The sequence below is a fragment of the Rhinolophus sinicus genome, linkage group LG07 (genome assembly GCF_036562045.2).
Source record: "Rhinolophus sinicus isolate RSC01 linkage group LG07, ASM3656204v1, whole genome shotgun sequence".
In the NCBI taxonomy this organism is placed as follows: domain Eukaryota; kingdom Metazoa; phylum Chordata; class Mammalia; order Chiroptera; family Rhinolophidae; genus Rhinolophus; species Rhinolophus sinicus.
In genome coordinates, this window is record NC_133757.1 from 101107159 (window position 1) to 101251337 (window position 144179).

The 144179-nt window shown below is 37.2% G+C and overlaps 2 protein-coding genes across 6 annotated transcripts; one reads left to right on the forward strand and one right to left on the reverse strand.

The window, feature by feature from the left end:
* Positions 1–3996: 3996 nt before the first annotated feature.
* TMEM144 (transmembrane protein 144) lies at positions 3997–78151 on the reverse strand. 2 transcript variants are annotated; one of them, XM_074338392.1, is made up of 16 exons: positions 78017–78151; positions 58731–58824; positions 56174–58302; positions 45647–45818; positions 43452–43574; positions 41307–41406; positions 39636–39716; positions 35399–35480; positions 32883–32959; positions 30276–30394; positions 27723–27842; positions 26541–26638; positions 22656–22709; positions 16631–16836; positions 9673–9747; positions 3997–4258 (listed from the first exon to the last, which is right to left on the reverse strand). In XM_074338392.1, the coding sequence occupies exons 4-14, from the start codon at positions 45753–45755 to the stop codon at positions 16753–16755; spliced, it is 1047 nt and encodes a 348-aa protein (XP_074194493.1). In that variant the 5' UTR covers positions 45756–45818; positions 56174–58302; positions 58731–58824; positions 78017–78151; the 3' UTR covers positions 3997–4258; positions 9673–9747; positions 16631–16752. The 2 variants fall into 2 exon arrangements, with proteins under 2 accessions (XP_074194493.1, XP_074194494.1); XM_074338393.1 differs by lacking the exons at positions 3997–4258; positions 9673–9747 and adding exons at positions 26325–26417; positions 34250–34342 and having other exon boundaries at positions 16760–16836.
* On the forward strand, positions 76062–119637 carry GASK1B (golgi associated kinase 1B). 4 transcript variants are annotated; one of them, XM_019733238.2, is made up of 6 exons: positions 76062–76315; positions 76620–76776; positions 77454–78594; positions 93798–94012; positions 113950–114176; positions 117025–119637. In XM_019733238.2, exons 3-6 carry the CDS (start codon positions 77688–77690, stop codon positions 117230–117232), a joined length of 1557 nt encoding a protein of 518 aa, XP_019588797.2. In that variant the 5' UTR covers positions 76062–76315; positions 76620–76776; positions 77454–77687; the 3' UTR covers positions 117233–119637. The 4 variants fall into 4 exon arrangements, with proteins under 4 accessions (XP_019588797.2, XP_019588799.2, XP_019588800.2 ...); XM_019733240.2 differs by having other exon boundaries at positions 77458–78594; XM_019733241.2 differs by lacking the exon at positions 76620–76776.
* The last annotated feature ends 24542 nt before the right edge of the window (positions 119638–144179 follow it).

Consider the following 144179-nt stretch of genomic DNA (forward strand, 5'->3'; position numbering starts at 1 on the left):
TACTTGTGTGCAGTGCTAAATCTCTTCTTCAGTGCTTCATCTATCACTATAACTAATATAAATTTCAATAAACTTAGACTAAACCATGTTTTAAAGATATTTCGGCAGACTTCAGTGTGAAAAATTTCATAGCTGTGAATTCCAGGGCAAATATGAAAGGTTCCATGTGTAGAGGAGGAAAACCTTTCCTTTACTCTCCTAGGTTTGATAGCTGGGCCTATCAAATAAACTAACACAAGGCAGATTAACAGGAGAAAAGGTATATAGATTTGTGAATGTTTGGTAATATGTGCGTGGAGCATCACAGGAAAACGAAAGTGAATATCCAAAAAACAGTGAGATCTGGGAGCTTGCATACTATCTCAATAAGGGAAGGAAAAGGGCGCGCTAAGATGCTAGGGGGAGGCTGAATGCTTTTGAGGCAAGATGAGTGGGTCTTTAGAAGAAATCATGGCAGGTAGAATAGTTTGGAGAAAGTGTGTCCGAGTATGGTGACTTCCAGTCTCTCCTGTGATGAGTCAGTCTTCCCTGGTTGATGAAACTCCTGGGAATATATTTATGACAATTGAGGTCCCTTTCTGTCTTTAAGCAGATAAGGGAAATTCAGAGAAATCCTCTCCCTGCATTGGCTGTTTTTTAAGTGCCTTCATATACAAATAATCAATATGCCAAAGTGGCATATTTTGGGATGGCAAGTCCTGAAATCCTTGAATACACATGAAAAATAATCTACCAATAATGATGTGTTTGACTGGAAGGACTTAGATAATAGTATAGTCCAATTTCCTCACATTAGGGATTTGCAGATGCAGTGGAGATGGAGCTGTATTAAATAACTTATCAACTCTTAATTTCTTTCAATGAAGTGTAAAAGTAACCCCAAATTCAGAATCAAGATAAGACTTTATCTCCTCTGAAGCTGGTTGGTTTCCTGTGTAACATTTCATCTCCCAGTTGCACCTTTTTCTTCTCTTCCGTTGTTCTTTTCTGTTCGCTTCTCTTCTAATTAATTTCAGTGACATTCTTAGTAATTTTGCTTGCCAATAATTTTAGTCTTTTTCTGTGTTTTGGAATCATTTGCTATTGTTTTCTTAATTTTACTTCAATATTTTAAACATCTTGGAACCTAGGAATAATTGTGGAGGATGAAAACTAGTTAAAGCCTTGCTTTCTTGTTTTCTTGATTGATTGCAATTGAAGTAATTTATAGGTTAATTTTAAAAATTAAATTAGAGTAACTTCAGTTCTATAAATAAAAGTTCTGAAGACACTATAACCACCTTAAAAAACAAACAAACAAACAAAAAACCGGAACTGCTGCCCAACACAAAATTCTGGTATGAATTACTTTTTTGAAAATTTGAATGAAATCAAAATAAATCACATACCCTTCGTTCTTTCAAATGACTGTTGTTATCTCAATAACTTAGAACATGAAAAAAATCAAAATCTATGGAGATAAAACAATTGATGAAAATGTTTAAAAGGGAAAATATAGCAATTGTACATACTGTTATTGATAAAACATTTAAAGGTATCAAGTTATTACTGAAGCAATACAAAGGATTTTTAATAAATTCGGTCTTCAAATAATGAAAAGGAATAATACATATGGTTCTAATAGCCAGAATTTCAGCAAGATTTTAAAGGATAATTTTGATGGCATTAAAGTTTAAAATGCAGACTTTCTTTCAGCCTTATTCCTTCCCCTAAATATTCCCTTCTGTGTGTCTCTAGTTTCTAGCCAGAGGACAACTGCTTATCTTCAGACTTCATCCCAGCTTCCACCTCATTGTTGTGAATTATAATGAAGCACATCTCATTATCTATAATGTATTCCATTTCCTGGAAGTGCTCCCACACTGTATATTGATAGCTCCATTGTCCTAAATGTTGACATACAAGCTTGCTTTTTTGTTCAAATTACTGAGAATAAAATTTTAAACAATATAAGACTTCTTCCCACATAACAGTCTTTCCTAACATTTTGCAAACATTAGAAACACTTCTGTGAACAGTTTAGTATTTATCATCAGTGCTGTTTTTGCAGGAACTAAATTGCTTGGAATGGTTATAATCATATAAAGTTCAATGGAAATAATCTTTTATATCACAATAAAAGACAATCATTTTGCTGAAGTGAGCACTACATGTTGTTGTTGTAATGAGTTATAGATTGGTAGGCCATATCTACAGAGAAATAGAAGTATAGGAAAATATCATACAGAAACTAATGGGGAAAATAGATTCTCCAATGTCTAATTCACCTAATTAAAGCAATATTCGTTCTTTCAGACTGATGCAATGCTCTGCATTAGGATTCAACAACTAGTGGGTCTGAAAACCAGGAGAAAGGTGCTTCTCTGTCATTAACTGCCAGGACTCAGGGAGAAACAGGAAAGAAAGATAACATGTAAGGCTATAATCATGAAGAGTATGTGCTGGAGGTAAGAAAAAAACAATATAAAACCTAGAGGAGTTGGTTAGAATATTACTGAATTTGCCTAAGGGGCTACAGAGTGGCACAAATGGCATTGATTTCTTATCTTCAGATTAATTTGCACTTTTCTAACTTGCAAAGATTAATGTATTATCCTTTTTCCCTGAAAATAAGACCTAGCTGAACACTCAGCTCTAATGAGTCTTTTGGAGCAAAAATTAATATAAGACCCAGTATTATATTATATTATACCCGGTCTTATAGTAAAATAAGACCGAGTCTTATATTAATTTTTGCTCCAAATGACGCATTAGAGCTGATTGTCTGGCTAGGTCTTATTTTCAGGGAAACATGGTAGATTGGTGCAAAAGTAATTGCAGTTTTTGCAATTGTTTTTAAACGTTTAAATTACAATTACTTTTGCACCAACCTAATATTTCCCTATATGTCTGATAGTGTTAGAGAGTATTTTTGCCATAGGTAAAAATACAGATGCATAAAAATGAAACATTTTTCAAAAATCAACAAACGTTTATTAAATATCTATTATATTTTGGTGTCATCTTTGCACATATCTAATCTGTACTGTGAGGTAAATATAAGATTGTTGGAAATATTGAAAGATTACTGGAAGAGCAATTAATTCCCTCTGTAGTGCCTGGGGAAGAGTTTTCTTCAGAATAAGTATTTCTATTTGAAATTGTCCTTGAGGACTGAATTCAATTATGATACATAGAATGGGCGCTCCAGGCCAAAGAAGCATCGATAGGAATAGTCTATTCCTGTTGAAATATCGTTTTTCTTTTCCTGTCATGTACTTTAAACCAAAGGTTCCAAATTCAAATGCCTACAGAATCTGCAAGGTAACATAATCAGAGACATGTATGCAAATAATTTTAAAATTTAATTTTACTTTGGGAGAAAAACCATTATATCCCTACCATAAATAAATAAGCATTATCATCTGTTATAAACAGAAAGTAACAATAAAATGAAACATAACAAAAACAAAAACAATTTAAGTAAGTTTTACATTTAAATAAAACAATATATATAAGTAACGCTAAGTCTAATCAATTTATAAAATGAACACTGGAGTAACAATGGATTTATTTAAACTCTCACTAATAAAGGAATATTCAGCTTAATGTTTCTTAATGTCAGAGGAAAATTAGACTCAACTCAATTAGACAATTCCAGGTTTTAAAAATATTAACTAGCACAGAGAAGCCAGGCTTACATTAAAAACAAATTGAAATTCTTCGATGACTTTTATTCAACAATTTTTTTGTTTCAAGAATCTTGCTGAAATGTGGCCCATTATGTAATGTTCTGTCTAAAAGTATCAATTTATTTGGTAATATCTTGAAAACGATGGAAAAGATTTTTACCTTTCTATTCCTTGTTGCCTTCTAACTAAGGAAAACATTTATAAAGGTCTTTTATTATCTTTTTAATGTTTCTTGAGACTATTCAAAACATTCAGGCAGTTCCTTAAAGTTATTCATGACCAGGTCATTTAAAATACTGAAAGAACCCAGCACAACATCATCAGGAAATGTGTCCATAGTTCCTATTTTATTGCTATCACATTCACTTTGTACTTCTCATAGGAAATTTTGGTTGGTCAACAGTGAAAAAAATAAGTCTCCATATTGTGCTGCTATTCCAAGTAAGTCACAATCAAGCTTATGATCTCTTAAATTGAGTGTTCTATCCAGAAAATATTGTCTGTTTTGATCTTTAGCAGAGCAGTAAGGACTTTCTGTGCAAAAGGCCAGGATGGAACAATAACTGTTTGTAGACACTGCCCCATACCTATAAAAAGAGGAGGAAAAAGAATTCAGTGACCTATGCCTACACATGATTGGCAATTTTAATGACACCATGAATAAACTAAATATATATATTTTTAATGTCATGGCTACCTTGGGTGGTGATGGCTTTCCTTTATAGACTCGACTAAGTAGCCTTTGTTTCAAGTGCAAAAGCTTGTATATGTCAATCAAGCCCCATTTTTAGACACATTGTGGGTTTTGTACTATTTTCTATGTAATATTCTACTTTCAAAAAGTCGTGATGGAAAGTTCAATTACTGAAAATTGCACATGTTCATGTGGCGTGAATATATAACCACAATATGTATTATAATTTTACATATCTACCCATATCTATATTAGCTATGTTTTTCTACATATCAAGGATATGTATGATAAGTTTTTAATATGTATATTTGTTCATATTATGCATTTCTCGATCAAGGCAGATTATTATGACTTGGAGCAAGAACTCCATCAGATCCCTTTGCACCAATTCTTTCCGTTTCTATGGCAATGTGATCAGAGCCAAATGGGCAGAGCTGCATGTGCAAAAAAAAGGGTGTTTTTTCCTACAGAAAGGCAACAGTAAAATTAGGAACCTGAGAGCTTATGTAGGAGCAGGACATCTGCCCTGCTCTAGAGAAACAAAGAGAAACCTATCTCCTTAGTGTAAACAAATTCCATTGGGAAGAAAAGGGAAAGGTCTGTAGCTTCTTACCCATTGGAATCTAAATGCCTTCAGAGGGGAGATAAGATACGCATTTCAGAGTTTATACTCCAGGTGTGTGTGTGTGTGTGTGTGTGTGTGTGTGTGTGTGTGTATGTATTTGGCTTTTTTTTTTTTTTCCAGAAGATCATGGAATACTAAGCCTCTATAGGTCTTTAGAAATTACCTTTGCTTACCAATAGGCTCAAGAGTTGTCCAAGTAGAGAGAACAAAGTCTCATCATGCCTTCTAATGACTATTTGCCAATGACCCTGCTGATGAAAGACTTCATACTTCTGTAGGAGTGAGTGGTTTTTATCTCTGCTGATTCCCATTTGCTTGGTTCCACTAAGGTCATCTGTTTACCACCCATCACTACTGTGGTTGATTCAAACTGCAGATTTGGTCATACTTAGTCTGTCCTCTGAAACTCATCTTAGTGTATTCAGTCCCCTGCCCAAGTAAGGCATTCTCACCTTAAATATGTCCAGTGGGAGGCTGAAGTCTACTCAATTGAGAGTTCTCCCACCCACTTTCAAAGACATCGCTTCTTTTTCAAGGCTTATTTCTCTGTTAGGTCAGGTGTCTTCTGTTCATTGAGTTTTTTCTCTCTATACCAGCTATTGAGTTTCTTATTAATTAATCCATACATCCAAAGCTAAGAGAATAAAATGTTCTCACTTAGAAGACAAAAAATGTCAAAAGGCATGGTTTGTGTGTAGGAACAGATGGCAGTGGTGGTAAAGCAGATGCAGAAGTGGGTGGAAATAATAACAGAGACCATTATCAGTTACAGTTTGGGAGGACGTTTCCAGTAGAAATAAGTGTTTTTCACCAGTGACTTTGAAATGTTTAAAACGCTCTTTGTGCCTCAATCTTCCCTAGTCCACTCTTCTTTTTTAAATATAAGTAGTGAAGGAGAAGAAACAAGCTATTAAATGAATATTTTGAATAGAGCTGCTCCTGACTTGTTCTCCTGCTGCTCCTTCAAAACAAAACCACTTTGAAAATACTCTCCTTCACATTCCTAATCCTATAATCAGTGGAAATACATCGATATGTTCTCCACATTGAGGAGGCTTGTCTGATAGGCTGACTGAGGAGCAGCAGCTGCAAGGCAGTTAGGTAGGCTGAGCGGTCCTTACCATCAGTCAAGAGAATATAATGAGATCGCAGACAAATGAGATTGTAGACAAAATTTGACTTTCATTTCTTTGACACAGAGTAGGACTACAGGGAAAGATAAACTCATGGTGAGGGAAAAATCAATAAACTAACATTTATCAAATACCTATTAAATGCCAAGGTATAACGAGGTAGGTACTCTCGTTAATGCCTGACCATGACACTGAGGAATATACCAAAAACTACAAAAGCAGAGAAATAAGAGAGCTAACCGACAGACTTGGAAAAATTATCCTAAGTAGAACAAAGGGCCTCTAGGCCTGTCAGACTTGATTATAAAACAATTGAAAGTTAATATGCCTTTCCTCATGTCAATCAAAAGGGAAGCTAATTAGTAATGGTGGCTTAGAGACAGGCAGAAAGTGGAGGCAAATATTGAGAAGACCCATCTAAGTATGAATCAGGAGTCCTCCAGACTGGCTGACATGTATGCCAACATGACACACAGAGCTCTAGGGGAGGAAAGACTTTTCCTAGACCCTTTGGTTCTGTGTCTGAACCTGAGAATTAAACTGACAAAAGAGATTAACAGGAGAAAAAGGTACAAATTTTATTTGATGTTATTAATAATTTTTACATGTACACAGAGGCTACGTATGTAGGAAATGAAGACCCTAAGAAGGGAATTGGTCTGTGAGCTTATGTAGCATAATAGCTCATGGAGCTGTGATGAGACAAAGGAAAAGGGGTGGTGCATGTGGGAAAGTGACTAGGAAATTTATGGGGAAACTAATGGAGGATAAGGGATATTTTGGTAGGTTTGTTTGTATGGGTTCATCTGGGTATCAACTCCCTGTCTCCAGTGATAAGAATGTTCTCTTTCTGATACAGGGAGGGTAACTTTCTCACAGGAAACTTATGCCCACTTTTAGGTAGAAAGGCGCAGGTTAGAGAGCCATGCTACATCTGCTTTTTCTCAACGGCCTTAGGCTCAAAATAATATGCCAAAGTGGTATATTTTGGGGTGGTGTGTTCTGACAGCTACCTGGTGGAGAAAAGTATGCACATATACAGTTATGTTATATACCCAAATCAAATAACCATCTTTCCTTGTTCTGATTCCTCACTCAGGGAGAAGCTTTCTGTTCAATTGGCTTTCCATGTAGCTCATCTCTAGGGAAAGGATGCAGTAGAGAGATTCACTTGGCAGAGAACTCTCATTAAAAATAATGTACAACAATTTATATGTGTCTCTTCTGTGTTTTGATAGCTCGATTCAGAATTGCTGAGGCCAGTCTATTCAGGGGTCCCTATGAATTTTAGTTTCTGAGCTTTCAGGATTGAAATCCAGAACCACCTGTGGAAAAATCATTCAGATCAATGCCACCTGTGTTCACATTTTGTGGCATTTAGTAAGAATTAACCTGGTAACACTTTTTTTTTTTAAATTTCATTCATTCTTTGAACTTCTGTAGGTATAATTTTCTCCATTTACAAATGAAGAAACGGAAGCTTTGAAGGTGTAGTGTGCTAAAGGTTACCCAGATATCAAGCGGAAGAGAGAGGGTTTAACCCAGGTCTATCAAATGCTACAACCTATTCTTACCAGTGACTATATTGTACACTCTTTCGTAAGTGATACTGAGGTATCTAGAAGCAGTAAAGCAGCCTAAATTCATTACAGATTATTATTCCATGCGGCCGACTTTGTCATACATGATTGTTGACCCTTGATCTAGTATAAGAAAGCTCAGTTGCTATATACTATAAAACAAAGATAAATACCCATCAGAACAAACATAACATATACAGATCCTAAACAATATAAACACAAGTGCTATGATTTCATGTCTTAATCCTGTTTATTCAGTAAAGATCTACACATAGAATAACTATTAATTTGATTACTACTTACATATATATTTTCTAGGATAATGAGGTAAGTCAAGCCTTTCTCCTAGGTATACTTAATTCGAGCAACAACAATTTAACGATGAGCACTTAATATTATAGCATAATAGTTAATGTAATAATGCTTTCATTTGCATTATGTCCTTTGTTCCTCCAAATAACTGTGTGCTAAGCAGGGATGGTGTTTTTAATTTTCATTTTACATTGTAAAAACAGAGTTTTACGTTGTCAAAAATGGCTCTAAGATGGTTGAAAAAAATACCAAATATGGAATCTGGCACAAGGCAATATTTTGTGTTCTGACAGGTGCACTATCTTTCTTCTATTGTGACTTGGACATGTATCTGATACAGCTTCTATTATCCCAGTTATTGTTGCTGCTTGCTTTGTCCCTACCACCCTGTTAACCCAGAGTCTTTTCTTGAGACTCTTCAGTGTCTAGCCAATGTGGAAGGTGCTTTTCTTAAGGGATGTTGGGGCTAGAATGATAGGTAGCTAGAGCTGTCTGTGAAATTTTAATACCATGGAGATAGCCTATACGTGGGTAGAGAGAGTAAACCAAACAAAGACAAGTAGAGCTGAAAAAGAAAATAGAAAATTTGGGGGAACCAAGGTGAAAATAAGATGACAGAGAGACAGAGAGACAGAGCACCCACCAACTCTACACTGAGTCATGCTTGGGTTCCACTCCACTTACTCTCTCCTTTTATGTCTCATGGCTTTGCATAGTAGAAGGACAGTGTTCATAGGGGCCATGAATGTAACAATCAACCATAGGTATTAATTTATGTAATAATTTAAAATCAATGTTAACATTTTTGGATGTTAATATTGTGGTAATGAAGGACAACATTCTAGCCTTAAGCAATAAAGGCTCAAGTAGTTAAAAGTGATGTGACATGATTTTCATCATGATTGGTGGAATTCCCTTTCAGATACTTTACTTTAGGGAGAGAATGAAGGAAGAAGGGGAGTGAGAAGGAGGGAGAAGGAGGGGGGGAGGGGAGAGAGAGAGAGAGAGACAGAGAGAGAGAGAGAGAGAGAGAGAGAGAGAGAGAGAGAGAAGGGATGCAAAGGAAGCAAAATGTTAATCATTACAGTTAGGTGAGGGGTATACAGGTATTTTTATTGCTATTCTTTCAAATTTTGAAACCAGGGTTTGTTGCACACATTTTCAATAGGTTTGAAACTCTACAAGATAAAACTTGGTGGAATTCTCCTGATTAGCTTGTGTAGAGCAAGCCCACACATTTTCCACCTTTGAGATCCTGGATTTAGTAGGTCTGGGATGTGCTGGTATAACAAGTACTAAGTCGATTCTATTAGTCCATGGTCCACAGTTATAGAAACACTACACTACACTAGAAAAACTAAAAGAGGCCGATATACTTTCTGAATTGCAAGAGGACAGAGGGTCAGAAAATACAAATTATATTTAAGAAGATGGAAAAAAGTTATTAAACATGAAAAGATACCATAAAATAAGATGGAAGAATTGGGACCAAATATAGTGATTATAAAGATAACTATAAATTTGTTAAATAATAAGACTCATACTGGATCAAAAAGCAAAACTTAACTATGTGCTGCTTACAAGCAACTCATCTAAGTAATGTGAAAAAAATACATTCAAAAGTCAAAGAGTGGAACTTTGTAAAGATAAACTTTACCTTCTGTAATGAAGATCTAACTGGAATAAATCTTTCTGAATTAAGTAATGTAACATCACAACTCAAGAAGCAAACCTACAGGAAATACAAAAGGAAATTAATAGAAAAACAATACTTTCAGGAAACATTAGCTGACAGATTAAATTTAAAAAATAAACATTTGGCTTAAAGTATGCAAAAAAAGACAATAAATAAGATCGATTTAATGAGTACATGCTAAATTTAATAACGTGAGAATAGTTATGACTTCTTATATTTAAACTTCCATTAAACACTTCTAGAAATTAATCCTATTTTAGTTCACAAAAACTGCTTCAATAAATTTTAATAAATAGAAAGAATATCGATTACATTAATTATATGAAAAATTGAAATCATTAAAATAAAAGTTTAAAACTTTAACCCCTCAGAATTTTTAAATGCTGTCTTAAATTATTTTTGTGTAAAACAAGATACTGAAAAAAAAAAACAACACAAAAAAATGATAGGGCCAAATATCTAGAAAATGAAAATAACAACTCTGGGTATCAAAACTTATGTGACTGATCTAAAACTATATTCATAGAAAAATTAATAGACCTAATGACTTATTACTAGACTAGAAGAGATAAAATATTGAATTAAGCATTTAAATCAGATTAAAAATAAAGAGAATAAAATGATTAAAACAAACATAAAAGTAAGCTGAATCACAGAATTGATAACTAGAACCAGGAACTATTACTTTAAAACAACGATAATAAAATAGAAAACCACACAGTAGCACAACGAAAATATTTTTTAAACAGTGCAAAGATATTGAGCACTCTTGAATAGGAAGACTCAATATTTGAAAGGTGTTGATTGTCCCTGAATTAAATTTACAAATTCAGATGCTGTCCAATCAAAATACTAACAGATGTGTTGTGGCTGTTGTGTTTGTTTATTTGCTTGATAGACTTATTCTAAATTCATTTTGAAAAGAAAAATATATAAAAAATAGCATGGAATAACCTGAAAGGGAAGAGTAAGAAATAGTGGACAAGATAAACAATTTTAAGATATATTAAGACATAGTAATTACTCTTTGGTCCTAGCATAAAAAATGATTACATGATTCAGATATTTGAAAAATAATGTAGGTAAGTCTTTATCCCTTACTCTAAAATTAACTACATATGGACTAAAATTTTAAATATAAAACATAAAAACAGAAGTGTTAGAAAAAAATCATAATGATTAAAAAATAATTATCTTGAGAATGTGACGAAAATCTGTCTGTTAAAAGGGAAAATTTAATAAATTTTACCATACAATAATTAAATGGATGGCAACTATCAACAAAATAAAAATAAAATATAAACAGGGAAAATATTTACCAAAAATGACCACAGGCAAAGAGGTTAATTCCTTTAATATACAAAGGAATCCTACAAATTATCATTTTCCTGGAAAACTTGTAAAGAGATATGAACAAGAAGAAAGGTCACAGAAAGGCAATGCAAGGAGCTGATATACATAGAAATATTTAACAAATTCTGCTCACAAATTAATATACACTTAGATGCACTTAGCTGTTTACATGCTATTTTAATCACATCACATTGAGAAATATTTAAGAAACTGATAAAAATCATTTTGGCAACTGTATGGAGAATCTGTTAGCAGAGTTAAAATTTAGTTACAACTTTTTGCAGAGCATTATGGCAGTATCTTTCGAATTTTAATGTGTATCTTGTGATACAATAATTCTACTAGGAATATGCCTTGAAAACATATACACAAAAGTGCATATTAATGGCGGCATTTAATGAATTTATTTTTTCAGTAAATTCAGGAAATAATCTCTAAGACTGTGTGTGTGTGTGTGTGTGTGTGTGTGTGTGTGTGTGTAAGCAAGATAGAAATTGAGAGTTTCAGAGAGAATGTACATGAGTGAACCAAGGTGCTATTTAATTTTCAGTTCTATCCTTTGTTTTTCCCTTTTTTAAAACAATGAACTTGTTTTATTGATAAACAAACAAATCTTAAAATCTATGTTCATTCCAGAGAGAATTTAAATGGGCATCATAAGTTACATTTTTAAAAAAAGAACCAGAATTTTGTTCCATAAAGATATTTCTTTTAATGTAATTTTAAACTCCAACCAATATGAATAGCAATTTATGTTGATGTGCTTTCTCTCTTGCACAAGTAAACTGCATGAGAATAGACTATTTTGGCCCTGCTGGATTTCTCAGAGAATTTTCTGATAAATTTACTTGAGTGAATAGTAAATCAAACAGTTGGGGCTGCAGAACCATAAAATCACACAAAAGGTGAGGAAAATTACATTTTCTTCCTTTGATTTATGATCTTAAAACATCTTTTCAGGAGGAGAAATCCATCCCACAAAGCATAAAAATTAAGCAATGATTAGGCATTTAGAATTTTTCCAACAGTCATAGAAAAGACAGACACATTTCCATAAAATGGTGCAGAATATAGAAAGCCTGATTTCTACAGAAAACCCCTTTTACATTTGAAAGTGTCCAATTCCAAGTTGCCTTCAATCCCCCCCATAATAAAATGCACAAATATCTATTGGGATATTTTGTGAGATTTAATTTTATATATATTTTCTTAACAGAAAATACATATTTAAGAAATATGTCACATTCCCATATTAAAGTTGATTGTCTTATTACCAAGACAACACATACATGTGTTTTTGAATTTCAGACCTGAGATCTTCAACAGGAACCATAACAATTAAGATGATGAGGGAAGAAACAGAATTCCAAAGGACTTTCATTGTGTAAATAAAGAGAAAAGAAGAAGATTCTGGAAAATATCTCAGCTTACAATTTGAGAATTTTAGACATGTCCAACTTTCTATGCTCCATGCAATTGGTTTCTTGGTAATTTTCCACTAGGCATTTCAGAGCTCATTTGAAACAAACATCAGGCTTATTTGCTATCCCACTTTACATCAAACGTTTGCCTTAGCAAACTACCATTCTGTACCCAGGAAATAGGGACGGAGTACACACCTTCCTCCAGCCAGTCTACCAGTGATGGTAAAACCCATAAGAATCCATATTCAGAATCCATCCAAGTACTGCAGATGATTACTTAATAGCCTGTTGGGAAACATTTTAGCCTGTTGGTTGCAAAAAGGTCTTCGAAAGTAACAGGGCAAATAGTTCTAGGTCTCTGTGACCTAAAATGTCTAATGAAGCTGAAGAATTATTAGAGTATCTTAGAGAAACCCGAGGCCATTCAGCCTAATGATTTAGTAATGATGTTTCTGCCATTGGGTTAGAGAAACATGTGGCTTCTAGCTTAGTATTCATGCAGTAATGTTCACTGGTGTTGGTAGCGCTGACTGTGAGAATTCTTCCAAGTCCTGGATATTGTAAGGCAACACACTCTTCTGCTTAAAGAACTCCAAAAATGGATACATTTTGTGATGTGTTCAACTTTTAGAAAATTAAATGATAAACTCCAAATAATAAAGTCAAAAAGTAATGAAAACCCAATAACGAAAAAGCAGACATAACACAGAATTCGATTGATACACACGAGATATAATTTTCCTAGTTCAGATTTTAAAAATCCATAAATAGCAAAGTCTAGTCATTTCAGAGAGAAATGCAAAGGAGGAAAACAAAAAAGAGCGAGAAGAAGCCTAAACTTTAAAAAAAATTACATTTTTTTTAAAACATAAAAATTATCACAATTAAACCTTTACTGACCTCTGGTGGTTGAAAATGTATTTAGCCAGAAGAATTAAATGATTGATTAACATACGTTAATAACTAAAGATAAGCAACCAGATGCCTCACTTTGTGTGAATATTAATGAGTAGCGTTCCATTGCATTTTATGACTATACCACAATTTGTTTATCCGTTCTCCTGTTCATGGACATGGGATTATTTCCAGTTTTCAGCTGCTATGGACATGCTTGTACAAGACTCTATGGATATATACATTCATTCCTCTTAGGTATATACTGCGGAGTTGTTATAAAATGATCCAGGGGTGGGATTAAGTGGGGAGGCCTTTTAATGAACGAAGTTAGAAAACTTCTCAAGAATTCCACAGTCCTTTGTGTATTTATAGTCAGTATGTTTTCACTACAGCCTCAGACATGCGATAAAATAATCTCCACAGAATAGTACAGGTGACCCTTGAACAACATAGGTCCACGTATATACAGATTTTTTTTCAAAAAAATACCTGTACTGGTTTTGATACGCGGTTGGGAGTCCATGGCTTGGGAAGGTTGACTGTTTGCATCGATCTGCACCATTTTATATAGGGTACTTGAGCATCTGCAGGTTTTGGTACCTGCACATACCAAAGGACAACTGTGTAGTTAAGTTTTGGGGGAGTTCAAAATTCTATGCAGATTTTCAACTGTGTATATCCCCTAATCCCTGCGTTTTTTAAGGGTCAGCTTTATTAACAAACAGTGTATTCAAGTGTTTAAACTCAAATTCTTTTTATGGTTGAATAGCTAAATATCATAAAATGGCTTACCATATGTGGGATGGTTAATTTTATGTGTCAACTTGCCTGGGCCACAGGGTGCCCGTATATTTGGTTAAACATTATTCTGGGTGTGTCTTTGAGGGTGTATCTGGATGAGATTAACATTTGAATAGACAGACCGAGTAAATCAGATGTGGCCCTCCCCAGTGTGAGAAGGCCACATCCAATCCACTGAAGGCTTAAAAAGAACAAAAAGGCTGAATAAGAGAAAATTTACTCTTTCTCTCTGCCTGACTTTGAGCTGGGACATGGGGCTTTTCCTGCCTTTGGGGGACATGGACTCAGACTAAAACTTAGAGCATTGGCTCTCGCCGTTCTCAGGCCTTCAAACTCAGACTGGAGTTTACACCATCAATCCTTCTGCTTCTCAGATTCGGACCATGAAGGTACCATCGAGCTCTCCCGCGCCTCCAGCTTGTCAACTGCAGATCTTGGGACTTCTCAGCTTCAACAATCACGTGAGTCAAGTATTTATAATTTCTCTCTCTCTCTCTCTCTCTCTCTATATATATATATATATATATACACCATGTTTCCCCAAAAATAAGACCTACAATCAGCTCTAATGCATCTTTTGAAACAAAAATTAATATAAGACCCGGTATTACATTGTATATTATATTATATTATATTACATTACATTACATTATATTATATTATACCGGGTCTTATAGTAAAACAAGACTGGGTCTTATATTAATTTTTGCCCCAAAAATCTCATTGGAGCTGATTGTCCGGCTAGGTCTTATTTTCGGGGAAACACAGTGTATATACACATATATATTCAATATATATATATATATTCACACACATATGTATGTATATGTGTATATATATATATATGCATATATGCATATATATATATGTAAATGTATGTATATATATATTTCTCACAATTAAGTTCACGAACTTGCCACTGTATACTTACACTGGCACCACTGTACCAGTGTAACAGTGTAATACAGCTCGCTAAAGTTTTATAACCTTGGTATATCAGTGTCTAACAGCTGTGTTTCTGTTGACGTGTGGAGGTGTCTTGCTGAGTGGTGTTCATTATTGTTGTTGCATATTTTTGTGTGCTGTCCTGAGAATGTCTGAGCTTGGATTAGAGCAATGAACAATCATTCATTAAATTTCTTGTTTCTTGGCAAGAGTGAAAGTGAAATCAGGGACATATTAGTCCAAATTTATGGGGATAATGCCATGAAGAAAATGGCAGTATACAAATGGATTAAATATTTTTCCGAGGGGAGAGAACGCATCACTGATGAAGAGAGGTCAGGGTGGCCAGTAATGAGCAGAACTGATGAAACCATTGCAAAAATGAATCAAATTGTGCGTCAAAATCATTGGCTGACTGTGAGAAGCATAGCAGACCAAGTAAACATTGATAGAGAAACAGGAAAATCTTAACTGAAAATCTTGGCATGAGAAAGGTGTGTGCAGAACTGGTCCTGAAGGAGCTCTTGCATCATGTCAAGGCTCACATGGCACTGTCTGTGAGGGAATTTTTAGCCAGTAAACAAATAACTGTAGTGGAACACCCTCCTTATTCACCTGATCTGGCCCCCAATGACTTCTTTCTTCACCTGAAGAGAAAGGAAATATTGAAAGGAAGACATTTTGATGACATTCAGAACAGCAAGGGTAATATGACTACAGCTCTGATGGCCATTCCAGAAAAAGAGTTCCAAAATTGCATTGAAAGGTGGACTAGGTGCTGGCGTCGGTGTATAGCTTCCCAAGGGGAGTACTTCGAAGGTGACCATAATGATATTCAGCAATGAGGTATGTAGCACTCTTTCTAGGATGTGTTCGTGAACTTAATTTTGAGACCTTTGTACATAGTATACATGTGTGTGTGTTTATATGTACTTTTATATGTACATAGGTGTATTATGTACACATATTCTCAATGGTGGAAAATTTTGTTCTCTGAAGATGGATTTTTATCTTGAGAAAATCAAATGTATTTTGAGCTAAGTAAGACGGATGGGTGATGTAAAGTTGGGCAATATTCCTTTGAAATAAAGAAAAGTTTGGGCTAAAAATAATGAGATGGTCTTTTTAGCATTCAGTTACCAAATCTGACATTTACTTTTATTAGCAAAGGATCCAGATATATTTGGAATCTAATTCCATTATAAGTTACCTCTCTCCCCTACCACCACCTCTAGCCTTTGCTCTGCCTCTCTTCATTGAGTATAATATGTTGGAAATTTGACATACACAAAATTCTGTGTATATGAACTGCACACTGTTTCCTAGATTGTGCAACATTAAGTACATACGCGTACGGTGGTAAAAGGAGCACTCTCAGATGTAATGCAATAGGAATGTACCTTCATTAAGTAGTTCATTAGAAGAATTTTTCATTTTTAAACTAGACTGAAACTCAGTTTTCCTTCAGTCTCACATTTGTGGAAAAAGAAATCATTTACCCGCTGCAAGATGAGTTGAGATGCATTTGCTGTATGAAAATGACTGTTCTCAGCATCATCTGTCTAGTGTCCGGTAGAAGCATTCTCTTAACCACTGCTGCCATCTGCTGGTCATTTGATTATTAGATTTTAGAAAAAGCAGTGCATAATGCTCCAGTCACGATGATGCAAAATGCAAGTGTCATTAATAGGTAGTTTTGTAGACCCTAAATAATAATAAAAAAGAATAACTGAAATTAAGAAAACATGAATCAAATATGCAAAAGGCACAGACTCTAAAAATTACTAGGTACCTCACTAACCATCTATTTTAACCACCTACATGCTGTTTTGCTATCCCTCGAAGTAATCATTCAGAGTCCCTTGAAACCCACAAGATCCTCACTAACTCACCCATTCAGTAAATTCATGCGGGTTCCCACCATGTGTCAATATGTGATTGGGTTAAAATGGTGAACAAAATGTGCAATGTGGCCTTATTCAGCTAATTGCATAATATGGGAGAAAGGAAATAACGTAATCCCAGAAAAGAATGTTACAAAGTGAGATGGGTGCTAATAAGCAAGCAACCACGGTTGTTCCTTGGTGTGTTACAAACGAATCTTAACAAGGTGGTTGGACCATGGGGAGTTGAGCTCCTATCTAGAAGTATCAATGAATTGGGCAGGGAAAGAGGGCGGCAGGTAGAAATTCCAGGTAGAAGGAATTTTATGTGCAAAGCTCTGTGGTAAAAGAAAGCATGATACTTGCCAGGGCCAATGTGAAAGAAGGTCAGTGGGACTAGAGCAATGAGAGTGAAGTGAAGTAAGATGAGGTGAAAAAGCTATGGGCCTGAGCATACAGGGATCTAATAAGCTATGCATACTTTGGGGTTTTATTTTGGCAAGCCATGGGGAGACATTAAAGGAATAGGCAGCGGGATGTGGTGAAAAGATGGGACTTGCATTGTGTAAGCCCACACTTTTGGCAGATGGTGAACAGACTGGACGGGGCCAGAATGGATGCAAGGAGACCGATGAGGAGGCACTTACAGTCCTCCTGGGGAGAGGTGATGAAGTGCATATAAAGAGACATCAGTCTAAGGGGCAAGGAAGAAATAGAGAAACTAAGTTTGGCCTGTTCAGCTGTGTATGCATGCGCTGGTCACAAAGATGGAAAAGGCTGACAACTACTTTCCAAGGTAGCCAGTCCATCTTTAGATTAACAAAGAAATGTCTGCCTGTGTTAAGTAGAAATATTTTATTTCCTGCGAGTTCTATCTCTAGGGGTACAGATGGATTGATTCTAATCTCTCTCACAAGATAAACCCTCAAACATTGACAAATAACTGTCTTATAACCTGAAGCATCGTTTTTTCCTGATCAGTATTTTAGCTACTTTGACTGTTTTTCATATGGAATGGTTTCAGGCTCCCTTCCTGTCTTGGCTGTTTCCCTTTGAATGATTTCTGGAATGTCTGCATCCCTCTTTAAATATGACCCCAATACTCTAAGGGAAGGTTGTAACATCACAAATTAAAACTGGATTAGCACGTCTCTAATTTTAGATATAATGTCTAAAATTACATAGGGATCTCCTGACAGTCAAATCATATAATGCTATTATTAGCTCATATTAAGATTAACACTAATTAATACATAGCCAAAACACAATAAAATGCACATTCCCTTGTTTCAACTTAATAGAGAACTGGGTTAGAGTGGATCAATTTGCCTGTTTGATGACCAGACTGAGGTCTTTCTGAGTTGGGTTGGGGCCAGTTGTATTGTCTGATTCACCGTGAGCATCAATATTATCAGAAGTCACTCTAATACCAGTTGTACAAGTGAAAAGCAGCACCACCAAGCCTTGTCTAGTACAGAGCAACACACACACACATGCATACACACGCACACACACCTTGACTCTTGCATTAAGGTTTTAAAGTTCCCTGACACCTTTTTCTTAGTTTTAAAGACAGTAACTTTTTTCTTAGATACCAGTACTAGTGCAGAATTGCCACACAATAAATATTTATTCAAAGAATGAATACACTCATGATTTCTAAATGTACTTCAAATTAGACAATTGATGTGATGGCTTAAGATAAAACAATATATGGTCCTCAGTTGTCGGCATTTTACAACCTAATTATGTGACTCCTTGGTAAGGTCTCTATTTTGTTGTTTATGTAGACAAGAGAATAATGTTTTCAGGGAGTAAAATATTTTTCCCCTTTACAGTTAAGAATCTGCCTAAACTGCCTAGTCTCTTAGAAAAAAGATTGATTATATTTGGACAATAGAAATAGTTTTCCTTTGTTAATGCTAACATTCTCCCCAAAGCAAAAAAAAAAAAAAAAAAAAAAAATTCTCCTGGATTTTTGAAACAGTTGATGAGATAAAAGTCATGTCATTCTTTATCTAGGAGTAGTTACTGACCTATAAATTGTTGTGGCAATAATTCCCTGCACTGGGATTAATGTAGACATATTGACAAAAGTGTGTTGCGAAAAATATAGTGGATATCCAGCTTCAAATAGCTAAATATAAAATTATAAAACAAACTTCCCAAAGAGAAACAGATATCAGATATAAAAGAACATCAGAAGTACAAAGCATCAGCCAACTGGAGCACTGATAGCATTAAAACTAAATAAAATCATTAAATTCTTTCACGCAAAAAGTGCTGAGATCTCAGCTTAAGTCCTTATTACACTAGGGTGTAGGTTTTTAAATACAGAGGGTGCCAAAAAAATGCATACACATTTTAAGAAAGGAGAACTGTATTAAAATTGTAATACTCAATATATACCCATAACAAAAGATGAATACAAGTCACGTTTGACTTCTACAATCACAAGAGGTGCTCAAAGTGGATACCATCAGTGTCCAGACACTTCTGATTATGGCGAACTACTGCTTGAGCAACGTTGACCAAAGTGTCCACTTGCATACAGTTTTTGGCACCCCTGGTATGTGTCTTCAAGGATTGCTTCAAGACATAACTGATAGGGCCTAAAAGTCATACAGGTAAATGATTTGCTTCTTTTTGCTAGGATTTTTTGTTGTTTCTAAGAAAAATAATTTTTAAAAATGCTGATAGGATTTTTGGGTCAGTGTTTAGTTGACAATTCTTTCTTAAACTAGCTGGCATGTAAAGTATTTAAAACTTTCCTTGAGACTCAGGTTTCAAGAGGCAATTAGGCATCTGTACTGAACGATAAATATCACTGGATACCCACTAAGTTTTGATTGTATATAGATTTGTAAGGTTTTGTTTTTTTTTAACTCTAGAAAGGTCAACAAAACTCACTCTACTATTAGATGGGCCCTCCCTCTCTTTATTTTTTACATACATACTTGGCCAAACTTTAGCACTCACTCTCAAAATTCCAGATACCTAGAATTCCGTTGGGATTTTATAGGACTCATACTGAATGTCATTGAAGAGAACTGCCTAACAATAATGAGTTATTTCCATCAGGAATATAATGAGTCTCTCCATTTGTTCAGATTTTCATTTATGTCCTTCTGTAAACTTTGCAGTAAGTAAAAGATTTTATAAATGTAGCATAATTCTTTTTTTTTATTTTAATTGGGGAATATTGGGGAATAGCGCGTTTTTCCAGGGCCCACCAGTTCCTTGTTGTTGTGCCCCCCAACCACCTCATGCAGGAACGGGCAATCTTGTTATTAACAGCTCGTGCTCCAACTGAGCCATCTGGCCGCCGCTTGGGAAGCTCGGCGGCAGCTCGTTGTATTCAATCTAGTTGTGGAGGGTGCAGCTCGCTGGCCCAGGTGGGACAACCCTGTTGTTCAGCGCTCCTGCTCGAACCAACTGAGCCATCTGGCTGCCCCAATTATTTTCTTATATTTTATAAACTTTGTAGGCATTAATAGCATTTATTTTCCTATTTTTAATTGGTAATTGGTGGCTTATTGGAAAGCTGTTGATTTTATATTTTATCCTATATTTTTCAGCACCTTACTGGATTTTAAGATTATATTTCAGATCATGGATCTCAAGATGTTCAAGCTTATTCTCTTAAATTTTTAGAGAAGACAACATTATATTTAAATGACGATTTTCTCATTTCCTCTTCCTATAGCTATTCCTCTTGTTTCTTAATTCTATCTTACCACACAGTCTAGGAGCTCTAGAAAACACTGAATAATGGCAGTGATGGAGAAATCTTTGCCTTTCAACTTATAGAGAACTTTTTTTTATCAGTTTTATTGAGGCATAATTGATAGAGAACTCCTATGTTTCCCACTAGTTATATATTTGCTATTGTTTTATGATAGACATCTTGTATCATGTGAAGCTTCCTGCTATTTGCAGCTTTACTGAGAGGTTGTTTTCTTAATTAAAAACTCATTTTTAATTTTGGCAAATGCCTTTTGAATATATATCATCATATAGCTTTTCTCTGTTTATCTAATGTTATAATAAACTACATTAATTAATTTGCACGTTATGAACTATCCTTGCATTCCTGAACTAAATGCTACTTAGTCATGGCTTATCGTTCTTGAAAGTTCCTCTTCTGGTCTGCGCCATCTTTTTAAAGGTGTCTTTACAAATTTTTCTTTGTCTTTTAGTATCTTTTTAAGAGGACTCTGAAGAATTAACACTAGGTTCAATGGTTAGAGAGTCTCTCAAGGGAGTTCTTGTATCTAAGAAAGAGAATTCTTAATTCCGTGTTATCATGACCATAGTAGTGAACAAAATAATTTTCAAATGCTTTATAATAAATCTATTCTTAGTTTGTGTTTCTTTATATCAGTAAGTGTAAATGAGCTCTGATCACTTGTAATTTTCTAAGGTTTCAGCGTGATGTACTGAATAATACTCAATTTTTAAGTAGAAATCATTGTCCTTTGTGAGGCAGATGATATATCTGCAAAGAGATTTACAATGTGTTATGGACAGAGAATTATTTTTTTGTGGAAAGCAACCCTAACTAAAATAAATAGGAAACGTGTGGATGAAAGTAATTTATGGGTCTATAAATGTTTTATGTTGTCTTGTGTATTTAAAAAAAAATTAAGATCATGGTCCAAATATCTTCTAAAAAAAACGTATTTCACCTGAGAACCTTACTCACGTTATCAAATTATGGTTTTCTAAATCAAAACATTTCATTTAGAATGAATGAAATAAATGATTTTTTAAAATCTAAAATTGAATAATCACTTAAAGGAATAGCCCAGGATACAGTTCACTTTATGGTTCCTGGAAATTAGCAACATCAGATCTTAGGACCAAGAATTATTTGCTATTACAACTGCATATCAAGACAGAAAATATTACATTGATGATGCCTTAAGATAGTGTCTCTAGATTTGTATTATTTTTAGTAAAAACTATTACAAAATACTATTCACATATATATTCTTTAATTGAAGACTTTTTACACAAATAAAGGTAAATGGAAAAAATTCTAAAGCAATTTTTAATGAAAACTCTCTCTCTCTCTCTCTCTCTCTCTCTCTCTCTCTATTTGATTAATACAATTTGAAATCACCATCAATTACACATGAAAGGGAAGAAGCAGTAGTCACCAGTTACTGTACTGTTTTCCTATAAAGTTGCTGGTTTGATGTGGAGGCCTGTGAGAGGCAGGAGAACCAACAAAAATATTGATTTCCAAATTCCATTTGCCTCAGGGATATTTTAATCTTTGGGATAAAAAAATATTTTATTTTGTTAATCTACCATATTTTACAGGAAATAAAATTTCCCTCTATCATATTGTATTAGATTGTGTAACTAAATCTTTTAAGGAAAGACAAAGTCAACAAAAGCATTTTTTTCATTGGGAGTTGGGGTGAGGAGAAACATGTTTCATAATAATTATATCTTTAATGTTTTCTTTCCTAGTTAGGGATAATAACATTTTGAACATCTTGTCAATTCTATTCGTATGTTTTCTTCTCCGGGCTTCGGAGTCACATGCCCTTTGCAGAAAATAACACAGTATTAAATACCTTTCTTACATGATATACACCTATTTTCTAACTCTGCCCTTTCTCGTACATACCTGTATTTCTTTAAACATGAAGATACCCCACATCGCAGCTACAAATCCTGGACCCTTAAAAAAAATAAGAACTTTAATTAAATTGATTATTTTTCTGTGGCTGTACTGTATGTAAATATAGTCAATTGGAGAGCTGACCTACATTTTAATCCAATAATTTCATACTGGAAAAGCAATATAACAATATTGTCCAGGGGAACTATTCGTAATCTCAACCCTAACTCAATATTAAGTTAAACTAAGTAGCATTAGGCAAAAAGTGTAGACTTTTTTTCATTTTTTTCTTTATAGTTCTTTTATTACTATTTGGATGATGCTAGAATATTTTGTGCCATAGAATGCTTATCTTTAATGTGATCTATTTGTAATAAAATATTTTAATAAGCAAATAATTTATTTTGTTCTAGTGAACTAGTTCCTTATGGTAATACTAGAAATAGGATTAATAGGAAAAATTATGTAAGAACAAATTTATTGCTTTCTCTGGCATGAGACAATCTCAAAACTGAAGAAATTTTAGTATTTTTTTTAGACCTGACAAATAATATGCATACGGAAGCAGCATGTACTTTAAATTTCTTTTAAAGACTGCTATTACTACACAGTAATCAATTATGTCAAACATTAAACTTTAATTAATATGAAAGGCAGTATTGTGAGGAGAGAGAAAAACCATGTAAGGAAAAATAAACAGTGGGTTCGTGAGCAGGAGAGAAAGAGGAATGAAATAAAACAGGATCAAAGGAAACGAGAAAAAAGGAACTGAGGGAAAAAGGATGATTCTGCAATTTGAAAACTTTAAGCTATTAAAGTTTATTAATTTTTTTAGCTGAGAGAGGAAAAAAATGGGAATTTGGATTAATCGTGGTTTTTGTGGAGAAGGTGCATTGTGTCAGCATTTGTATGATTCCTTTTCAAGCTCTGCACAAACTCTGAAAGAGTTTAAAATAGACAATTCCAACACGTGTTTCCCCCTTCACTGCTCTATCTGTCTACATGACTGGGTCAACAAAGTTTGACTCCACTCCTGACATATGAGAAAAACAATAAAAATACTTTCTGTTTATCAGCATCTGAAAAGTCCACATCAAAAGAGTCAGAGATATAGGTCAAAAGAACTGTTATTTATCAATGACATCAGGTCCTAAGCCTCAAAATCCAAACCAAACAAGAAACTTCTGGGTCCTTTAGGCAAATCCATACCGACTTTGGACAGGATTGGTGAAAACAATAGAACAGGAGATATAATATTAATGTTGGCATGCTTGAGCCATCTTGAGAAGCTGAACCTTCTGGATAAGGTGATTCAGCTTTTAGACTTACAGGGAATACTTGGAGCAGCGCTAACAAGCCCTTTCTCATGTTACGTGGGTTTTATTTTTCTTTTCTCTTTGCTTTTTAGTTGAACATTATTTGCCAATGAACAATATAGATGCTGCCTTCAAGTAACTCATAGTTTAGTCACCAATGGATATGTAACAATTGGAAATATATCTACCTGGGAAAAACAGAGCTGCTGAGACTCAAAAAATGTACTTTTTTTGATAATCTAAGATTGGCCATATTTATAATTGTGGAAGCTGGGTGATGGGTTTGTTTGAAATTTTCCATTAGAAAAAGTTAAAAAAATTCTAGTGCTACCAAAGATAAAATAAAAAGAAATTTATTCTTTTTTAAGATCTTTGAGGGTAGGGGCTGAATTTTTTTCTGCATGTGGATAAAGTTGTCTTGAATAGAGTAACAAAGCAAAACCAAGCAAGAACCTAGTGGCTATAAGGACCTCTTCCCCCATCTCCCAGAGCTATCTGCCCTTTCCAGGTAGCAATCCCCAAGCACTAGAGGAAGCTATAACTCATGGGGATGGGGTGGGAGGGGGGAGACTTTGCTTATATCGTAGTGGTTCAAGAATATCCTTTTGACAGGCAAATCTCAAAAGCCACAGTGATCATTCCCACTAACCCTCTGTCCATACCCCAACTACCTCAGCAATTTATTTCCACTGATTTAGGCTTTAATGTTTTGCCCTAAGTCTTCACCATAACTTAATACAAGAAACAGTGGTTGGAAAACCATCTTGCTATCTACTATACATTTTTTGTAAATAATGTTATTTATTGTTCAGTGTCTCTTGTAAAAGGCCCATATGATAAATTCTGTTAAGAATTTAAATGCTAGGAAATATGTGGTCTTTCCTGAGAAAATAGTATGTTATTAGTTAAAATAAATTAGTTACCCCAATTGTATTACCCCCTTTTCCAAGTGCAAAGCAAAACTTAATGTTTAATCACGTAACTATTTACCCTTTGGGCTATTTGCTTCCTTTCTCATTTTTATAATAGTTTTGATTTTCTATTTCTATTTGTCTTGTATGACTCAATTGTGTCTGTGTATTTTATATAAAATTTCTTCAAACTCTTTTTAAAGAACCCACATTTCTTCAAGAATATAACATTTGTATCCCTAGTTGAGGAATATATCATACTGTACACTTTTGTCTGTAAATTTACTTTCAAGCATTTAACTGGTGAGCTTTATACCCATTTCCCACTATATTTTTCTGTGTTGTATGGTCACTTCTAGCATTAAATATCCCTGAAATGATGAGAAACAAACATTTTTGTGGAAAGGAATTTGGGTCCTTTGCCATTCCAATGATGAAGACTTAAACCTAAAAAAACATTCCTTATAATTTGTTTGATTTTAATACCATTTTCCCTCAGCAGAGATTAAGAATGTCAAAATGTGAGTTCTTTAAATAAAAAAACTTTATTATTTGAATTCAGTTGTCATTTAAAACCAACAATTTTATGAACACAGTAGAACTGTCAAAAATATACTTTTTGAAACCCAACATTTACTTGTATACTAAAATTTAAGGATGGCTGAAACTTTTTTGTGTTTTAGCCTAAAAAATCTGTTTTTTAAATATCAGTTTTGTATGTTTGAACAGGTGTGCTGCCCAAAATATTTCCGGCAAATTTTGTTTACGATAGTGATTTAAGAAGCAAGGGACACAGGTTAATAACTGGTCAGCAATCTAACATCTCTGGAGTAGACATAAGAGTCCATTAACACAGTTAATTCCTGTGTGTACATCAGTCCTAGTACCATAATGAAATGGAAACAAACTCTAAATTGGATTCAATACGGATGGCAAAAAGTAGCACTGCACACTGTACTTAGAAGCCGTGAGACTCCCACTGGCTTTTTCACTTTAGACAGTGCTCTCAGCAAGTACACCAATTTTCTCATCATCAAAGTAGGGATATCCTACCAATACTTGTTCTGCCTACGTCTAAAGAAATGTTTTTGTTTTTCTGTTATCAAACTATGTGCTACATAATTGGCACTTAAAAAAGTCAGATGAATCAAATTGTATTGTCATGCCACAATAAATGGCGTTCTCCAGAGACAATACTTTGCTTTAGTACTTTCTGAAAGTCTTCCTTTAAAATACTGAAGTCATATATGAAGAGCAGGATGAAGTACTCTGTGTCTTACAAGGTTGTCATGAGATTCAATTGTGATAATAGATACAAAAGCACTTTCATATGTCTAAACTGGTATCTAGAGATGGGTGTTGTTATAAATAGCAAATTATGATGTATCCAAAATAACATTAGGTAAAATGACCAACCAAAAACTGCGAGATATCAAAGATGAACAAACCTGCTAAAATGAAGCTAGCAATGTTCCCTTAGCGATCAAGGGCATTTGAGGCTCTCAATTTATCTGCAAGAATCTATTACACTACTTGTCCTCCTTGAAAAAAAAAAAAAAAAAATCAAACTCCATAAAAGCCTCCAGTGATTCACTAAGAATGCTTCAGAAAAATTAGATTTCATTTTAAAAACACAAATTTAGAAAAACAATTCAGCTACTCACAGAGGTGATTATTGGAAAACTGACGACAGCGCTGAGAGTGTAATTAGCTATGAACCAACAACAGGTAGCTATTGCCCAGAGTCCTCCTGACAGGAATCCTGAAACACACACAAACATCACACATTTACATTCCTCTCCTGAAAAATTCACCTCTAGCTCTAGCAGGAATGCTCAAGTACACATAGCAACGCATTCCTGTCCAACGTTGTTGTCTGACATGGATTTTGGAGTTATGTTTTATGATCATTTTGGAAATCAAATGATTTCTCTGCCCTTGACTACTGTGGTCTAATTATTAATAATTTTTCACTTTGTTGACATTAAATAAAGTACCCAATGTAGTAATTGAGGTAACGAGTAGTGAAGAGAGGCATAGGGAGAATATTGGATCTGAACATGCTGTGCAAGCACCATTTACTCTATCTAAACCATGAACCTAAAAATAGGCGAAATTCAGAAGGATGCCTATAGCTAAGGAAAAAACAAAACAAAACAAACAAACAAAAAACTCCTAGAATTTGAAAGAAAATACCAGCTGAAAATTACAGAAGAGTTTAGCTAAGCCTTCAATAAATATTCTGCCATTTTCTCTAATGGTACAGTGGTATAGCAGCACACTTGGGCTTAAATGAATCAGGCATCAAAATGAATCTCTGACATATGCTTTATTTTGTTCTACAAAAAGTTTTACTGTGGACCTGTATTCCAAATTGAATTATAGCAAACTCCGAAATAAGTGAGAAATTATATAATTTTTACTTTTTTTTAAGAGTCAGATTACTCTGACTTTTATTTATTTTTCTTTTTTTCTTTTTTCTTTTTTTAATCTCCTCTTTTTTTTTTTTCTCTGACTTTTAATATGAATCCTTAGACAGTGAAGAAGAAATAATGAAGTCTGATGCTCAATACACAAGATGTTTTGGCATAGGAAATGATCTCAGATTCATTGTTCAAGTTTTAGGTTCTATAATAATGGCTGGAACTTCATATCCAGTTTCATAGTTTTTAAATCCTTCAAATTTGGTGAACTGGGCCAATGCAATTAAGGGAATAAATATACCCCCCCCCACACACACACAGAGTATGGCTTGGTTTACAGAAGACTATTAGGTTATTCAAGTTAAGTGAGGAGAGAATTTACATTTACAGAGTAAGAAGATTTTATGTAGTAAATGTTCTTACCTGGCAAGACTGCTTCAGGATATAGTTTAGGATTATTTCTCATGGATACACAGTAGGCCAGAAAGTAGACCGTACTTGTAAGAAAGATGCCGCTGGAGTGTGCAAAAACATAGTCTAAATCTGAAAATACAGATTATAAAACTCTAAGTGTATAATTTTAGTCATTTCAAATGTATTTAGAGTTCTAAAATAAAACAAACAGATCAAAGTTAACCTTAAAAGTAAAGAAGCTATATCACCCTTGTTTTGTACATACTGTTTATTGTATAGAATTTTAATTAACATTTTTAAAACCTGAAAATATTAAGTAGTAAATTAGTTACTATAATATAATCAATCTAAACGGCTGGCTTTTATGATTATCTTGGAAAGCTAAATAAGAAACAAGAAACATGATGTGAATATAATGTTAATATCTCCCTTGTAAGAATAGGTATTCAGACCTAATTTCATTAAGGACTACAGCAATTATAGCAAATCTCCATGCAGGCTGTAGTGAGAGGGGGGTGTGAAAAATTTGGGGGGCTGCTAATTTTATGTATTTTATTGATCAATCTGGACACCAGTATCTCTGTTGCAGATGACTGCTGTACAGAAGGATATTTAGGAAGTTTCCCCAATGAGGGTTTTATTCAGTTTATTACTATAAACCTAATTACACAAGGGAGTTAACACATTATGGTGGGCCAATGTCTGAGAAACCCCAGTGCCACTGACTGTTTAAGCAGGTGGCACTTTGACCACACGGATGGGTGTACTAGAGGTACTGGCTGGGGAGACCACATTGGACTCAGTGTTTCTCTGAACTAAATTTTGGACAGAAGAATGGCCATATTTAAGGAGGAAAGCTTGAAGGCCAAAGAGTTTATCTAATCTTCTGAAATACTAAGTCCTACTTCTGGATCAGATAAGAACAGCATATCCACTTACGGACCACCACAAAAGGCAGCATAAGATAGTGACTTCAAGCCCAGATCACCTGGTGGGATCCTCAGTCCACTACCTGCTAACTGTGACACGTGGGCCAATGACCTAATCTCTCTCTGTCTTAATTTTTTTCAGTTTTAAACCAATAATAATGACATTCAACCAGTACCATTGCCATGAGGATCAACTGAGGTATTATCTACTGAGCTCAAGTACAGTACCTATCATAGAACACGTACTATTTATGTGTCTGTTACGTGAATGAAATAAAAAATTATGCCCTTGTAGAATTATTTTTGAATAAATTGGAATGAAGTGTGTTCCTATTAGACTACATGTGAGTTATCATAAGAAAGATCCCTGAGAACTGACTGTACTATTTATACAAAGAGATTGTTGAGGACATTGTTACGTTCCAGTACCAAGAATAACTGTAGTGCTGATCAATTAGTTGTTTTTAATTTTGCATTTCTAAATTGTGGGACTAGTGTGATTTCCCTTGTGGCTATACGAAATCTTAGAATCAAATTTGTGGCTCATTTCTAGCAAGTGTACAAGTGTAGTACAGTTTTTAGACTCACTACTGGTTTTGTTTTATTTTTTTCACCCTTGTTTGTCTTTCTCTTTTAATTTATCCTATGTTATTCAATTTTATTAGTTTTTATCCTTTAAACATGAAAAGAATAAAACTACAAAAAGTATTTCTATAAAATCTTAATAAAAAGAGAGAGAAGATAATCAAAGGTTTGAGTACTATTTGTGGAGCTGAATATAGAAAGGAAGAAAGAAACTATGGCAACTACTCAGAGTCTATCCACTCATTTAAAGCTGAGTTAAAAACCCAGAATTTTCATCAATCTTTCTCTCATGATTGTTGCCCTCCAAACTTCTCCCTTATCTGAACATACATCACATTAATTTTCTGTAATATTCAATTTAGAACTTTATTAACCACGATCTCTTTTTTTTTTTATCATTGGGTGTAAAACATATTTCAGCATAATTATAGGACCTCTGGAGTGGACCCTTTTCCATCTCATTTTGAGCCTACATAAAGCTATTGCACATAGTGTTGAGTTTAGGCCTGAGAGATTAATTTTATCACTAGAAACTGAGATAATTAGGAAGCATTATGTTGGGCCTTTCAGTGCATCACCCTGTGCTTGAAAAATAATATCCTCTGACTAACTAGGATATACTTTGACCTTTAGGAAGTCTATACTTTGATCTTTACTTGATTTTAAAGTACTGTGTACTGCACTTTAGCTTTTTTTTTTTTTAAGAGAAGAATACATATTTTCCTAGAGATCATCTAACGGGAAAATAATCTCCAAATCTTAAACTTACACTTCCCAGTGTAAAGCTGGAAACCATGTGTTAAGATCCAAGTGGCTGAAATGAATCCTGACTAATCTTGAATATATTTGTATGTTAAAGAGCACATGAATATACTCAAACAGTCCTTTGTTACTTTTAGTCTTCTGTGCCTTTCTAATTCACCACTGACAATGAAAAAGTGAAATCAAATCGATGTACTATTTACGGTGGTCACGTTCTTTTTATATTCTTAAGCAGAAAAACAGGTATTGAGTTTATTTGTACAGTAAAATAACTTTTTACTCTCACCATACTGGCTTGCCCCTGCATATATACTATCATTTGTTTTGCTGTGGTCCTTTATATAAATGATTGGCACAAATGTGGATCCATAGAGTATTCCAGATATCACCGCAAGACTGCAGCCCCTTAAAAAAAACAACACACACACACAAATAAATCACTACTAATCTTGGCCCTAAGCAATATTTCTGACACACAAATGGAATCATAACTTAAAGCATGCTTCAAAATGTAATTCACAAACAATTATGCAGAAACCGACCATCTATCTGAAGCTCTGTGACTGGCAGAGGTCAAGGAAATGCCCTGCAGTGTCAAAGTAGCATCAGGACACGGAGTCCAGCTTAGGTCCCCTTGTTTGGAGCTAACATGATTTATAGAAGTTATAACAGAGTGTCATTATAAATTGTCATTACGTAGATGGGAATATTGCTATCATATTATACAATCTCCTTAAATAAACTTGGCTCCTTAATGAAATTATGAAGTATTTGTGGACTGACTGCGCCCTATGCTTCTTTTTAAAAACACTCTATTCTAGCACAGGGCTCGGACAGGCTTTAGCTGTCCTACTAAACACAAGTTTGTTCAAAACAACTATTGAGATCTATTGACTTGCCTATGTCTTCATTGACTTTGAAGAGGAGTGTTGATTTAATAAAATAACCTGGATATTTAAGGTAAAACATTACTTTTTGTAAGAGGGAAATGCTTCATTTTAAGTACTGGGTTCACGTTGACTCTTCAGGCTTGGGCTATACCTGCATGAAACCAGCGACTCCTATGATTTTGGGGTGGTGGTGATTAATACCAAAGGTGACCAAAAAAAAGTACACATTTTAAGAGATGTTATCTATGTATTATTTTTCTTTTTTCCTTTTTTTGATTAAAGTTTATTGGGGTGACAATTGTTACATAGATTTCAGGTGTAGAATTCTGTAATACATCATCTATAAATCACATTGTGTGTTCACCACTCAGAGTCAGTTCTCTTTCTATCACCATATATTTACTCTCCTCTACCACCGCCCTCACCCCCTACCCTCTGGTAACCACTACACGATTGTCGGTGTCTATGAGTTTTTGTTTTGTCGTTTGTTTGTCTTGTTCTTTTGTTGTTTTCAGTTTTATATACCACATATAAGTGAAATCATATGCTTCTTGATTTTTTCTGTCTGACTTATTTCACTCAGCATGATAATCTCAAGAATTGAATTGCGGTAGCAATGTACATAGTATGACATTCACTCAAAAGATAGTTAATCAAATGAATGCTAGTATCATTCATTATATTACAATTTTAATACAGTTTTTTCCTTTCTTAAAATGTGTATACATTTTTTTGGCACCCTTTATATTTTGGAACAGTCCCTTTACGTTCTTAATACAAAAGGATGATGGCATGAAACAGAGAAGAGTTTTAGGAGAAAAGCATTTCTTTCCAAAGTGAAAAACCAATTCTTAAAGTCTATTTTAGTAGTGCTTTCAGGAATATAAAACTGTAGGAACTTACAGGGCCAACTCAGCAATGGGTTCTATTCACAGAGGACACCCCATGTTCTCTGGGACCTCACAGTCCCAGAGAAGTGTCCTAAACACAGACCAGGCAAATACAGTTAAGTCTGGCTAATCATGAGGTGACTAAAAATGTTACTAACAAATACTCCCTTAACAAAGGAGATGCTTTGTGAAAAAATGTTTTGTTTGAGAGATCTGTTTTATTCTGAAACAAAAACTTAGTAACATATTTACTTCTTCCAAAGCTTCTTTGTTTGTGAGTTCATTCTTTCATCCATCCATTCATTCATTCATTCATTCATTCAATTTATTCAAATATTTATTGGGTATTTTTTATGTACCAGACACCACCCCTTTTCCACTGTGAAGACACTGTGTATACCCACAGAGGAAATGCTTTATATTCTTGAGGCAAAAAATGATGTCATCACATAAAGTCCAAAACAGCTATTAATTGTAAAATGGAAGCCACATACTATTCCATATTTTCATATTTCTTTGCCATCTCCCCAAACTCTTGAATGTAGGAGCCAGTGTTGAGCCTAAATATCCTAGTCTTTAGGTAGGTGTGTGTGTGTGTGTGTGTGTGTGTGTGTGTGTGTGTGTGTAGGTTAGAACCTACATGGAAACAAAATATTCTATATTTGAAAATGAATATCTTGGGATTATAAAATTACCTAACACACAAGTGGAAAGATTTCCAGTGGAAGGTGGGCATCCCAGGCAGAGTAGTACTAGAGAAGCATGTTGCCTCATTTGATTGTGATTTCTGAGAGCATTCTGGTCATTATATTCTGTGGCCTATATTATAGTCCTCTTTACTTTAGGTACAAAAGTCCTGCCAAATAAGATTTGTAGCTTCTGTCAGCTACTTACTGGCTAGAAATACTGCAGTGGCTTAGGACTTTTTTGAAGCACTGCGTCAAAGGACCTCTGTACCTAAAAAGTCAACAGGGGACAAGAAAATCTCCACCATGGAGCTAAGAAAGTCAAAGCTTGTGTTAGCATTTTCTTCTTGAACTCATAGGAGTACAGCTTCACTCTGGTAACACCTGCTTTAACCAAATATGAAATAATAACAGAACCTCTTCTTACACGATGCGGGATTGCACTGTAGAAAGGTTATCCATCCAGGAATCAACAGAACAGGGCTCTTGAGTTTTGTTGAACACCTATTGAAAACGTTGGCACAAACCAAAACAAAAACAGCATTCAATTGATAATCACACTGGTGACAAAAAGATTTTTCAGTGTTTTTCTCTACTCTTTCAAATACACTTTAAAATATAAACATGTTACACTATGTATTCTGATTATGTGGATCTCTCTAGACTCAAATGTTTCTGATTCTATTCCTCTTTAATTCAGAACAGTCTGGCAGTGGGTAAGTTCTCCATGTAAATTTTTTACAGTTTTAACATACAGCTATTTTGATACACCTGTCAAAATTAACAGAAGTTGTTAATGCTTGTGTTTCATTTGCATATTTTAATAATCTGGAAAGAAATTAGAACCAAGGAAAATTCAAACTATTCTACTGTGGACCACCTTAGATCAATAAGCATATTTTTATTCAGAAGTCTTTTTAATTGAATTAGTTAATAAAATATTTCCAGCCCAAGATCAGGCACATATTCTAAGCAGGTAAAGGATGAGCAAATTCATAATATTTCTACTATTGTATGTAATCATCTTTCCCTCTTAGCTGAAGTTTCTTGATGTTATAATCCTACTGTTTCTGTAAGAGATAAGAAACTGGATTTGAATTCTTTGTCATGTGCTAAGTCAAGTTTTCCTTTGGCGATAACTGAGGAACTCGTGATACAGATGGTTGCATACTAACCAATCATGCTATTTATCCATCTTTAAACTTGGTTTACTTGTATCCTTCCATCTTGCCTAGAAAAAAATCTTGCCTACTACTGTATTTCCCCGAAAATAAGACCTAGCTGGACAATCAGTTCTAATGCATCTTTTGGAGCAAACATTAGTATAAGACCTGATATTATATTATATTATACCCAGTCTTATAGTAAAATAAGACCAGGTCTTATATTAATGTTTGCTCCAAAAGATGCATTAGAACTGATTGTCCAGCTAGGTCTTATTTTCGGGGAAACACGGTATGTATCTTTACCAAGTTGCATTTAAGTTATTGTATTCTTATTTTTTTGTTTCATTGTTTGAAGGATGGTTGGTTAGGAAAACTCCTGGATCCCTAAAGTAGGAAGGCACATCAGATACCATCTCTCAACGCCAACTCCTCCATTCTCCCTGAAACATTTCCATGATTAGAGATGCCTGTGAAATTATAAGTCTCTTTTCTCTTACACTTAAGCTAATTAATATTTAACTTTAGTGTCAGTTTCACTGAGGTTTCAGTCACCTTAGCTGATAGGAGTTTTGATAGGAGTAGAAGGAAGGGAGAAGATTAATTTTGAAGTAAAGAGTAGAGGCAGCACCTTCCAGGGAGGCAGTACTTCAGCGGGGGTGTGGGTCGCCGGATTCAGAGGGCAGCTGGATAGCCCTGGGCCCACGGCAGGGAGAAGACATACCTGTAGGAAGGACTAGAGTCTGGGCTCACGACAGTGGGGATTTGCCCTGTAATCACTTTTGTATATGTAGCCTCTGCATTTGTGCTGTGTCACATCTTTTAAATGTTGTCCCTGTTTTATCTAGATTTGCTATTCCAGACTAATTTAGGTTCATCAAAGTCAAAACAGTCACTCCTTATATATTTCCTGTCTTTACCTTTGAGTGGAACAGGATAAAGCCGCAAAGAGAAATAGGAAGAAGGTCAAGTCCAATTCCTACTTTCAGATGACTTGGTTTACCCTTTCTTTGGCTTTCTCTGATCTATTTCCCCCCCGTCCTTCTTAGGTCTACTTGAGAACCTCCTTTCTCCTCCTTTCTAAAGTAACCTTCATATTCCTCTATAATATTCAGGGTTCTTCTATTGTGGAAATCCTTCAATCCTTCCAAAATATGGGCTTGAATCTACAACTCTGAGTAGGGATCTACTGTCAATGAAAATAGACCTCTGTGTTAATTGAGAAACTTTCCTGTGGAAATACTGATAGATTATCACACAGACCTGTTAGTAGGACAAGGATCTCAAGGTGTGGACCCCTCTTACTGAATACTGGTCCTGCTACATGTGAAAATGTAGCACAGTATTTTGCAGATGCAGCTGCAAACAGGATGAGCTCGACAGGAACTCAACCTGATTAAGTGTAGCCGACTGCAAAGAAGACATTAATGTGTAATTAGCCAAATAGTGTATATAAGCAATGGCTAAGCCTCTCTTCTGGGAGCCAGAGCTGTCGATGTAAATCTTGTCTCCTTTACTTGCTGCAAGTAGAAAACTACCTCACGGCAAAGAGGTTGCATTCTTGAATAGAACACCCCAAGCAGTGAACCCCTTGAGCTCGGTAACAGACCTCGCCATAACAATCATGCTAAGACATTTGAGATAACCCTGACTAGAAATACATACATATACACATGCACCCACATACACCCCACCTTCTCATCTGTGTTTGAAATCGATGCATTTTCCTTTTATCTTAATTTTATATTTCAAATCAAGTTGCCTCTCATATTATACTCACATGCTCTGTCATTTGTGGTGTGGTGTCCACAGAGCATGTGCTTCTTGGTATTTCACTTTTGATGAACAAAAATATGAAAGCACTGTAAAGAAAATAAATGTTAGTTATATTTACCATAACCCTGGTTCATATCAAGTTGCCTGAATGTTAAGAAAAAACAGCTTAAATCAAATCCTACTGATATGATGATTACTTTAAAACTGCCTTTTCATTGGTCCTGCCATTTCTACATGACAGACACTTTCTTTGATATCTCCCATTGGCCTTAATTGCAGCAGGTTAGAAGCTAAACTCATTAGCTTCCCCCCGCCTCCCCAATCAGATTTCTACCGATTTTCTCATTTTAGTCAATGGCTCCATCTTTTTATTCCTGCTTAACCCTGGAATCACAAGGTAAAAGAACACAAATAAAAAACACTTTGAAACACTACTTCTCACCTATCAGATTGAAAACTCCCAAAAGTTTAACAGCATCCTCCGTTGGAGAACTCAAGGAGACAGGTGAGTGCAGAATTGTGCATACCCCATGAAGGAGACTCTACGACCATCTTCCAAAGCCACAGGTGTGTCCACTCCTGACCTTACCAATCCGTTCCAGGTACACCCACACTCAGGTGCAGTGACCTTCATGGTCACACAGTGGAATGCTATGCAGCTATAAGAAAGGAGTGAGGATGCCCTCTATGCTGTGATATGGGAATATCTCCAGAGTATATTTTAAGAGATAAAAACACATTCATAAGCCTAATGACTTTCCCCCTTTAACATCTCTCTCATAATGCACTGTCTATTCACGTCCAGTATTTTTGTAACAAATGCCTCACTCTTGACTATTGAACCATGCAAATATGTTAAAAATGTGTTACAATAGTAAATTAACTTAAGAAAACGAACAAGTTTGATATACTTTTGACATTCTTTTTTGAATGCATTTGCATGGTTCAAAAGTTACAATGATATAATAAGTTTTCAAAGTATATACGAGCCTGAAATAGTGTAAGGTGGCTAAGTGTGGAATGTGGCATATGATATGCTATCTTTCAAATAAAAATGAAGTATTTCCTAGTTCAGTCTCTTACTTGCTGAACGGTGCCAGGAAGAAGGGTTGAACCTGTCACTGTGGAGGACATGCCAGGTGAAGGAGACAAATTTATTCTGAATCGAATGGGGAGCCTTCGAAAGTTCATAAGTAGAGGGATGGCCTGATTTGATAGCAGATACAAGCAAGTCATACTGGCAAAAGGAAAGACTGGAACTAGGGAAATTAGATGGGAGATTTTTATAATTGTGTTCAGGTAGGTAAGGTAGTCACGGACTAAGGAACAGGAGAAGAAGTTGTGATATATTCAGAAAGGATTTTACAGGATTAGATAAGATGGTGTACAAAAGGGAAAAAAATCAAGATGACTTAGGTTCTGAATTTGAATAACTGACTAATACCTCTGTGGAGAGAGGGAATGCAGGAAGAGGAATTGGTTTGAAGGGAAGGGTAAAATCAGAAGAGTAGTTTGTTTGGGAAACATGCAAGGCAAAGAGAAAGGAACTAGTGCTTACAGAGTGCTGACCTGTGTCTGTCCCACCAGGGTCCCCATCACATGTGACTTCATCTCAGACAGACTGGGGGATGCCTGGGGGCCTCTATGCAGAGATGTCTAGCCTGGACTGTAGTTAGATGCAAGGACCATGGCTCGGAAGAAAAGTAATGGCTAGAAAGAAAGATTTGGGTTTCTTCACAATACAACTCTCCAGAGAAAGCAAGTTAAGTGAGAAGACAAAAGAATGGAGAACAGACTCAAGGAAAATCCAGAGCCTTTTTATGCACTCCGACTCCTGGATCTCCATGAAAGCATGTTTAGGAGAGTGTCCTGGACAGTGTTTCTTGGTGGCAGCTCAACTTCCTGAACCATGGGACTTAGAAGACTGAAAACTACATTTCTCTCTAACTGTATTGGCAGCTAAGTTTTGCCAATGGGAGGCATATGCACGACATTAAAAGGTGGGAGATACCATTTTGTTTTGGTGATTTTTCTACCATGTTTCCCCGAAAATAAGACCGGGTCTTATATTAATTTTTGCTCCAAACAATGCATTAGGGTGTACTTTGAGGGGATGTCTTATTTTTTTATGTACAACAATCTACATTTATTCAAACACAGTCATGTCATGTTCTTCTGGAACATCATCAAAATGTACTAAATGCATCCGTCTAGCTGACTATCTTCACTGGGGTTTGTTTTCGGGTAGGTCTTATTTTTGGGGAAACATGGTAGTAATTTCAGCAGGAGTGGTCACTCGGTCACTCGATCACGGACAGAAGCAATTGTTCCAGCAGTGCCAAAGTGTGGGCTCCAGGGTGTAGGGCGGTGCCCCTTTCCTCGTTTTGCTCCTCTGGGCCTTTGACACTTTTGTGAACAATTCCTTGTGTTAAATCCTCTGCTGTTTAAAATACCTGGATGGTTTTGGGTGTAGAGACTAACTGATACTTACCTTACATATCATATAGAGATGATCTACCCCGTCCTTTAAAAATTGGATTGTACATAGGATACGAGCAATGATTTCAATTTTAAAAAGAAGAGGAACTTCGTAAACCAATGTAACTGTATTCCACGTTTCCTTATGCTGACCATAAATAAAACTCCAGGCTTAGTCAATGAATGCCCTTCAGAACAAACTGATTTAACTGAGTTAAAATAATGAAAGGTTCCAGAAATTCTTCTCAGTAAAGAATCATAAAAGGGAGTTGGGGTGCACTCCAGGAAGAGATCATTGCATTTCCCTGCCACAAACCAAGCTCCAAACCAAACTGCGTGATTCCCCAGGTGCACTGACTAGTTTATCCTGGAGTTTGACAACACATACCCAAAGGGGATACAATAATTGAACATGAAATAATTATTAATAAAAACGAATAGTATAATGAAAATTATCTGACATATAGAACATTAGCCATGCGCCTAGCACTATTACAAAGCACTTAAAATATTTTATTTGATTTAATCCTCAAGATATCTTACGAGGCTGGTACAGTTATTATCTCCAAATGAACAAATCAAGCTTGGAGAATGAAGTGATTTGCCCAAGGTAGAAGTGGTAGAAGGTGAATAATTTGTAATTTTAGAGAATGTACACTCTCTAAGAAGAAATAGGGAAAAAAAACAATGGCTGATGGACTTGGTAAATTGGCCTTAAATTACGATTAAATCAAAACTAAGGCGTGCTACATTACAATTTTTGGGTGTAAAGAAATTGTTTTTCAGAGAGCTGTTTAAAACTAGAATGCTCTGTGAATTGTACAAAATACATAAAATTGCCTCTGACCAAAAATGTCAGGAATCTGCTATTTTAGAATAATCTATGTTATTTGTTCTCCAATTGGCCTGGAACCACTCTCTAAGGCAACATTTCAATGACAAAGAGATTGTTCCTGAATGTGGTTAGGGAAAAGCTATCATTGCAGGAGGAAGAGAAATACCGTATTTTTTTCCCTGAAGAATAAAAAAGTACTAAAATCTTTCCAGGCAGTGCTATTCATTTTGTGAAACACGGACAGGGAATATAAATGGAGTCTAGAGAGGAAAGGGGACTGAATTTAAGGTGACCTAATTTCTGTTACATTTATATTGACTGAACACTGACATACAGAGATTCAAAGTCATTTTCATCCTCATTTATATAGTGCACACAACTAGACACAGACATCCACAAATAGATATATATGAGTGTGTGTTTTCATAGGTGAGAGAGTAGTTATCTAACTGGGTTAAGAAGAGTTGAATGAGGTGACAGAAAAGTGGAAACTGGGTGGCAAAGAGTGAATAATAAGAACAGAGAATCAACGGTTATTCCAGGGGCGTCAGGAAGCAAGCACATTGACTTACATGACATTTTTCAGTTTGCAAAATACTGTAACGTGCTGTGTAATTCTAATGTATGAGCCTTGTATTATGATTTTCTAAATATTACAGATCATGAAATGAGCTTCACAGGAGCTAAACTGATTTTCCCAGGGTCTCAGAGGTTTGGAGAGCTGCAGCGTGGACTCCTCACCCTGGAGCTGGCACTTTTTGTCCTCTAAAGCCAGGTCTGCCAATGTAAATGAAGAAGACTCTGAGGCAAAATCAGGACAGTTTTATGAAATGTGGGGTGTTTTTTAAAAATGTAAACACATCAGGATCTTTAAAAAGCATTCAAAATGTTAAGAAGAAGAGCTGAAATATTAGAAATGGCTACCTACCTCACTACTGAGAGCCCAGCTCCAAAGTAATTTAGCAGCGGTTTTGATACTTCTTCAGCATCCATTCCAAACCAGCCAAACCTGGAAGCGGACAAAGTCACGTCAAGTTGATACTGTTGAAAATGTGCTCATCAGGTGTTTGAGGGCACCAATTCAGGGTCAGATTCCTGGTTCCAGTCCTAGGTCCCTCACTTACTGAGACTTGGAGAAGTTAACTATTGTCACTGTGCCTCAATTTCCCACGTTTAAAATGGGGATAATTAAATGTACCTTATAGGTTTCTTACGAAAATTAAAAGAGTTAGCATATATAAAATTACTTGTGAGTGTCCCTTTCTTACTAAGACTATGGAAGAAGGAAGAAAAAATAGGTCAGGTGCCGAACTGAATGCTACTTAGTTAGTTGCAATTTTATATACTATTTGAAATAGACTTTTAAGTAAGTGCTTAAAGACCTCTGGTCTTTAGCATCACCTTAAATTCCTTTTATTTTCATGCCTTGACATTGTAGTGATCATTCCGGACAATCACTGTGAACCATCCAGGGGCAAGAGAAAAGGAGGCAAGAGGAAAAAGCAAAAGAAAAATAGCACATGTAGAAAAGCAGGGCGGGGAATGGGGAAATGACCAGAAAGAATGTATTGGAGGTTAGCTGGTTTTACTATGATTGAGGTTGTTGGAGTGCTTTAAATGGGAAGAGGAGCCCCAAAAGTAAGGTAAGTGGAATCTCCTCCCTTTCATTCATTTTCCCAGACTCCACTTGAATATGACTCTGCTGATCAAGGGCAGTGCAGTGCAATAGAACGTCTGTGCTGACGGGGCCGTTCCACAGCCGCCCGTGCAATAGGGTAGCCTGTGGCCAGATGTGGCTACTGAGTACTTGCAACGTGGCTAGGACACGTGGGGCACCGAGTGTTTAATTTTAATTAGTTTAAATGTAAATGCAAATGTCCATAGGTGGCTTGTGGTGATTCTACTGGACAGCCCAGCTCCAGAGCTGAGATTGGCAACTCTTCCTTAAAGGGGCAGGGAGTAAATATTTCAGGCTGTGTGGGTCTCTGGCAACTAACTACTCAACTCTGTCACTGTAGTGTAAAAGCAGCCATAGACAATACTTAAATGGATGGGTTTGGTTGTGTTCCAGTAAGACTTTATATACAAAAGTGGCTGAGAGTCAGGGCCCTGGTTTGTGTCCCTGACCCAGACTCTAGAGGGAAGACTACGCTGTGCTTTGGAGCTAGAAGATCAGGGCTTGAATCCTGGCTTAGTAGCTCTGTGGCCTTCAGCAAGGTGCTCAAGCTTTTGTGTATCAGTTCTCTTAGCTGAGCGTGCGTACCTTACATGTTTGTGAAAAGGAGATGAGAATGATGCGTGTAACACATGTCACACAATCAAATGGGAAGATAAACATCAGTTCCCTTTTTCTATCCCTACTCTGGATCCCTAGAGATAATTCTTTCCTGTATCGTGATCAAATCTAGATCACTTGTTTAGAACTTACGGTAAATAATGATTAAAGGTAACATATTTCATGTGTATGTCTTGCCAGCTGTACTCTCTGAGAGTATAAGAACCATATGTTAGTCCTCTCAGGTTGCCCAGTCCCTAGCACTTGCCTTACAGCGAGTATGAGCACAGAGAATCGTAGTGGAAACAGTTTGCTTTGTATTACCTTGAGCTTGCCCAGCCAGTTAAGGCATTAAAGGATCCCCAGATTAAGAGTCCAAGGCCTAAACCAATGGTTTTGATAATTGGGACAACAGCAATATTCCCTGTGGACGTAACATAACAGAAGAAAGGTATTATTTCCAACACAGAAAATACATGATAAATTGAATGAATTTTTATTTAAACTTCAACTGAAGTTTATGGGATTTGGGCCAATTTAGTAAAGCACAAGGCCTCATTTTTAAAATAACCACATTTTTGGGGGACATTAAACTCATGGTTATGATTGCTCGAAGAACTAGGCTTAGTGCAAAATCCTACAAAAAAAAAAAAAAAAAAAAGTTGAGTTCCCTGCCTAACTGAACCAGTGTTCTTCATCCTAACGTAGGCCTCCGATCTCTGACTTCTGCAGTGGCCATCAATAAAATCGGTAGTGACCATCCCCTTAGACTTGAGCCAGGGCCAACCACAGGTAGATAGATGTCTTTGGCCCATTATGACCCCAGACTTTGACTCACTGACTTCTGTTCTGGATTCCTGCATTCACTGCTTTGTGCTCTTGAGGGTGACTCAGGGCCCAAACTATGATCGCTTTATACATAGTTCTTAGCCCCTCAGCACTCTGGCCTCAGTCCAGCAATCTCCACTTGAAAGCTTTCCTCTCCTGGCTTCTGAGATGCTCTCATTTCCTGATTCCCTCCTGTTCCTCTTTTCAGCAATTTCTATGGCTGTTCTTTCTCATCATACCATCCAGATTTAGGTGCCCACTAAACATTTTCCCTAGAACACATTCCTCCTGTTGGTATATTCTTTTTTTGTTCTTTGACTAATTTCATGATTTCAACTATCAGCTAGAGACACATGCTCCCAGCGATACAGGTCTAGCCTGCACCTTCTCCACAGTTGGAGTGCTGTGTTTCAAGTTGCCGATAAGAGATCTCCAACTCCAACAAAGATGAGAGATCTCCAATAAGAGATCTCCAACAAAGATGACCCCCAATGTAGAAGCATCAGGAACTTCCAACAGAGAAGGTCCCAAGCTGAACCCTGAACTCATCATTTTTCTTTTCAGACATGTTCTTTTCCCCATTTTCCTCATACGTGACAATAATACCACCACCTTGCTAATCACCTATGATAAAACCCCTATTTCATCACTGACTCCTCCCTTTTCTCTACTCCCAGATCCAATCAGTTACTTGGGTCTATAGGAACCACATCTGCAGCCTATCTCAAATTAGACCCTTCCTCCACTGACCCCCAGTGGAACCTGCTGGGTCAATATAAATACTACGGGTGGTTATCAAGATCAGCAGGAATGGATGCTCTCTCTGTTCCCCTAGCCCAATCAGATAAACATAATCACAGTAAGGTATAAGTGAGGTATTATAATTTAAATTCTAGTGGAAATTTAGACCTTAACTCTTTTGTCCTCCAACTCATGAACTGCACTAAATCATTTATTCTGCAGATATTCAAATTAAGTGGGTACCCAATACATTTTCAACATTTTAAAATTTATTTGCTTTTAATCAAATTGCCTCTAAAGATCCTGGATACCTGGACTTCTCTTTGATAAAGAAAAGAAAGCTGTCCTGAGGTGTACTATATTAAGACCAGGAAAACATCTGTGATTGGCCAAGCTAAGGCATAAATTCTAGTTATATAATTTCAGGTATTGGTAAGGCAACCAGGAGAAGATTTTTGTTTGCTTTTGTTTGTCTGCCCGTGCTTTTGAAATGATAATGTATCTGTGCTCACTTTTAAAGAAAAAGCCTAAAAATGATATTAGTAGAGACTACTATTTAATAAATATTTTCTGATAAACATGCTAGAGAAAGGCCAGAGCACTTAAACTTATATATGAGTTATGCTTGAATAGAGAGCCGTTAAAACATTTTTTGCTATAATTTTCTGTCAAGTAGTAAAAAAAAAAAAAAATCATTAAGAGGGAAGAGTCAGGAAATGCACCAAAAATATTTATGGAACATCTCAATGAAAGAAACTAAATTGTCAACGTCTAACATCTATGACTAAGGATTATTCAGAATTACTATTTGTACTATTTCCTTCTATTATGAACCAGGGTTATTTGGTCATAGTATAAGTCAATTAAAGTATTAAATGATAATAGTATATCATACATTACCTGTTGCCCAAATGCAGCCCCCAACCATTGCAAAAGGCCAAAACTTAGGGCAACGTAGTATCAGATTGGCCACCAAGGCAACCAACCATATGGCAGCACACAGTACCCACTGGAGAAACATTCCTGGTAATGAAAGAAATTGGTGTCAGTGGTTCAAACTGATTTGAGTAAATTAATACTTTTAGGAACGTCAATGAGACATTATAGGAATGGCCACAATTTATTGGATGCCTATATGCCAGGCACTTTGCACATTTAATCTAAGTCTTATAATTACTGTCTGTCATAATTAACCTGAGTTCAAACATCGAGGAAATGAATCTGAGATGAAGCAACTTGCCCAATCAGCTACCAGTTTGTAGAACTGCAATTTAAATGCAGGCTGTTTGATTTTAAAATTTGCTATACATAGTGCATTCCTGCTTAATATTTTTTCCCACCTATAAGACAAACCAAATATTTAGTATTGGCAAGACTAAATCTCTATATTTTTATTCAGATGCCATACCTAGTTCTGTCTCTCACCAAAAACATGGCATTAAGAACTTCAGAAAAGCACAACAACAGTGATCGAAAGCTTTAGGGATCATTTATGCCACTTTCAGGATAAATATAAAGTCATTTATGGTCACATGAGACCTCATACAATTAGAGCTGAATGTCTGACGAGGCAGACATTTCCAACATGAGAATTAGCCTTCTAAGTGAGGGCCACTCTCCTTTCTATGTTCTGGGTTGCCATTTGCCAGTTATCTGATGATCACATGGTGATGTGAGGTATATCTGTACGCGTGTACCAGCTAGGGTTTAGGGATCAAAAGGATAAGGAAAAAGTCAACATTGGAAGAAATCCTAAGGCAGGTACAACTCAGCGTAGCACTTCTGACTCTAACTTTGGAAGATTTCTGCCTATTTCTGTGGAGGAGAGGGAAAAAATGGCTATTAACCTCTAAAACAAAAAGTAGGATCATAAAGATGAAAGGGAATAAGTTCTTTTCACAAGTTCTTCATTTTATAAATGAGAAACTGAGAATAAAAGAGCTGATGAAATTTGCCCAGAATTGCACAGTTGTGAAACACCTAAAAGCCAGGTCTTCTACCCTTTAGTTTTTAGGATTTTTGGTTCTTCTTTTAGTAGTTTCCATTCCTGTCGTAACTGCAAAGGAAAAGAAAGACTCTGGAGATAAAAGATTTGTAATTCTATTGTCTAAGTTGTATTAAGACATAGAAATTGGGGAGATAACACAACTGTTCCCCTACAGATGTTCACCATCACATCTCCAATTCCTTCTCCTGGCTTTAATATAAAAGGCAGGCAGATAAAAGCAACTGTTGCTTCTTCCCTAAAATTCACATTAGAGCCTGTGACATTATGTTCCTAAAAATCACTGCATTATGCAAAATCATGCAATAAAAATGTTTCATAGAGCTTATGGGGAAAATGTGGTTAGGGCACGGCACAAAAATTCTTCAGCAGTGTATTAGGAAAAAAAAAGATAGGAACCAAATAAAATTGTACAGTTTTATATTGGTTAAATGGTTAAGAAATCCACAAATGCTACAGTAGACGTGGCACTTTAACTGGAAGAAGACCTGAAGTTTGCTTACGGAAGCAGGCATCGGAAGTGTTTCAGGTTGTGAGTTGTTGTGAAGTTGGTTGATGAGAGTTCTAAAACCAGATAAGGATGACTGTGGTGCTGAGGGAGCTGGTGGATATTTGAGGGGTATGTGTGAACACATGTTGTGTGTTACTATGCATCTTTGCCCATCTGGGGGCAGTTGTCTGTGTTCACTTAGTGTTTCGTCAGAGTCAAAACTGCCCATAAGCAAACACAAAATTTGTGTTGTGCTCAAATTGTTCTCTATTATATCAATTGCGTTGGAAATTTGTGTTTGCGAAACAAGTGTTATTAGTATGGACTAACTTCCTTCTTTTGTGAACATAACAGATATGACTGAAAAGCTTGCCTAACGCTATCCATCTTAGCTTCACCATGAAACACAATCTTGAGGTCATCCTATACTGACGAACTCTCAGATAAACTGGCATGGGTGTTATCAAATGATTTATTTTAAGCTCTATTCATTTGGTTCAACAAAATTTACTTTTGTAGCCATCATTTTTAAAAGACCCCAAAAAGAGAACTTCATATTTAAAAATGATTTAAGGTTAACAATGCAGGAAACATAATTACCATCACCAGTTTCGTATTTTTTAAGTGGTACATAGTTTGAACCAAACAAAAGGATGGCTACAGAAGAGGAGATGAAACCAGTGGTTAGGTCTGTTTCATTGCTGCTCATGGTTCCAGTGCCGCCTGAGAGCGAGCTGCTTCACATTAGACTTGAGGTACTTTTCAAGAGCTTCTGAAATAAAAGAAATAAAAATGAAACAATGAAGACATTATGAATCTGTGAACAAATTGTGATTAATACATGATACTTATTGAGTTTTTCAAAAGCCTGCTAAGCTTCCTTCTTCCAGATAAAGTGTTAGGGCATTATGAAATTAGATATTATATACACACTCCCATGTTCATTCATTCATTGATTTTCATTTTCATTTTTTTTTATCATAGAACCCCTTTTTGATCTCTAACCTATGATTGAAAAAAAAAAAAATGTCTTCAGAGCTTGAAAGCCTAACTTCATCCAAGATCTAGATACAGTTTTTATGATATTATAAAAAAATTCTCCCATGTAGGTCGATGGGTATAATGAAAAGATTTGTGGACCAGGACTCTGTTTGCCTCAATTGGTTTATGTGACAATCAAATGAGGGAGCATTTGCGAAGACTTTCAGACTATCAGTGCCTTATAAGCAAAAGCATTCGTTGTATTTCCAGCCTGAGCTGCACACATTAGGTTGAATTGCTGCTACATCTCAGGATCCCCTCGAGGTGAACGCACTTTTCTTCATCAGTAGTTCCCCCCACAGTATATATTAGTTTAAGTAGTTCATAAAACCCTATATGTTTATGACTTTCAAAAAAACTGAACAGATAGAAGAATCTCCTAAATCTCTTCAAGATTTCGATTCTTGAGGAATCTCTTCAGGCATCTCCTAGAGGCCAGGTTCAGCAGTGGTGTGTTGCACAGTTCTGTCAGCCAGCCAGCACAACAACATGAGGCAGCTACTGAGCTACCTATGCAATCTGGTGGCCACTAGCCACATATGGATCACTAGATTTTCATTTAAATTTGCTAAAATTAAATAAAAGAAAAAATAATTCAGTTCTTCTGCCACATTAACCACATTTCAAGTGCTCCGTAGCCACATATAGCCAGTAGCTAACACACTGGACAGGGTAGATATGGAACATTTCCATCATTGCAGGACATTCTATTGGACAGCATTGCTAAGCTCATTAAAAAGTTTTGGTTCCCTTATAAAACCATAAATACTCAAGAACCAGACATTTTTTATAAGATAACATTTGGAAAATGCTACTGAACACAAGTCATCTTTTCCGTGGTATAAACTACTTGAGAAAAAAATAACTCAAAAGACTCATTTTACCACAAGAGGCAACCAGAGTCTTCCCACAACACCATCTTGAATTCATATTTTGCATATTGACCTTTTGGTTCACTTCACCATGTAAGGCCTCTGAAATGCACCTGAGGATAACCCAGTCTTTTCTTTCCTCCAAATTTAATGTTATAATGATAACTTCTTGTGGATACTTATTGAGTATACATCTGAAATCACCTTTCCTTGTTATTTTACAGATAAACATTTACTTAAAAGGTGTTCCATTTTTCCATGTATTTTCCCCATTCCTTTTGCATTACTGAGAATATTAAATAAACAACTACCTACAATATATGTTCTTTGGCATTATTATGGATAATTTAGGTGAAAATAAGAATAACTTCAAAATGGCTGGATCAATTTTAGTAAGAAAAATATCTATTTAAAATTGTGTGTGCTTTCTTAAGAAACAGAACAACAACCAAAGCACTGCTGGTAAGACAGCATCCTTCATGGGGGATGGAGTGTAGAAAGAGACACTGAGTCATGTTTAAACACTGGCATAGTAACATTATTACAATAAAATAATAATAGTTTTACTGTTAGGTGACAAGCAAATTTTAGCCTTGCAATGGCTTACATGAGCTGTATTGCTCAGGTCAATCATGGAGGTGGATTGTTGCAATGGCTTACATGAGCTGTCTTGCTCAAGGGTCAAGCATGGAGGTGGATTGTTGCTAACGTAACACAGTTGCAATAGGTCACAGGATTAGGAGGTGCCTGGGAAGGATATCATGGGACTAAAAAGAGATACAATTGGGTGCTAGCTGAGAAACCAATTTCCCCCCCAATTTAATTAAAACAAGCAAAGCGAAGAAACAAAAATTTTTATAAGCACATTGATAAGAGAATGCATAACCTTCAAAAGTGGCAAATTATTTTAGTGAAAAGATGGCTCTCTTAAAGGTTATTGGCAGCCCTAAACCTCCCAGATTTCAGCCCATTGAAAGAATAATTTGAAGTGCTAATCAGAGTGCAAGAACTGCATTTGGACAGCTGAATGAACATTAATTAGTGTTACTTCACTTAAAGTTATTTCCTGCAATACTTATGCAAATAAATGAAGTTTATTGCATACAGCTCTGGCACATTTCAGAAAGCATGTGATGTTACTTTAGTGTGGATGGGCAATCTTTACCATCTTCAAGGAAGAGGCTACCTCTTTCTAAATCAACTAAATTTTTGTAGAAAAGAAAAGCAATATCACGTTAGCACATTATTCTCATTTCGTCTGAGCACAAATCTGTTAACAAATTACTGTTTCAAACTACTTTTACGTAAACTTTAAATTAATATACTTTAAAGTCGTTTTTTAATGTTTACTTTTAACTGTCCACTGATATTTTATTAAACTATTTATTAATTTTTGTTCTAGTGCTTGTTTCATGTATTAGTAAATACTTTCCCTCTAAATTTCTCCTAGCAATTTAAACTCCTATGCAGTCCTTTCTGTTGGTATTTGCTTTTTTCTAATCAATACTGCTCGTTCCACTTGAAATAAGATTTCACTTTTAACTTCATGTTAATTTCCTCAAATCTGGCAAGCTCTGCCAGTGTCTTGGTTAAAATTAGCAGTGCTTGAACGTACTTATTCTGAGCCTTAATTTTTCTTTTTAATCATGAGCACGTTTTGAAAAACCGTGAGCAAAGCTACTTGGGTGTCCTCTGATTGCTGTACTCACTGCGCTCCGGGCTGGCGGCTGAAACTCTCACCTGCTCAGCACCGGTGTGATCCGCCTACACAGCGCTGCGGGTGCTGAGCTTACTCTGGTCTTACTCCTTCCACTACCAGGCGCTTCGCCAGCCTTTACTTTCTGCCGGAACAATTACCTGTGCCATGTGAGAACATATGTTCTAGGCTTCTCAAACTTGATTGCACATTACAATCACCGGGGGAGGTTTTCCATTTTGTTTTCTAAATACTGATACCTGGACCCCACACTAGACCAATTGAAATAGAATCTCTTAAATGTATGGCTCAAGATCGTTTAGTTGTAAAACCTCCTCTAGGTGACTCTAATGTGAAGCCAGTCTTGAGAATCACATTCCAAATCATTAGTTGTCAAATCATATTGATATAATTATATTGATAATAAGAATTACCTGGAGGAAAGGGTTAAAATGTCATTTGCTGACCTCTTGACTTAAATTTTGAGAAGCATAGCTCTCGTTCCTCACTATCTGATACGTAGCATACGGCTATTTAAATTTATATTAGAATTAAAAATTCAGTAGTTCACTTGCTCTGGACACTTTCCAAGTGCTCAATAGGCCATATGTGCAGGATTAGAACATTTCTATCATCGCAGACATTTCTGTTGAACAGCACTGTTCTAGATCGTTACCTCTGTGGACGCAGCATTGAGCTATAGAGTCCAGCCTTCATGTTGGTTCCAGAATAGCAAGGGACAGATACGAACAAGTTCAGAAAGGGAAAGTGCTGCGTTCTCTCCTAGTCTAAGAGATCAAGGTAGGTTTCTTTGAGAAAGTGACATTTAACTGAGACAATCTAGTGGTTGGCAATGGTTGTGGAGTTAAAGGAAGGAGAAAACATAAGCACCGTCCAAAGATGAGGTGTCCTGGAAGGAAGTCCTGCTTTAAACATTACTCACATTCATAAACTATAGTGTATGATAAGCAGATGAAAAGGTATAGTATCATGTCATTTAAAGAATTAAAGAAGCTAAGGCTTTTCACTAAAGGGAAGGATTAAGCAGTTCAGAGAAAAAATTTGAAGTTCCTCTTTCGTACATACTCAGATATACACACTCACACACAAATTCTCTCTTCCAGGAATATAGGGCATAAATACAACCTAGAATTATTTCACTTTGATTGCAAGAAGCTGCAATGGTCATGTGATTGGTTCTTGCTTCCGATTCACATTGAGAGACTGAGATGCCCCACTGTTGTGAATTCCCTAAAATTTAAAAATGAGTTGGGGGCTGAGTCCGGCTTGAGGACATTTATTACGGAATATTCCAGTCCCGTGCTTTTTATATTGTGCCACCGAGCCAGCCCAAATATGGACAATCATCTGCTTAAACTAAAATTTTTCTTTCAAATTGTTTCATATGCATTAATGCCTAAACATAAAGGTCTGTATTGGAAAAGTCTTGGCAGGTACTAGAAGATTCAGGTTAGTTTCACCTCTGTTTTCTTGTATGTAAAATGTCAATAATAAGATCTGTGTACCTCACCCTTTTATGTTGTCAAAAGATATAATGTATATAAAATATCTTAGAACTTCTGGTTTCTGCTCTGACATTTGAAGATCTCAGAAGCTATTACTCCTGATACCACAATAAGAAAATAGTAGACAAATTGAAAATTAGCAATTCTTCTTACATCTGCCAGAGAATTGAGGTCACAGTGTAACCACATGTAAACTTCATTTTTTTAGCATGCGTTCTGCTTTAATGCAAGTTAGCTTTGTTTAGCCTGATAGAACGATGACTCACTTGCATTCTTTCCCCCAGGACCTCCTAACTATACATACACTATATGTCCACTCCTTTGAATTATTAAGCTCTTAGGACATTAGGTTCTGGTCTGTGTCAAACTCACTTAAGAATAAAGCTTCAGGTCCATCAAGCATGACCAGGATACAATAACCAAAACTCAACCTAGAATAAAGTTTTAGTTAAACAAAGGTAACACTTTGGCCTCCGTTATGTTTTAGCTCCAGACTCATGAAACCAGAAGGGCCCCAGGGACTGCATCCCCTGGGAACCGCACAGAACATGCCATGACTGCCACCAGGACCTGCTCCCTGCCTGAGCCCCAGCCAATCAGTAGAGCCCACGACCCCAACTCCCATACTGTGTTTCCCCGAAAATAAGACCTCGCCGGACAATCAGTTCCAATGCGTCTTTTGGAGCAAAAATTAATATAAGACCGGGTCTTACATAAGACCCCATAGTAAAATAAGACCCGGTATTATATTATATTATATTATATTATATTATATTATATTATATTATATTATATTATATTATATTATATTATATTATATTATATTAATTATATTACATAAGACCCGGTCTTATTTTACTATAAGATAGTAAAAAGATATTATAGTAAAATAAGACCGGGTCTTATACTAATATTAATATAATATTAATTTTTGCTCCAAAAGCCGCATTAGAGCTGATTGTCCGGCTAGGTCTTATTTTCGGGGAAACACAGTAGTAACCATGGTAAATGATCTTTCCCTTATGTAACCTAGCTACTAGAGGCCAGCGGGAAGCCAGGTTTTCGAGAGCACGAGAGAGAGCAATTAGACAATTTGAGCTCCTTCTAGCTTTTCTGCCTCTTTCACATGAGGGGGAGAAAAAAAAATGGTTAAGAAACTCTTCTGAAGGTCACAGCCCAGGAATTCTAGCTCAGTGAAAATGGAGATCTATTCATAAAATTCCCCAATACCTTGTGACTGTGGTGAAAGTGCCTGAGCATAATAATAATGGATTACAGCTGAGACAACTGCAAGACACAATGTTTAAGGAGTTACTAAGAAAACCCTAAGACAAAACAGAAGACAAGAAAACATGAAAGGAAACTGAAGCCTGTGACACAACCAAAGCAAGTATTAAACACAGCCGAACTCCTGGCTAGATAAACATAAAACCTCACACTAGAGGCCTATTTATCTCAGTTCTTATTATCCACTATATCGTGCCTGACTTTCAAAAAAAAATAAAAAATTACAAGTTGTGCTAAAAGGCAAGAAAAAAATGCAATCTGGTGAGATAAAGTAAGCATCAGAACCAGAGGTAAGTATGGTAGAGATTTTGGAGTTATTAGACTGGGAATTTAAAATATCTATGACTAATATACTAAGACCTCTATTGGAAAATGTGGACAAGATGCAAGAACAGATGTGTAATATAAGCAGAGAGATAAAAACTCTAAGAATCAAAAGAAAATGCTAGAAAGCAAAAAACACTGTCCCAGAAATGAAGAATTCCTTTCACAGCTGAGAAATAATCAGTGAACCTGAAGATATGTCAATAAAGACTTTCTAAATTGAAATATAAAGAGAAAACAGAATTTAAAATAAAAGAAACAATATTCAAGAATGATGGAAAAACTACAAAAAGTATAACATAAGAGGTAATGGGAATACCAGAGAGAAAGGAGCAAAAGAAATATTTAAAGTAATAATGGCTGAGAATTTTCCAAAATTAATGACGGATACCAAACCACAGATACAGGAAGCTCAGAGAACACCAAACAGGATTAAAAAAAAAATCTACACACAGGCATATTGTATTCAAATTTCAGAAAAATAGAGAAAGAAAAAATATTGAAAGAAACCAGAGGAAAAAAGACACTTTACCTATAAAAAAGCAAGCACGAGGATGATATCAGATTTCTCTTTGGAAATCATGAAATATTTAGGGAGTTGAAAGAAAATCTACCAACTTAGAATTCTGTATCCAGTGTAATTATCCTTTACAAGGGCAGGGGAAATAAAGACTTTCTCAGGCAAACAAAAACTGAGGGAAATTTTCACCAGCAGACCTGCCTTAGAAGAAATGTTATAAGAAGTTCTCCACAGAGAAGGAAAATGACATAGGGCAGAAACTTGGTTGTACATGAAGAAAAGAAGAACATTAGAAAGGAATAAATGAAGGTTAAAAAAAAAGATTGTTTCTATTCCTGATCGATCTAATAGATAACTTCAACATAACAGTAGCAACAATGTATTAGGTGATTATAGTTTATGGATAAGTGAGCTGAGTGACAGCAATGTTATAAGGGATAGGAGGAAGAAATTGGGAATAGTCTATTATAAATTACCTGCACTACCTGTGCAAAGGTATAGTGTTAATGAAAGTGGATTTAGATTAGCTGTAAATGTATCCTGAAAACTCAAGGGCAATTTCTAAAAAACAAAACAAAACAAAACAAAACAAGAATTTAAAAGAAGTATAATTGGTATGGTAAGAAAAGAGAGAAAATAGAATCATACAAAATATTACATAAAATGAGAGAAAGCAGAAAAAGATGAGAAGGAGCCACCTCCCCCCAGGGGAAAAACAAAAAGAAAGAAAAAAAAAAGAAAAAAGAAACAAAGAACAAGAGCAACAAATGGAAATCAGTATATAGTAGATATTAATCCAACTCTATCAATAATCACTTTAAGTGTGAATGGTCTAAATATACTGATTAAAAGATAAAGACAGAGTGAATAAAATATAGAACCCAACTACCTGTTGTTTATGAAAAATCCACTTTAATGATAAAGACACAGATTAAAAGGTATGGAGAACAATATACTATGCTAACACTAATCAAAAGAAAGCTGGAATAACTATTTTAATTTCAGGCAAGGCTGACTTAGTCTCAGAACAGGATATCATGAGGGAAAAAGAGAGGCATTACATAATGATAAGGAGGGCAACTCTTCAAGAAGACATTACAGTCCTGTGTATGCACCTCACAACGGAGTGTCAAAATATACGAGGCAAAAACAGATAAAACCGAAAGGAGAAAGAAACCCAAACTACTATTATAGTTGGAGTCTTCAATACCCCTGCTAGTAACTGACAGGTGCAGCCAGCGGATAATCAGTAGGGATCTAGCTCAACTGACTAGCACCATCATCATCTGGATCTAATTGACAGTTATATAATATTTCATCCAACCACAGGTGACTAAACATTCTCCTCAAGCTCAAATAGAACATTAGCCAAGATAGACTACATTCTGGGCTATAAAACACATTGTAAGCAATTTAAAAGAATAGACATCATATAAAGTATGCTCTCAGACCACAACGAAATTAAACTAGAAATAACAGAAAGTTGGCTGAAAAATCCCCAAATATTGGAAATTTAAAAACACACCACTAAATAACTCACGGATCAAAGAAGAGCTCTTAAAACGAAATGTATTTCAAAGTAAATGAAAATGACAATACCACTCATCAAATTTATGAGATGCAGTGAAATCCATGCTTAGAGAAAAAAATTATAGCATAGAAATGACATATTAGAAAAGAAAGCTCTAAAACCAGTAATCTAAGTTTTGATACAAGAAAATAGAAACAGAAAAGCAGATTAAATCCAAAGTAAGCAGAAGAACAAAATAATAAAAATTAGAGTAGAAATCAAGGAAATTGAAAATATAAAATCAATGGGGAAAAAAAACAATGAAACAAAAACATTCTTATTTGAAAAAATCAATAAAATCGACAAACCTCTAGACAGGGAGAGAGAGAGAGAGAGAGAGAGAGAGAGAGAGAGAGAGAGAGAGAAGAAAGGAAGGAAAAAAGGAGGGAGAAAGGGAGGGAAGGAAGAAAGAAAGGAAGGAAGGAAGGAAAGAAGGAAGGAAAGACATAAATTATTGTTATTAGAAATGAAAGAGCTACAGATCCCATGGATGTTAAAATTATAAAATAGAATGTTACAAACAACTCTATGCCCACACATATGACAACCTGGAAAAAATGGACCAATTCCTTCAAATACAGTCTGCAAAATCTCACCCAACGAGGAAAAGACAATCTGAAAAGGCCTATATTAAAGAAGTTGAAACAATAATTAATAGCCTTCTAAAATAGAAAGCACCAGGACCAGATGAATTCACTGGTGACATCTACCAAATATTTAAGGAAGAAATTATACCGATTATCTATAATCTCGTCCAGAAAACAGAAATAGAAACACTTCCTAACTCATTCTATGAAGTCAGCATTACTCTAATACTAAAACCAGATAAAGATATTACAAGAAAATAAAACTGCAGACCAATATCCCCTCCTGAACATAGATGCTGAAATCCTCAACAAAATACTAGCAAATAGAAGCCAACAATGTGTAAAACGAATTGTGCACAATGACCAAGTATGATTTATCCCAGGTATGTAAGGCTGGTACAACACTCAAAAATTAATTAATACAATCCATCATATCAACAGGCTGAAAAAGAAAAATCACACAATCGTATCAATTGATGCAGAAAAAGTACTTGAGAAAATCCAACACCAATTCATAATTTTAAAAATGCTCAGCAGGCTAGGAATAGAGGGGAACTTCCTCAACTTGATAAATAACACCTACAAAAAATCTACAGCTAACGTCATATTTAATGATAAGAAACTAAGATCAGGAACAAAACGAAGATGGCTCCTCTCACCACTGATTTTCAACACCATACGAGAAGTCCTAGCTAATACAATAAGAAAAAGAAACAAAAGGTATACAGTTTGGGAAGAAAGTCATAAAACTGTCTTAGTTCACAAATGATATGATTTTGCATATAGTAAATTCGCCCAAAATGCCAAAAATAACTCCTGGGACTTATAAGTAATTAGAACACAGCTGTGGGATACAAGGTTAATACATAAAAGTCAATTGTTTTCCTATATTCCAGGAATAAACAATAAAATTTAAAATTCAAAATAGTAACAATATTAGCATTAGAAAAATGAAATATTTAGGTATAAATCTAACAAAATACAGGTATCCATTTTCTGAATGTTTGAGTTATGTCACTTCACTTTTACATACTACATTAGTATGGTAATAGGCTTCTTCTTCTTCTTTTTTTTTTTTTGGAAAAGAAAAAATTTCTTTTGGTTAGTGAAAATAGGTACTAATATAGTTCTTCCAAAAACGAAGTGGTATAAAGCGAACTTTCAAAAAGTGGGGGATACTCTTCACCTTACACCCATTTAGGCTTATGAAACTTTTCATAGAAACACTCTACTTTCAAATAAATCTGTATGAGAAAACTATAAAAGTATGATAAACAAAATCAAAGAACTAAATAAGCAGATATTCTATGTTCATGGATAGAAGGCAGTATTGTTAAGATGTCACTTCTTCCCAATTTGATCTGTAGATACAATGCAATCTCAATCAGTATCCTAGCGAGTTACTCTGTCAATATTGACAAATTGATTCTAAAGTTTATATGGAAGATCAAAAGACCCAGAATAACCAACACAATACTGAAGAATAAAGAGAAATGAGACTACCCAACTTCAAGGCTTACTGTTAAGTACAATAATCAAGACAATGTGAATTGGTGAAAGAATAGACACATAGATTGATGGAACAGAACAAGAGCCCTTAAATGGACCCACATATACCTAGTCAACTGTTCTTTGATAAAGGAGCAAAGGCAATTCAGTGGAGAAAGGATGTGCCTAGAGTCTCCACATCCAAGCCTTACTCACATGACTAGCAAGCTGGCGTTACTGCTGGTGGGCGCCTCAGTTCCTCTTCACATGGGCCTCTCCATGGCACTGCTTGAGTGTTCTCATGATACGGTGCAGCTTTCCCCAGTGGGAGAAATCCAAGCAGGTTGAAGTGTCATCGTCTTTTATGACCTCACATCTGAAGTCACACATCATCACTTCTGCAATATTCTTTTGGTCACACGGTTCATCCCTGATTCTGTGTGAGAAGAGGCTGCGTCATGGCGTAGATATCGGCATTGCGGATCCCTGTGTGCTGCCCTGAAGGCTGCCTACCAGGGAAAAGAAAATCCCTGGAACAACATCCTTGGCTAGACCCAGGCACACGGGCTCTAGCCCTTGTTAGATACAGAGAAGTCACCAATGGGAACAGTACGTAGGTGCAGTTGCAGGAAGGTGGGGAGAGGTGGTGGTGGGAGCTTGTGCACATTCTCTTCTGATTTTTTCCCTTGTTTCTCAATGAAACAGAAAACAAGATCATAGGTCAAGGATGAGGACCTGGAAGGAGGTTTTGGCGCTTCATAAGTATTTCAAGTTTTTCAGTATCTCTCAACTTGATGCAGTGGTCATTGTCATATTACTTTCTTGGTCATATTACTAAGCAGGAAAAAAAACCCTCTTTTTGATCACTGCTGTATTATAAGAGGCATAGCCTGAATCTTAGTAAATTGAAAGAAAACCAACTCTTTTTTTTTTTCATTTTAAAGAGTGACTTTTTTTCCTCCTCAGTCTTGAGAACGTTCTATGTTTATAGCATGGAAATCTTATTATAATAAACATCCTTTGGCTTGCAGTTGGATTGCTTTGTTACTTCTTAGGGAATAGGATAAAATACAGATAATTAAGTGTGCTTAAAGGAGACATTTAAAATATAAGACATGGTCTTTTTCTAGCCCAATCAGCCTAAGACGATGAGGGACAATCCTATAGATCAACTAAGTCAGGTTTACTGACTCATTGAAATGTCAGGGACTGCACACCAAAGGAACTGTGGGGTGTTTACCAAAGAAAGGAAAAGAGAGTTATTATAGGATTCTGGAAAAGAGTGGAGTTTAGGTGCATTGTAAGTGAGGCAGTGTTCTGATGGGCTCGAAGCAAAATAAGGCTGTGGGTAATGGGATCAGCATTGGTTCTGGACTGTGAAATGGACCTGTGGTTCTGTTTTCTTGGAAATAAAATTAAAATGTCAAATATTACGTCCAAAGACCCTCTCTCTGAAGCTCTGCACATGGACTAGAAATCAAGGCTGCTTGCTGTGTCACATGACTGCACTCTTTCAGACAAGAGGGGGATGCTTTTTTCTTACTGAAATAATGTCATGCAGTCATTCTGATGGCCTCTGTTTTAGAGAAGACGTGTTCTCAGTAAGAAATACGCAGTCACCCGAAGAGCTGGGCTGCTGCGGTGTTTTACAGCAGCAACGTGTATTTGGGAGACATATTGTTTTCTGGTAAAGTTGTACCTGGTTTTATGTGAAGTTCTGATTCTGGATTGATGAATGGTAAGGAAGATATTTACTTTCTTAATCCCAGCAAATTTTTACTTTTACTGTATCTTATTGTAACTTACTACAGTTCAAAATATTGATGTGTAAGTCCATTTCCCTGAGTGATTGTGGTCAAGATACCTAAAGAGTGTGTATGGCATATTTTTCATTTGGAAAATGAGGAGGTTGGAAGAAGTTCTCACCAGTTGATTGGTATAAAATTAGACCTCTTTTATTTTGAATGCCCCCTGCAACATGCCTCCAAGGCCTCAGCCTCCAAGTGTTCCGCAGTTATGTCTGCCAGTCTAAGGGAGGCCTCAGGGGGTTCAGGCTCCCAGTGTGACATCTTCATATCCTTCCTTCTTGTTCTAGCTTCCCCTGACTAGCATTTACTACAATCCGAGTTTTCTGAGGAAGACCACCTATTGCTATGACTGAGGGGTATGTGGCATCATACCCATGTTCCTAGAGCTGCAGCTCCCACATTGGGAGAGCAGAGCATGGTTGGGTCCTATTAGAACCTCAAGAAGTCTTTCCTCACGATGATGCCTTCTGGACCTTGATGCAGTTTCTGTCTTTCCTCTTTCCTTTGTGCTTCATCTTCTGCAAGCAATCCTCAAAACTTAAAAAAAAAGAAAACAAAAGAAAAAAGTCAAAAAAACAAACAAATCAATCAATAATACTAATAATAAAGAAACGAAGTCAATATTCTCAAAGATCTAGCTCTGATTCTACCTTACACGATGGTTGATCAAACCACAACACTTAACTTCAGCTTACAGGTCATCACAATTTTGTCAGGAACAAAGAATTTGCCTTCAATATGGATAGTTCAAGAGCATGTCTGCTGATTTTCTAAAAACAAGGGAACAGCTTGTCCAGGTAATTTAAAATCTTCATCTTTAGAAACCAAAACCTTCTCGGAGTGCCACATTTAGTTAAAAGTTTTTACTTGATTTTACTCATCAAAAATTTAAATCTCTTGAGTTCAATCTTAGCCAAGATATTTATGGCACAAGTAATCTTTAAAATGCCCTACAAGAAACACACCTGATCTCTCACACTTGTTTGTTGCTATGACCATGTGATTTTTCTTCAACAGTGTTTCCAGCCAATGGATTCACAGAATGAGAGTCATCAATACCTGTGGTGAAAGGACAGAGAAAGTTCATTGAGGGTGCTTCATCTTTGAGGGTGCTAGATCATTGATGAGATCTAGTGGGGTGGAGAAAAAACTGAGGAGAGAAGGGCACTATTGGGGCTCTAAAAGAAATACCCCCTGCTGTACAGTGTGTAAAATAACAGCAGTAATAATAACTAACAATTATTGAACATTTACTTTGGGTAATCACTGCACAAAGACCCTTATCTGCATTATCTTGTTCAATTCTTAGAACCACGTGGTGAGTCACATGCTATGATTATCTACATTTTATGGATGAGGACATAGAGCGAGGTTTGAAGAGTACTCGCTCAGATTCACATAGCTAACAAGTGGTAGTGCTACTAGTTCTCAAGTCAACATCTCTCTGATTCAGCACTTAGGTTATGAATATTTAATATACTTTGCAAAAATATTGTGTGATATGAACCTCATTCTGATCTCTTTAAATAGACATTAAATTAAATGCATGTGCAAGCAAGTATTTGAAGCAGGTAAAAAACTAATGTATCTATGTGTCTTGATATACATGTTCAAAAATTCTGTAGTCTGCTTCATCCACTGCCAATCAATTACATCTTGCTTGTTTCTGACTTTTGAGTCCATTTTGACTCTATTCCTACTGTTCTTATACTTGTCAGGTGGATGTCTCATTTTCAAACTTAACATACTGATTTCTCCCTTTAAAATCTCACCTGTGGGAGGTGGGAGATGAGGGTAAGGGGGATCGAATATATGGTGATGGAAGGAGAACTGACTCTGGGTGATGAACACACAATGGGATTTATAGATGATGTAATACAGAATTGTACACCTGAAATCTATGTAATTTTACTAACAATTGTCACCCCAATAAATTTAATAAAATAAAACTAAAAAAAAAAATCTCACCTGGATGTTACTCAGTTTTGTGGACCAAAACCACTAGTAAGAGATAGTTTTATAGTTGCCAAATAATCACAAGAAAAAGACCATATATGTTTAAATAAAACTGTCAACCATATGCTATTGATCTGATGTGGGAAATTTATTAATGAAAATTTATAGTGGATCCAGCAAACCCATTTCTGGGTATATAGCCAAAGGAAATGAAATCAGTGTATCAAAGAGATATCTGTACTTCCATGTTCATTGCAGCATAGCCAAGATAGGAAAACAATCTAAGTGTCTGTTGACAGATGAATGGATAAAGAAAATGTAATATAATGGAACATTGCTATGTATATTATAATATGATATTTACTCATCCCCAGAAAGAAGGAAATGCTGCCATTTGAGACAACGTGGATAAACTTGGAGGACTTTATGTTAAGCTAGAGGATGCGTAAGACACAGCATTTAGGACTCTGATTTGTTCATCTTCTTAATGTTCCATCAGCCACAACCCTTCTTCTCCTCTTACATCACAATGTCCACTCAACTGTAACACAGAAACACTTTAAAGTATGCAAAATTGTTTTGAAAATGAGTTCTAAGTAATCCTGGAGTAAAATTATATACAGTTTACAGTTTAAATTTGAAGTTTATAGTCTGAGACGACATGTTTCATCAGAATCGATTGTATGCATAAATGATCTCTTATAGGCGTGAGTACTAGTTTTAACAGGCCATATTTCCTTGGCCCCCTTTTGGCCTTCCATGGGGTCTCAAGTTTAACATGTTTAAAACATTCTCCTTCCAGTAAGGGACACCTATAGCTGTGTTTTCCCTTCTTCTGGGATTAGTACTTCTGTTTCTTGAAACTATTCCTTTTCCTCATCTAACTTGATGGTTTCCTTGAGCGTTGCTATTCTTACATGAATCCATCCCACTGGCCTTGTTTGATTGGTTTAGGGATGGCAACCTGGCCCAAGGTCAGCCAGTCATAGTATTTCAAAACCCTAGTTAAAATGGATTGATCTATGATATGACACAAGGTGGGTCAATTAGAATCCTTTCTTAGAATTTTGAACTTGGAAGACAGAGAGTAAAACACACAGATTACTCTTTGTGCTTCAAAAAATAGATATAGAACCAAGTTCAAAAATAGAGCTAGAACCTATAAGAAGTAAAATGAGGGAGTTGTTCGTAGTCACATTTCCAACTATGTAAAAAGAAAGTAGACTGTAGTGAGAGAGAATGGCACCAGTGTACAGGGAGAGGCACAGACGAAAGGTAGGGGACTAGATTCAGGCGATACTCCAGCCCCTGGCTGTCGTTTTTCCTGAGGCCCAGTTGCATTTCTAACCTTTTAGCAGTATTAATGAAGAATGTTATACTTTATATTACTAGAGCCATTACTAACTAGCCTAAGGGGAAAAACAAATTTATTTTCTCATATGCTTTGGAAGGATATTGAACAAGCTAATATGATTAAAGAAATAGCTTTACCATATGAACCAGGACTCTATTTATGAATCTGGAACTGCTTGGTTACTTACTCTTGTTCTCCATCTCTCAGCTTGGCTTGTCTCAGCTTTTGAATTGGTCTCAGTTAAGCTTCATGCAGTTAGACTTTTTTTCTAGGGAAGGAAGAGGGTTGCAAGCTGCTGCAGGCTTTCATCCACCCCAAACAGTGACCCCAAAGAGAAAAGCTCTAGGGGAAAAGTCTCTGCTAGCTTTCATAGAAAAGTGCTATAAAAGCCCCTGATTGGTATAGCTCAGGTCTACTGACCACCTCTGATCTAATCACTCTGGGCAAAAGTGTGGGTCCTGTGACTGGCCAGACCCAGCTCATATGCTATTTCTATGTGTGTGGGTAGGTCAGGCAAACCGTGTTTCCCCAAAAATAAGACCTAGCCGGACCATCAGCTCTAATGCGTCTTTTGGAGCAACAATTAATATAAAACCCAGTATTATATTATATTATACCTGGTCTTATAGTAAAATAAGACCGGGTCTTATATTAATTTTTGCTTCAAAAGACACATTAGAGCTGATGGTCTGGGTAGGTCTTATTTTCGGGAAAACACAGTAATTGTACTCAAAACATGAAAAAATGTTAATAGGAGGGATATTAAAATATATTCTGAGAAGATAATACTACAGCTAGCACAGTCCACTACACCGTTGTTGGTTTAATCCCTTCTTAGATCCCATAAAGCAAAAAAAGCAATTGTTTTGCCTAAGCCAGTTGAGTTATTTTCTCATATTTGTAATCAAGAGTCTTAATGAACATATACTTTCTCATCACTCTTTTTTTCCACTTAGATGCCTATTTCACTGAATGGCACTGTTTACTCAATCACTCTAGTTGGATACATGGGAATCCTCTTGAACCCCTCCCTATTCCTCTCGCTCCATATCCAGAAATGTGGGAATTATCATCAGTTGCTGCCTATCCCTCCCTCTCCATATCCAGTCAGATATCCTGCGTGAATTCTAACTTAAATATATCCCTAGAACCAACCTCGCTTCTCCATCTGTACTGTCACGGTCATTGTTCATGCCTTCATCATCCTTTGCTTGATTTGCCCCCTTAATTAGCTTTCTTACTTCCAGTCTTATTTCTTTGCATTCCATCCTCTACCCTACCATCACAGAAAAATAATCATGTCATTTCCCTGAATAAAATTTTCTCCTGGCTTCCACCGCCAAGAAATCAAAACTTCATGGTCATGTGGACAGGACCCTTTGTGAATGTTTGCTAAGGACGCCTAACATGTTCTTGGTGTTTAGGCCTCAGCACCAGTTCTGACCTAAGTATCCCATTTACTTGGCTGCTGTGTTATCTTTGTCCTGTTCCTTTCAGGTGCTGCTGTGCTGGCCCTAAACTTGAATCTCATAATTAGGTGTCTTTTGTTTGCTCTTGGCACTCCTGGATATCCTGACTCCTTATGCCTCTGATATTTACCAGGTACCCAAATCACTTCTAGAGCTTATAAGAAACACATACTTCCTTGATGCAATCCAGACATACTGCATCAGAAATATTTAAAAAAAATAACTTCTGGAGATTCAGAAGCAGATGGTTTGTAGGTGTGAAACACTGTGGTTGCGTGTCTCTGCTGTTGCTGCTATTGGAGTTCTCTGATGCCTCGTTTCTATACTGACTGGATTTCTTCCTCTACCTGCTCCTAAGACTTCTGATTAGCTGACCTGACTTCTTCCAGTTTGTAACCTAGCCATCTGTGCACTGGGCCCTTGTGCCATTAACTAAGAATCACTATTTCAGCCATTTTACTCTCCTATAGTTAGGTAGCCTCTTTGTTATTCCATATCCTTGGACTTACTGTCTATTTTTACTTTATCATCTATACTTAAATTTCTCGTTTAAGTCCAAATTATTTTTCCCAACTGCTTTGGCTACATCTCCAACCATAGATTCTCCTCATTTGGGAGCCCCAAACTATCATTGCACTACCAGTTCATTAGCGCTTTAAAATTATTATAAAGGTTCAAGTTAGTGGTATGCTACAGCTGAGGGTAAATTGTGTGTATCTCTTCCAAACTCCATGTTCAATAAAATCACATTGTTTGAAGCTGGCTATGGAGTGAATATTTGTACCACAGAAATCACCAAATACTCAACAAGTACTGCTTTTCCCCCCCAAGAGACTGGTAAACATTTACCAGCATGCCACTATTTCCAGTGGAATACTAAGCTGTGGGAGCCCTGGTGCCAACTTAGAATGTTTGATATAACCCCTGTAGGTAAGAAGTTGTAGGCATTCAGAATGAGTCACCCAAAGATGAGCCTCGGTGGTGTGCAGATTATTTTGAGCTAAAGACAACTAAGACTTTGTGGGCTCAAGAGAAATTTCTGCCCTCCCCTCCTTTACTACTTAGAAGAATTTAAATTAGGGCCTTGCACATAATAAGAGTTATCATTACAAATAACTTTTTATGACCTAGCTATAGGGCTGGGCAAACTTCTAATTACTGAACATCTGCTCTTTTTATTGTCTTGTGAATGACCTTCCTCTCCTCTGAAGCCCCAGGGCACCTTACCTCATCCTTAGCTCTGTCAGCATGCTATGTATACCTCATTTTCCCTTTCTGTGGTGAACCTCTTGCGTATGTGGGGTCTCTGACTCTCTCATGTATGTGGTGTTCCCATATGAACATATTTGATTAAATATGGTTATTTTTCTCTTTTTAATCTGTCTCATGTAGATTTAATTATTAGACCAGCTGAAAGAACCTTGAGGGTAGAGGGAAGTTTCTTCTTCCCCCACAAAGTATATACGCTGGACTAATATCAGCTGAAAGCAAAGGTAGACTGAGCTTGGAGAGGTGAGTAGTGAGTGGTCTCTGGTCCTTAAAAAGTGGAAAAGTAAGCTCCTAATTATGCTCCAAATCTGTTCCACTCCTACACTGATCCATCTCAGTTAACATTCACTGGCCCCTTGCCCAAGTCATTTAAATAACTGCGCTCAAGTTACTCATCTATAAAATGGGGATGCTAATTACATTTATCTCATAGGATTGTTATGAGGACTAAATTAGTCGTGATTGGGGAAGGACTTAGAATAATGCCTAGCACAGTAATGATTTCCTGAAATAGTATGTAAATGTTTAATAATCGCTCAAACTGAAACTCTTAGAATCAGCCTTGACTCCGTTCTTTCTGTCATACCCCATTTCCAATCTGTCAACATTTTCCCTCAGCTAAATATATATATATATATATATATATATACACACATATACATACACATATACATACATATATATACACATATACATATATATATATACACATATACATATATATATATATATATATATATATATATATATATATATATATGTCTGAACCTGACCTCATCTTACCACGTCTACTGCAACCATCATGGATCAAGCCTCCATCATCTCAGTCTGAATTATTTTGATGTCTTATAGAGGGTTTTCCTTCTTTTTTCTTTATACCCCTACAATCTGTTTCTAAAATAACAACCAGAGTGATCATTTTCTATCATTTTCAGACCTTGTTCACTCTTCAGCTGAAAACCCTCCAGTGGTTCTCCATTTCCCTAGCACTAAAAGTCAGAGCCTTTCCTATGGCCTGTACGGCCTTGGACTGCGATGAACTCTCCTCTGACGTTCCCTTCTATGACACTCCTTCAATCCAGTCTAGCATTTCTAGCCATTCTATAAGAGAGTCAGAGAGGGGAGTATTGTGGGATTGTGAACACAAGAACAGGTGAGAAAGCAAGAAAGCAATGGAGCAGGTGTGGAGGGTAGGATTTCAGCAGTGCAGACCAAAACATAAAAGTAAAGTAGAGTAGGAGCCAGTCAGGAATTCTGTCCAGAGCAAATCCAGTAAAAAGCAAGATCCGTACCCAGCCACTTGGAAATGGGCCTAGTATGAGGAAGGCAAGAAAACGCCCCAACTAATACCCTGCAGAGAACCTGGCAACCCTGAATGTGCCTGAGTCCTATGGAGAAATGGGCCAAGTTTGGTCTGGCTTTGTTGAGGAGGTATTCATGGTTAGGAAGACTGTGCATGTCCTGACAAAAAAATACATATGTATTTCCAAACTTGCTGGTATGCAGAACACACTCCATTAATAATATTGACCTGTTTCTCTCCTAGAACAAGACTAATGGGAACTAAATGTTCCTCGGGAACAGTTGGGGTGTGGCTTGGATGAGGGCAAAGGTTAACAGAGCAAAGATCTAAAGTGTGGCGACCAGGGCACTTGGGAGAATCAGTCTCCATCTGTTCATGGATAATCATCGTTTTTCTTCAGAGACAGAGAAAGCATAGACCAAGGGCAAATATACTGAGTGTCTTAATATATCACTTGATAGGGCCAGGATTATAAACCAAACAAGCAGATAACCAAAACAAAAACAAATCCAGAAACAAACCTTTTGCTTCTTCAGTTTAAAAACCACTGCACTAAGAAAAGATTCCAAAACAAACTCAGGGTGGGATCCTCACTGTTGTCTTATGGTCCAGCCTCCCCTTCCTCCTCTTCTCTTTTTTCTGCTACTGATGTACTCTTTTGACCCTGTTCTCGTCTGTACATGTACCTTTTGGCTTTGTTTCTCATCCACGAGCTCATTGTTATCTGCTTGCTTCTAAGAGTTAATACCTCTACGAATACTTGGCTATGGCTTATCTACTAACTGCTTAGGTCCCTGTGCTTTTGGTACCTGTTGATACAGTTGGCTCTAGTATTATAATCTGTCCCCCACTGCCCCTTTGTCACCTGCATCTCTCCTATCCTGGCTTTTCCCAAACCATGCCTTTGGGTTAACTCAGATCACCCTCAGTGATACACCTGCAGAGATAAATTCTGAAAACACTTCACGATAAGATAGGAAATTCTATCACAGCACATATTGAGTCACCAAATAAAAGATTTTTGAGTGTTGACAAGGTCAAAGCTTGGTCTTACACTATGAAAATGTGTTCCAGTTTAGAGTCTAGGACCTGGTGATCAGTCCTTTCTACTCATATGTAGTTGATGCTGTTGCTTCCCCTCACAGTTCCCCACGGAGCCAGTATAGCCTTCCCCCAGCTGCTGAGAGTATAGCAGCTAAGGCTGAGAACGACATCTCTTTCCAGAGAATCGCCCTTGGCTAAAGGGGGCTGCCTCACCCAGAGATGCTTGGGAATTTACTCCTCCCTTCCCCCATCTTCTACCTGAATTAGATTTCAAACCTTACTCTTTGCGTGGTGGAGTTTGGGGGAAGGAAGTTTCCCCTCACATAATCGCCATACATGGTTCTCTGAGAGAGGTTATGAGTCTGTGACTTTGTGCTGAACAAGTGGTGCCAATTAAAATGATTCTTTCTCCCTCCTTGAAATAAAATCTACCTTGTAACTTGGAATTTTTAGCCAATTCAAACATTAAAAACTTTCTTCAACTCTGATTAGGGAATTATCTCCAAGTGAGGGCTCTGATACATCTTCTTGGACAAGCTGTCAAACCAATATTTCATTAAGTATGCCTTACCCCACTAATGGCTAGTATCTTTTTGAGGTAATAGATCTTCGTACTTATAAAATAGAAGTAGGAGATAGTAGGTTAGACTCTCTCATCAAATTGTATTGATGCAAGACTCTAGAGAGAGGTATTGAAATCTGTTTCCATGGCAACAGCCTTGCTGCTCAAGTGGAAAACAGGATAGCAATTGAAGTCTGTGTTAATTGCAGCTCTAAAAATAATCAGCGATGTGTTGAAATCGAGTGAAAGACTCAGGAAGCAATAGGTAAAAATTACAACCATGCAGGGTGGTATTGAACAATAAGGTATTGTGCAAATATTATTGCAACTATAATAAGATTTAAGAATTACAGGAATGGTTGGTGACAAATATATTTTTGAGGAAAATCAATTATTATTTGTTCATTTATTTGGGTGACTGTTGAATACTGATTATATGTCAGCTATGAAATAGGACCTAAGATACAGAGATAAGTCAGTACTGTCCCCTTCAGGCTCTCAAGGTTTTAATGGGGGAATAGGAAAAAAAATCTATCATGATTATAATGGATATTTTGTTTGTCTACCTGACATCATTCTAACCATTTGCCACTGGGTAGAAGCCAAGACATTAAGGATTTGTATGTCCACGTCCAGGGACAATTCAAAATCATTTACTACAGTTATTGGTTCAGCTATAAGCATGTGACCAAGTTGTAAACCTATATGACATTCTTTTATCTATTTGTATAGTGATTGGTCTCTGCATGAAGCTCAGAAATCTTGTTAAGCGGTTGTGATTATATATGTATGTGTGTGTGTGTGTGTGTGTGTGTGTGTGTGTGTGTGTGTATTACCTAAACATGAAAGAGGAATCATGTAGTCTGGTGCTTCAGAAAGCCATTTTGTGATGAGGAGGAAAGTTAGCCTGAGGATGAAGTCAGCCACTGGACAAGAGCACAGCCAAGAGAACAACAGAGAAACATGGCCTGATAAGACCGAACAGCACTGAAGCCTACTCTGGATGTTTCAGTGATAATAGCCAATACAATTTCTTTTCGTGGATGCTTGAATTGTGTTTTAAGGTTTTCTGTTTGCCTGAAAACAGACACCAAAAAATGCATTCAACTAATTACGAAGGACAATACCACAGAATAAGCGAAATAATGGAAATAAGCAGAGAGAATGATGGATGGACAGAGGAAAAATAAATCAGAGGGAGAAAGAGGAGGTGTGAGGACAGAGCCAGGAGTGTAGTTTCCAGGCTCTCAGCTTCACGTGGAAAGGTGCTGGCTCAGGTAGTAAATGGCCGTCAACTGTGATTGGATGGCCATCAGCTGTGGCTAGTTGGTTGTCAGCCGTAACCAGTGAGCCATTGGCCACTAATATAACTGCCATGGCTACGCTAGCAGCAAATGGGGGCTAGCAAGAAGATGGTGGCTGAGCTAGCAAGAGCAGATTGCAGTTAGCATGGCGGATTGCAGCTAGCAAGTGAGGTTGGTTGGCAGAGAGAAGAGGACAGCAGGTTGTGGTTAGTGTGGCTCCTGCTTCCTGTGTCTCCAACCCAGCCGCCAACAAGAATATAGAGGTATGACTCCCCTATCTATGGCTCCATGGGTGTTCCTTTTTGGCCTCACAATGTCCTGTGTTCTTATGTGGGGAGCGGGAGCCGAGACCCCGCATGACAGGAAGTAACAACTAACTCTACCTTGGAGAAAGGAATGCAGAAAAGATCAAGAAGTTTCCTATATTGTGAGGTAGAGAATTCAGCTTTGCAGTCAGCATAGCTCCTGAGTGTCCAACGCTCTAGACTGCTGGACACTGGCAATATGGACAACTCTTAACCCAGACTCAATGCAGAGATGGGTGTATCATGAAGCTACAGAAGCTTAAGATCAAGTGCCCTTCACTTACTGTCCCTTTGGGTTGGGGGTGTAAGTAGCAACCCCAGTTGTGCATTAGCAACTGGGCTGCCCCATCTGGAAGGTCACTCTCTAAAGCCTGGTGGTGTTTCTGAGCCAGAGAAAGGAGCAAAGTTTTCAAGTTTTATTTCATAGAATTGTGGGGATGCCAGCCAAATTTCTTCTGACATGAAATTTTCAGTTGCCTTTGCAAGAGATGACCACTGGTAGCCCACCATATGAGCCATTTGGGTGCTAGGGGAAGGTGCACAGGAAGAAGACCAGTGAGGCAGTGGCGGCAGAGGCATGGCAACCTCTGGAGCCATGAGCTCCTGTTGCACAGCATCCAGAAGTCAGGCATGCAGTTGAGGTGCATGCACAGGCTCCAGAAGTGGCCAAGTAGCATGGATTGGGCCTTTGCCAAGTTGCGGGGGCTGGCAATACACTGCCTCCCTGATGGCTCTGTGGATGGCACCTGGGCCTCTATATTTCTTGCCTTTTCTTTTTATATTGATCATTTGCTTATGTTATTTAGCACGTTTTATAATTTTCAGTCATGTTTCTGATTATGGGTACTGAACTGTAGAGGTTCTATCTATATGATACTCTTCCAAAAAGTAATAAGATTTTTAATCACAAAGAGTTTCAGTGCATGATCTTGATCCAGTGAAGACTTGGTTTTAAGCTCTGTTATCCCTTACCTATTTTGGTTTTGGCTTTACTCGTAGGGATGGCCATTAACCCCAGGCAATGCCCATTCCCAGGTCTCAGGCCTGTGTTTAGCAAGTCTCCTCTGTCTTGAATAAAACAATCTTGAACACCCCAGTGCTGTTCAGCTGCTGAAATCCAGCTCAACTCTTGTACTTCCTGTCTGCTGTTGACTGCTTCTCTTCAGGCTTGCTTTGCACATTTAGAGCTCAGAAACTGACCAGCAATTTGAGGGACATTTGGGTGCAGGTTTTTGAGCACTCTCTCTGAGGTTCCTTTCTCTCCCATATTTTACTCCTCAAATCCCATCTCTTTTGGCATCCCCGAACTCAATCTCTGCTCAGATCTCCAAGAGCCCAAGAAAAGAGCTTTCTTCTTGGGCTCTTTTCACCTTTGCCACAATTTGGAAAAAGCCCTCAGGAAAATTCTGAGGTCAATGTGGACCACACCTCTGTGCTTCCTTTTCTGAAGGATTCTAGCTGTTCAATATTACTTGCACTGGCTCTCCAATGGCCTCAAAGGATTGTGTATATATTTTTTCAACTTTAAGTTATTTGTGGCAGAAGATTTAGTTCAACATAAGGTACACTGTTGAGTCCAGGGCCAAAAATTTTATCGACTGAATTTTAATTTCAACAATTTGTTTGAATGACATTGAACATCATTTCCAAATGTGGTTTTTTATTTATTTTCAATACATATTCAATCATTTTTAATTCCTGCTTGTTGCACGCTCAGTTTGCCTTCCTCTAAACATTTTTCATGTATACTAAATTTATATTTAGATTATGATAATTCTAAAATTTATCTCTCTCTTGGTGTTTGTTTTCTTTTCTTCTTTGTATGCTTGGTATTTTTTTTATATTTCCCTAATATAAACTGATCCCAATTTGCAGAAGTTTTAAATTGGGTAATACTTCATTTTTACAGAACTTGTAAACAGTGGATTATATATATTTTTCCTTATTTATCTTGAGTCTAGGTTTGAAGTAAGAAAGCCTTGGAGAGTAACTAGCCTGACGTACTGCTGAAGCAGGAGTTATACATTTTAATCTTCAATTATGCTCTCTGCAAAACTTAGAAAAATAATGTTTAGTGATAAGATTCACCAAACTTCTTAGGCATTTAAAAGTTTAGCTGCAGAAATTCCAAACCTATCTTATTAAACTTTTTCCATTTATTTTAATTATTTATGTATTTTAGAGGGAATGTTATATTCTTTTTTTTTTTTCTTAAGGAAAAAGAAAATGCCTTTTCTTTTTTCTTCCAGGATTCAAAAAATGAATAAGTGAAAATAAGCTTTGGTTCACTTTGAAACATATGACAGATTGGTAGGTGAATTATTCATCAAACTAAGTGAATAATCTACAAAACTAATCAAACCAGTCTGGTACCATCACTTGCCAGGTGAAAAATTTGGCCTGATTAGAATTGTCGTATTTGAGGTGGTGTATAGGCATGATTTACTTAACTATATTGAGGCAAGACAGAACAAGAAGAATTGGAATCTGAAACTAGACATATCAGTTAGGTTTGGACAGGCTCTAAAGGTTGGTAGACGGGGAAGTAGGTGAACTGAAAGAGCTGAAAGTTTCAGAAGGGAGTCTAGTCTGGGAGGTAGGATCCTATACACCCCTTGACTGTTACCGTTTTCGATACGGAAATGGATATCGTTTTCACTGCTACATCCAAAATGACTTGAGAGTACCTGTCATATAGTGGTTACTCCAAAAGTATTTTAAATAAAAAAATAAAAACAAAAGAATAATATAGACATCTAAAGATGTGGCAATAGACATCTCCATCTGCGATAACCCATTACAAGTTTCTCCATAACAGGGAGCTACCTGCCAGGAGAACTGGCTAGCTAAATTGATCCAGAACTTGGGTGGCCTCTCCTGTGATCAATGGGTAAATAGGCGTGGTCAACTCTGAATCTCTCTTTGTCTATAATAAGTGAATATTTCTAAGATCTGTTCCCCCCCCCCAATGTCCTGGTAATGACAAAGTTAACTATTCTATTACTATTGTCATTAGTCATTATCATTCTGGTAACAATGCCAGAGGCCTGTAAGGAGTGTATCTCAGGGGCCTGAAGGTTTCATATCACCTGAGGGGAAATTCTTCAGTGTGTGATGTACACTTCATACCTTGTATGACAAATGCTCCTAAGTTGAATTATAGTAAGTCCTTACCTAACATTAGATAGGTTCTGGGACCTGAGGTGAAACTACGAATAATGAAACCAGTTTTACCAGAGGTTAAACAAGAGTTAAGTTCCTATAGTTATAATGAAACAACATTGAATGAAATGATGTTATTCGAGGACCTGCTGTATTTGCCATTATTATATAGCCTCACAGTGGTTACCATAGGCTAATTCTACATATCACAGTCAAAATGACCAAAGGTTTGAATCCAAAGTAGCAAGTAGAATATACAACATACTTCTGATTATCTTTGAAGTCCTTTGTTAAACATAGAAGGAGATAGTGAGCAAATTCTGGATAATTTGCTGCATTTAGTAACTTAGTATGAGTGATGACTGCTTCTTGAACTTGAAATTATGTGTCAGTCACTGTTCTATCCATCAGTGTTTTCTTACGGTCTCGTTAGAGAGTGCTTACTCATTAGTATCATCGTTGCCAGGAAAAGAGAGCAAGTGAAAGAGCCATACTTCTTACTGTGTATCAAGCACTGTGCTAAGTGCTTTCCATATAACACATAATTTAATTCTTGGAACAATCCTGGGCACTAGATATAATAATCCTGGCTTTTCAGATGAGGAAATGAGCAAAATTAAATATCTTGATGTCCTAGTTCAGGCTGCTGTAACAAATTACCATAGCTGGGTGGTTTAAACAACAAAAATGTATTTCTGACAGTTCTGAAGGCTGAAAAGTCTGAGATCAGAGGGACAGCATGGTTTGGTGCTGGTGAGAGCCCACCCCCCCACCCCCCCCCCCCCCCCCTGGTTTGACGATGGCTGTCTCCTTGCTGTGTCCTCATGTGGCACAGAAAGAGGAAACAAGTTCTCCTTTGTCTCTTCTTCTGAGGGCATTAACTCCATCATGAGAGCTCCAACTTCATGACCTAACCCCTTCCCAAAGACCCCAACTCCAAATATCATTACATTGGCCGTTAGTGTTTCAATATATGAATTTTGTGGGGACACAGATACTCAGTCCATAGCACTTGCCAAAAGCACCTTACTGAGATAAGAATATTTTGTTTACAAATTCCTCAACTCAGTGTGGATTTATTGTCAGAAACTATATCATCTGGCCATTTCTATATTATAAGCAATTACTGCAATGACAAAATAAGGAGTATTTCCTCTGAGCTGGTGATTCCTTCAATCAAGGTTCTCTTCATTCTCCAAAGAACTGTAAAATAATGTGCTTTCTTATCCAAAGCATTGGTTGTTTCCTAGAAAAATAGGTTATATTTAGAGAAATGACATATTCATTTTGTATCAAAATATTTAATTTTCTTTTATGTGTTATACTGCTTTGCATCTGTTTATTTTTTTAGTTTCAGAACCCTAATGGCTTCCTGACAAAGCTTTTTGGCTTATAGTTTTTGCCTATGCAAAACATTATGTGGCCATGGGAACTGCCTTTTGGAAAACAGTGTGATTTTACTTTAACAGGTGTCTTGTGGGTGCAGACTGAACTGGGGATGGCCTGTAGAGGATTTGAGTTCTTCCTGCAGTTTTCCTTAGACGGTCCCTCCACACCCAGCCACCGGTGTTCCTGGTTTTCATTCCATGGGTTGTGAATTGTAGTCTCTCTCAAATGGTCTTCTGCCCTGGTATCTGCATCCTATGACCTTGCTTTGAAAAAAGGACTAGAATCTACAAGGCTGGGTAGGTGAGGGTGGCTGGGCAGATATTAACATATTCTGTCTTTTTCCAACCAATGGATGAAATGTTGAGAAGGATATGGAACTCTCCTAAAGAGGGAAATGGTAGAAAAAAAATTCTTGTATAAATTGCAAATGTTGTTTTGCATCTTTCTACAATTTTTCATTTTTCCATCCTTCCTCTTTTGGCATTTTCCTATTTTCCTCTTGGCCTGCCACATTCTTTTTGGGAGTCCTTTTCTAAGGCAGTGGTTCTCACAGTTTAGCATGTAGCAGATTACCTGGAGGGCTTGTTACAATACAGATTACAGAGCGTCTACTCCAAGAGTTTCTAATTCTGTAGTTCTGGGCTGGTATTTGCATTTCTAACAAATTCCCGGGGTGGGGAATGGACGCTGCTGGTCCAGGGCCACACTTCGTGGACCACTAGTCTAGGGATTGTGCTTTATCATCTCAGTATCTTTATTCACTTGTCCATTTAAGCACTCATCATTACTGAGACATTACTAAGCCCAGCAGTGCCTCAGACGCTGCATACCTCCCACGGAACCCAGCTTTAGTAACTGGCATTTAGTGGATCTGTAATACATGTTAAGTGGCTCTGCAACCTACATTTTCCTGGATCTCACCAGCCTAGTGGGAGTGACTCAAATTGCATAGATTCTTACTATGCAATTAGTAAGTAAAACAAGACCTCCAGGACCTCTCAAAAACACTCTCTTGTGTCACAGGGATATGGCATTGCTTGTCACTCATGTGCTATAACTCAGTCATTTTTGGTTACCAAACACTAGCCTCTCTCACAGATATTTTCTGTCTGTGCAGCTACTGAAAGGTGACTCACTGCGGAACCCACTGCTGTTGCTGCTGCTTCCCTGGGAACCATGAGGCCCACGCCACGCCTGCCTCCCACCAGTGCTTCCACAATTGCCAACACCTGGAAGTGCTGAGGAGCAAAGGTTGCTCCGAGACCCTACATCACATTTCCTTGTAGGGAAAACCAAAGTGCTGCTGGGGCCTCGGCATCTCACAGAATACATGCACATATCTTCATCAGTGATTGCCTGGGGCTTGAATCTGTTGGGCTGGTGAGGTGGAAATGGGTGGTTGGGCAGGGAATGTGATAGCAACACAGTCTGTCTTTTCTAATCCAGGTTCTCTATCAATTTATAAAACATGCATGTGTAGTTTCCACACCCCAACAACTTACCAGATATGTCACAGATGTCTGAATCACAGTGGGGGAGGGGGCACAACTGAGTCTTACAACTACTAGATAGGAATGAAAAAAGGACCCCTAATTTTTCTCGACCTTTTTCTCCTTCACTTTTAAGGTGTTTATTTAGAACTCTAATGCATTTTTTAATGTGCCAGGTTTAATGTAACCAGAGGCCTTCTTTCCTTCCTTTAAATGTCCTCTGCAGCTTCTTTCTTTTATACAAACTATGCCTCAGGTGAGGAGAGAAGAGATAATTTGTAGCTCTGCACTAGTTTCCTGCAAGGAGCCTGAAAATCAAGGTAGCTTAATCAATCTTTACTCCTGTACACAGGCCGAAACCCACTGCTGCTTTGGTCGTTCTATCCTAAGCCAAAAGGACCAAGGGCCAGCTGTCTGTCCTGGCTTCTGCGTTTGTGACCAGGAAGCGCGAGCAGCAGGCAGAGGACTGAGGCCTTCAGCACCCACAGCTGACACAGAGAAGTTTAGTGGTCTAGATTATGTCTGGGGGCTTTTAGAAGGATAAAAACCTGTTGCCCGATATTTCAAAGTATCCTTCTGTCACCACTCTCTCATTTAATCAGCCCAACAGATGGATGAAGTAAGTGGTATTATTATTCTTAAGGATAGAAACTGAGGATGAGAGGTCAGGTTCCTTGTCACAAGGGACCACAGCCAGGCAGTGAAGGAAGAGAACTCCAAGCCAAGGCTTTCTCCCTCTGGAGCCTCTTCTCCGAACATCATACCCTTTAGCCTCCACTAATCCCTCTTGTGGCTTAAGGGGAGGCGATCTGTTAGTCTTCTTCTAATACAGAGACATTTTTTGAGGGAAGGGATCAATCAACCAAACGTATTAACTCATACAACTCTTATCTACTTCCTAAGCATTTCTTCACTAATAAAAAATTGCTTTAGAAACAGCTAGCAGCGGCCTCTGCTTTTTATAACTTGGCTTCTGCCAAAAAGTTTTCAATTTTTAGAGTCAGCTCAGTTATTTGTCTCAATATGTGAAAATAATAAGAGTTATAATGAAACAGCTCTGCCATGGTTTCAAGAAGTTAACATTTACTATCTAGAAAATAATTCTGTGCATATGGAAGTGTGCTTTAAGAGTCTGGAGCACCAAGAAAATTGCTTTCATGCTTGGATTCTTACAAAGTTTAGCCAAAATCTACAGGTACTTCAAGGCCACAGTCAGTACTGGCATTGCTCCTTCTCTTTCCTCCATGTGGCAGAACTTTTACAGAGGAAGAGAGGTCTGAGTTTAAGAGTGCTAAAGTAACAGATCTATTATAATTTTTGGTATTTTTTCACTTGAAAGTATATTCTTTCCTTCTGTATATATTCCAATTCTGTAATCTTTTTGCTTTGTAAAATGTAGTATTTTTAGGATTGACTACCATACTGTAATCTCTTACCCTCCCCCCATAGTATCACAAATGTTTTTTCCCCAATGGGGAAGAGAATCTTGTCCCTTTCTTGCCTTCTGATTCTATTTGCCATAGAAGCAAAAAGAATATGCCTAGGTGAGGCCTGGAGGTCATCAACCTCTGCCTTTGTGCCGGGACATGCAAACTGCCTAAGCCAATTACTAACCGGTTTTGAAAAAAAACCTCCAATCAGAGAGAATCCACGACTTTTTCCTTTTCATGATGCAAGTGCTCACTATACATGTCTTTCCCTATCTATGTGTACACTTATCTCACTGTTCTATTTTTTTCCTCATTTGTGTTAACCCTTTCTCAACTTTTTTGAACTTTCAGGCCTTCTCTTCTCAGAAGTGGTAGGAGACAAATGTTGGAGAGAAATGTTCCTCTGTAAACGGCCAAGACGGTAAAGTGAGTCGTCGTCTCTGGAAACCCTGGTATTCTCGTCCCCAGCTAAGTGGGACAGACAGTGGGATGACAGCATTATCATCTTAGAAGGTATTTATTGGGCTGCTGCTAAGCAAACATTCAAACCTTTTTTAATTCCATGAGACTAACACTTCAGAGTCTGTTTCCAAACAGGACACTAGAGGGCTCCCAGGGGTTAAAAATAAGTGGAAAATTATTTGAATGAAAACTGCTTCTGTACGGCATTTACTTTTTCAGAATTTAAAATTGCAGTTTATTTTTTAAACTCTTTTTTTTAAACCTCACTTGTCTTAACATTGGGTTATAAGCAGTCAGTTTACAAGTAACTGGTTTGTTTGTTTCTGTTTTTGTTTTTTTGCTTTGCAATCACTAGTTTTCAACGGAGCTTTTAAAGCCGAGCTGAAATATTTGAAATGTGGAACCCTCTTGACCATGAAATATGTTCTACTTACATGCCTCAGCCTTTAAAAGTTCTTTGCATTAGAGTCAGGGATTACATTGTTTCTGGAGCCAAGCATGGGGCCAGCTGTGTAAGTACAGTTGCTTATGGTTTCTTCTTCTAATTAATAATGTGAAAAACTAGAACTAGAGATCCTTTTATTTTCTTTCAGCTGACTTTGGTGGAGAGAAAAGGAATAAAAAGCAGTCGGATTTGTATGTTGTGTTTCTGTGTGTGTGACAATAAATGTAACTGCTTTCAAGATATATGGGCATTTATGGCTCTATAATAGAGTAATAATAATATCAGATAATGGAACATACGACGAAAAAATTGTTCTGTTAGATTAAGAGAATATATTTCTGAAGTTGAATGTTAATTAGTTAACTAATTAGTGCAGGATTTAAAAAACAAATGTGGGATATCTATAGATTTTTAAAAACCATCTATTACTTGTTTTAAGTTATTTTTGAATTTCAAAAGGAAAAGCCTGGTTTTAATGCTTTTCCTTCAGAATCAAATTAAATGAGTCTAACTACAAGTTCTAAAATATTCTTGGATTTTTGTGGCTTGTTCTGACTAATTTAAACTGAATATCAGATCAATACATCTATCTTGTTTCTGTTTCTTAAACTTCAGTATAAAACAAAAAACATTTAGTGGTGATATTAATGAAAGGAAAGGGTTATTTCTTTCTTTTGCTGTTGTAGAGGAACTGAATTAGTTTGAGATTGTGACTCAGTTAACTCTGTTTCCATTCATTCTCAGAAAGAAGCCACACTTCTCCTTGGGGAGGCTGATAGGAGTTTAAAAGGTTTGTTGTGGCGAGTGTCACAAACATTCCCAAATCCATCACCAACCCTTTACTTCCATCTCTACCCACCGGAGACCACTTAAGGCATCTAAGTGAGGCAACAGCTGAATTCAGGAAACCATGCATCATGTCAGCAGGAGCCAACTTCAGACTTTAAACTCTGTTCAACATGTGGATGCGGCAGAGAAATGACCTGTCCAGACAAGCCAGGGCAGCTCATAAACTGGTTCATCTGCACCCTGTGCGTCCCAGGGGTGCGTAAACTTTGGAGCAGCCGGCGTCCAAGGACCCGGAGGAACCTCCTGCTGGGCACTGCCTGTGCCATCTACCTGGGCTTCCTGGTGAGCCAGGTGGGGCGCGCCTCCCTCCAGCACAGACGGGCCCCGGAAAAGGGGCCACAGCAGAGCCGCGACACCGCCGAGGCACCCTTCCCTGAGTTACCCTTGGATGGTACCCTGGCTCCTCCAGAGTCCCAGAGTAATGGGACCACCCTGCAGCCCAATGTGGTGTACATTACCCTACGCTCCAAGCGCAGCAAGCCCGCCAATATCCGTGGCACAGTGAAACCAAAGCGCAGGAAGAAGTATGCAGTGGCATCTCCAGCCCCAGGACAGGAGGCTTTGGATGGACCGTCCTTTCAGCTGCAGGAAGCTGCAAGGGCAGCTGATGCTGAATTGCCTGGGAACATCCAGGGAGGAAACCGGGCTAACACTGGACGACCCTGGATGTTGTTACGGGGTCCGGGAGTACGAGGTGGCGGCTCAGATTTCCAGCTGCCCCATGCCAGGGAGAGCAACATCAGGATCTACAGCGAGAGCGCCCCCTCGTGGCTGAGCAAAGAAGACATCCGCAGAATGCGCCTGTTGGCCGATGGTGCGGTGGTGGGCCTCCAGCCCCTGTCGCCTAACAGCAAAGCGCTCTTGCTGGTGCTGGAGGGGAGCACCTATGGCTCTGTGCCTGGCTGCGGCCCTGGCCCCTGTGGGCTGGTCAAGCATCCCTTGGACATGAGTGAGGTGTTTGCCTTCCACCTGGACAGGATCCTGGGGCTCAACAGGACCCTGCCTTCTGTGAGCAGGAAATCAGAGTTCATCCAAGGTAACAGCTTCCCATGCTTTGTTTGCAGCTGTTGGGGATTCGGGTTGATTTTCTTTTTTCCCTCACTCTCTTTTTCTAAATGATTGTCTCCACCCACGTTTCACATTTGGACAGCAGCAGCAGCAGCAGCATGTCTTTCCGTATGCTTGGCATTCTTGATTTTCCCAGTTTGGGGAGGATATGGCGGTTCCAGGGAAATGCTGTCCTCCACATAGAAGAGTAAGCCCACACTGTATAATCCTTGCTCTCCATTTCCCTTACTGCACTTCCCAGTGGCTTATTAAATCTAATTAAATCCAATGGCAATTTGCGTGATGAAGAGAGGAAGCCAGGGTAATCTTGCTGACAGTCAGGCATATTATTAGATGGGTTACTATGGAAGCACGTAAAATTTTGTTCGTTAGTTTTTGAAAGTAAGGGGGAAGTAGGTTATCTTTCTTCAGCAGATGGAATCTTTTTAAAAGGCCCAGAGCCAGCCCAAGTTAGATGCAGCCCCTTGATTTTTCAGAATGGGTTTAACCCCTTTATTTAACAAAGAAAATGAGGCAAAAACAGGTGATTGTTCAGTATATATGCTAACTAGCCATGTGGTTTTTTTCAAGTCCATGACTGTGGTTTATTGAGTCTGATTTCCAAGATTCTCTCAGGTGACAAACATTTTGGCAGGTTCTAGGGTATGTAGCCAGTCACTTCTATGGCATGGTCTATGGCCACAAAGTAGGGTGGGCCAGTGGCTTGTGTTTAAAAGTAGAACAATCCCAGAAGGACTCCAAAGAGATTATAAACTGAAAGGATATTCCCTTATTCCCTGTCACCATAGAATTTAGTATTTTAGTGAGAGTCCCATGGAGTCTGGGCTTGAATGAATTAAAACTCTTGGGACTGGCTAAGAACGAAACTGGATTTCTAATGGCTTTAAGATTATAACTTAATTTTAGAATGGGTACTTCTTGAAGTACCAGTGATTTACTTAGACAGGTACGGCATTCCTTACTTATCATGGTTTATGTCTACGTGCTTCAGAGTCACAGGTATGTTTCAATGTCTCAAGTTTATAAGGTAGCCCACCATGATTATACTGATGTGGAATAGCCCCTCAAACTTTTATTTTTATTTTTTACTTTTTTTTACTTTTATTGGGGAATATTGGGGAACAGTGTGTTTTTTTAGGGCCCATAAGCTCCAAGTCAAGTCAAGTCACTATCCTTCAATCTAGTTGTGGAGGGCGCAGCTCAGCTCCAAGTCCAGTCGCCATTTTCAATCTTAGTTGCAGGGGGTGCAAGCCCACCATCCCCTGCGGGAATTGAACCGGCAACCTTGTCATTGACAGCTCGCTCTAACAAACAGCCATCCAGCCCCCGCCTCCGGAAGCTCAGCGGCAGCTCACTATCTTCAATCTAGTTGTGGAGGGCACAGCTCACTGGCCCATGTGGCAACCCTGTTGTTCAGAGCTTGTGTTCTAACCAACTGAGCCATCCAGCCACACCCTAGCCCCTAAAACTTTTAGTCGAGTGTTGGTAAAAGCTAATTTTTATTGGGTGCTCACTGTTTGCTGAACATATATACTGATTCATATAGTTCATACATGCACTTCTATCATTCTCACAACAATGCTAAGAAGTAGGCACTATTATTATTTCCATTTGGTGGATAAGAAAATTGGGGCTTATTTAGGCAAAGTAATTGGTTTCAACTCCCACAGCTAATGTTAACAGCTAAGCTGTTTTCGAACCTAGGCCCAGCAAAATCAGAACATAACCTCTTAACCACTGGCCTTAGTTGGCTGTATTACTTATTATCCAAACTGGAACCCTCTGAAATGAAAGAAGATATTGGTGGGAACTGAGACAGCAGGCATATACTGAGGCTTTCCTGGACATAGTGTAATCCTTGTTACACGATATTGCCGGTTGTTTTCATGTCATAAAGGCCCCTGTGAAGAGAAGGTGAACTCTTGAATATAGCCCGAGGCACGCTACTCTGATACATCCTTTGATCTTCCCTAGGATGCTCCTGGATGGAAGTTGGGAGAATAAAGCAGTGGGTAGGAGCGTGGGCTCTAGAACGGGACAACTGGGTTTGAATTTACCAGCCATGTGACCTGGAAATGTTACAGCATCTCTGCGTGCCTCAGTTTCCTCAGCTATAAATGACAGTACTACCTACCTCATGAGCTATTGTTGATATATGGAAAACGTGGAACCAGTACTTGTCACACAGTAAACCTTCAATAAGTGTTGGCTATTTCTGTTACTACACTAAGCACATAAGGTACCAAATTACTCACATAGCCTCACATATCTTTTCTTTATGCGATGGGACTAGGACTACAACCAAGGTCTCCTAACTGCGTAGTTCAACTTTTCGATACCAGGATTCCTCGTACATATTTATTTCTGTTTTCTGAATATCCAGCGTCTTTGGGAATAAAAAGGGGAGTTGCACTCAGTTTGAAGGAAGGGTTTATAATCCCAACATAGCCTGATGTTCCTCTGTCCTTTCAGAAGTAAGTGGTGATGGAAAGAAACTAACGAGATTATATTTAATTCAATGTGATGCATTAAATACCTAAGATTATATCTCAAACAGTACCAGATTTTTCTTTGTTCTTTCTTTGATACGTTCTCGGATTTAGTTATTTAGAGTTATAAAGTCAGGCCAATTTCCTTAAGAGTCTGTGCAATAATTTAAATGTAGTTATGAGCGCCCTACACCATATAATTCTCCTTATGTAGAGTATTATACGGATAAGGTACATAAATAGATCGGTTCTGGTCATGGTAGGAGATATATAGACAGTCTTAGGTTCTTGGTGTCTTTCTCCATCTACCTATTTCTAGTCTTTTCCTGACTTGTGTCTTTCTTCCCCTGATTTCCACAGAAGTGTGTATTTTTCTTTTAGGGTCCTCCTATTCTTCTTTTGGTCCAAGCTTTGCTTTATTTTCACCTCCCTGTCCATCTAAGGAGGTGATATATTTCATCGAGTTACCCAGCACTTATTTCTGGCTCATCCTATGTCATTGCTTTGTGTATCATTCCATTTCTATCCCCCAGTGGAGAGTCTGGCAAACAGTAGGTGCTCAATAAATATTTTTGGACAATGCAGGAATGCATTCTTGGCCTGTATCACTGACTCTAAACAGTAAATCTATATTTGCCTCCAGCTTCCAATACTCAAGACAGGTGCTACTGATTTTAGACCTAAGCCCAGGCTGGGATTTCTCCGGGAGGATCTTATAAAGATCTCATTGTAGAAGTAATGAAAAATGTCCTTGGCAGACTCTGTATAATGCAAATCAAACGATTTATAGAGCTCTTGTGAGGCCCATCAATATGGTCTGCTGGCCTCACACTATAATGTACTTTGATAATGAGGTTTCTGTAGGAGGAACAATAGGATTTAGTTTCAGTGTATCTTTCTCTGATGGTCTGCCTTGGTTAGGAGTAGATCTTTTCATAACTGGGAGGGTGGGTAGCCAGCAAATCCTGTAAATTATCTTCCTTAAGTGTTGTTCCTGTTCTCGGACTTTTGATTAATGTTTGTGAAAATAAATTCATGGTTAGTACGAACAATGTAGCTAGTCTGTATGGTGAGTTGAATATAGATATTTGGCTTATCTAAGTTGATCTTTCCAAGAAATCTATGCAGTAGAATTTTTTTTTTTTTAACCTCCATTTTGAGGTGAAGGAAAAGTACTCTGAAGACAGCTCAAGGTCATACCATCAGTTAGTTGTCCAGAAAGATTTCAAACCCTTGTCTTCTAACTTCCCAGTCTTCCCTCTTTTCATCAGTCTTCCTTCAACAAATCCTGTAAGGTATGTTTTCTTTCTCCATCACCGCAAGCTATTAGTGGTATATCCACTTATTTCATATAACTAGAAACAGATGACACGCACACAAATGCACAGATGCAGGCTACGGGAACCTCTATTTTCTCAAGGAGACAACAGCTTTAGCCGCAGCGAGAGTAATACAGATGTTATTGTGTGTACCAGGCACTGTTTTAAGTACTGAGCATACATTATCTCTAAATCCTTGTAAAATTTTTCTGCGGTGGGTACTCTATGAGAGACGTTTTGTGAATGTGGAAATAGAGGCCCAGAGTAATTAAGTACCTTGTCCAAAGTCATATAAATTGCCTGCATGTAAAAAGAGTACACGACATATAAAGAGAGATGTAAAAGTGACTCAAACACTATGATCTGAACGATCTGCCTGCCCCCACCTGTTTCATCTGTTGATTCAGTCCACAGATAAAAGGTCCTAATTATAAAGCTCATCCTCAGTGATTTTTTTTCTCTTTTTTTAAATTAGTAAAAGTGACATGGGCGATCCGCTCAGCACAGAGCCACAAGCTCAGGTTAGTCTGGGACACAGGTTCTTAGTTGTATAACTTAATGAATTCTAGGTGATTCTCCTTGAATACAAAAATATGTATGTGAAATTAGTAGACTTAGTGGCTTTGTCGTATAGACCATACCATTTTCTGACAGGTGTTACCCCAAAGAGATCCCAGAAAATGCAAATGGTATACTTGGGGAAAGGCCAAGTAGGAATTGCCTACAGGTGTATCATACTACAAATCTAGCAATTATCACGGGACCAGAGGCTCACCATATGCGTGTCTTTGCGGGAAATTCAAAAGTGAATGGAAATGTAGTATCAAAGGGCTTTTTAAAAACAATCCATATTTGCAATAATGAAATCTTCAATTATGAATTTATAATGAATCTAGTGTTCGGCATCACACAATGCCTGTACTGCATTTGGTTTTTTGCCCACTGTATCACTTCTATACCACAGATAGTATTGATACTTTAAATGGGGGAATCCTGAGGCTCAGTGAGGTTATGAAATTTGTTAGGGACGCATAGTTAGTGAGCAGTGGAATCGGAATTTGTACGCAACTCTGCCTCATACTAAAGCCTCCTTATGTTGTTTTACTTCGTACATGCCATCTCTCAAATATACCTTGGTATAATTATGGAATAGTGATAAAAATGTGCAAATTTTGGCATGTGATTTCTGATTCACCACTATGCTAGCATTTCTATTTAATTTTGTTTTTCAATCTAACAATTTAACATTAATAGTATTTTTACCCAAAGGGAGTATTGCATACTGCTCTGAGTGTTGCTACGAGGTTTGGGTTTTGTTTTTAATGCAAGGCAGTGCTTACCAGATTTTCTTGTCTTAACAAACACTATCATATAGATGCTACGTAAATGAACATATTAGTGTGTTTTAAGCCAAACCATCCTTGCAAAAGTCATCCATCATGACAAAGGTCAGCAGATGCCATGTGGTGCTGATAACATTGAGATAATTATTTTAACAAAATGATTTGTAAATGTTTGTCTAAGACAAGACAAAGCAGACTATGTCCATGTAAAAGAAGAGGGCTCAAGAAAATCCAGCACCCCTCTGTGATCTTCTGTTTAGCAGCTTTGCCAAAGCTGTCCCTGGCAGTCTGCACAGTAATATGAATGGATCCCAAGAGACACCATTTTAGTAGCATTTAAGCATTGTGCTATTATTCATGCCCAGCATGGAAGACACATTATGTATGTTTTATTTTTAGGATGCTGCTCTATTGCCACAGAGCTGTCATACTGAGTTAAGGTAGCCTGGTTCCAGGAATTCTGCACGTCAGGGCTGCTTAGATGGCCCACTGCAGGCATGCTACCAACTTCCATTGAAATACACTGTTGATCCCAAGTTGCTCACTGTTTCCAACTTGTGTTGCCTCTTCTTAGCGTAAAGTAGGAGAGATACATTGTGTATTTCCCACTCTCTCTTCAAGTCCCTGCGAGCAGCAGCGTCGTGAGTTGTGGGTGACGGCGCAGGTACCAGAGCGAGAGGGTGGGCAGCTGCACATTTCATGTTGTTTCAGACCCTCAGGTGAGGAGGACGGGGGTGTTTTGTAGGAAGTTATGAAAATAACCCGGCTCAACTTGAAAACACACTGACTACAATATCCTGGAAATCTTGGATGTAGCTGCAAACCTTTTTAAAATATGCATTTGGAAATGCAGGAATCATGTTTTGTTTTTAAGAATCTGGATTGAGAGCACATTGGGTTCTTTATCAGAAGAGCCCTAAGGGTATTTCTTTAGCAATCCGCTTGATGCTCTCATTCATCAGCGAACAAAAGTTTACTGAGCATCCACTCCAAGCAGAGCTCTGCTCCAGGGTCCCCTTGTTTGCTCAGTACATCCCTTCATAGACAAAGTCGGGGAACTGAGTAACCTTCTCTGCTGTGTCTCTGTAACTTGTCCCCTGATCCCACACGTAGCTGGGATAGAAGGAACAGTGAATTGTTGAAACAGGGCTCACAGCATAAAAGGTGGACGGGCCCCAGCTCCATGCAGTATACTCCCCTCTACAGTATCACTTTATCTTTTTTTTCTTTTAAGAAGTGTTGATTGAGCACCTGCTATGTACCAGCCACTCTTCTAGTCATTGGGGCTACATCAACAATCCCTGCCCCTGTGGAACAATCCAAACAGTCAACAATCCCTGCCCCTGTGGAATTGACACTTGTGGGCCATGAGAGAGTTCAGTGGCCTGGAGGAAATCACATTGCCACTGATTTCGGGATTCACAGCACCAGCCTGAGCTCAAGGTCATGACCTTGCCATTAGAATCTGTTCCCATCTGTCTCTAAGGACAACACAGGTGCGGAAGGACTAGACAGCCCCGCTCCAACCTCCATTAATGGGTAACTACTGAAGTTACAGTTGAATTCAGTTGTAATCAATAGCATTTACTTTCCATGTGTTAGGCACCGCCCTAAGCCTACAAAGGAAGCCACACAGACTCCAATTCAAATAGCTTTGTAGTTAAGAGCATGGACAGGAGTATTATTTTGCCATCACAAAATATCACAGGCTGCATAGCTTAAACAACAGAAATTTATTTTCTCACAGTTCTGGAGGCTCGAAGTCCAAGATCAATGTGTCAGTATGTTTGGTTTCTTTTGAGGCCTCTCTCCTTGGCTTACAGATGTCCACCTTGTCACTATGCCCTCAGGTGGCCTTTCCTCGATGTGCACACATCTCTTGTGTCTCTGTGTTCTCATCTCCTCCTCTTACAAAGACACCAGTCAGATTGGATTAGGGCCCACCATGCTGGCTTCATTTTAACCTAATTACCTCTGTAAAGCCCCTATCTAGGAATACAGTCACATCCTGAGGTACTGGGGGGTTAGAGCTTCAACATGTGAATTTTGGGGGTGGGGAGACACAATTCAGCTCATAACAACTGGCAATCTAGGCATCTTGAATTTCAATCCTGGTTCCTAACTTGATAGCTGGATGATCTGGGATAATTACCTTAGTTTCTTTGTACCTTATTTCTTCATTAATATAACCAGGATGATGATAATAAAAATAATGGTGATGATAAGTACCTACCTCTTAAAAAAAAGGAGTTGTGAGAATTAGGTGAGTGGATACCTATAAAATATTTGTAACAGCGCCTAACACATAGTGACATTCAGTAAATGTTACCTTTTATTTTCATCTAATTTCCAAGCTGATTCAGCTCTTCGTGATGTGTTTCCTTAGATTTTCTTAGTTTCTCTAGATTGAACTAAGTAAAACAGGCACCTAAAATTGTCATTTAAAGAAAGTGCTTGCAATTGATCGTGAATAATAGCAATACCTTATTTGAGGGGTGCTAAGCACTTGACATGCATTATCTCACTACGTTTGATAACAGTCCCATACATCAGATACTGTTGGATGGTTCTTTGTGGAAGAAACGAGGCTCAGAGAATAACACATGTCTTCTAAAGGCCATGGGTTGTGGGTGGTGCGGCAGCGATGTAAACACGGGTGAGAAGGACGCCAGAGTCTTGTTCCTTGTCAGTGTGTATACCGTGTCCCATTATCCCTTCACATTTCATGTTAGCCTGCAATGGTTGTGGCCTGGGGTTTCCTGGTTAATCATGCATCCAGATTGTAACCCCCTTTCCCCACTGCCTTTCTGTCTGATTTCTGATGCCTTAACTGTTTCCTTTCTCATGACAGTGATTTGGGGTCAGGAGGAGAGAGGCAGTGGTATGTATACCACCCTTGTTTTCACCATTCCAGGGTCTCAGAGAATTAGGGTGACATGGGAGTGGACTGCTGAGCCCAAGCTGGGTAGAATGAGGGTGTGGAAACCTCTGTACACCCCCACCTTTGTTTCTCAGGTTTCTCGCTAATCCTTCTCAAAGAACGCATTATGAGTAAGGACAGTGAAATCACTGCTTACCAGGATGTCACATCAACCAAACCGGTCCACTGACCATTCCTTAGAACCTAAGGGCTATTAGATGAAAATTGAGGGACCCGTAAAAATTCATTCATTCATTTATCAGTCACCATTTTTGAATGTTTGCTTTGGTTGAGATGTTATGTCAGGAGTTGGAAATCTGAAGGTGATTAAGAAATAGTCCCCTTTCTCACAGAGCTCTCAGCTTGGAGGGCAGGAGACAGCTAAACAAACCCACCATGCCAGAAGGGTATGATGAGGACCTCAGTGGAGATATTTTTAGGAGGCTCTGCAGGCACAGAGAGGGAGAATTTAGCCTAGAATGTGTGTGTGTGTGTGTAGGGGGGTAGGTAGGGGAACTGTATAAACTTCCAGGAGAGATAATGTCAGAACTGGTGCTTAAAAGTCACTGTGGGTAGAGTGAGAGATTGGGTGGGTGTAGAAAGGGTAGATGTGTAAAAAAACTTGTGAAGGCAGAGTGTGCTTAGGAAATTGCAAAACAATTGTGAAAAAAGGAGGTTAGTGTTGTGGGTGGGGATGAGGTGAGATAAAGCTGTGGAGAGTAGGCAGGTTTAAGGTCATGTAAGGACACAGTAGACTTTATCTTGCAGATAACAGGGAATCATTGAAGGGCTTGAAGAAGAGGAGGGATGTAATCAGCTTTGCACTGTACAAAGGTCACTCTGGTCAGGAATTCATGGCTCCTTTATCTCCATTTATATAAACACTGAATTGCCCAGGACAGGGTCACCCTGATGTGACCGAGACTTCATTTACAAAATGGGATTGTTTGTGGAGCCTGTGACCACATCATCACCACCCTCTGAAGTCAAATTTGATTCCTGTTTTTTTTTTTTTTTTAATGGAATATTGAGACAGGAAGAGTCTGGGAGGCTTGGGAGTTTCCATTTACATAGCGGAAGTCCAGGGCAGGCCTAGAAAGCAGAAGTTCCTGTGTATTAGTCAAAGGTTCAGCACAAAAAAAGGCACTGTTTTTAAATCAGAACTGATGATTTAGATTGTTTGAGTAGTTTGTGATGGAGGAAGTCACAAGATATTCTCCTTTCCTGTTTCTTTAGCTTTGCACTTAGCTAACTCTTGAGGAAATATGGAGATTAATTCAGTCTAACCTAGAGAAAACAAGTTATGAAGTGGAAAAAAAACACAGATGGGTAAATATAGTTATTATTTGTTTGAACAAATATGTTCTAAATCACACAGAAATCTATTTCTAGGACAAATCCCTATATCCAGAACTTGGCTGGCTATATAAAATGTATACATATAAAAATCTATGGAATTTTGCCTCTCTACCCACCACCCCCCTTTTTTAAGTCATAAAACCCAAATACAGGTTTGGCTCTCCTTAATACAGAGGGTGCCAAAAAATATATACACACATTTCAAGAAAGGAACAAAAACTGTATTAAAATTGTAATACTCAAAATATACCAATAACAAACGATGGATACAAGTCATGTGTATACATTTTTTTGGCACTGGTATTTGACAGTGCTGCATTTTCAGTGTTTCACTGGATTGTGACACAATCCTGCCAGACAGATTTGAAAGGTACTCCTCACGGCAGGAAACTCCGTCATGGACAAGCTGGCTCATGCCCTGTGGAGACCAGTGATGGAGTCAAGAATAGAATTGACATCATGACTTCTTTTTCTACCTCCCTACACTCAGCTCCTTTTCAGTAAAAGTTCTTCTCCTTATAAACTGCAGCGTTTCACCACATAGCTGTCCTGGGGCACACCATTTCTTCATTTCTTGGCTTTACACTGAGAACTGTCTTCATTTTCGTCCTTCCCTTATTCCCTTCAAAATACTCATTAAACTGGCCCACATTTCATTTGGTCATCATTACATATATGCACTTATCTGTTTCTACTAAACTCTAAACTCTCTAAGGCCTGGGCTTCGCCTGGGTCTGGGATCTCGTACAGCCTCCATTTTCTGAATTCTTATATAGCTGAAGCACTGGAGCCAATAGGTCCATTTGAGGACAATTGTACATACTTTATGTTTTTTTTTTGTGTGTGGAGTAAGTCAATTAGCAATATTTAAAACCCAGAGCAGAAGTAAAATTTCATCTAATCCTGCAAATTTCCTCTTCCCTCCAGGCTGTTACAGAATCTTGCATTCCTATTTTGCCAGTCCTCACATTGACTAACTTGTTCACATCCAGCAATTCTATGCCTGGAGACCTTAACCTCTTTCTCACTTCAAATACTTTTTAATTGCCCAAACCCGAAGGCAATAGAAAAACAGAGCAGATAGCACTTAAGGGATCATTAGTAACAAGACAACTGCTGCGCTATCATTGGAGTTACATCAACATAACAATTGCCATCAGCGATTAGAGACGTGCAGCATTAAGGTTTTTCCTTCAGTGCATTGGACAGTTGCAGTGGAACCCGACAGAATTTATTCCCGGTGACAAAGATGAGCCTCAGCTTTTGACTGGACTTTGTTTCCTTGAATGGGTTTTGTAGAGTTGTTTTTAATGAAGGGCTCTGAGCTGGACTGTCACTTTCCTTTTTGCCTTGTTCACAAGGAGTCTTGGAAGTCGTCCCATGTGATAGAAAGGAGTTTCGATATCAGCGCTCAGGACATTTTTACTTATTTTTGCTCAGTGACAGATGCAGACAGGCATTCACAACCCCTCCCAGTGTGCTGAGCGTCTCCCACAGGTGAACAAAACCAGCCCACCAGTGTTCAAAGTGAAGACCAGTTCATAAATCCAGGCAAAGGAGACTGTGCATGGCTCTCATTCTCAGTGAATTTTCACATTTATATTCTCATAAGTATGGCTTTTTTGTGTGCATTTGAATAAAGAACAACTTGGGAGAACATGAGAATTCAGGGAAAATATTCAGATTTGGGAAAAAAAATAAGCTTTCCTGGCAAGTGTCATTTTTAAAGACAGCCGTGTTACCTTTAATTCACTCGAACACCCACATATCTTTTAAACCCTGCTTTCTCACCACTCTGACAGTTAGAATTTTATCTCTTCACTGTTTAGATTTCTCTAGAGAGTACATTACTGCATCATTCTGACAAACCCGAATGCAAAGAGATGAATGCTCCTCATCTCTGAAATATTTCAGGGTAAGTTGCTTTAACCAGTTTCCTGTTTTCAGAGGCTATTTTTCTGTCATCCCTTCAGATCTATCACAGTTCTGTTAATTCTTTTCACAGCCACATTTTTATAAAAAGTGGAATTCTCCTTGCAGTAGTACTCACAGCTCAGAGGTCTGGAGCCATACTGTTATGACTGTGAGGGCCATATGCACACGTGCAGCGAGGAGACCCCTGTGTCGTAATGCCCCATGGCCACGCACCGCGCAGTCTGAGACCTGCTACTAACCTGCCTGCTTGGATTCTGGAAACGCCCCTTTCTAGAGGAGCACTGATTTCCAGCAAGGCAGGATGGAACGTCTTTATGTGGTAGTCAGCATTCAAAGTATTTTGCTGAGGGACATGGATGGGTGTGAAGCAAAGCACAGAATATTAATTGGCAGCCAATTATTTTTATCAGTGGAAAGCTCCCCTTGGCAGTTGGAAAACAACTTTTTATATAGCCATGTAGAAAATGTATTATTCGAAAAATTTGATGATCTAAAGTAGAGAAATGGTAAATGAAATGTGATATACTCATAGACTAGATGAGGGGGTGATACCCTAAAGTCTGTCGGCCAAAGATGGCCCACGCCTGTTTTTGTATATGGCCCTTAAGGATGCCGATGGTTTCTACAACTTGAAGTGTTGAAAAAAAAATCAAAAGAAGAATCATATTACTATGACACTTGAAAATTATATGCAATGTGAATGTTGGCGTCTATAATACAGTTTCATTGGAGCATAGTCAAGGCCATTTGTCTTTGACTGCTTTTATGCTACAGAAGAGTTGAGCACTTGCATAGTTGAAGAGTTGCGATGGAGACCATATGTCTCTCAAAGCCTAAAATATTTACTACCTGCCCTTAACCAAGTTTGCTGACTTCTAAGCTATATTAGTGTATTTCAGTTAAAGTGATGCTATTTAAAAATATTCAATTATAAAATAAATGTTTATGGTACAATATTTAGTGAAACAATTATGACAAATTAATCATGTATATATAAGATAATCCCAAATAGTTTATTTTCTTTGCACAATTTTTGCCTCTTAGCCCTGGTGGAAATATAAGCTCCATGAAAGAAAAAAAAGTCATTAATTAATTCAGGTCTAGAACAGGCCTTGGCACACAGTAGATGCTCAATAAACAAATAAAGACCAGTTGAAGACTGATGAACTGTGTGATTATTTACTGTATATGTGTAATAACAGTCTTAACAAAACCGTTCTGGCATATATATATATATATATATATATATATATATATATATATATATATATATATATTAGATACCAGGCTGAAAACTGTAAGTGTGCCATCCTAACAACGACCATTTGGAAGGTACATTATCACCCTCATTTTATGGAAGATAAGAGCAAGGAGAGGTTGCATAACTTGTCTAATGTTACAAAGCTAAGAAGTAATGTGACCAGAATTCAAAAGGTCTGTTGGATTCTAGAGTCTGAGCTCTCAATAAGCTTTACTCCTTAAATGTCTAAAAATAATTTACATTTTCAGGTGAGAAAGAAAGGGATGGAAAAATACCAGAGATAAATGATCCAAATAACAGAACCAGTTACTAGGATATGAGATTATAGATGAATTTTGTTTTCTTAGCTATACATTTTAATGTTTTTCTACATTTCTTAAAATGCACTGACTTTTAGATTGACTTTTAATTACTTTTAAAATAAGAAACAAATGTTCCTAAAGGAAAGGAAAAATAGCCCGGAAGGTTGTTAACCGTTTCAGTTGTTTATGTGGGTATGTGTTGTTTCTGTGAGAGTGCTGTGTGAATTGCTGAGGAAACTGCTGGTCTGTCTGTCTCACATATTGATTTGTGTTATTGAAATTCCCCATTAGGTTTCAACTCCCTTTGAACAGTTCCTAGCGCTGAGAATGCAAAGTGCTATCTGTGTGTAACCTTGGTCCAAAGACATTGACAGATACGGTTTCTCGGTGTTTATCTTTAGAAGTCTGGAGTAGCCATGTCTTTGCAAGCTGTGTTGTGTCTTCTTCTCCTGTTTGATAACACTGGTGCATTATCTCCCACTGCCTAATGGATTGTTTTTTACCTGGGATATATTATTATTTTTTTAATTGGCATAGTATTTAGAGAATACCCCTTTAGGTCCCAGCAGCCCCAAACCATTTTACAAAGTAGAAGGAAAGTAAAAGGAGAGAGATAATGTTAAAAAATGAGGTTCTTTAGTAACGGTTCATGTATTTTTTTTCCCTCTGTTTTTCTCTTAATTCAATGTCAATGACTGTGGCATATTTTCCACAATCTAAATGACTTTCCATATGCCCTGGCCAAAATTGCAAGGCTAAAAGGAGAACGATTTTTTTCTTTTGAAAAAACTGGAATGCCGGTGATTAGAGTGATTAAGTGAATGCTATTAAAACTGTTGAAGTTCCCATAACACCCAATTCAAGAGTGGTTAGAGAAGATGATGGTTTCCTCTGTTAAAGACTAGAGGTAAGAACTATAGAAGAAGGCAAGGCAAGCAAGGTGGTAAACGATGTCTTTAGCAGAAAGAAAAACAGTTGCATATTGAGAACCTCTCAGGTTACTTAAAAGGGCTTTTAAAAATTCCTGTGACGTGTCTAGACATTCCACTCATAATTTCAGAGTCTTCCGTTGCCCAGGCCTGTTAAAGTGGGCTTTTTTTTTTTTTTTTTTTTGGTGGCTTTTTTTTCAAATCTTTGTGACTCCGTTTTATTGTTCTTGTTTTTTTTTTCACCCAAGAGCATCATCCTGAAAAGCTATTCATCATCGTCTCTTGGTGACTTTATTTGGCAGAAATGGGAGCTTGAAAGTGATGTTACCAGTTGTAAGCTTAAAGTGTCATTCCATGTGCCCAACGATATGGTGTTCTCCGTTCATGCTGCCTGCGCTCAGACTTGCCATTCTTCGTGCAGTGTAGCCATGAAATGTCTAAACTATCGAGAGTGAGACAAAAAAATTTTGAGTGACAGATTTTTTTTTGAAAAATCATCTGTACATATGCATTTGAAGAAATGTCATTTGCTTAAATATACTACGTGAGGTTATACACGAGTAAATGATCTAATACTAAAAGTAATGATGTTTCTATCAAAAAGGAAAACAAAACAAAACAACAAAAAAATACCTCTGGCTTCTTTTTTTCCTTCAGTGGAAATTATAGTGACTGGTGTGAACCAAACCATTTCACTTTTAAATTTGTGACTTCTAAAAATTCTTTTTCTTCCTGACATCATAATGTGGCCTCAGAAAATCAGACAGTTGTTATTACAAATAGAGAGCAGCTCCACTCAGACACTGAATAGACAATTATAAATGTCTGGATTCTTTCCTTTTTTGTGGTGGCTGCTTTTAGATGTGGAATAAAACCACATTAACCAGAGGACGTTGCTATTGGTGGTTAGTGGCCAATTCCTGCCACATCTATAAAGTATCTTATTTAAAATATTTTTTTCCTATCATTGTTTAACAATAACTTTCTGTTTTATAAGACTTCTATCAGGAAGTATCATGGAGGTATAAAATATTAAAGCCTCAGTAGACAAAGGGACCATAAAATACCATCCAATCAAACTCTCACATTTGACAGGTGAGAGAGTGAAGCTGTGAAAGAATGTATAGGGGTGGCCGGTTTGCTCAGTTGGTTAGAGCGTTGTGCTAACACCGAGGTTGCTGGTTTGATTCCCACACCTGGGCCACTGTGAGCTGCACCCTCCTTAAAACAAACAAACAAAAAAAGTATGACTGTCTAAGGGCACACACCGAGCATTAGCATGCTAAAAACGTGTTTGTTTTTTGAATTCCATAGATGGCCGCCCATTTCCTGTCATTCTCTGGGATTCATCTTTGTCTCCAACAAATAATGACACCCACTCATCTGTTAAGCTCACCTGGGGGACTTATCAGCAGTTGTTAAAACAGAAGTGCTGGCAGAATGGTCGAGTCCCCAAACCTGACTGGGGTTGTACTGAAGTACATCACCATGAGTGGTCCAAGATGGCCCTCTTTGATTTTCTGTTACAGGTAAGTCTATCAAATCGAGTAAGTGGTTATCTAAGACTGACACTGAATTATAGAAGTCTGACACTAAGGAATTTTCTTCATCTTGAATTTTTATGAAGCCAGAGGTTAAGTTCTATAATGCTATCTATATTTGGCAAGTGTACTACCATATTACAAAATTTTATATCCTTTTGGGGTATATTCAGAACTACCCTCAGCCCTTTTATTAATTTCTAAAGAAAATAATTATTTAATACTACAATCCTGTGATAGTCATACTCACCATAGACACAATTTATTGAGGTAACCCATCAACAGCTCTTCAAGGTGGATGGTTTTACTCCATTTGGGAGGTGAGAAACCTGTAGTTTGGTGAGATTAAGTAACTCACCCAAGTTCTTATAATTACCAGAAGCTGGGGCTGGGATTCCCCGGGAATCTGTTGATGGTAAAAATCTGATTTCTTTCCATCATTCCACATTGTGTTTCAATGGTCATTTGGGCATATAACAGCCACCATTTCCCTTCTTTTCTTTCTAGTAATTTTTTACAAATATTTCGTTATAATTAAATATTGGAGAAAAATGGATATCAAGCATCTACAAAATTGAGTGACTTGACATTTTACAGGTTTCTATACCTCTTATCTTCTTTTGATAAAGATCTCATGACTCTATTCACCCCCTCATTCTGATTACTGCCTTTTCCCTTCTCCATTTTAGAAACAACTGGCTTTCTGTTGTTGTATTGTTAATTAGTATTTTGTGGAAACTTAGGACAATCTCAGGACATTTGCAAAGCGTTCTCCTTTTTTTGGTGTCTGACATTTCAGGAAGGAACTAAAAGGGACAAAAACGTAAGAAAGAAACCATTTTAGTACAGAGTTCACAGTCTAGGGATCAGGAACTTTCATGAAGGAGAGAATGATTTATGATGTCAGTGCCACAGAGCCACCAGTGAGAACTGAGCTGGAAAGCATGAAATTTGCTTTGGCAAAGAGGCAATCAGGAGTCACCAAATATTATTGAAGAGTCCAGATATGAGACTCACGCTGGTTTTAAGCACCTTCTCCATTTTATAAGTAGAGAAGCTGAGGCATAAAGAGGTTATGATCGAGAGCTGTGAGAAATGTGAGATCTTACCTTTCTTGAAAGCTAACAAGTTTGTCAGCCATATGTTCATGGATGCTAGCAGAAGACAAAGGATTCCTGGGGCAGAGACAAATGACCTCGTTACTCATGGTTCAGCAGGTGGCATGAACTTCATAGTCCTTTGCCTCTTAGGTCCCATGGAGTGATACCTACCGGTAGTGGCCCTGGTGAATGCCGTATGTAGTGGGTTTGTGTCACTGCTGACTCTGGGCTCAGGAAACCCCCAATCTTATAAAAGGCTGCTAGCAAACCTGCCTAAAATCTGCCCCAGAAGGAGACTGTATAGCTTGGTCAGGAAACACGTCTGTCTTCCACCTCAGAGGGAGACACTCTTTGTATCTTCCAAGGCTGTTTGCTTTACTAACATCCTTGAAGAGATAGTACAGAATAAAACCTGATATAAGATGTGCAGAAATGTCCTGGAGAATTGTCTCTCAACAGTTACCTAACTTGTTCGGAATTACATAGCTAGTAAGTTCCCAAGTAGAGATTTCAGTCTGACTAACTCTAGATTTCATATTTTTAACCATTATTGTATACCAACTACCAAGTTATCCTTAGGTTAATGAAAGAAGTCAGTGTGATAAAAATGCATCAGCAATGAAGTGGAGCATGAATGAAAATGTATAGGGTTAAGTAGGTAAAGGTACTCATTTCGAGGCCAGATGTTTGGAGGAGTGGTCAGCACAGATGTTGATGTTCTGAGGATGGTGACTAGGGGGAGGATGGAGAGGAAATCCATGGTAGTGAAGCCTGTGAGAAAGGAATGATCTCCAGGTTTGTAGCTGATGCGCATGAGCCGATCAGCACTGAGTAGAGGGCAAACCCTTTTAGTTGTCTCTAGTGACATTTGTCTTTATTCTGGAATCTTAACTAAATCTCAGTCTACACTCTGTCTTTATCATTGAGGGGAGCTACAGCTATCATTCATCCAATGAATATGTATTTATGCCACATCTGCTGTGCCTTATACTATAGAAAACAGCCACAGGGGTAGCAAAGTAGTATAAGATTGTATCCTCATTGCCCCACCCCAAGTTTGATTTTTCTTTTTTTTTAATATTTAGTTTGGAAAGTATGGTGTCTAAAACAAAAAGATAGATTCATGCAAGAATGGCTGGCTGAAATAATACAAGTTCTTATTGTTATGAGGTCAAAAGAGGGAGAACTCTTTGTCATAAAATAGATAGTGAAGGAGGAAGAGTTTGAGCACGATTATAGGCTGCCAATCTTAGAGAGGATAGGAAAAAACATGAGGAAGGACAGGGATTGGCAATAATCATGTGATATTTACGGCATCCTAAATATCCCGTTTGTCTGAAGCAGTTATTTAGGAGACTAGTGACATTTTCTGCCTGTAAGAAGTATGGTAGAACATGGAAGAAGGGAACTGTTTTTGCAAGACGTGTGCTTGCTTTGTAATTCTCTTTGTCCATTCCCCTGACTGAGCAAGAACAAATTCCAGCTGAGCCACCATCTTCTGAGGGCATCATCAGCTTTTACCGTCATTATGCCCATTGTCTGTGTCCTTGAGGATAAGTCTGGGCACATGAAATCGTTATTATAAATTTTTAACAAGGATCTCTATTTCAAATCCTTAAATAAATACTATTAATAATCTAACAATCATGTAACACTTGCTATATTCCGAGCACTGTTCTAAGCAAGTGATACTAGGCACTAAGATATTAACGTATTTAATCTACATGTCAGCCCTATGAAATACATACCATTATTATTTCTATTTTAGAGATGAGATAATCTAGGAAAAGAGAAATGAAGTACGTAACTTGGACAGAGTCACATAGCTGGTATGCAATAGAGTCTGGAGTTCTGGCTTAAGAGCCAAACTTCTGAACAATGCTTCCTTTCATTTTAAGGGGGAATGACAGCAGCATCATTGAATTTTCCAAGTGAAAAATCCGGGAGTCACCTAGATGCTTCGTGAGACGTAGCCTCACATCCATACAGACCATATCCTTGATATCACCTAAATCTAACTTTTAGGTATAGCTTGTGTTCCTATTTTAGTTCAGGCTTTGTCATTCATTACCTGGAGGACTCCCCCCAATCCACTCTAGTTCTTTCGTTATGAGCCAAGATCACCTTTGGCTTGAGATACTTGGCATCAGGCAGCTGCTACCTCTGCAGGAACTGCTGCTATTGGTAGGGGAGGTGGTTTTTTGTTTTGTTTTTTTGCAGTCAACTCTCTTGCTCCTTCTTCCTGGGAAAGTAAGGGAGGTCTTTCTTGGTCTTGATAATTCATGAGGATGAGATCTCTGCAAGACTTTACTGGAACCTGTCCAAGTTATGATACTAAGATTGGAGTTCCTAATTTTGGCTCTGGCTAAAGCACTGAATCTAAAAGGTGGAACTTAATCCAATTGTTAAGAATTAATTTTGTTAGTATTTACAAAAGTATATCAAGTAATGTGTCTGAGGATGGCATCTGTGAGAATGGACTTACATTGATTCATTTATCCAACATTTATTTACTTCCTATAGTGCAACAGACAAAGGGCTGATTTCCTTTAGATATTGCAGCATTTTACAATTTCACCAGTAAGATAAGAAAGTGTGAGTTTCCCTCTCTCTCGCCAACTTTGGGAGGTAGAAAACTAATGTTTTTACTGATTTTATGGAAGGTAATGGGGTCTTGTTTATATTTCTGATTTTTTCATAATGAGTGAGATTGAGGATATACATATTTTCAAATATTGATTATTTGCAGTTCATATTTTCTGAATTGTATATTCAAATCATTGCCATTTTTTATTGCATTCATAACATTTACTTATTGATTTATAAAAACATTTTCTATACCATGAACATTTGCCTTTGTCAATCCTATATAGCTCAAATAATTTTTCTTAGTTGGTTGTTTTTCTTTTGACTTTGCTCATAGTAAAGTTTACTCCAAAAAAAATTATATGTTTTTAATAAGATCATCTCTTAATTGATCTTTTTACTTCCTATAATTAGCATCATACACTAGTGATAGATATTTATTGAAAGTGTTTACTGAACAAATATATAATAAGCTTAGGCCATTTTTCACGGGTACCCTAAAAAGATAGTTATTTTTTATATAATAATCCTTCTCATCAGTTTCACTGAAATTTTTATTTTAAAGTTGAATATATTCCTTATTTAAATGGTGTTTGAGAATGTGTTGGAGTGTATTGAATGGAATTTGTGAATAATCTTTAAAAGGTTATGCTTCAAGCAAACTAAAATCACTTGTTTTATGATACTATAGAAAAAGTGAGAGAATACAGAACACAGTTGTTAATTTTCTGTGCACAACATTCTTTTTGTTTCACCCTGTTAACAAATCTACATTCACAAAGCCTATGCTATTTTACTGGGTCTATAAAATGTGATAGAGACACAAGTAACCTTTTATTCATGAAGTGTGGGGGTATGAACTTTGTAGACAAAAGTTAATTTCCATTAGGATGACAAAGAGTAGTATTCTAGAGAGTATTTGAATTTCCAAGATTTGGTGAAATTTCTTTCCAAAAAGTTATATAAAATAACAGAAGAAGATTTAGGATGTAGCAAATTTGCTTTTGACCTCAGAGATAGACTATAAAATGGTTTGCAACTCAGAGTCTGGAGCCAGTTTGCGAAATTTGAATTGCAATTGCTGATACTAATTATTTTTTAACTTTGAGAATTATTTAACCTCTCTCTGCATGAGATTCCTCACCTGTAAAATTAGGAATAATAATATTGTTTATGTAGAGGGCTATCGAGAGGATTTAATACTTTTATATACATAAAGGATTTGGAACATACATGGTACATAATGGGTGCTCAGTATTATGGATTAATTGGGAAATTGATTATCTAGAAATAATAGTGGAAGTAAATATCAATATAATAATTAAATAAACTGTTTTATCATTGTTATCATTCATTAAAAGTCATTCCCAAATTTTATTTTTTCTACTCTTATGTACTTTCATACTTATAGACATTAGCATATTAAATTTCAGTTATTTTTGATTAATCTGTCTTCTTTAATGTGTGAATTTCTCAGTGGCGGTCCCCATCTTATTCAACTTCATAACCTTTTAATTAGCAGCAGACTATTTGGAGATGTCACAGTTACTCAGGGCATTGCTTTTCTTGATCAATGAAAACTACCTTGTTTTATTAAAATATTAAATACAAAGTGTCAAATTAAACATGTTAAAAGTGAAAGAAACAAAGATATACTTGTAAATAAAGAAACAAAGTTTGTTAAAGGAAGAGAAGTAGAAGTTGAGATTGAAAAATTAAATGAAGAGAAAATATTGAATATTTTTACTATTTAGTGGTATTGCTCCTACACTTATATATTTTTAAGAACAGCTATTTATTTGATGAGATATTAAGGAGTTTTTAAACAGAGGGGTCCGACAGAGATGCATCTTGGGAGATGTTTGCTTCCACCATCAACAAAATAAATTATACGTATTTCTTTTCACTTGGATTTGACAGATGTTTTTGGAGCTCTTCTCTGTTCCAGACACTCAGCAGGTTTAGTGCTGGTGATTAAAAGAGACCATCTCCCTGGCTTCAAGCATTATGCAATCTAATAGACTAATAGACGAGACAGATAATCATAGCAGAATATATCAGCTGTCCTGATGGAGTCAAGGTTAACATTCTGTAGCCACAAATAGGATGCTATTTGTTTTTATGGAATTGGAGGCATGATAATGCAGACTAAGAGTGCGACATTTAGTTTAGAAACTGAAGAACTTGCCGAAATAAGATGAGTATGAGAGATAGGAAGAGAGTTTTCAGAGAGGGATTCTAACAGGGCTGAACGTGGGAAGATGTTCGGAGTGGAGAAAATGATGCTTATGGAAACTAACTGTTCCATGAAGCTAGTTTTCTTGCTGATGACTGTGAGTAATCAGCTTATGTTCATGAATTCAACAAGCAAATATGAATTGGTATGCCTTGCCTTCTACCATTGTCTCTCTTCAGTTACCTCTCCTAACTCACAGCTGGCTTCTAATTATTTGATTACTGAATGTAATGAAATGGATTAATAGGTGTGAACCTTTGACCTAGTCTCTTCCACTCTTTATTCTGTGTCATTTTTTCCACTTAATGGTGTGATAATAGTAAAAGTAAACATTCCAATGAACTATAAACAACAGGAAATGTTACTTTTCACTAAAAGATTTGTTTCTGCAGGAATATTCTATATGCAAGGCAAAGAAAGACTCCAACCATGGCCTCCATGATAGAGCATGAGGGTCTTTCGAGCATTCCCTTCTTTTATCCCTACTACTCAGGGACCAAGGGTCTTACCTCTGACTTTCAGAGGTCAGTGAGGACAAACACTCACAGGCAGGTACTCTAACGGACAAAGGCATAGCAATTCAGGGTACTGGTCACAGGAATTTCAGAAAGTTTGGGTCAGTTTTATTGTTTTGTAGAATTAGCACATTGCCAATCTAAATAACCCCTAACCATGTATTATTGGTAAGTCCAAGCAAGCAAATTATATAGTTTCTTGTTCATTTGCTAGCAAACAATGAAAGATGATGTAGTCAGATACTGTCTTGGATTCAAGTAAAAAAGAAAGTCTGGGGTTAGCTTTGGGAATATTGGGTGGCATGCAGAATTGGCTGGGATTTAGGAAACAAAGATTGCCAAGGATCAGAGGATTTAGAGAACAATATATTCCTGCTTCTTATTGCTTGTTGAAAAATCTTCAGAACTTGTTTTATGATGAGAATCACAGTGGTCACTGGATTACAGAGACTCACTAAGTAGAAGACACACGGAGTGTGTCCTTCTAGGCATTATAAATGACAAACTCCAAAACTTCGCATGTATGGACCTGTTAAGCACTGAAATATGTCAAGGTTACTATAGAATTTTAATTGTATAAAATTAATTTGCCTTTTGTTATAATGAAATTCAAAAGTCGGACTTTGACATAGTTTCTTCTATGTATATGTTCACACTTTGTCACTAGGAGAAATTATTTTTAGTGTCAGTGATGCTGCAGTATAAGGCTTATCTTATTTAAAAAGGCCTCAGAGATTTTCCAAATTATCTTATGACACTACAGTTTTATTCTTCTGAGAACTGCTTGCAATACGTGAGCAAACTGGCCAGAAGACTGGGTATTTATTGGGTACCTACAATGTCTTTATTGTTTTATGTGTTTAGATGTGTAGAGACAGAAGAAAGGATATAAAAGAAGCATACAGATTTCCTAATTATGTGCAAATCATTGCCAAATTTATCTTTTCTATTTCCCTTTTAGTAATATTACTTCTTGCAAAAGAAATCTTTGAAGACTTCCATTTGATTTGAAATAAGTTTTAAATGCCTTAGTGCATTGAAAATGTATTACAGAATTGTACGCTTGAAACCTATGTAACTTTAACCATTGTCACCTCAATAAACTTTTATTAAAAAAAGAAAATGTATTATAGAAAAATTTAAACATATACAAAAGTAGATAGAATATTTATAATGAATCCTCTTGTACCTGTCATCCAAATACAACAATTAACTCATGACTAATCCTATGTCATCTCTATTTTTATCTACTTACTATGCCCACTTTAATTTGAAGCAAATACCAGGAAGCATATACTTTCATCTGTAAATATTTTGGTATGTTGAATCACTAGAAGATATTATAAAACACACAAGCATGTTACCATTATCACACCCAAACGAAAAATTAACAATAATTCCAGTTAAATATCCAGTTAGTGATGTGCTTGTCAAAATTTTAATTGTCTCCTATCTATCTATCTATCTATCTATCTATCTATCTATCTATCTATCTATCATCTACCTATTATCATTATCATCATCTTTTTATCTATCTCACAGTTTGTTTATTTAAATCAGAACTCAAAGCCTATATTTGTGATTAGTTGGTATGTCTCTTAATCTGTAGACTCCACCTCTATCTCTTTTTCTCCTATCATTATACTTGTTGAAGAGATCTGATCACTTGTTCTAGATTCTAAATTTGGCTAACCACGTTTCTGGTGCCTTTATCTGTCCTTCTGTCATCTACATGACATATATATTGGCGTCAGGTCTAGATACTTTATCAGATTTAGATTTGTCTTCTCAAGGATTCTTTAATTCTGTTCCTCACTATCTAATGTGTAGCCTGCCCATCCCTCAAAGTTCAGCTCTAACCAGATTAAGCTCCCTTTCTCCTCTGAACATCTAATATCATTTTTTAAAAAATTTCCCAAGTTTTTAGTACATTATATGCATAGAGAAATGACGTAGAATAGTGTTTACATAAAACAGACTTGGATTCAAATCCCCACTTCTTCAATAGTTAGCTCTGTAATCTTGGGCAAATTCATAATCCCCCTGATATTTCTTTACTATTTAAATAAGAATGATTTTACTTCCCTTGGAGATTTTTTTCTGAGAATAACATGAAATAATTTACATGAAGTGCTTATCACAGTACCTGGCCACTATGGTCTAAATGTCTGTATCCCACCAAATTTATAGGCTTACTCCTAATATATGAAGATGAGAACATTAAGTGGTGCTTTTGGGAGGTGATTAGGTCATGAAGACAGAGCCCTGATGAGTGAGATTCGTGCCTTTATGAAAGAAGCCCAACAGAGCTCCTTTGTCCCTTCTACCATGTGAGGGCACAGTAAGAAGTCTACAACCCGGAAGAGGGACAACAAATTACCCAGTCTGTGGTATTTTGTTACAGCATCTGAATGCACTAAGACACTGACAGATAGCAAGTACTCAATAGATCAGCACAGTTGTCATCTAGAACCATCCCATTGGTAAGAATTTCAATTTATTGTATTTATATGTATGCTTATGATTTCCTGAATCGCCAAATACTGCAGGCCTTTGGTGGTAGGGATCAGATAAGTCTTTATTGAATTTTTTTGCAGCGTAGAGCTGCTCATTGTAGCATTTGGTGGTGTAGGGAAACATACGATCATGTAAAGCAGTTTCCATGGAGATGCCATTTAAGTCAGGGTGAGGTCAGGAGTTGCCATTTTTGCGTAGATGGATGGGGAACTGCAGAGAATACTTTCTTGTATGTTTGTTAACTGCAGTATTCTCAGCCTACAGAATTAAGGAAGCTAGTTGGCATTTTATTTTCAGATTCTGTTCTTTACAATCTTCATACCCTTCGTTGAGACATTAAAAATAAAGTCTCAAGGAATAAAGAGTAACATAACAAGTATCATGTTTCCGCCCTCTAGAATTATTCTGTCAATATTCCTTTTGCATATCTGCTTTTGGTATTTACTTTAGAGATATAAATAACATTAAAAATAAAGTCCCTTTTGACCATTTCTTCCTATCCTCTTCCAGCATTTTCTCCCCACAGGCTATCACGCTCATGAGCCAATGTAAAAATCATTTTACATGCCAATTTAAAAATCATTTTACATGCACAATAAGTGGATGTTTGTGTTTTGTAAAACTTACATACTGTGAATGCAGTTGACCACATGCATTTTTATATAACTTGTTATTCCTGTTTTTAACTATTACTCCTATTTTAACAATTAGAGAGGGGCAGGGTCTAGCCAGGCTGTGGTTTTATGATGCCAGTAATAGGGGTGTAGTGGGATATGGATATTATGGGGAGTCTATTCCTGAGAACATAGGCCTGCAAGGCAGCAGCCAAGACATTTTCCTTAGATTAGAACCAGAATCTTAATGTGACAAACACCACAGAATTTTTTTTTTTTTTTTTGGGGGGGGGGCACTGTAGCATCATATGAAAGACTTTGCTTGGCTGCATAGGTGTTTTATTTAAATGGTTTGCTTTATACCCATTTGTTCTATTTTTCCTGTTAGTATGTCTTAGTAGTTTTTATTTTACTTTATGAACAAGATTAGGAATTGTAAACATACAGGATACAGCTTATGGGATTTAATTAAATTCAACAAACCTGAATTGAGGGATTTCTGTATTCTATCCAGACAATTCGCCATCTACGTGTGGACTTCAGTGCTCATTTGAGATTTCGTGACTTGGTCCCTGAATCTGACACAATGTCATTTCCATGCCTGGGAATGGTTGTCCTCTTGTTTCTTAGTGCAGTTCCTTCCAAGATGTCCTCTTGGTTGATCCACACAACCAATTCCACTTTGATTGTTCATGCGATAGGTCCCATTTACACACAGTGGCTCCTTCAGTATTCTCTCTTCCAAAGAGAGTCTGACCTACGAAATCTGTAATACCATCCTCTGCAGAAATTCACCTGCCAGATTGGACCTTCTTCCAGAGAAGTTAGGCCTCCTCAAAATTTCGGGGGTGATTAGGAAACCAACAGTAGAATTATATTGGCCTATACTTCAAAAGGCAAATAGTCTCACTATTTATGGCCCTTGAATGGAATGTATTTATGCTGCTAAAAATTCTCTACAGGAATATGACAGGATGGAGAGAGTAAACACAAAGGCATTGACCTATGAGTCTTTCCTTTGAGCTTTGACATAATTTCCCTGGAGGAGACCAGACTTTTAGAGACTACAGTCTCTCCTTTCACAGAATTGAAGCTCTGTATTTGATTTTTAATGGAGGCAACTTTGAAGAGAAAGAGTTGTCTAGCCACACTGACTTTGGTTTGTCACAGACATCGTTTCTTGGCTACCTGGCTTCTACAACAAGACCGTATTTCTTTGGATCCTGGCCCAATTTAAGGGTTCTCTGTGTCTCAGAGCATAACCCTCCTGCTAAAGAGCGTACAAGTTCCTCAGATGTCTGCTTCCAAATTAAAAGCCTTTAGAATTTTATATATCCTTTTCACCTACTGTCTAGCATTTATTCACAGAGATTTCCAGCATGGATTTGCCAAAGCCTTATTTGGGGCTAGGAAATTGGTTGACAGTAGGTCTTTGCTCTTATATCATCTGAATCAAAAGGGGAACTATCTGGTCAAATAACATATTCACAAACCTCACATTGCTGACTGACAATCAACTGTGCATTTTGGGGTCAAATGTAATCTAATTATTAATCAAAAGTACGGCATATGCTGTTTACTTCTATGTCATTTTTTCTTATTTCAACCATTGCCATGAAATTTTCAGCCTGTGCTGAAACTGATCATTGCATACTTCAGTCCTGAATCTTGTTATATACATAGCTGGGCTGGAGAGATCAGGGATTTGAGGAAGCCTGTGTGATTTCATACATAACCTTTTGATATTCAAAAATTATTTAATGCATTGTTTCAGCTAGCATTTGGGATTGGCTTCCCCACTAATTCTATGCCATTGAACCAGAGACAATTTGAAACTGACCTTGCCTGAGTTTGGCTGAGGTTCAAACAGGAGGACTAACCATTGGACCTCTGAATAAATCTGCCAGGAAGCAAATTAGAAAGCCATGGAAAAGTTATTATGATAATATTTCTATTGGAACACCTGAGGGGGCAGGCAGATAATTCATCCGGCTCCTATATATTTTTGTATGTAATTATTTTTAAAAGATTTATGGTTCATGTTGCCCAGTGTAGTAGACTCAGAGAGGATTAAGCGAGAGCTGATTCATAAGGATTCTAGTAGTTCCATGCTCTTCCCAACTATATTCAAGTTGTTTATGGATACAGATAGCTAAGAGATATTTAGAACTTTGAAAAGTTATTACTATTTATGGTCAAATTGAATGAGACTGTTTGAGGCAATGGCTTTTTTGTGGCCCTTTCAGGGGGTTCAGAACTATTTCCATAATAATGTTGAGACATGGCTTTATTTTATATCTATTTGTTAACCCACAGGGCATAGCAACAAATCCATTTAAAATGGGAAATTCTATATGAACATGGAAAAATAATCTTTGAAAAAAGTTTAGTAAAACACAATTTATTTTCTATTTTTTCCATCTTTATTAAGGTATAATTAACAAATATAATTGTATATACTTAAAGTGCACAACGTGATGATTTGATATACATATACCTTGTGAACTATTTACCACGATTAAGCTAATTAACACATCTGTCACCTCAGATAGTTACCTCTGTGTGTGTGTGTGTGTGTAGAGAATGCTTAAGAGCTACTCTGTTAGAAAATTTCAAATATACAAAGCAGTTTTATTAACTAATGTCTGAGCCTCAGAACTTATTCATCTTGTACCCTTTCTTTGACCAACATCTCCCCGTGTCCCCCACTCCCCAGCCCCTGGCAACCACCATTCTGCTCTCAAGCAGTATTATTTTTAAATAACCAGAAAATAATTACTGTCAGAAGCAATGAAATTTTTATAAAGAGAACTAATTTCCATAAAATAATATGAGTTTCAATAGCTTTTTGGATACATTAGATTGTGTTAATCTTTGTTAAAGAAAAAGAAAGTATGACACTTGTTAAAGATGGTTGGTGAGGCAGACTTGATTCAGGACGATCGCAATTGGTACAGGGATGACTACAATGGGATTTTACAGTGAGGGAGAGAGATTGGGCTCAACCCTGCAAACATCATGTGCAAGAATCGAAAATCACTAAGAGGAAACATCAGGGGTAAAGGGAGTTCTGGGTAAATTGGACTAACCAGGTTCTTGCTGAAGACAGGGCAGGGTCACTTGGGGGATGGTGGAAGACAAGGAACTTGATTAGACCGTGAGAGTGATCAGATATCAAGGGGGGTGGGGGTGGGAGTGGGTTCTGGTTAAGCTGACTTAGCAGAGTGTTTGCTAAAACAAGATTTTATAAAGACGTGCACAGATAGGCCAAGGAGAAGGTTTAGGAACCTGACCAAAGTTTGGTCAAGCTAAGAATTTTTGTCACTATAATCAGAATTGTGTTTTAGTATAATCATTTAGTTTATCTTACATTTTTTATCAATTTCCTCATAATAAAATAACAATATTATAGGAGAAGTTAAAATTGATAGAAATTCTATAAGAATACTAAACAATATAAATCAATTCAAGCAAAGGAAAAGTTTTCAATGACAATATTCCCCGAGATGTAGATGTACACAATTTTAAGCTTATTTATAACCCTATTTAATGTTAAATTGTTAAAAAGGATGTTTCATTTCATTGAAAGACAGCATTTAAACAATTTTACTTTTATTAAGTTTATTTTATTCCTGTGTTAAATTTATTTGCTTAATATAAATCCATTCTATGAATCAGAATTTCATAAAATGTAAAAATTATTGTTTTTCTTAGTCTGAGTGCTCTTTTTAAATCTTTATAGGAAAGTGGGTGTGCCTCTGGCAGAGCTATTTTCATGCAGTTCTGCTTGTGCAAATTATAGAATGTGAATTCTTTCTCTAAAAATAGCCTGATGACTCTCTCAAGAATCTTTCTGTGCCAGAATGATGTTTGACTTCTGATACTTACTCAGGGGTGCTATATATGGAATCTAAATGTTGCATCCAGTGCTTGCTTAGGCAGCATATATGCTCAAGCATTGCATCTATAGCAATAGATTCAAATATATTGTAGCATTAACATGTTTTTACTTATACATAAAGAAATGCTATTATGTTTTTACTTATGATTCAGGAATGTGGAAGAAACAAGAAATTCTGTCTTGAATTGGTGCACATTCATAGTTATTTTTAAAATAGTCAAATAACTATCAATGTGTACCAATTGATACCAAGAGTATCAGTGATATAGAACAATGACTGTTATTTACAGAGGCAGAGACCCAAGGGAGCCTATGCCCATTGTTAGATGTATAAATTGCAAACTATTTTTACTCTTCTCTTCATTCATCACCTGCTCTGCTAGTCACATTTGCATGCATACTAATTTAACAGGCACCTGTTACCATGGCAGCGCAGAATAAAAATGAAATCTATTATTTTATGAGGTGAGAGTTCCCAAGTGATACAGGTGCAGGCTGGTGAAAACATTTTTGCTTTGTATCGCTCCCAAGGTAAGAGGCTGGGTCTGTATTAACAAATTCCATGGGGACTAGGGGATTTGTCTTAAGTTGCTCTTCTCTGTGATCCTCTACCTTTACACATTCACCAGATTACAGGGATCCAACTCTACTTCCGCTGATAACATGGCAACCATGCACTGGCTTACACAGAGACAAATTCATGTCGACAAATTTTCCATTGTCGTTAGCTGATAAATTAGTCCATATGTTTCTGTGTTTCTCTTAACCTAGAGGAGGGCCGATAATGGCAACAATTCTCACTGTCTTTTTGACTTTTTGAAGTAAGGCAATTTCTGAAAATGTGACTTTTTTTCTCCATGCATTTTCTAAAAACAAATGAGATGTCCTATGAGACACTGGTATTCAAAGGAAACTTCCAGAAACTGCTAATTATAGAAAAATGTCCTAATGTTATTTCTATCACATCTGCTTGTGCATTTATCAAATGCCTAATACATGCAAGGGGACTCTCTGTGGGATGTAAGAGATCATGGTCTGTGGTAAGTGAAACCAAACCCACATAAAGAAGCCAACCGAGAGCAAATGACAAGCACAAGCTGTTCCATTGTTTGCTCCTTTCCTATTTTTTCCAGCTCCATTCACTACATGCTACCTTAAAAAGACCCATGTCTTAGTAAGCCACTAGTATTTTATTTGACTCTTCCCAATAGAAGACAGTGTTTTGAAAGGGCTTTGTAAATAGCCAAATGCAAAGTGAATACCACCTTTGAGCAGAATTCTTTCAATAATAAACATTTATTAAGTGCCTACTGTGTGCCAGTCTTTGGATGAGTTACGGTGTGAATTGTCAGATTCTATTCATTATGTGTTTTGTTGCATAATTTAAACCTGCTCTGTAAAAATGCAATTTATTTGTTAAAGGTGCAGTTTTTAAACAGTAAAAACAAATAGATGGTAAGAATCTTAAGATACAGACTTACCAAACCAGAAACACACACACACACACACACACACACACACACATTCATACCCTTAAAGAGGCGTAGAAAAATATATAGGGTTATGTAATTTAACTAAAAGAATTGAGAAAAATGTTTGGATAAGGGCAAATTCTAATCTGTGTTAAAAAGAACATCTTCATTTTGCTCTTTCTTCAGCTTCCATCTACACTCGGCCTTCGTTCCCTTCAGTTTTCATTCTTTTAACATTTTAACCTGATGACCTGCTCCCTTGCCTTATACCTTTCTTCCAAATGTACATGAGAAAATGAGAGTGAAACTTGTAGACACATCCACTTTTGTTAACTTTTTCTTATAGGCACGATACTCTTACTCACCTTTTGCTCCGACCTCTGATGGCAGTATCCTACTGTGTTACTCAATTAGCGATTAATTCAAAGACCCCAGCCAGTGCATGCAGTCCACAGTAAGTGCAAAAATTGCAAGTAAGCATTAAGCACTTCGATAGCAATTTGGTAGAGTCGTTTTGTCTATTGCTCTAAATATTGGTATTTTGTACTTTTAAAACTTTCATCCGTCCAGTAATAAATTAGTTTTTAAATTGTTTTGTTTTAGCAAAGCAGTTGTCCACATAGATTGTGGGGCCAGGGGAGAGAAAAGATAAAAACACCTGATCACCACAGTTTGAGAAGCACTGATCTAATGTATTCTCAGTTTCTCTAAAGATGTTTTTTGATTTCCTACCTTCATGCCTTTGCCTATTTTTCAGTTAATACTGCCTGTCGCTTACTCCCCACTATAACATTCTCTCCATGAATTTTTCTTTTACACTTCTTCTGACTCTTACACTGAAGTTCTTTGTATTTCTGCTGAAATCTTATAACTAGTATTTATTGGATATGTCCTGTCATTTAACATTCTATACAAATGCACTTGCTTTTTTGCAGTACCCTCTTGGAGGCCACACCTGAGAGATAGGATCAGGATGGATAAGCATGGACGTGGAAGTCATAGACATCTGGGTTAAAATCCTGAGTTCTGTCATTTATAAGCTGAGGGACCTGGGGCCAGTCAACTAGGCTTTTTATACCTCAGTTTCCTTATTTATCAAATGGGACTATTGGTTGCACCTATCTCTTAAGGTTGCTATGAAGATGAAAAGAAATAGTATACATAAAGCATTAAGTGCACAGTTCCTGGCATGTACTAAACACTCAATAAGTGACTGCTGTTGTGTTTTTCATTACTAATATTAGCAGCATTTTAAGACTATTTTTTATTGCCTTCGTTCAGGCATGGCCTGAAATTAGTCATTTAATCACATTGTTTTGAGGAAAAAGAAGAAGTGAAGAAGCTTCCACATGCTTTGACAGACCCACTTTTTGAAGACACAGCTAGAATGGGTGTTGTGCCAAAAAGTGGAAAGTCACCAGATAGCTGATGGGCTTTGCAGAGCTCCTCAGTGAGTGCAGTGGAGGCCTCCATGTTTCAGCATCGAGAGCATCACATGAGTCACTCATAAGATACTTTTTCCTACAGGCAAAACTAACACTACCAAAAGGAAAATGGAATAATAAAAAACAACTTTAGAAGAAGGCAATGATCCCCACCCACAAAAAATTTGGCTGGAACACCTGGATTTTTCCGAGTATAATTTTAGTTAGGTAAACATTGAAATGATGTATTTTCCTAAAAGAGCAAAGAGTAATTTTATGGAACATAGTGGTTGACAGTAATCTTCAGATTCAGAAGGTCAATTTTGCAAAAGATTTTCCTTGTTTTAAAGAATAAAATGTAAATTTGAACAAAATGAAATAATGATGTTCAATACTCACAATTGCCGAACTGCCAAAATTTACCCTCAAATAGTATTTTTGTAGGATAATGTCTAAGAACATAGACACGTAGATGTGAACTACTGTGCTAATCATGCAGTAGTTAAATGATGTTTTTAATGTGTGCACTGAACAAGCATATTAAAACCATATTATAGATTCATAGCTATTTAGAATATGCTTTATTAGGCTTTAAAAAATAGGTAAACTCTCTTAAAAGTAAGCAGAAATATATTCAGTATGTAACTAAATTAAATACCAAGCAAAATGGCACTGAATTTAAGGGAGTGGATTATGGTTTTTGTGGTCAAATTATTTCTGGTATATTGAATGTGAATTCAAAAGGAAGACTATAAACAAAATTCAGAGACGGGCCAGGGAACTAGATATAAGAGCTTTTTAAACCCTTGCTGCACAAGGGCAATAACACAAAGACATAATCTACTATAGCTGGAGGACGGGAAAAACAAAGTAAAATCCAGATTTGAGGACTTTTAATCCATTTCTGTGTCTGTAAGTGTGGACACACACACACACACACACACACACACACACACACACACACAGACTCAGTACACGTGAACATACCCACCATGTACATGTGAGGATCTGAATAAAAGGAGTGGTAAACGTTTTTCTGAAAAGGAGTTGAGCACACACAACCACCCATTTTCAATAATAAGGTCTGTTAGATTTGAGTGGTGCAGCAGTCTGTCAGGGAAGTGGTGAAATCATCACAGACGGTTGAGTGATTCAAAATTAGATCAGATGAAGCACTTTAAAAATACTCTGTAGGAAACAATCTAAAGTTGGGAAGGCAATAAAAAGATGACCTAAATTGGACTTTTCCACCTCTAATTTTTAATGCTTTTCATGTAGTTTAAAAGTAGAAGAGTATAATACTTACAGAAGTACTGAAAATTGGGGCCTCAATTCTAAAGTGCTTATTGGTACATCCAACATAACAGACCTTGATGTTATAGTCAAAATTAAATAGGATTTGATTTTTCCTCATATGTAATGTTATTATAACTGATATACATATGATGATGATGCTGGAAAAATGGTAGAGAGATTCTTTAAGAATTATTAACTAATGTTTTTAAAAATAAGGAGCTTGGAAGAGAAGCAGCTTCTAGAAGAGTTATTTTTCATATTCTCCCTGACCCCTGCTCTTGACTTAAATAATTGGTAATCAGATGCAATGTCTTCATATGATTTGATTTACCTTATATCCAAAGGCAGTCAAAGTACCATGTAAAATGAATCAAATTACATAGAAAAGGCTCAATAAATTTTTCTAATCATTTCTAATTTATGCTTTTTTCATTTAACCTACAGTGATTTGCTTGGGGCACTCTTGCTCAATTTCAGGAAACTCATTTATCTTCATGTCGAACGAATGTACTGTAACCAGAGGTGGGATCTTCCTGTTGGCTGGAATTAGCCTATGTGACCTTTTGGATAAACCACTGATTAGACATATGTCCCCCTGGGTCAACTGGAATCAATCCTGACCGGCCTTCCTTATCTGTGGATTGTTTCTAGATCAATAGTGTGCCCTCTGAGCTGTCCAAATGCTTGGCATTTCACTGACCACCCCTGCTCCATATGACTGATTTTACATAAAGCTCATAGGAAATTTGCTTATGCTAATTTACATCTCTTATAATCTCTGCTACTCAAAGTATGCTATTTGATACTAAGTCCACTGACGTGCAGAAGACAGAGAGGAAGTCATTTGCCCAGTTCTTCAAGTGTGTTGTGGTAGTGCGGCAAAATTAAATGACCACTTTATTTTCCCCTGGAAGTGGTGGTGTGAGGAGGTGCGGGCCACAGGCACCGTTTACCTTGATACCTAGCCCACGGAGAGGTGGTAGGAGATACGTAGTAAACTTCTGTTGGATGGATGAATTAATGATCATTTCAAAGGAGGCTAAATTTTGGTACTACTCTTTCCTCATTCTTTTCTTCACACCTGGCCTGCCTCCTAGAATGGCCAACCCCCAGGATCTGTAAAAACACAGGAGGAGGAGAAAGGATGGGCATTTAGTGCCGAAAGAATAAACATGACATTCTGTTCTAGCCATGTTTTGCATCATGAGCATGTGCGTAATCTTTGACCGGCCGTAAGCTATTCAGTGTGACATATAATGGGGGGAAATCATGGCATTATGGAGACAGACACAACTGGGCCTAAATCTTAACTTTGATACTAATATTTTACCCAAAGCAGATTATTTAACCCCTCTGAGGCTCAGCTTTTTTTCAGTAAAATGGAGAAATTACCTTTTGCCTTGGAAGCTTGTTTTGAGGTAAATCACTTCAGATTGTGTGCATGTGTGTGTCTCAACAATTATAACAACAGCTTTCATTTCTTGGGTGTCTACTAGATGCCTGAGAGCAGGATCTTCATTAATCTTCTTACTAACCATGCAAGGTGAATAGTATCATTCCCACTATATAGGTAATTAAACTGTAAATCAGTGATGTAAAGGAATCTCTACAAGGTCATAGAGCCAACAAGTGTGAGAGCAGAATTTGACTTTAAATTTATCTAATTTCTGAGCCAAGGCTTTAATTTACCCTGATCATTAAATATTTCTTTCGTTGTTCCAAGAAAATGGAAATTACACAATTTTTTCCTTTTCTAATCAATCTTTGTTCATCCTCTTCTATATGGTTGTAGCCCTATTCCCCATAATAAACCCTAATAGACCCAATAGTTTTGTCCAGTTGAGCCACTGAGATAACTCAGATTTTCTGTAACCCAATCCAAGGGAGAAAACAAGATAGAGCCTTCCGGATATGTAGAAGTACAGCCGTTTCTATCTTCTGTCATGAGTAGAGTCAGAGACTTTTCTGGCTGTGCATGCACATGTGATGTCAGTGGGAACTGTGACTATTAAGGGTGGAGACGCCAAACTAGGGTGATCTGCCTTTGGAGCTGTTAGCAGAAGCTGGAAAAGCTTATAACCATAGCTGAGTCAGAAGGATAGGAACCTTGGACTTATCCTGACAGTTGCCTTTAACAAAATGAAGCTGTTAGGTTCTGGCAAGTCAGCTATTTAGAAAATACCAGTTCTTTGGAACTCTTCTGACTTTCCCGAGTTTTGTTTTTACTCAGCATCTTGAATTTTGTTTTTGTTTTTCATTATCAGATTTATAATCGCTTGGATACCAATTGCTGTGGATTCAGACCTCAAAAGGAAGATGCCTGTGTACAGAACGGACTGAGGCTGAAATGTGATCACCAAGATTCTGTGGTTCTGGCCCACATTGTCCAGCGAAAGCATGACCCAAGACATTTGGTATTTATCAACAACAAGGGTTTCTTTGACAGAAGTGAAGATAACTTAAACTTCAAATTGTTAAAAGGCATCCAAGAGTAAGTTTCGTGATGTAGGATTTCAGATTTATATTAAATAATTAGTAAGGTTTTCAGAAACCTCACATCCTGTGTCTGATTGATTTAACCCTTGAATTGTGGGTGTGGACTCTGGGAATGGAGGCGCAGAAAAGGGAAACAAAACCTAGCGGAACAGAACAAGGGTGCATCCAGGGTATCACAGCCTCCAGCCCATGCAACCTGCAAAGCTCCTGCTATATTTCACATCCATCATGTTGCTTGGCCCTCACTGTGAAAAATCCATGTGGATTAGGTTGGAAGCATGCAGAAATCTCTCGAATAGGAACTGGCAGAACAGGGATAAGCAGGTGGCAGAGGCTCTGTTATTTGGGCATGGGACAGGGAAACTAACTAGGCATGCAGATATTGGCATGGCAGGGTGTCCAAAGGCACAATAAACTCCGGCGGCTTTTATGACTGTGGTGGAACATTAGAGCCAATCTGCTGAGTAGAACACTGTACCAAAGGGTAGCAGCTGTTTAATTCAGGTAGGAGGGTTTTCGAACATTTGGAAATCCTACCAGTAGACATAGATTATGGAAAAAAGTATCTCAAACTTACATGTAACTGGAAATAAAGGAAACTAAGACACTTAATAGTGGCAGTAGCCCTGCTGTAGAATCGGAGCTGTTCAACCTGCTATGGAGATTGAGGCTAGATTTCAGGGTCCACCTGTAGCCACGCTTCATGGTTTTCCTGCCTTAGTCAGAAATCAGAGTGATCAAGAACTTGGGATATGTTTGAGACTTGAAAATGGAGAGGTGAATTTCTAAAGTAGTTGACCAGCTGTGTGAAGCTAAGTGACTGCTGGAAAGCACATAGCAAGTCTAAAATTGAGGGTAGAAGCCAAGTCTTCCAAATCCAAGTCCAGTGATTTTTCTGCAATAACTCATGCTGTGCGTGCTGTTACTATTGCTCTTGTTAATAATCCTCTGAAGCATATTTCAATAGTCCTTCCTCGCACTGAGAATTAGGTAGTGTAGGTTTTATGTACTGTCAATCCTAGAGATAGCACTGTGAGACTTTCATGAGCCCCAGCTTCATGAGTGTTTCCCATGTTTTGCCCTCACATCTCTTTGTGGATTGAAGGTAGAATATAAGGCAAATTGTCTCCTGGAAGTATCTAAATGAAGGAAATTTGACATGTAGGAAAATTGACACACCTATGGTATCACTTACTGAGTTGATACTATGGGGCCTTCTTAAATCCCTAAATTTTGTCTTAGAATTAAGAGTCCCTGGAGAATGCAGTCCATCCATTTATATAAATATGAATACTGTTTTATTTATACTTTCAAAGAAAATTTAACTTTAAATGCTTTATGAGGAGTAATGAGTTTCGTTAAATCCTCCTTGAATATGTAACTCACACACTGATAAACAAAAATGAAGATTTTGCTAACCCAGATTTATGCATAGAATAATCCTATTAACCAATATAATGCAAAGACCGGTAATTTTTTTATTTCTCTTTGTGAAAACGATTCACCAGTAAAAAGAACTATGGTGTTAAGAATTTCATCTCATGCATTTTGCCACAGCTAAATTAGTCGAAAGGCCATAGCATTTATAAATCATAGATTCCTAATACTTCAAAGAGCTAAAATGCTTAATTAACACTATGGCCACTACGTCACATACTGCATGTCTTCAGGAGCTCAGAGCATCCTAGCAGCCTTCCTTATTTCCACACTTATTCAGACTCATCGAGCATGTCCAGTTCTGTGTCCTCTGGTTTTTCTGCAGCAGCAGAAGTGCAGGAGCACGTGGATGCCTTGCGTTCATGCCCCTGAGTGCCATGCCCCACTTGCTCCATTGAAATTTAGAAAAGGTACTTAGAAGGCTTGAAACTTCTGGCAAACTGCACTCTTCCAGCAAGTATGTGCTCTTGTTTTGGTTTTTCAGGAACAACTACTTTTACTTGAAAATTACTATGAAACCTCAATATTTTCACTGTGCTTTCATCAGCGTTTTAATCACAGCTGGGGAAGGCCGAATTGGTGATTCAGAAAAATACATTACTAGTGATTTTGAACCAGAACTTTTACTAAGATAATGTGTGTGCTAGACCCTGGCCTTTTTCTTCTTGTGTGAAGGGCAGGAAGTACATGCATTCTCTTAAGCTAATTCTAAATTGGCCTCAGGTTTTCCAGAGAGATGGTTCATGGTGGAATGCCCTGGCTCTAACACTTGAGTTTTGCTAAATTGATTTGAAAACAATTTAGTATTCCAGTTCAAGAAAACGCTCCCAGATCCTTAGAATTCCTGAAGTATAATCTGAATCAGGGGCAATTCTTTATTTAATTGGGCATTTTGGAATTATTCCTTTCTATTTTTACTGCACGTATTTTGGATTCTTCCCCATGTAACTTCTACTCAGGAATAGAACTTGCCTGAAATTGTCAGCATTTTGCTGAAGACTTTCTTGCATAAAACCCGACGTTGACACGTAGGAGAATACTATTCGACTTGACAGATTCAAGTGGTTTCCATGGGTGAAATGGAGTTTGAGATTGAGGAAAGTATTTTTGCCCATCCAACAGAATTCTCTTTTTAATTCTGTGCCTCTCTTTACCTACATATCATGGCCTGAGGTAAGATGTTAGCATGTCAACTTCTCAATGGTATGGAAAATTTTGTTCCCTTGAAATGTATTATTCTAGTATATTGTTATGATAAGTGTCTGCTTGACAGTGATCAAAATGTTTTGATTCTCAAGGTACTGTTTCATAGTGTGATTTATGCCAGATTAATGAAGGGCAGAGCAGTTGGGTAAGGTATAACATTTCCAAACAATTACTAAGAGTGAAATATTTTATCTTTTCAGGTTTCCCGAATCTGCAGTTTCTGTTTTGAAGAGCCAGCACTTACGGCAGAAACTCCTTCAGTCTCTGTTTCTTGATAAAGTTTATTGGGAAAGTCAAGGAGGTAGACAAGGAATTGAAAAGCTTATTGATGTAATTGAACAAAGAGCCCAAATCCTCCTCACCTACATCAGTGCACATGGAGCCAAAGTATTACCGATGAATGAATAACAAAAGGATCTTCTGGCTAGAGTACTAGATATATTTATGTGTTTTTGTTGTTTTTGAACTAAGTACACAAATCTCAAGTCCTTTTAGGAATGTGGCAGTGTAGATGAATATATCAAAGAAATAAATTGAACCAAGTATATGTGATGGGCCTTAGCTCTATAAGCAGACTTATAATGCTTTGAAAAATCATATTCCTCAAAAAATATTTGTTTGTATTTTTCACTAACATCATGTCATGTGAGTCTCAGATCTGTTGACAGAATAGTTGCAAAAATTATTCCAGCTAACTTTGTTAAAACGTTTGTTATGTTGTTTAGTAGAATGGTATAAACTGACTCCTTTAATAAATTATATTTTGTGCCATTTTCATGAGTCTGTCCAGATACTAATGAGCATGATTCTTGGCATTATTTGTTGCTGATTGTTACCACACAGCAGTCCCAGCACTAACCCAGGGGCCAGTCTGCACTGGAAAACTGAGGCACACGATCTGTAAGTACATCAGTACATGCAATAGTTCTAAATAGAAATGGTGAGTCATTTGCAAAGCTATCTGTATATATTTTACTGTAGCTGTAAATGACCAGGCATTTCTGTGATTCTGAGCAGTGAGAACCACATTTTCCATTCCTTTTTTAGACATTTACTTCATTGTCAGTGTCAGAAACTATCCACATCTCACAATTTATATGTTAGATGATTTTGCTGTCTCAGTTTTGGTCCAATTTATGTCTAGTGGCTTAGAAATTAAACAATTTTAAGGCATGAAGTTACCTATTTGAAACTATACTTACCGAGTATCTTTCTAAAAATGGATGCCCTTTTTAAAAGTATTGTTATTTTTACAAAGGATGAACTATAATTTCTGTATATTTCCTTAATAAGAGTGGGTTTCTTCAAATTTGTTCTGTGTAATTATATTTAAGCTGATTGCATTGCTATTTCCCAGATATTGACAATAGGGCCAGATACTGAGTGTGTTTAAATATATTGTGTGGCTTATTCCAATGTGAAAAATATGAACAAAATAAATTAAAACCTGACTGATCAATTCTCCTCAAGGAAAGCACATGACTAGAATGAAAGCAGCAAATTTGGATATTATTAAACTTCAGATAATTCTCCCCAGTTCCCTCTACCAACTTTTTAAATTTGGCGGAAGGATTTGGAGATAGAGTCTTCATGTGCTGGCGGCTCTTCATAGTCTTAGAAGATACCCATGTCATCGTGTATGATAGATGTTCATATAGAGGTTTCAAATCTTGAACAAATCATCATTATCCTCTCACCCCTACACACTCCACCCTTTACTTAAACACTAATAGACTGAATTTTCCTTTCTCTGCAAGTTGAAAAATGCAATTTAAGAATGTTTTTAATAACAAGAACATATCTATAGATTCTGATTTATACAAAAGTATAGGGGCAAAATGTCAAAATAACGTGTTAAGTACAGGAGAAGATAGACTCAGGAGAGAGAGATCATTTGATCGTCTAACTGTAACTTTTCTAGGCTCCCATTCAAGTACTGCATTTTAGGGCCCTTGTTTGCCGGGCTGACGTTTGGAGAGTTGGTGTTGCGACCATTCCTCCTGTACAGCACTGAGTGTCTCCCTCCGATCCCATCTCTTCAGCGTACTCTTTGTCTCTCCTGAGTCTCCACTTTAACCTGTGGTATTTGGGTTTTTAAAGATCGCTTTTTCTCTCATTAATCATTATATTAATGAAAAATTAGCCTAACAAAAGTTTGGGAGCCCAGGTTCTACTGTGAGGCACTGACTTGAAGTAACTTGTGGTCCAGTTACCTTACACCTTGTCTTATCAAGGAGGCATATGTGCATTGTAATATGCTTTTTATGGAATATACCATCTTCATCCAAATTGGTGCCATTGGTGGTGGGATTCCGGGATTCTGAGACGTGAGCTTTAATTTTGTCTCTCAAGCTACCTGCTTTTGGCCAGCATCGTCTTCCCATATGTGGGTCTGACTTCGTTTATTTGCCTTCAGTTTTTCCAAAATACTTAATATCAAACGAAAGTTTCAGGAACACATGTTAGTTTTAGTCACTTTTGCTTTTTAACAATGTATTTTGTTTTATAATCAGTGAATAATTCATGCTGTATTACTTTTGAATTAATGGATAGCTGAAGGCCAGGCTTTTAATTCTAAGACGTAATGCTCCTATTTTCCCTTACTGAATCAATGAGAATACTCTGCATCTTTCAAATGTACTCAGATTATCTGTGGGTCACATAAGCACATTATGTGGTTTATTTATAACTTGATAAATTTAAAATAGAACAATTTACCTTGGCAGACATACAAAAGCTTATTCTTGTGTGATTTATTTTCTTTAAACTTATGAAAATACATATCTTAAAAATCTGTAATAAAATATTAAAAATTAAAGATGCATGCTTTCTATTTTGTAGATGGGTTCATTATCTTTTGTAGATGGGTTACTTCTCAGAAGTGAAGTGTAGAGGAATGTTTGCTACTTTTATCCATGATAAAAGAAAGAATTGAATAGTCAAGAATTTTATTGGATTGTGTTTGTGTATACATATATTTGATATTATTAGTGACATGCTTTCTCTTGATGTGCATATAGCATAGTTTTAGGTGGCATGCAAATTAACAGATACCATAAACTATAAGAGAATATTTAATTTTCGGTTTTCTTTGCTTTGGGTGAATCTTACAATTATGTTTAAAGTTTTCCTTTTTAAAATTTTCAGCATTATTGAGGTATAATTGACAAATAGGAATTGTTTATATTTAAGGTGTACAACTTGATATTTTGATATATTGTATACAGTATGACCACAATCAAGCTAATTAACATATCCATCATCTCACATAATTAACATATTCTTTCCCTCCCTTTTTCTCTCCGTCCCTCCTACTCTTTCTCTCTCTTTCTTTTCTCTCTCTGTCTTTCTTTGTTCCTTCCTTTTTTTCCCTGCCTTCCTTTCTTTCCTTTCAAATATTTTTTATTTTTAAATTACAGTTGACATATTATATTAGTTTCAGGTGTACAACCTATTGATTAGACATTTATATAACTTGCAAAGTGATCAACCTGATAAATCTAGTGCCCATTTGACACCATACACATAGTTATTACAATATTAACTATATTCCTTATGCTATACCCTACATCCCCATAACTACGTGTAACAACCAATTTGTACGTCTTAATCCCTTCCCTTTTCTCACCCATCTTCCAATCCCTCTCCCATTTGGCAACCATCAAAATGTTCTCTGTATCTATGAGTTTGTTTCTGTTTTGTTTGTTCGTTTGTTTTGTTCTTTAGGTTCCACATATCAGTGAAATCTCACAGTGTTTGTCCTTCTCAATCTGACTTACTCCATTCAGCGTAATATCCTCTAGGTCCATCCATGTTGTTGCAGATGGCAAGATTTCATTCTTTTTGTGGCTGAGTAATATTCCATTGTATATATGTACCATCTTTTCTTTATCTATACATCCATTGATGGACACTCAGGTTGCCTCCATATCGTGGCTATTGTAAATAATGCTGCAATGAACATATGGATGCACATGTCCCTTCAAAGTGGTCTTTTGGGTTTCTTGGGATAAATACTCAGAAGTGGGATTACTGGGTCCTATCTCTTGTGATAGCCGTTGTTTTAAAGTCTGTTTTGTCTAGTATAAGTATTGCTACCCCAGTTTGTTTTTTGTTTCCATTTTCATGAAATATCTTTTTCCATCCTTTTAACTTTGAGTCTATGTGTGTCTTTCAATTTGAAGTGAGTCTCTTATAGGCAGTCTATGTAAGGGTCTTGTTTTCTTATCCATTCACCCACCCTATATATTTTGATTAGAACGTTTAATCCATTTACATTTAAAGCAATTGCTGATAGATATGCAGTTACTGCCATGTTATTATTCTTTTTTTTTCTTTCTTCTTTTTAAAGAAGTCCCTGTAAGATTCCTTGTAATACTGGTTTGGTGGTGATGAACTCGTTTAGCTTTTTCTTGTCTGGGAAGCTCTTTACCAGTCCTTCAATTCTAAATGGTAGCTGTGTTGGGTAAAGTAGTCTTGGTTGTAGGTCCTTGATTTTCATCACTTTGAGTATTTTGTGCCAACCCCTCTGGCCTGCAAAGTTTCTGTTGAGAAATCAGCTGACAGTCTTATGGAAGCTCCCTTCTAGGTAACTACTGCCTTTCTCTTGCTGCTTTTAAGATTCATTCTTTGTCTGTAAACTTTTGCCATTTTAACTATCTTATGTCTTGGTTTGGGCCTCTTTGGGTTATTTTTGTTTGGGACTCTGCACTTCCTGGGCTTATATCTATTTCCTTAGCCAGGTTAAGGAAGTTTTCTGTCATTATTTCTTTAAATAGTTTTCAATTCTTTGCTCTCTCTCTACTCCTTCTGGTACCCACAGGATGCGAATGTTGGTATGCTTGATGTTACACAAAAGCCCCTTAAACTCTCCTCATTTTTTTGGATTCTTCTTTCTTTTCTAATTGGTATTTTTTGCTACCTTACCTTCCAAATTGTTGATTCAATCCGCTGCTTCGTCAAATCTACTGTTGATTCCTTCTAATGTATTTTTTATTTCAGTTATTGTATTATTCATTTCTGACTGGTTCCTTTTTGTTTTCTGTCTCCATTTTTTATGCTCCTATCTCTTTTTTGAAGTTCTCTCTGAACTCATTGGGCATCGTTATAACCAGTGTTTTGAATTGTGCATTTGATAGATTGTTTGTCTCCATTTTGTTTAGTTCTTTTTCTGGAGATTTGTTCTGTTCTTTCATTTGGAACATGTTTCTTTGTCTCCTCATTTTGGCCACTTCCTTGTTTTTGTTTGTATGTTTTAGGTAGAACTGCTAAGTTTCCCGGTCTTAGTAGAGTGGCCTTATGTAATAGGTGTTCTGTGTGGCCCAATGGAGCAGTCTCCCTGCTCATCTGAGTCTTCAGGTGTGCCCCTTGTCTGTGCCCTCCTGTTGTAGTTGAGCTTGGTTGCTGTTTGCATGTCAGTGGCAGAAACTCACTCTCGGGATGATTGGTTGTGAGGACTGGTCATGGCTACAGTGGAGGGGCTGTTGTGCAGGGGCTGACCCTATGGAACAGGATTGGCTTTAGTAGAGCTCTGGTGCCTTCCCAGTCTGCCCTTGGGGTGTGTTATTTGTGGAAGTTGGGTGGTGCTCTGTTGTGGTCTGAAGCTGGCCACCAGGTGTATTGGTTCTGGGGCCTCTTGGGAGGGGCTTGTGCAGGCCAAGATCAGTTGCACAGGGCTACCTCATATGAACTACAAAGTGATCTGCAGATAGTTTCCACTTGTGCTGGGCTTGGAGGTGGTTGGGAGAATCAGGGCTACAAACTGATGCCGGCTGCTGCTAGTGCCAGGCTTGGGGCTGCTTAGCAAGAGGTACAGGGCATGCCAATGCCAGATGCAGCTCATTTGGGGTTTGTGAACTTTTGAGAGATTTTAGGAAAGTCTGCAGCATGAGCCAAGATAGGCTTTGTGTATGGAAAAGGGACTGGAAGGGGCTTAGGTAGGGCCTCAAGTTGGGTGGGGTTAGATCTCACCAGGGTGCGGTGATCAGTATTAGCTACGTTGATGGAGACGCATATATGGTATCCACCTGTGTCTGTATGTAGATTGAGGGGAGGAGTCAACAAAGAAAAATGGCTTCTGCCAGCACTTCTGTTTCGGAGAATGCTGCCCCTCCAGCCCTCGCCCTACAGGCAGATAATTCACTTCCTCCCCACATGTCTCTGGTGCCTTTCAAGCTGCTGTCCCAGCGCTGGAGCTCAGAGTAAGTGAGTCCATCAGTGAGTAAGTGCATGCATGGGCCCTATAAGGGGAGTGCCTGGGACTCCAGCTGCCCTCTGTCCCACTAAACCACTATCTCCACTGTGTTTCACAGCCAGAGTCATGGGGACTTCTCTCCCTGGCACTGGAGCCCTGGGCTGAAGAGCTTGGTGTGGGGCTGGGACCCCTGCTCTTCAGGGGGGAACCTCTCTGCAGCTGAAATAGCCTGGGTGTGCGGCCAGCCCATTCCACTTCTCCATCCCTCCTACCAGTCTCTCTGTGGTTTCTTCTGTATATCCTTAGTTATAGGACTTCTGTTCAGCTAGACTTCAGGTGATTCTCAATGATGGTTGTTCTATAGTTGTAATTTTGATGTGGTCATCAGAGGAGGCAAGCACAGAATTTATATACTCTGACTTCTTGACCAAAAATTCTAAAGTTTTCTGTATAGCGTTCATATTTATTAAGTTTATTAGGCACCCAGGGAACTTCTCAAAATACAAAATGTCTTAGACTTATGCTCAAAATATTTATGATCTCTGAATTTGTGTAATAACTTGTTTTTTATTATACCTTTAAATATACATTACATTATATTTAATGAATAAAATAAGCTAGATGTAGAGTCATGTAAAGACTTTCTTATGAAATGCTAATGCTTACCTAAGCACAGAACAAAATAAGGCATACTTGGGGCACAAGTCAGAAAATATGATATGGAAATTGTACATAGGTCAAATAAAGATGATAAAGTCCTTTCTCTAAAAATTAAATGGTGTCAAGAATTAAGACCTTTCATTCATTAAAAAAAATTTGATTTGTCAGAAAAGTTATCTGACACTTGGAAATAGCCAGAAGAGGATTTTGTGTATTCTTTTAGTGCGATTCTAGGTTTAATTTTGTATTAAATGGGCTATTTAAAAATGTTGTAGGGCAGAGGTTAACTTGTGGATTCTTTTTTTACCATAGAGATGTAAATAATTTCTGTCTGGTGGAAAAGAAAATTCTAATGGTTTTACTGTTTATTACCCTGTTGGAAATTAACCAGTTAAATGTAGTCCAGCAATCTTATTCTAACATTGCCTGTACATATTTAGCTTTAAAATACTTTTTAAAGTGTTTTACCATCTTACTGGTTCCCTTGTTAATTATTTGAATGAAATGTTTTACCTATATTCATTTTACATTTGCATAGGAGTCATTTGCTTTAATAACTTTTGACTGCTGAGTCATGTAATTTTATTTGCTTGAATCGTGATTTTCAATTTTTGAAAATTTTACTTTAACCAACTTTCAAAACATAGTTACATAATTTAAGGTCCGAATGGTACCATGTGATCAGCATCTTGTCTAACACCCTTGTCTTCTGGATGAAAAAAATGAGGCTAAAAGAAGCAAACATACTTGCTTGAATTTAACCAAATGATTGATTTAGAATGTTTGGTGTTGGAAATGATTTAGAAAGTTAGAGATACAAAACTTTCTCAAAGATTTCATTATCTAAGACAATAAAACAAGAAATACTAGTTTGATAAACCCTGAAGGTCTTACATAAGTATATTTATGTGTATTAATAATTTTAGGGCAGGGAGTGGAATAATCAAGGAAGCGTCTTACACTATGAAACTTTTGATAATCACATTGCACTATGTTCATGCTGTGTGCTAGGCAGTGTGGCTGTATACATTAATGAGTAACTTTTAATATGTTAATCACCAATTAAGCCCTATCATTAGACTTTAAGTTTTAATTTTAGTGGAAAAAGTTGAGGAAAGCGATTCTTTGAGAAATATCTAGAAATAATCTCTCATTCTAAAGAGAGGATTTTTTTTTAACTCACAGTGAGTTTTACTCTATCTCAAATCTATTGTTGACTACTACTGTTTAAAATGACAGTTTGGAGTCATTTTTGTGGTTGGACAAATAGATATATTTAGTTTAATATGTCCTGAGGACATCGTTGTGTTCCAGTATGGAGGTAAAATAGTAGATGTTCATAATGGATATCCTGATTAATCAAAAATATGCTAGTTTTATAAATTCAGGGTCACTTTGAGAAGCTGATTAAAATACACGCTGGCAACATAATTCTGCGTATAATTTCAAAGGGCTTTTGGACCTCTGGGCCACCATTCATGGAACTCTTTCCTCTCAGGTCTGTGCTCTCCCACGTCACGAACTCTTGTCTGACAGTGTAGTTAAGAAGTTGGGAAATAATAGTATTCACTTTAGAATGATCATCACCTAATGTGTTTTAAAAGTTTTGTTTTTATACAAAGGTGAAAGCTTAGGTTCTGGAAAAAAGTTATTTAAATAATTTTTAAAATATTTAAACTTAATTTAAAAGTATTTAAACTTTATTTAAATAAAGTATTTAATGAGATGACAAAGTCGAGGGACTATTGACTTTTTTTCAATGAATTTTTTTTATTAGTTTCAGGTGTACAAAGCAATGTAATAGTTAGACATTTAAACCTCCCATATAGTGATAACCACCCCCCAAGACTACCCCGCTAACATCTTATATAGCTGTTACAATACCATCGACTATCTTCCCTTTGTTGTACTCCACATCCCATGACTACATATACCTATATATTTAGTTACAGTTGACATTCAGTATTATTCTTCTTCAGCTCTTCAGGTGTACAGTGCATTGGTCAGGCATCTACACAGTTTATGGCATGATTCCCCTGATAAGTCCAGTGCTCATCTGGCACCTTACATGATCTTTACCACATTGTTGATTATATTCCACATACTGCATTAACTATCAACTTATATGTCTTAATGCCTTTAACTTTTTCACCCTGACTCCAACCCCATTTCCATCTATCACCCTGATAGATCTAGTACCTATCTGGCACCATACCTAGTTATTATAATATTTTTGACTATATTCCTTATGCTATAACCTACATCTCCATGACTACTGTATAACACCCAATTTGTTCTTCTTAATCCCTCCCCCTTTCACCTGTCCTTAACCCCCCTCCCATCTTAATGAAGTCTCTCTAAGTCCTTGTAATACTGGTTTGGTGGTGATGAACTCCTTCAGCTTTTTGTCTGGGAAATTCCTTGTCTGTCCTTCAATTCTAAATGACAGCCTTGCTGGGTAGAGCAATCTTGGTTGTATGTCATTGCTTTTCATCACTTGGACTATTTCCTGCCAATCCCTTGCTTGCAAAGTTTCTGTGGAGAAATCAGCTGACAGTCTTAGGGGGGGTTCCCTTGTAGGTAGTTACCTAACTGCTTTTCTCTTGCTGCTTTTAAGATTCTCTCTTTGTATTTAACTTTTGGCATTTTAATTATGATGTGTCTTACTGTGCGCCTCCTTGGGTTTATCTTGTTTGGGACTCTCTGTGCTTCCTGGGCTTATATGTCCATTTCCTTCACCAGGTTAGGGGAGTTTTCTGTCATTATTTCTTCAAATAGGTTTTCAATTCCTTGCTATCTTCTCCTTCTGGTACCCCTATTATGCAAATGTTGGTATGCTTCATATTGTCTCAGAGGTCCCTTAAACTATCCTCAATTTTTTGAATTCTTTTTGTTGTTGTTGCTATTCTTGGGTGTTTTGTGCTACCTTACCTTCTACATCATTGATTGAATCCTCTGCTTCATCTAATCTGTTGATTTCTTGTAATATATTCTTTGTTTCCATTGTTGTATCCTTTATTTCTGACTGGTTCTTTTTCATGGTTTCCATCTCCATTTTTATGAGATCATAGAACATTCTTATAACCAGTGTTTGGAACTCTGCGTCTGATAGATTGCTCATCTCCATTTCACTTTGTTCTTTTTCTGGAGCTTTGTTCTGCTCTTTCATTTGGGACATGTTTCTTTGTTGCCCCATTTTGGCTTCCTCCCTGTGTTTGTTTCTATGTAATTGGTAGGGCTGTTATGTCTTCCGGTCTTAGTAGAGTGGCCTTGTGTAGTTTGTGTGCTGTAGGGTTCAGTTGCGCAGTCTTTCTGGTCACCTGAGCTATGCACTCCAGGTGAGTCCCTCATGTGGTTTGTGTGTGCCCTCCTCTTGTAGTTGAGCCTTGGTTGATAATTGCACATCAGTGTGAGGGACTGACCCTTGGGCTCACTGGTTGTGAGGGCTGGCCTTGACTACAGTGGAAGTGTTGTTGTGCAGGGGTTGATCCTACAGAGCAGGATCTGTCTCATCAGGACTCTGGTGCCTGCCCAATCTGCCCCTTGGCTGTGTCATACTTGTAGGCAGCTGGGTAATGCTCCAGCTCATTTTGAAGCTGGCCACTGGGGGCACCAGCCCCAGGACCACCTCAGAGGGGATCCGCTGTAGATCTACTTCAGCCACAGCCCATGCCCCGCCCGGGGGCACCCAACAGGAGCCAGAAAGAAATCTGTAGATGGCTGCCGCCTGTGCTGTGCTTGGAAGCACCTTGAGAGGCCAAGACGCGAACCAAGGCCGGCTGCCACTAGTGCCAACTTAGTGCCAGCTTAGAGGTGAACCTTTGAGAGCCCCTTTGGAAAGTGCAGCTTGAGCCAAGGCAAGTGGCCACTAAAAGCAGCCTGGGTGTGCCCGAAAGTTGGGCAGGACAAGGTTTCGAATCACCAGGGCAGGGCTCACAAACAGCAGAGACTCAGAAATGGCGGCTGCCTGTGTTAGTGCGCAGGGAAGGGGGAGGACTCAACAAAGAAACAATGGCTTTCAGCAGCTCCTCCGTCCAGGAGAAAGCCGCCTCTCCGGCCCCTGTCCCAAGCCAGACAACTCAATTCCCCACCATATGTCCTGCCACCTTTCCAGCTGCTGCCCCAGCACTCAGAGCGAGTAAGTCCATGCATAGTCCCTTTAAGAGGAGCGCCTGTGAGTGCAGCTGCACTGTCTCACTCAGTCACAATGTCCACTGTTTTTCACAACCAAAAATTATGGGGACTTCTCTTCCAGCACTGGAACTCTGGGTTGGGATGGGGCTGGGATCTCTCACTCATTTAGGGGATGGGGGACCCCCACAGCCAAAATAGCCCTCCCGATCTTTAATGGTGCAGCCCATTTTGTGTCTCTGACCTTCCTAACAGTCTGAAGGTTGTTTCTCCTGCATGTCCTTAGTTGAAAGGCTTCAGTTCAGCTTGATTTTAGTTGATTCTCAATAATGGTGGATTTGTAGATGAGTTGTAATTTTAATGTGGTTGTGAGAGAAGGTAAATGCAGCGTTTACCTATTGTGCCATCTTGGTTGTCCCAGGGACCATTTACTTTTGTAGTATTTTAATATTTTCAGCCCATGCCATCATTCCCCAATTTACTACCATTCACTTAATCAGGTAGAGAATGAAATCCTTTGAGTTTATTTTCGTTCAATCCTTTAATTTATTAAAGATTATCAGATTTTTTTCTGCTCTGATATACAAATGATCCCAGATAGTCAGTTATTTTATAATGTCTTAGAATATGAAGAAAGTTAATTTAATGTGTACAATTAAATGAAGATACTTGATTTACTGCCAAGGGTTTTCTGGACATAAGCATAGTGCTCTAACTTTTTATAGAGCCATTTTCTTAAAAAAAAAAAAAAAAAAAAAATGAATGGGCTTATCCCAAGGGAATTATTTCCTTGACATTTGTGGAAAGAATGTAACCCTTTCTTATTGTTCCTTTGGCCAGTCAGATGAATTCAGTGTCTAGACTCATTTCACCTTTTATCCCCTTACTCATTCAGCCACAGCTGTCTTAAGTCGAAATACAGCATCTTCCCTAATTTATAAGCTCTTTAGTCCCCTGGGATAGAGCTCTGCTATTAGAAAGGTCTGACTCTGTCAGGTTGCTGGCAGAGTCTGTTCTGCAACCTAAAAATTCACATGGTAAGTGAATGAAGTCACAGAAATCCTTTCTTATGCCAGCATTGTTTATGGTTAAATTAGTTCCTTTTTTTTTTTTTTTTTAATCTTAGAAAGGTACCTTTTACTCTCAGGATTCCAGGGTACATTTAGGTTGTGGATAAAAAAATATACATAATTATGTGCACATTAAGAAATCTCTGTGCATCTTCTTTCTTAAAAAGTAATCTATATTTCTTCACAGCACTTGCAAAGATTTCTGAAGCTTTGGCGACAAAGAGCTAAAATACAAAGAAACCCCCCTTGTCAGTGGCTTTAATCACATGCTGCAGAAGAGTTAGCTGTGCTGTATCTCAAAAGGCAAACTGGTCTGCAGAAAGTGGGACCAGTCACCAATTGAGACTGAAACAGCTGTGATTTTGCAAGATGTGCCAACATTTCTTTAGTTCCAGGACACTAGATGTTATTTGGCTCATAAAGTACCCTATGTTATGGGCTCAACTTCTGTTTAGGAGAACAAGAAATCTTGTTCTGTATCCCCATTTCAGGCCCTCAGGAGTATTAAAAATTGAGGTCAACATTTTTTATTTTTATTTTTTTGTTTACTTCATAGTACTTTTTTTTAAACAAACATACTATAATTAAGATATCTTCTCTAACTTCATGAAAATTCATTACTATTCAGCTTTCAAGATTCAGGTCTTTCTTAAGAGAATGAAAAACAATTTATTGCATCTCCTAGGAGACTCACTCTTCCTCTCTTTTAGTCAGGTTGCAAGTGACAGTTAAAGTAAGGACTTTCCTAAGAGTTTTAGTGACTGTTGTGGCCATTTCCTTTTGGTTGCAAGTAATGATAATATGTTGTGTTTAAAGAGGAGTGACAGGGCAGCCTCAGGAGTAGCAAATTCCTAATTAAAGACACAGATTCATAGTTAAATCTTGTCTTTAGCCCAGGCTACCTACTAAATGCTACTAACCCCTTCAAATTGTGAAAACTAAAAATGTCTCCAGATATTGCAAAATATCTCTTGGGAGGCAAAATCATTCCCTCATTGAGAACTGCTACTTTTGTCCATTGATAGAAGGTCCTCCATAAAAGGTAAACATTTTAATTTTTTTGTCCTCTCAGATTCAGTTAATGAAGATTTTCTCTGTCAAATTCCTTGTGTTAGAATGTCCTGTGATGTTCTATGACATCATTCAGAGCCCTAAGACATCTGATGGTTTGGGGAAAGGGATTATTGAATGAAGCCACCTGAGAGTAAGGAGTAAAAGACATTTTGGTTTCTAAAATAAATATTTTAGGTGAAAAATTTAAGAGCTTATGATAAATTAAATATTGGGGCAAATATTTTGGAATGGGTGGTGGTGGCAGGTAAAAGTGCTTGAAAATGTGTGATTTACCTTCCTCAGTCCCACGGCCCATTATCTGTATTCTTGAAGACACCTGGACTATAAAGAAGCCATACTCTCACTAGGGAGCCAACAGCCCTGTGGGAACCTCCTCTGACAGAATGTCATAAAAAGTAAAGGGGAAGAAGAGTAGCAAAGTTTTATTAGAGTAGAATTGTTCGGCCATGATACAGTTAGCAGTCAATCGGCAGTGCAGACTGTCACTGGGAAATAGAAGAACAGGATGGAATACCGATAGGCTAGGCTAAGTAATGCTGCAGTGACAAAATGCCATCAAATCTCAGTGGCTTCAAACAACAGATTTCTCACAGCACAGGTCCATCACAGCTTCACAGGAGGGCTTTGCTTTTTCATAGACACCTAGAGACCCAAGCTGATGAGGCAGCCTGGATGTTTCCATTGCTGTGCCTGAGTGAAAGAAAGTTCTAAAGGGCTTGCACCTTCCAGTCACAACTCACCGGACTAAAGCAGTCTGGAAAGCGGGGAAACTGGAACTAGCTGGTGAATAACATTGGTAACTATAGCAGATGGTGAAAGCTACAAGTGGTGACTGATTGCAGTTAAGCAAATATAACCTAAATCTATTATTGTCTGTCTAATAGACCCTCTTTTTCTGGGGACAACCCACCCCACCTAGCTTCACTTCTGCCTGGGCTTCCAGGCCACAGGTGATATGTTCAATGACGTACATGTGACTTGAGCTGGACAAATCATAGTCTTCTAATTCAGTTCTGTTTCCTGTTATGATTGATTCAAAATTGAACATGGGTCAATCAGAAAACTTTCCTCAAAGTTTTAGAACTGAAAAGAATGAAAAAGAAACCAGGGCCCAGGACAAAGTAATAACGGGTAATATTCTTGAGATCTTAGACAGACTTTCCTCTTTGTGAGCTGGAGAAAGTCAATTGCAGAGAAAGAGGAAAGATAGAGGTGAAACTTGTAGAAGTGCTGATAGGCCAAATGCTCATGTCTGATGCCTTTTGATTCCTTGCATTAGTTGCTCTAGAGGTTCTTCCAGTTCTTGGTTCCCTTGAAATGGCTCAGCATCCTTTTTTAACTCACCAAATTTTTGCTTCAACTTAATCTTGGTCAGTTGTTTTTCTGATTCTTGCAACAAATGGAAAATCTAGAATTGGTTTCACAGACAGGTTTTTTTCTAATTTATCAATTTTAGAAAGTATATCATGATTTCTTTCTATGACAGATAAAGATGTTCATGCTCTCAAATTTTCTTCTCCCACTTCTTCCCTTTGCAAAACAACTTCTAAAATATGTGTCCTCATGCTTACGTTATTAATCATCTTATTAGTCACCTTTGGCTTCCACTTTGTCACCCAAGCATTTATTCTATATTTGAATGGATTTCCTGCTTACCATCCATTACAGTTTCCTCACTCATGACATTTTTGTTTGTTTTTTCCTTATTCATTGCTTTCCTGGCGAGCTTTATTATCAAATATTTTTTGCAGACTTACTCAGTGTTTGTGAGAGTGGATTGGAATGTGTGTTGGGGCGAGGATGAGGAAGAGATGGAGAAGTAATTTAGAATGCTCTAGAAATTGCATAGGCAGAGGATAATCAAGGAATGAAGTAGGATGGGTCTAATTTTGAAGTATTTTTCATACATAATTGTGGACCATTATGTATGTGAAGATTCAAAGGGAATTAACATTGTGAAAAAAAATATCATTACTATGGGAGAGTACTTGAAAACATATTCTAAAAACACTGTTAAAACAGTTTGCTTTGGTGTTAGGTATATTTTCTTTAGTTATAGTCATTACGTACTAGTCTTCTCTAAAGAGAAATATCTAAACCAAAGAAGGTCGTCTGAGTCTGTATCACTGAAAAAAAAGATTCAGAAGGATGGATACACACACACACACACACACACACACACTCACACTTACTCTCACATGGAACAAGAAATCCAGATAAGGAACTAGATTGTTTTCTTTTTTCTTAATGAACTTATTTTTTTTCAGAGTTAATTATAAACCAAGTTACTGTTATCAGGATCGAGGCTCTGAATGCAGGTTGGGGTACTCCAAACCATGAGATTAAATCCAGATCTCAGGATTTTCTGACCCAATTTGCTCTCAGCTGGTAATGATTAAAGAATTTATTTGCTAATTTAGTTGGGTTAGGGCTTTATTTATTCATTCATATAACAAATATTTGTTGAGTGCCAACTATATGCCAGGCATTTGGGATGTAGCCGAGAAAAAGAAAAAAAAAGTACATTAGTCTTTAGCAACTTCTTTTCTTCAAATCTTTGATCATTAAATTGTAAGGGTTAATATCTGTGTATATGATATAAGAAATATCAGAGGTATTCGCCAAAATTTTCCGTACTTAAGAAACTAATTTTATATAGAGTTCCCTTAACCTTCTGTTCTGTTCTTCAAGTGTTCCTATCAAAAATAGAAATATTACTTTTCAGATATCTGTGTGTATATTATCAGAATCTCTTGAGTAATAGCTCAAATATTCTTCATAATAGCTCCAGCCAATGCATTTTATTATCAGGAATTGTGTGTTTTGTGTATTTTTCATTCTGGTCTTTTCCCATTTTATCTTTGGTAGAAAAATCACCAGTATAAATCATAACAAAGACTACAGGAAGAAATAGTTTGGATTTTTGCCCATCTTGGTGGTATACTTTCAAATCAAGGAAGTGTTCTAAAATCAATATTTAAATAGCATTTGGCAAAATGTTCTGCCCTGAAAGAAATGGATGATATTTTTTGAAGAGGAGGAATAATGGGAACCAGACAGCAAAGTTCAAGAAGCCATCCTCAGTAAACCTGCTTCTTTTGTTGCAACATAATCCCTTTCAAGGGCTTTCAACATCCCAGGTCTCTTCCTCCATTACTAGCAGTCTTCTTCTCTTTACATTTTCTTTTTAAGTGCATGAAGGAATTGCTACTTCTATTTTATTTTTTTTCTAGAACTCTCTTCAATGCAATTTCTTGTTATTGGAGTAACTTTTCAATAACATACAGTCATTTCTTCTTTGTAAAATCTCCAGTGGTTCTTTCCATTTTCCACTAATGCTGCTTTCTCTTCTCCTTCTCTGAGACACAGAAATACCGCGTTCGATATTCTGTCCTCTTCTCCTGCTTTACTTCCCCTAAGGCTATCCAGTTTTCCCCTCTTCATCATTGCTCTCAAGAAATTCATAGCTTTGTTTCTACTGCCTTGGCAAATGGCAGCTAAATTGGCCTGGCCACTTGTGAGTACCTACACAAACTTCTTGCTTGTCTTATCTTTCAACCCTTTAAAAGTTTCTTCTGTGAGAATTACACACCATTTAAAAAACTGACAGCATGAGATTAAAAAAAAGCAAGAGGCAAATAATGGGTAGAATGACATAGAGATCTGGTTGTTATTTAGGTTCATTTGGTTTTTATTTATATTTTGAAAATGATTACATATGAGTTCTGGAGAGTTGTGACATGAAACAATATGGCAAGTCTCATAATAATACCATATCAGATGCTTGCTATGAGGCTGGCATGGTGCGATGCACTTCAAAAATATTAACTACTTTAGTCCTGATGACTATCTTACAAATGAGGTAATGGAAGAATGGAGAAGCTAATAATTCATCCAAGGACAAACAGCCAGGAAGTGACCATACTGAGGTTCAGATCCAAATCTACTTCACTTCACAATTTATGTTTCTTATAAACAGGCCACCGAGCCTTCCCAATTCCATCCAGTGCTCTCTCCACTCTTGTCACAGTGCCTTAGTTCTCCGAGAAAATATGTATTTCTTATACACATTGAAAAATTACAGAAACCACGATTAAGTGTTTAAGTGGAAAAATTGACTAATAGACATCTGATAGAGATAAGCATAGCCACTCAAATTTACAGTATCTCTCGCACGTCTGGTTCTACTCACACATGAGATGGTAATCTTCAATGTTGCTCAGTATCAGTTCCTAATATTTAAAAGTGTTATCATGTTGGGCTTCGTGATTCATAGGAGACAAAGAGAATTTCAACTCTCAGTTGCAAACTCCATCCATTTGTCATGATGCTGAGTTTACATAGAACTAAGGCACAAAATAAATACCTCTTTCTGTTCCAAGCCTCGGTGAACATTTTTCTTGATTCATTTGGATTCTTCGGGTGAGAAAGTCACAATGTAAAGACGTTCTTTACATTCAATGTTGTGAGTTTGAACAAAGGGCTGTGAGACTGCTATGGTGTCAAAGCTGGTGGAGTTCACAGAACAAAGGCAGGCAAAGCCCACTTAAAATCACAGCATTCCACTGCGTTTTAGTTTGTGTTGTTAAGTCGAAAATTGAATTTACTAGTTTGCAAGTAGATAGAATAGCCAGTGGAGCTCTGGTCAACTGATTAGTTAGAGTGTTTTAAAGCAAGAGATTGAAGAAACAAAGAACAGCTTTAAACTCATATAAAATCAACTCTGTGCTGGGAAAAAATTCTTATTTTCACTTAGAGTTATATAAGAAAGTTTATTTTCATGACTAAACAGTGATACTTTATAAAATTTTATACCATTGATTTGATTGAAGCTTTCTTTTTTTTTTTTTTTTTTTTTTTTTTTGGCATTCTTTTTGCCAGTTATATGAGTGACAACAACCATTTTTTTTTATTTTTTTTTTTACTAAGTCCTCAGTATATGCTCAACATTCCAGTATCTATTTGGTTGGCTTATATAAAGTTTTGGAACTTTTATATTGAGAATTATGGAAAATTGAAAAGTAAAAATATACACATCTTCTTTTATAGACAGGTATGCACACTTTTTAAAAGAACATTGGGACTTTCCATGCAGCCACCGCATCATAACTATGAAGCAGCATCAAAGTTTATGGACAGTGGGTTATCTGAGAGCGTGACACACAAAGTAATGTGCAATTCATGGCTTCAGTTCAGTTGCTTTTTTGTTTGTTTTGTTTTGAGGAGGATGAGGTGCTTTTTTAGAATACAATGATCTGTCTTATAAACCCAAGATACTCTATCAAATCGGTTTCACTACCATAATGTAGAAATCAGAGAGAGAAGCCAATCCCAAAAACCTGGTTAGTACAAAAACCATTTTATAGGAGGCTATTGTTGGAAAACAAAGCTCCATAAATTCTATCTGTGAAGGTATGCATTTGTATGGCAATTGATTTATTTTTATTAATGTATTTCCCTATGTCATTCCAAAAATGATTTGAAACATCTAGCTTCCAGGTAGGAGTAGTAAAATACTTAAAGCTATAAAAATACAAATGATGAACACTTAAAACCAGAATTTAGGAAAATAGAAAATTAACTAAGAAATAAAGTAACTATTTTGAAGAAGTTTGGTATAAATACAGGACCTCAGGAAATAGAAAAAAAATCAGCAAATCACTCAGGACCAGAATAATCAAAGTATAAGAGGATTTCTTAACTATGTGAGAAAGAAATGTTTCCAGTGTCAAAGCTATGTAAGTTTCACCAATTCCAATATTAGTTTTTGAGATTAGAACCAAATTATAATATATATATTTATACTATACAGTATATATAAATATGAATTTAATGCATTATATTAGGTATATTTTATACATATATTTATATATTTTGTATTTGTATATATATATGATACACATATATGTGTGTATTTACTACATACATACCTGTAAAATATGTGCATATTCTATACATATATGCACATATGTATTAATATCTGCATACATACGTATATAATAGATACACACATACATTTATAATATATCTGTATATTTTATGCATATATGTATCTATATCATATAAGTCTCTATGAAAAAATATTTTTAAAGTCTGGGCCATAGAAATCTAAAGCTTCAGTGAAAGGTGGACATTAAATATCTGCTCTTTGACCCAACATTTGACAAGGAAGCTCATATTTGTCTGTCTGGGAAAAACGCTACTCCAAGCAATCAGAAGCCTGATCCTATGTCCCACGTTGGTTTGGAGTCTAACTCTGCAGTACCTGAGAAAGCCAGAATCACCCAGCTGAGACATTAATATAAAAGCTGATGTTTGTGATACCCGCGGGATGCATGAAGTAATGCAGAATTTCCCCGGAGAGTCAGCCAGTCAGCATAGGACACCTCAGCAAAAAAACAAGCCCTTTTCGAATAGGTACAAAATTTAAAAATTAAAGAATATAGAAATTCTTTATCATGAAACCAGGTTTACAGACATAAAATAGAATTATTGCACTCATCATTTGAAACAATAAGTAAAGAAAACTATAAAATGGTAATGGACAATTGAATGCTTTAATTGTTTAGTAATTTGTCAAACGATTGCAAAGTATAGTAGATAGGAATCCGAGATTGGGGCTAGACAAAGCCTGACATTAAATCTCAGCTGGGCCACTTTCTTGTCATGTGTCCTTGGACAAGTTGACCAACTCTACTGAACCCCAAGATCTTCATCTGCAAAATGAGAAGGAAAACAGTAGTACCTGCCTGATTGAATTATTGTGAGGATTAAATTAGATAATGTATTTGATATGCCTGGTAATACAGTGCCTGCCATAGAGTGCTATAATTTGCTCTAGAATAAATTGTGTGTTTTAAAATTTTAAACTATTTAATAGGGAGAATGGGTGCTGTATTGCAAAAGTGAATACTTTGGAAGCAAAAGGCAAATATTCTTATATTCAAATATCTGAAGACATCTCCTTCGGGAAGGGGGAAATAATTATAAGGGCTTTCCTCTAAAGCAAAAACAGAACCATGGTTGGAAGTTATAAGGAGCATAATATTATTCCAATTTAAGAAACTTTCTCACAGTCAGAACTTTTCATAAATTCTCTCCTGAAGACGTTTGAGTAGACTGGTGAATCCCATGTTGGGTGGGTGCATCTGACTCAATTCTAGAGTTTTAGATACATGCCCTGCCAGACTTTCATTGGGAAAGAAAAATTGATACAAGAGAAAAATTGGGGAATGAAAGAAAAAAAGTAGAGATCAGTGCCATTGTAGGGTACTCTTTCTCAGTTATTCATGAGTGAATAGTGTGTTATGTTTACATATTAACCATTTATTAATTAAAAATATTTACTGAGTGCCTAATTTATAAACAACAATTTACAAATCCCTGTCCTCCTGGAGCTTCTCTTCTAGTGGGGAAAAGATAGACAATAACCAAAACAAATAATTACAATGTTGAAAGACTAAGTATAGTGGGGAAAAAATTAGAGCAAGTTAAAGGAGATCGGAGTGCTGAGTTGTGGGTGGTAATTGTAAACTGAGTGTTTTGGGAAGGCCTCAATGAGAAGGTGACATTTAGGAATGCTTGAAAACAATGAGGGACTGAGTCATGCATGTATCAGGGAAAAGAGCGTTCCAAACTGAGGGAACATGTATCACAAATGTCCTGACGTGATAGCTGCCTCATGTGTTCTGGCGGGAAAAAGGAGGCCAGCAGACTGGAGCAAAGGGGGCCCTGGGAGAGTTGCAGGGGATAGTATCAGAAAAGTAACAAAGGGCTGGGCAGTGAAGGAACTTGTATGTCATTGTAAGTACTTTGGCTTTTGTTGGATTGAAGGATTTAAAGGGTGACACCATCTAACTTTCCCTTTAACACGCTTATTGGTTGATGTGTGGAGAATACACTATAGGGGCAAGAACAAAAGCAGGGAGTCTAATTAGAGGCTATTCAGGTCTAGGTGAGCCATGACGATGGTTTGGACCACAGTGGAAGCAGTGACAATAAAAAGAGGTGGTCAGATGCTTGATACATTTTGAAGGTAGACCTACCAGGTTACATATGGGTATGAGAGAAATAGAAGAATCAATAATGACCAAGATGCAGAAGAGTATAGGTTGTACATGTATTGGGATGGGAGGTAGAGGTTCACTTTTGGATATTTTAAGATTGATGTGTTTATTAGGTGTGATAAATCTTGAAAGGAAGTTGCTAACAATATAGGTAGAAAATCAAGCTACGAGGTCAGACAATTACGTTCACGAACTTATCCTAGAAAAAGTACCTCATTGTTGAATATTCTATGGTTACCTTCAAAGTACACCCCTTGGGAAGCTATGCACCCACATCAGCACCTAGTCTACTCTTCAAAGCAGTTTTGGAACTCTTTTTCTGGAACGGCCGTAAGAGTTGTCATCATATTACACTTGATGTCCTGAATGTCATCAAAATGTCTTCCTTTCAATATTTCCTTTCTCTTCAGATAAAGAGAGAAGTCATTGGGGACCAGATCAGGTGAGTAGGGAGGGTGTTCCAGTACAGTTATTTGTTTACTGCTAAAAACTCCCTCACAGACAGTGTCCTGTGAGCTGGTGCATTGTTGTGATGCAAGAGCCATGACTTGTTGGTGAAAAGTTTGGATCGTCTAACTTTTTCACACAGCTTTTTCAGCACTTCCAAACAGTAAACTTGGTTAACTGTCCAGTTGGTACAAATCCATAATGAATAATCCCTCTGATAGCAAAAAAGATTAGCAACATCATTACAACAAGTTCGTGAACTTAATTGTCAGACCTCGTATTTTAGTGCCATAAAATCCAAGAAAAAGAAAAAAAACCAAACATAGCAAAAGGAAGGAACTGAGAAACTGTCTGAGGCTTGAGAATTGACTATTTGTTAGTGACCTTAAAAAGTTTCATTGAAGTAGAGTGGGTAAAAGTCCAATTGAAGTGGTTTTAAAAAAACATGAGGTAAGAAATTGGAGATGGCAAGTAAATCCCGAAGTATTTTCTAAGACATTAATTTAAAAATTCATATTACCTAGAAAATCCAATTTCCTTGCATTGTTCTTTGGATTTTTCAATACTCCATGACTTTTTTTCTCTTCCCACCCCAGCTCTAAGGGAAGCTGTATACATGACAAGAGAGAATAATTAATACACTAAAGACTTGGTAGCACAGTATATAACCAAGCCAGTAGAAAATTCAAAAGTGCCTTGAACTCATCTCCTATCATATTTTATGGAATGATCCATTAGTCAAGTTATTCATGTTCAGATATGATACCTATCACCATGGTACAGACATTTAATATTACGAAGTTATATTTAACAACTGAAATATAAACAATATTGATGTAATTTTCCTAAGGAGATTCCTTACCTTGTGTTTTATATTAATAGATATTTTTCAATGCATATATATGGTATAGGAAAACATATAACATGAAAGGAAATGAAAAGCTTCAGTGATAAACATGAATGTAGTAAACTTAGTTTTCCAAGTAGTTGCAGAAATTTTAAAAAGCCCCAGCCATTGTTTATTATCATATTTTCCATTAAATTCCATATTGTTCTAAAGATACTTTTGAAGCTATTGCAATAGTAGCTCTAGAGACAATACCAGTGGATAATCAAACATGTTAAATTGAACAATACTGCCAATCAATCACATTGACAGAAAAAACGAGCTTGTTCGGTTACAAGTTTGTTAGCACATGAGTGGCCATTAATTTTATCACAGCTTCAAGTAGCCTGACGTGATAATCTTTGGGTTGATTTTATGAAAGAATATCCTTATCTGGCAAAGAGAAGAGTCAAACTTGAAAAACAAATCTCTTTTTCATTTCTGGCCTTGAAAACAGAAACTCGTGGGACTTTCATGACAAAGCTCCTCTAATGTTGGGGATATTTTAGCCAAGATACCAACAGAAAGCCTCGGGCTCTTCTCACTAACTGGTATCCATAAATATCCCAGAGGATGGTAGTTTGCTGACTCTCAGACCATAGAGACCAAACTGTACAGTGAATTTTAGGTTATTCTGTTTTATATTAGGAATTCTTTTTCTGTATTTAGAACATCCCTGAAGCACAAAAATTTGGTTTATGTCCTATATACTTTTTTTTCCTGTCACACCTTCCTTGACTTCTTGTTCTGCTAACCCTGATGACTTTCAATCAAGCAAATGACAGCTATTTATTGATGACCTCCCATGTCTGCATCTCTGCTGTTACTTGCCTAATCACCAAACAGCAGGATTGACAAAAAAATTAGATTAAAAAAAAAAAAAAATCAGGGCTAGAGAAAATGGGTGGTGGTGGAGGCTGAAAGAAAAGAAGTGTACCCTGGGCATGGAGACTATGAATGAACTAAGCACACTTGATGACTGTAGGATCGGATGTCCACATCACAAGAAGTTAGGAAATATCAGTGAGACATGGTGCTGAGATCCGAGAAAAGTAACAAGCATTTATGGCAGGACAAATGCTGCAGAGACTACAAAAATGAATAAAATAAAGTGCCTGCTTTTAAGAAGCCTGAGATCTAGTACTAAGAGATATCTCTGAAAAATAGAATGTAAACATGCAGTGGCTCCCCAATAAAAGTAATGAAGGACTAGGTATTATTACATGACTCCAAATATTCCATATAGGCCAAAATATTAGTTAAATTTGCATCAAAAAATTTGCTTCCTGGAATGCCTCCTTGTGGAAGATTTAGATGTCTTTAATTTTTTAGGAATATCTCCAGAGTTCTCAGCCAATTTAGAGAGAACGAGCTTCCCCTTTAGTGTGGGTAAGTAGGAAGAAGTGAAGCAATAACCACCTCCTGCCCCTTCCCCCTGGGTCTGCGTGCTGCTTAGCACCCTCCAATCCCCGGCCCCTGGAGGAGGGTTAAAGGGTCAGGGCCAGCTTTGTAAACTAGAACTTGTCTTTGCCTGGGGGACCAATGGTAACAGCCACCTCCTGGAACTCTTAAATCTGGGTCAAGATATTTGCCTCCCTGAACCTACTAACAGGAAATAAAAGTTATGCTTCTCTCCTGACTAATAGGCATGTTCACTGGATCCCCATCTCCAACCACAGTGACTGGCTCTGAAACCTGGAAATTAACCTGGATGTTTAGAGCCAAGTTGACATAAGCAATACCAGATAAACATCAGAAAGCACTGGAAAGTGCTGAAATCACTGTTAAATAACATGCAACAGTTGTTCAGGAAGCATTTATTTACCATTTTTACAGACCATTAGATTTCTTAATGCTTCTGCAGAATTACATTTAATTAGAGCAAATCAATCACTTGGCAGATTTAAGCTTTGTGCCTCGATAACCTTGACATTGTGTCATTTTTTTCTTTTGCTGAGGATTCACCCATCCCCTAAACCCAGGTGCATGGAAGGAATATCTAAACAAACTTGTAAAAGAGCAGCATTTGTGTGGCATTTCCTTTCATATGTGTTTCGTCCAAATGAAACAGACTTCACTGTTCCTTTCAGCGATAGCTTTCATGACAGCAAAGGTTTTCCATTAATTCTAGCAAGCTGATATTGGATACATTTCTGTTGTTGCTTGTTCCTCAGAATACATGGTCTGAATAGATGGAAGTTGGGATTTAATCATATTTTTACAAATTATTTAATCTCAATGACTAAATAGTAAGGATAAATTCCGATACATTTCATGAAGCTGGAATTGTGTGCTGACTTTAACCTAATTACAAAGCTGTTTGCTAAAATTTTATAATTTCAGGTGAGGCATTCATAATAAAAACAAATCATACTGAATCCTGCTGGACTGCTGCTTTCCTCCTCTCCTGAATGCACACTACTGAATTCAAGGTAAGTCAGTGACAGAATCATTGGTTCCTGCTGTTCTTGTTCATCCCTCATTTTCTATAATACCCGTCTGTCATTTACTGGATTTTTTTCAGATAGCTCTGACCTTGGAATGCTTTTTTTTATTTTTTTCTGGATGACAGTGTGGAGAAGCATTTGCTTTTGTAGTCACCAAAGTTATTTGCCAAAAACACAACACAGGTTTCTCAACATTTTGTAAATACCTCTTAGGAAAAAAAAAAAAAAAAGGATTCCATGGAAATGAGAATAGTTTGCAGCTAAAAAATAATGACAAACATGTTTACTATTTGGGGAGAGGAAAAATATGTATAAATTATATATTTGCTTCTCAGATGGGCACAAAATCTCTGACCGTCTCACCTTTCCTACCAGAGGTTCTGCTTTTCATCTTCAGTCTAATGCTCTCCCAACATGGCTATTTTGGCTGACTTGTCTGTGTTTGCTCTTGTAAAGATTTCAGAATGAAAATAGTTAAAACATTAATATTTCAATAGTGCATTCTGATTTAGGTTGGTCTCACAAATCTGTCAGAAGTAAGTACTTGCACTTTGTTTGTTCATACTTCATGTTGATGTCTACAGGGTTACTCATACGTCATACTGATGTGGGTGCTCTTGGGAGTGAGGTGTTTCAGGGAGATAGATAAGGAGGCGCTCCGATCTGCAGCTGATAAAACAAATGACATTGTGTGTGGCCAATGCTTAAAGCTCCACTTACCATCTTCAAGGGGTGTCTGTGGTCACTCTTTCTTCTCGAAGATTGTGAAAGATCAAAGGATTTTGGAGGGAGGGACAAGAAGTCCCAGCGGATTGTTGTATTTCCTTTGTAACTTATTTGTCACTTCACGACATCTTCAGTGCGTATTTTAAACATCGTTTCACCTATAGGAAATGTTGTTAGGGGTTACAGTGTGTGTTCGCTAGTGTCCAGTGTATCTTCTCTGTTTACACATCTACAGAGAAGGCTATGCAAACAGTATGCTGATATTCTATGTTTTCAAATTCCAGGGAGTATATGAGCCACTTTCTTGGAAATTCCACCAGAAAAAAAAAAAGAAATAAAAAGAAAATTACCCACATTAAATTTCACTGGTCATGGCCAAACTCTCATCTTTTGTAACGCTAACAGAAAATTTTATGAAAAGCCTCTTACCTATCTTTATTCATAACACGCCCCCCTTTTTACAAAATATTGTTTCAAAGTTCATACAGGATAAGAAATCAGATAACTAACTTTAACATGATAATTATGTATGGCTTTTGCCTACTCTCAAAGAAAGTTTTCGTAAATCCACTAACCATAAGGTATAGGTTGGCTTTCGAAAGAAGTTCCTCTCATGTATACATAGTTTTGTACTGGATGCAGGTATACTTATAAGCTGCCTTAAATCATTTCTGAATTTCTTATTGTTAAAAAATAAACAAGTAGATTTTGCCCCTCCCCCACCTAAAATCATTACATTCTTTTAATTAGATTTCAAGATACTGAAGTTGAAATGAATAATCTTGATATTGAAAAAGGCATCCCCCAAAAGTAAATGAATATCTATTTTTCCCAATTCCTTAATGCAGCATTTAATCAATACCAGTTAATTTTAGTAAACCACATTTGGATCACATATTACAAGGAAACGTTTAACGCAAACCAACATTTTGTTATAATAACACGAATCCACATTTTTTACAAATGAATCAGCTATATTTTTCTTGAATTCTACAGAACACGAGTTTCTAATTCTATGGATGTCTTAAAACAGAACGTTTAATTGTGGAGGGCTAGTTGAATCAATCCCATGCAATAAGTTCTCTGTATGTGCCCTGTGAGGTTTAGACTTTGGTAAAGCTTCATCTTGGGGTGAGTAGTATATATCTTGGGGGAAGATGCTGGTTTCTAGATATTGGAGGTTTCCATAGAGAAAATATTAAGAATGAAGCTTTCCATTGAAACACATTTACCCTAACTTCCCTAAAATCATATTCTATTTTCAATACAATCGCATTTAAAATTTTTTGGAAAATGGAAAAAAGAAATCAGTTATAGTTGTATACTCCTGTGTTAATCACTGTGAACATTTTGTTTCATTTTCTTTCCATTAGTTTTTATTTTCTGTATTTTATGTTCCAAATGCCTTATTTAACATGACATTTTAAGGCAGATAATTATAGATAACCTATGAAGAACTTATTGCAAGCACTTTACATGCATTATCCCATTACATCTGCACAAACATACCTGAGAGGCAGGTATTACTTATGATCTCTCTTTTATACATGAGAAAATTGAGGAAGGTTTATAAAGTTTAATTAATGTGCCCAAGGTCATTTGCCTAGTAAATTGCAATGTCTGGCCTTGAATCCAGGCAGCCTAACTTCAGAGCT

Coding starts and splice junctions, on each gene's coding strand:
- GASK1B (XM_019733238.2), top strand. CDS start 77,688: ATGACCTGTCCAGACAAGCCAGGGCAGCTCATAAACTGGTTCATCTGC. Junction 78,595..93,797: donor GAAATCAGAGTTCATCCAAG/GTAACAGCTTCC, acceptor TGAATTCCATAG/ATGGCCGCCCATTTCCTGTC. Junction 94,013..113,949: donor TCTTTGATTTTCTGTTACAG/GTAAGTCTATCA, acceptor TTTCATTATCAG/ATTTATAATCGCTTGGATAC.
- TMEM144 (XM_074338392.1), bottom strand. CDS start 45,755: ATGAGCAGCAATGAAACAGACCTAACCACTGGTTTCATCTCCTCTTCT. Junction 30,395..32,882: donor ACAGTGCAATCCCGCATCGT/GTAAGAAGAGGT, acceptor GTTTTTTTTAAG/GGGCTGCAGTCTTGCGGTGA. Junction 27,843..30,275: donor TGCAGGGGCAAGCCAGTATG/GTGAGAGTAAAA, acceptor CTGTATTTTCAG/ATTTAGACTATGTTTTTGCA.